Source organism: Cajanus cajan, chromosome 11 (genome assembly GCF_000230855.2).
Source record: "Cajanus cajan strain Asha chromosome 11, NIPB_CcT2T_4, whole genome shotgun sequence".
NCBI lineage: Eukaryota > Viridiplantae > Streptophyta > Magnoliopsida > Fabales > Fabaceae > Cajanus > Cajanus cajan.
The window spans coordinates 24,112,624-24,216,874 of NC_138527.1; the positions used below are offsets into that span (position 1 = coordinate 24,112,624).

A 104,251-nucleotide genomic window follows, 5' to 3' on the forward strand; every position below is an offset into this window, starting at 1 on the left:
TAAGGATCTACGCATATGAAAGAAGTTGCTTGTTCATATGAAGGGAAAATAGTTTTTGTTTGGTCAACATAGTTGATGTTGTTGAATTTTAAGACTTGGTTTGGTTTGAGTTGGATCACTCATGGCCCATAAAATGTTTGGTCCTCGTAGAGCCCACACATGATTTCTGCAAATTCAAATTATGTAACAGCCCTAAAAGGAAACTTCTCATGATGCATTAATTGCGAAACTTTGGCACATAAAAATCCATATGGCCAATTGCCACGAGACACCACTACCTTGATTTCTATGCATGACAGGCCATTAAACTAGTTAAAGTTATTGAACTAATCCGAGTTAAATTAGTAATAATCAAGTATATATATTTTTATATCATAAAATAATATACTATAATGATTTATAAGAGTGATACATTTAATTAAGTTCTTTGGTTTATATTAGTTAAAGTATAAAATTGAGTCTGACTTCATTTTGTATTTTATAAATTTAATAATTTTCATCTCTAAAATATTATAATTGTATAATTTTGATATCTAAAATTTTAGTTAAGTAGTTTTAGTCCTTCAAATATCCGATTTAAATTTAGTAAATTTTAATTAAATAATTTTAATATAATTGTATATCTTTTCATTTTCATTATGATAACAATTAAGTTATATGATCAAACTTTATATAGAGTCATACCTTACTCTAGTCTACATTTTATCGTCACCAAAAAAATTATTTTAATAAATTAATATAAAATCATAAAACAATTTATGTTAGATGAGGTTTTAAATTGATATACAATGATCGTATTGTATGTCTTAACTATAAGATGCAAAATTATGAGTCTATATATGTATTTAAAAAATAATTTGATTTCTATATATTATTAGTGTAATTTTTTTTACATTATTCGTTAATTAGAACTCATAATATATGTTATTTTTAGATAAAAATCAATAAGTTTATAAATGAAAATTTGTAATTGAATAACATATATCAATGCATGAATGGTTTACGTACTCTTTAAAAATGTTTAAAATATTTTTTTTCTCTTGAAAGACTACTTTATATCAATTTTCTTCACTAGTTCTACTTTGATTTTTTTTTATTTATCGATTTTGACAAGTTCTTAACCAATTTGACTCATTTTAGACCAAAATTTTGTTGTATATTTGAAAGTATTTAAGAAGGTTTAAATGTTAATACATCACTTGATTTTATTTATATTTAAATATTTATACATCAACCCTTTTGTTTATAATAACTTTTTTTTTATCTTATTACGAGTATTTTCCAATCCTTTAGAATAGAGAGTAACCATGTTTGTGATATTGTTACTATTGCTATATAGCTCGACGAATTTTCATAGAAGATAGATCCAAATTTTCTCACAAATATTCACATTGTTTGATTTTACTTACTTTCATGTGTTTATTCATCAACTTTGTTTACAAACTTTATTTTATTCAATCACAAGTATTTTTTAATTGATAGGACTAAAGACTAAATTCACTCGTAATAATGTGATGATTATGACTAATTTTTGGAGTTTTTAGCACAAAAATATCAAATGTAAATTCCATACTAATAAATAACTCATCTTTACAAAGTATATGAATCATCCTTGTACAGTATATGAGCACAGTGTCTAACTATTTTACTGTCCCCATCAAATTATACAACTTTGAAACAATATAAAATCGGGTGAGCACTCGTGTAGTGAAATCCTTCTATTCACTATATCCTATACACAATAATGGAGTCTCATTTAAATTCAAATTCATGCTTATCCAAATATCATTACATGACATGCCTACCTAAAAGTGTGGGATTGAGATTCCTAAACTTTTATCCACAAAATTCCAACAATCAAACATTTTATAATATAGATACATATATATATATATATATATATATATATATATATATATATATTTTAAATTTTATCATTATTATTTAAAACTTGTTTTAAAAAACAATTCATGGACATTAACATTAATTTATCATGCCTTATTTTCATCTTTCTATTTTTTTTTGTCTTTTGTGAAATTCTAAATCTTTGGGTTTTTAATAAGCAAGGGTTTAATTCCTTTACTTTAATTATTACTTGAAAGAATATGTTAAATCCAAAAAAGTATTGCACCCCACATAAGTTCTTGAAAACAATGTAACTATCATAAATCTTAGGTTTCAGATTGTCGTTTGACTTCCTCTGGGTCATGATTATTTTGGCATATAACAACTACATTTTCTACTCTACTAATTTTTAGACCATAAAAAAATGATTAATTTGATCAGTATTTTTTTTTCTTTCAAAATCCAATTGGATTATAATAACTATGATAAAAATAAATTAATACGCTATTTAGATCTTTATAAAAATTAAAGTCATTTAAAATTGATTACATTTGATATTTTAATATTTTAGTAATACAACATTTCTTTCCTATAAAAATGTTCTTTAATCCACAATCAACTATTAATTCATTCAAAGAATAATATCTATATTTATACTTTTTTTTTGAAGGGATCTATATTTATACTTATATATATATATATATATATATATATATATATATATATATATATAAAGGAATATATCAATTTAAAATTATTTTTTATCTTCACTTTTTGTGGATGAGTTTATTCTCAAATCTTTAAATAATAAAAATTATATAAAAAATTAACCACATATTTAACTACTCAAATAAGTTAATCATCTTTAATTACTCAAATTCTCAAAATTTTAATCATTTTTATTAATTATTTAATCTTAATTTTTATTTTATTTTTAAATTTTAAAATAAAATATAAGGCATAGAGTGTTTTGACTCTAATAATATATTATAAAGGAGATATAAAAAAAGTGTAACTATTTTTTTGTCTCCAATTTTAGTAGACCATTATCCCTAAAAAAGAAAAGCTTCTCATATTTGATGAATAAATCATCTACAACAACTCTTAAATTATTTTTTTTTAATTTTTTAATTTTAAAAAATTAATTCCTTCCCTTACTAGTAGTCATAATATAAATACTCGAATTATAAGATAACTTTTATCAAATAATATCTAGCTAACAAAGATATTTTTCTGGAAAATTTCAATAGATTGTCCTCATTAGGACAAGGATAAATACAAAATGATTATAAAAACCTTAAACCTAATCACCTTAAAGTATGCATTCTTCCTATGCCTCTTGATTCTGACTTATACCAACTTGAATTGTAATCTTTACATGCACACTTCCCTATCGCGACGCTAGGGCAAGCTACCATTGAAAAACCAACACACTCTTCTAAAACCGCAATATATATGATCATTCTCTCTTGAAATTGTACATAACAATATTATTTATAGAAACTTTAATCAATTATACTTTTGTTAATTTCGCTCGGTACGTACTACTATGTATCAAAGTCACGCTTGTCCTATTTCAACGAGCAAAGGTTATAATAATTTTATTTACTAGACTACAACTTAAAATCTTAATATTTATTTTGAGCCACACAACTCAAACTTAAAACTTTATTTATATAATCAATGATTGTGTTTCTATAGTAATGATTGTGTTTATGATTGTATGTAAGTAGTTTTTTTTGTCTAAATAATTTATTTTAATATAGGGATTACTATCGAAGCGTTTTTACCACATATATATTAATCCAACACCGGTCATCAATCACATTGTTACAAAATAATATTAGTTTCCCTAATTGTAACAAATAGAAATTTTAGAAACGCATATTAGTTTTAGACAAGTCTTTACCAAAAGGTCGATCGCATAACTTCCAAAAGCATATCCATTTTCCCTTTTTGAATTCTTCATTCTATAAGATGAAGTCATTATTCTTAAAATGTTTTACCAAGGAAAAACTTAGCAACCTTTGTTAAATGCCCGTCGGCGTTTGTTCAACTCTAAAACTATTAGGTGATCATCATGGTTCCCACCATACGATTTAATCAACCCAAAGTAAACAAATTGTTAGTGCCAAGTACAGTGCATTCTCACCAACACTAATCTCTTCAATCATTATAGCTTAAAGGATGAAGGGGGTAATGGATCCCAAATATCTTCAATAATTACAATGATTTTGTTATTCTTTTTCCTTCCATTGATATATTTTTACCCTTGCCCCACCCTCTTCACACAAAAGGCCAAAGTAGCACCGGCTCAGGTAGAATTTAGAAAGGGAAGAAAAGAGAGGACTAAAGAAAGAAAGAATCACTGTCTATATAATAAATTTCAATGCATTAACTCATATTAGAATACAAAGTTGTGATTGAAGCATGCATTAAATTTATGATAAAAGCATGGAACTAAAGTGGAACATATTATGCCAAACTTGTCATTTCTTCACCAATATGTGGCTCATGTCACATTCATATATGCTCATAAAAGCGGGGAGGTGAGGCCATGTGAGCCCCCTCTTCAAGTAAGGGCGTTGCGGACACGTAGCTGATTGAGGGATTTGTGTTGGCACATGGAAATGAGTCTAGAGAAATCATAGATGAACTAACATGAAACTGTGGAAGGATCTTTTAGAAGAAAGATACCCCTCAATTCCTCTCAAGAAGTGATTCTAAAGCTATCACAGGATGTCACTATCCTACACCACTTAAGGAAAGTCCATGACATTGGAAAGTCTACACCTAGCACTCAATAATCCTAATCTAGAACTCCTTTTGGACTTTAGTTGCTGCCAATATATCCATGCAAATATATTACTTTTTTTTATAAAATAAAAAAAAAATCAATGTATCCCATTTGAAAGTTCAGGATTAGTGTGTTTGGTTTAGGTTAGAAAAAAAAAAGTGGATCAACAATGTGAAAACTTAATTATATAGATTAGCTTTTATATATATAGATGTAAAAATTGGAAATAAAACTTAATCTAGTATATGAAGATCTATTTTAAGGAGTTGATTCCTTCCAATAGATCTTTTTATATACACGGATCAGAAATAAAATTTATGACTATATATTTAAGAAATAAGATTATCTACCAATTATTTTACATCTTGTTAGTTGTATATGAAAATATGTAGTCACACTTTTATATTTTCGTGGCTTAACTGCAAGGTGGATTAAAAGTGACATAACCTGCTGTCAAAATGACACTGGTTCACCTTGTTGAGAAAGATTCGTTTGGATGCACCAAAACCAAAAGAAAAAAAGAAAATGAGATGTTGGTGACTTTTCATTAGATGGGCTAGCTGAGGTATCAATGCCCAAGATGGATATAGATCCTTGCTTTTATTCTTCAAATGATTCTTTATTTTTGAATTTGGAGCTCATCTTTAGACAAGGGGTTTTGATAATTGAACCAGATATTCTAATTAAGATCATTAAATTTAGTTGATTAACGTGTTGTGCACATAAAAAGGTATTTAATATTTTACAACACCAATTAATCGAATTCTCTTGAAGTCTGAGTTTGAGCTCAAGTGAAATACTCTTGTTGTGTAACTCAAGAAACATTTTAAAATGGAACACGTCTATTTGTAATGCATATGGTCAAAATGATTATGTGGTTTCATAATCTAAAAGACAATGATGTATCAGATTTTGACGGTGATCCTTAATTATTGACCAAATCTTAAATTTGGACAGGTCTTTTTGGACCATATCAAATGAAGAATCATATGAACATAATATCCTTTACAAGTTCAAACCATAACAAGATTAATCAGTATAAGTGCAAGTGCAAGTCCTTGGACTAATTGTACAGTATAAGTGCACTCTGCACTAATTAGTAAGCAAAATCAATTCATTTGCAGAAAACTAAACCAAGAGAATTTTTTTGCAACAAGCATAATTTGTTTGGTTTCTCATATAAATGTGTAATAAGCATTAAAAGACAATTTGTGATTAGGATTATCATGTAGTTTAAATAAGGTGAACAAAGTTTTCACATCAATACAGAATAATAAAAAGCTGCAGATACTAGACAAGTACTCTGGCCAAAATACAGTACTAAAGATTGGATTCATCCTAGTGACTAATATGTCATAACATTGATTTCATTGTTCTTATAAATGGTACATTGGTTCCAATTAAGCATTAATGACATTGACACTAAGGTTCTACCCTCACTGGCTATATCTATCTATTTTCCACACACTGATTAGTTTAGGCTTCCAAGTTTGAACTTTAGTGAGGAAAACAACAGTGATTTATGTCTAATATCCCACATAGCTTTCACTAGTTGAGTTCTTTTATGCAGGTGGTTGGTCATGGTAGGCAGCACAATTTGGGAGAAAGAGAAGGCTACATTTGCTAGTCTTTTATCCACCCACCATACATATATTATTTGAGTAACAAATTAATCACAATGTGTGTACAATTAAGCTAAAGGCTTATGTAAGTGAGAATTGACATTTACCAAACAAAATGTCACATTTAAAGGAAACTATATATGCCTGTTTTGTGCTAAGCGTACTCTTACCTATGCCTTATTGTCTGCTCTTTAATATCTTTTGAGACTCTCATTTGCTTGCAAGGGACAAAGAGTTTGGAAATGCAGTACTCTTTTACCACAAAATTGTTGAAGCTAAGAGAAGCAGGGGAAGGGGTCCCCATATATCTTGCATTACTTTCACTGGAGAGAGAGGGGTGAAAATGAGGGAGAGAAAGTACAGGAATAAAGAATCTTACAATTTTCCATAGTGCATTCTGCAAATTTGAAAAGTTGATTTTTCTTCCGGTGAAATTTGCATTGAGGCAGAAAATGAGACTGAAAAAGGGTTGGAAAAAGCTTGAAAGTAATAATAATTCAAGTCTCATCATGCAGTGCAATCATGCATTCTGCATGAAATTCATCAAACTTTTTAAGGAATATGTATCATGCCATTTTGCAGCAAGGTGAAACCAACAGGGATTTTTGTTTGCTACAATTCAAGGGTCCTGAGTGTCAGATTTGTTCAACAAGAAAAAGATTATAATATAATATGTCATTAACTGTGTCACATCCACTAGGCTGAAAAGGAATAACAAAGGGTCACATCTACTAATGAAAGCTCTGGTTTGTTCACAAACAAAGAAAATGATGTAATAGAATAAACGGTTAACTCTGGCCACATCCATAAGCCTAAAAACAACAACAAAGAAAGACAACCTACTAATCAACAATACATTTGGATCAATCTTAATATCATTATGTTCTGGTTGTGTAATTATAAGTACCCAAAAATAGATGAAAAATTAGGTAGGCCTAAGGCTATCTATTTTAAAAATGTTCCGGTTCCCAATAAAAAAAGGGTGTTATATATATATATTTAAACCATAAGTATTCTATACTTGTTTGAGCAAAAGACATTATACGATGAATTATATCTTTAATGTAGAATATTCGATAAATAATTATTTCAATAGTTTAAAGTTTGATCTTCACGTCTTATATAATAAAAAATATATCTTATTAAAGAAAGTTAATTTGAATTTAATTTATCTCAACAAAATTGACTTAAAAATTAAGAATTGTCTGTATTTATATATGAGAGATTATATTAGTAATTGTCCTTAAATCTATCATGTGATTTATTATCAAGCAACTATCACATTATTCACTCGTCATTATGCAAGCTTCATGCATAAGAATCACCATATACTGTCTGATATATTCACACCAATAATTTATTTTTTTGAAAGAAGTGTTGAAGATAAAACCACTGCAGAAGCATGTTTATATAATTGAAGCTGGGTAAGACGTACACGTATATAAAAATGCACGTAATTAAAAGTCCCAAACATGCGTTTTTCAAATGATTATAGCACAAGAGTGCATGATATTTTTAGGACATAATCCCATCATGTCTTGAACCATGTCAATTGTTATTATAACATAAAACCATACAATGCTAGAAGAAGAAGAAGAAAAAAAAGAGTGAGAGAAGATGTAATAATCAATTAACAGTCTTTGATTAAGGTTAAAAAATTGCAAGGCACAGCTTAAGAGATCTCGAATCCCCAACTCCTATCCCACGTTGATTTGGATGAGATTTGGTTGCTTGCTATTTAACTTTTCCAAAAGCAGAGCCATGCCAACCATGAACCAACTCTAACTAGCCACTAATACAATGTTTATTAAATTGGTATATATAATATTTCTAAAGTGCAGAACTTCATTTTATTTAATAGCATGGCACCAATCACATAAAAGGGTACACCATTATGTACAGGTGGCAACACTCAATTTGTTCAGTTCTTGGCCTTACAAAATACACAATAATAATAATAATTGGATAAATGGTACTAAGGAATCAAATCCCTTTTCTATAAGGCTGCTGGCTTTTATAATCTTTTCTCCCTTGGACTATATCCCTCTCTATGTCTGTCCATAGTTTCTCATAACATGTACTCATTTGTATGATGCATACGAGATTTTCATATATTTTAATGAGGAAAAGAGAGTCTTGCCACTAATTCGGACAATTAACAATTTCCCATGTTAGGTTCTTGTGCTACATCCACTCTTTTTAACTTCTCAAAAATAAAACACCAACCGTACACTCACCACTTCCAATATTTTATCTAATAACATGATTTACACAAAAATTTGCTCATGCTAATAATCGAATGCCTATTGGTTTAAATAGTACTACCCATATTTCATTTTTTTTTTCATGTTTAACTTTTCTCTTTTCAAAATTGGATAGTTTAGTCTTTGCATTTTTCCACCTAAAAGAACTAGATAGTTTATAAATCTAGTATTATGTATTAATTATTTTTCCACCTATGCACCTATTCAATAATTATTATAACAATAATGATTTTTCATAAGAAATAAAACATTAAATAAGAATATTTTTATGTAAAAAAAAATTACACACACGTAATAGAAATTAAACTTAAGTCCTCTTATTTTTACTTCCAACCCCTTCATTCCCGACCACTAAACTTATTTGAGTGATCCTATTTTTCTTTTATTGGTACTTTAATAATACATAACTTTTTTTTTATATCTATTAAATAATTTATAATCTTCTTTTTTATTCATATGAATTTCAATGTTAACAACTTATTCAAATTTATAATCTTGTACATATTATTTTAATTTCATTAGGTCATCGCTAATGGTTATTAATACTCTTTAATCTATATACATTATACATTAATTTAAATGAAATGAAGTTACGAAGAAATCACATTAACAAAAATATTAAGAGAGATATAAAGTCTATTTATTTTAACTTACAATAACCACAGCAGATGAGAATTTGCAGAGTTTTTAAAGAGCAAAAAATCACTTCCTAATGCCGTTTGTAGGAAGGAAATGTCTTTTCCCCTTTCACCAACATTGGAAATAAATACAATATTACTCTATAAATTAATGGCCTACTTCCCTTGACTAGAATTAGTCACATATATAGTTTAATATATATGGACAATCCACTCTAAAAATGCATTTATCAATGTTAATAATGTTAGGTCCAGAGTAGGCTTAATAGTTACTCACAGCTAAAATAAGAGATGAGTAAAAAAGAGACAAGGGAGAAAATAACCACAGTAAAAATATTATTTACTGAAAGGGAGGAAATTACAACACTTCTCTCTCTATAACTTACTCCTTTGAATTAGGAGACTACTACTACCGAGAACAGATCTCAAGGTGTATAAGAGAGGAAGAGAGAAGAGAAGAAGATTTGGGATGAAAATTATGGTTTTCAGCTTCCCTATTTATAGGAAAGTCCCAATGGCATTTTCGTAATTTCTCCTAAACTTTTAATATTATTTTATTATCATGTGGGACCCGCTTTTGATTTAAAAATCAAAAATCACCGAAAGTGTTTTCGGTGCTGGCCGCCACAGCTGTCTAACATTTCTCCCACTTGAAGATTATGATTAAGTTAATCATATCTTCACACCATTTCTTCTTTATTGATACTTCATGTTGCTTATGTTTCCAATAGGCCAAATAAGGATCGACACCATGTAAACTTGTCAGTGTTGACAGGCTTTGTCATTACGTCTGCTATGTTGTCTTTTGTATGGATCTTCTGCATATCCACTTTTCCTTCTTCTACTACTTCACGAACAAAGTGATATTGAATTCCTATGTGCTTTGTCCTGGAATGAAAGGCTGGATTCCTTGCAATGTGCAAGGCACTCTGACTGTCACAATACACAGTAATTTTCTCCTGCTTGTGCCCGAGTTCTTCCAATAACCTTTGAATCCAAATTGCTTCCTTGCATGCTTGCGTAGCTGCCATGTATTCAGCTTCTGTAGTAGATAGAGCTACAACAGTCTGTAACTTAGACAACCAGCTCACTGCTCCTCCAGCAAGTGTAAACACATAACCAGTAGTAGATTTTCGTTTATCCAGATCTCCTGCAAAATCTGAATCAACATAGCCTCTGACAACAAACTCCGATCCTTCAAAACATAATGCAACATCTGAGGTTCCTTTGATGTATCTAAGGATCCTCTTTACAATACTCCAATGCTCTCTACCAGGATCTGCCATAAACCTACTGACCGCTCCCACTGCTTGTGCAATGTCTGGTCTCGTACAAATCATGGCATACATAAGGCTTCCCACCGCTGATGCATACGGCACTCGAGACATTTCCATCCTCTCTGCTTCGTTGCTAGGACTCATACTTGAGGATAATTTGTAATTGACAGGAAGTGGGGTCGAAATTGGCTTACAGTCTTGCATGTTGAAGCGCCGCAAGACTTTCAATAAATAATTCTTCTGAGAAAGCCAAATCCTCCTGTTTTTTCTGTCTCGGTGAATTTGCATCCCTAAAATCTTGTTTGCTGGTCCCAAGTCCTTCATATCAAACTCCCTAGCCAATTGTGCCTTTAATTCTTGGATCTGATCTTTGTTGGGGCCTACCACCAACATGTCATCCACATACAACAGCAAGATGATGAAATCATTGTCATCAAACCTATTGTAGTACGTACAATGGTCTGAACTCAGTCTGTTGTAACCAAGGCTAATAATGAAGGAATCAAATCTCTTATACCAACACCTTGGCGCCTGCTTTAAACCGTACAGAGATTTGGTCAACCTACAAACCAAGTTTTCTTTTCCTTGTTCTTTAAAGCCTTCTGGTTGGAGCATATATATTTCTTCTTGGAGTTCCCCATGAAGAAAAGCAGTCTTTACATCAAGTTGCTCAAGATGTAAATTAAATGCAGCACACATAGCCAGAACAACTCTGATTGTGGTTAATCGGACAACTGGCGAGAATATCTCGTTAAAATCAATGCCCGCTTTCTGAGCATATCCCTTAACCACCAATCTTGCACGATATCTCTCCACTTGATCATTGCCATCACGTTTGATCTTATAGATCCATTTGCAACCAATGGCTTTTCGATCTTTTGGAAGATCAACAAGTTCCCATGTTTTATTTCTATGTAAGGCCTCTATTTCTTCATGCATTGCTGCCATCCACTGAGAAACATCAGAACTCCTCAACGCCTCTTGAAAGGTTGATGGTTCTCCTTCTTCAGTTAAGAGACAGTACGCATCATGACTTGCCATAACATAGTCTGAATGCCAAGATGGTCTCCTTCTCTCACGTCTTATTTGTTGAACTTCTTCATCATTGGCTTCATCTGGTTCTTGTTCCTCATGCTCTTGTTCTGCTTCAGAGGTGTCATCCTTTTTAGACTTTCCTCCTATCTCCACTATACTAGTGTCTTTGATAGTGCTGTCATTCTCCTGCTCCTTTTGCAGTTCAGTTTCTGCAAAGACTACATCCCTGCTGACAACAACCTTGCGGGCAGTGGGATCCCACAAGCGATACCCCTTAACATTGTCAGCATAACCCAAGAATATACATTTCCTGGATTTTGGGTCCAGCTTTGTTCTTTCTTGGGAGTTGTACATCACGTACACAGGACATCCAAACACATGTAATGAAGAATAATTAGATGGTTTTCCACTCCACATCTCCATTGGTGTCTTTAAACCAATTGCTGTTGATGGTGAGCGATTGATCAAATAACAAGCAGTTTTGACTGCTTCTGCCCAGAAAGACTTGGCTAATCCTGCAGTTCTCAACATAGCTCTTGTCCTTTCTAGAAGAGTTCGATTCATCCGCTCTGCTACCCCATTCTGCTGAGGTGTATGAGCAACTGTAAATTGCCTTTTAATACCCTCTTGCTTGCAGAATGCCAGAAAATCACCATCTGTATATTCTCCTCCATTATCTGTCCTTAAGCACTTAATCCTTTTTCCAGTATCAAGTTCTACTTGTGCTTTAAATTCCTTGAATACTGGGAACACATCTGACTTCTTTTTGATTGGGTACACCCACAATCTCCGGGAATAATCATCAATGAATGATACAAAATATTTTGCTCCTCCCATGGAAATTTCTGGTGATTCCCAGACATCAGAATGGATCAAGTCAAGTATGTGTTTGCTCCTTGTAGTTACTTTGGCAAATTGTAATCTATGTTGCTTGCTTGTCACACAGTGCTCACAAAATGGTAAGGTTACCATTTTAAGCCCTGACAAGAGATTACGTTCCGCAAGAATTTTCAGGCCTCGCTCTGACATATGTCCTAGTCTACGATGCCACATCATCGTTGCCTCTTCTTGACTTATTGCTGCAACTGATGCATCTGCTTCTTGCAACGTTTCTCCCAAGAGCAAGTATAGATTTGATGTGATCTTCTCAGCTTTCATCACCACCAAATTGCCTTTAACTACCTTCAAGATTCCACCTTCAACGTGGATCTTGCACTTGAGATCATCTAGTTGCCCAATGGACAATAGATTCTTTTTCAAGCCCTTCACATGTCGTACCCCTTGAATTGTACGAACAGTACCATCATACATTTTTAATTTGATAGTACCAACTCCAGCAATTTCCAAAGCATGATCATTTCCCATAAATACGGATCCTCCTGAGATTGATTCATAAGTGCAAAACCAATCTCTATTTGGAGTCATGTGCCAGGTTGCACCTGAATCCAATATCCAACATTCATGGAGTTGTTTTTCGCCTCTGGAACTTATTGCTTCACTGTACAAGATTTCTCCATCTTCTTGGGTACTAGCAACACAACCTTGAGAGGTTGACGCTTCAGAATTCTTCCCTCCTCCACTCTTCTTGTGCCAACAATCTTTCTTCATGTGCCCTCTCATGCCACAATTATAGCATTTGAGGTTCTTCCTTCCTCGAGATTTAGATCTACCATGATTTTGACTCCCACTGGAGCCACGTTCCATTGATCTTCCTCTCATCATCGTCAAAGCTTCTGCTTGCTTTGAACTTTCCAGTCTGTCTTCCTTATTCTTTCGCCTGGACTCTTCTTCAAGAATAGCTCCGGCAACATCCTCAAAGGATAGACGACCAACAACATTATTGTTTGTTATGTTGATGATGAGTTGATCATATGAATCTGGTAAACTCTGAAGTAGAAGCTCCGCACGTTCATTTTCCACTATGTTGAAATCAGCTGTTGAAAGCTGAGCAAATAGCGTATTCAGATTGTTGATGTGGTCCGTCACTGCTGTGGACTCACTCATTCGAAGAGTGTAGAGTTTCCTCTTTAAGAATATTCTGGTGTGAAGTGACTTGACCTCGTATAATTTTACGAGCGTGTCCCAAATCTCCTTTGCAGTTGTCTTCTCTGCTATGCTCGACAAAACTGAATCAGCCATTGCTAAGTGCAAATTGGCAACAGCATTGTCATCCATTTCTCTCCACTTTTCATCAGTAATATCTGATGGCCTGCCTTCAATTGCTTTAAGACAGTTGTCTTTTCTCAAAATTGCTCTTATCTTCAATTTCCACAGGGAAAAATTGTTCCCGTTGAACTTCTCTATCTCAAACTTTGCTGCCATAATTTCTTCTATTAAACCGACTTAAGTAACTTCCACTAGAATAGTACCGCCTACTGGAACAGTGATAAAATCCAGTAACAAGAATAATTCTTTTCTGATGTGACTGATCAGACAATACTGCAGCCACAGAGCATACTAAGAATTTTCTCCGATACTATACCAATGTACACCACAGCGGAATAATAAACAACCTAGTGGCTCTGATACCACTGTTAGGTCCAGAGTAGGCTTAATAGTTACTCACAGCTAAAATAAGAGATGAGTAAAAAAGAGACAAGGGAGAAAATAACCACAGTAAAAATATTATTTACTGAAAGGGAGGAAATTACAACACTTCTCTCTCTATAACTTACTCCTTTGAATTAGGAGACTACTACTACCGAGAACAGATCTCAAGGTGTATAAGAGAGGAAGAGAGAAGAGAAGAAGATTTGGGATGAAAATTATGGTTTTCAGCTTCCCTATTTATAGGAAAGTCCCAATGGCATTTTCGTAATTTCTCCTAAACTTTTAATATTATTTTATTATCATGTGGGACCCGCTTTTGATTTAAAAATCAAAAATCACCGAAAGTGTTTTCGGTGCTGGCCGCCACAGCTGTCTAACAAATAATACTTAATATTATATGTTTTTGAATAACTAACTTGAGTTACATTTTGCGTAGAAGTAAGGTAACCATGTTTCTTTATCTCAGCAACGTCTTGTTCAAATCCAAGGGTTGTTGACACCTTCCTTTGTGTTAGTGTCTTACATGGTGAGAGATTCCACCCCTCTAAACCTTAGGTCTAAGTATGATTACAGTTCCCAATGTGAACTAATAATAATGACATGAAAGTAAAGAAAAATAAAAGAGTCAGTCCTTGTTTGTTAAAAATGGAGACATGTTCATTCAAATGTGTTATACTTTCTTACTAGAGTTCTCTTAATTTCTTCATTTCATGAAGATCTATGTGTTAGCTCCTAGTCCTTAAAAAGTTTCACCAAGTTAATGGATCTGGTAAAAGACTCATGACACTCAGTCCAAAGTAGTTAGAACCTAGTATAGCTGTAAATTTAATGTTGTTAATGTTGTTGGGTTATTGTTTCACTTAGTTAATTATTGTTGGGTCATAACATGAAGTTTAAGCTAAGATAATTAAGGGGAAGGATTAGATGAAACACCTAAATAATTAAAATTTTAAATATTCTAAGAAGAATACTAACAATATATTTTCTTAATAATTTTTAACCCATATACTACTATTAACTGAAATTTATTAGACATTTTAAAATTATGAGTAAAACTTATTAAATATGAAATATGAGTCACTAACTTTTGTAATTTTAATAAATTTTATTATTAAGTATACATAAAAGAGTGTATTACAAAATGTGATGTTAATATTTATTGAATTTTAAATTAAATTATAATTTATAAACAACGGTAATTCTACTATAAGATTTCCATATGAGACGATGGTCCGTTTTAACGATATTTGACAAATAACACACCTATAATCGGGGACAAAATAATGAATATAGTACTAATAATTTTTTAATATATACCTAATTTCATAATTGCCAAATCTAAAGAATCCCTATCGAATATTAGTCTTTGGGTCTATAAAAAAAAAATAATAAAAAAAATCTTTGAGCCTATAAATTAAAGACAACATGTTTTTAATATTTCCTTTATTAGAAAACCTCTATCCATCAAATCATTTTCATAATATATACTTCCTTTGTGGTTTTTTTTTTTATTAAGAAAAAATGGTGGTAGATCAAAATTTTGGTGATAGTAATTTGATAATTTTCAAGAAAAAAGATATCGAGAATATAATACTAAAACAAAGAGAAAAGACATTAAGAAGATAAATGAAATTTGATTACATGCAATCTCTTTCAAACCAGCTTGAGCACTCATCTAAGAATTATATGACGGGTTAAGGACAATTGCTTTTGTTGCTAAAAATAACAGCACTTTTACAACTTTCGGCTCCATTTTGGTTTTAGCATATTTTTTTTTAAGGAATATAAATTAAGAACTCGATCTCTTAAATGCTTTTCTATTTACAATTTATAGCAAATAAAATTTACATTGGGCTGTTTGTGTTTGTTTTAAAACAAATAAAATAAGTAATTTTCTATTTTTATATTTGTTTAAATTACTTAAAACCATTTTTCACTTTCTTTAAAAAAAATTATGTTTTTATTTAATCACTTTTATATAACTACTTTTTTTTTTTTGCAATTTTAAAAAAGCTGACTTGTTATTTCCTCAAACTATTTTTTTTTTCACAGCAAAAGCTCAATATTAAAACTAACATTTCAGGATGTAGGTTATGCATGTCCAACCTGTATTATAAAAGAATTTGTGTTATATAACACAATATTTATTATTAATTTTTTTTACTTATGTTAATATATTGTTAAAAAGTGTAAAAATATATTATAATAATATATAATATATATTGTTAAATTTTATTTAAAATTAACATAAAATTGTGTATAATATATCAAATAAATTTATATCTATAAATTACTTTTTGCATATTACTATATATTATATTTCTTGTAAGTTGTAATGTAGAATGATAAACTAAAGAGTTGTGTCTACCTGAATTTCTTTTGAGCTTAGAATTTGATGGTTTAACTCAGTTTTATGCTGAGCAAACAAAGTAAATCAACCCTGATTAAAAATAATAATAATAAAATGAAAAATGTGAGAATATAAAATTCTAAATAATATGTATAAATTAAAATAGATAATAGACTCAGATTAAATAGGAACCATCTTTTTTGGAGCCTCGCTTTTTAGAACTCAACCTAGATTTAATTATTAGTTGTTTGGCTGGGCCTTTTAGAACTGTTCAGCAAGAACAAATTTAAAGATGTCAATTAAAAAAGCACGTAGCGTTAAAAGAATCTTTAAAAGGTAAAATTTTTCTCGAAAAATAACTCCTAAAAATACTCTTGTATAAAATAATTAGGCTAAAAAAAACTTATTTTGGTTTCTTATAATAATTGTTTATTTCAATTTAGTCTCACTTTTATTTTTGGTCTCAATTTGGTCCCTCATAAGTCAATTAGTTTCAATTTGGGACTTCCGTCCAAATTATTTAAACGGAGTTAACTATTGGTGACGTGGATGCTACGTAGATACATACGTAGATGCCACATGGATGCCAAATTCTGTGAAAACACCTAGAACCAGAACGGCCCGTTCCGAAACCAGAACAGGCCGTTCCAAGACTGAGAATAGAATATTCTTTATTAATTTTATTAAAAAATATAATAATTTTGAAAAATATTTTTTATGGTAAAAATTTTAAAATTATTTATTTTTATAAAACATAATTATCTTATAAATAGAGTAATAACTTTTTCTTTTTCTCTTTCTGTCTGAAGAAATATTTAAGTGTCACTTTATAATTTTTTACAACTTATTTAAAATTAGAGGAATAAAATGATAAAAATTAATAGGATAAACATAATAAAATTATTAATTTATTTTCTTTTAGTGTCTTCTAAATTTTTACATTCATTTAAAGCAAAATATTTATTATATTAGATATAACAACATAATTAAAATATAATTAATAATATATATTTTATAAAATTATTAATATTTTATATATAAAAAAAAGAATGAAAAAAATTTTAGTGGGGGCAAGTGCCCCCACTATGATTAACTTAGATCTGTCCCTGCATACGGTTGTGGTGAAATGTTAGTCCTGTGTATCTTCTTCCTTTACTTCAGGTTCTACCTCTTCAAGAACAGGTTGTTGTTGTTAGGGTACATCATTAATGACTTCAAGGAAAAATACTATGTCATTTCATCCTTTACTATATAGTGTCAATTTGGTAATAAGTGGTTCACTCCAGTTTGAAATGAAATAAAATTTGCTATCATTGTCTTTAGTGATACATTACATTGTCCTTAATAATACACTGTATAGCCTAACTGTTTAGCAATTGAAGTTATCAATTTCCATTGACAATATTACCAAATTCAGTGTTTGAAATGTTTTGTACCTTGGGTCTTTTTCCTTCCATGATTCACAACCGTGAACTATAATCATTGATCGTTTATGCTTAGCAATCTGGAACCAGAACGACCCGTTCTGGTTCTAGGTGTTTTAAAAAAAATGGCATCCACGTGGCATCCACCTATGCATCTACGTGGCATCCACGTGGCCACACAGATAACTCCATTTAAATAATTTGAACATAAGTCCCAAATTGAAACCAATTAATTTATTAGGGACCAAATTGAGACCAATTAATTTATTTGGGACCAAATTGAGACAAAAAATAAAAGTGGGACTAAATTGAAACAAACAATTATTATAAGGGACGAAAATAGGTTTTTAGCCAAATAATTATTTGTATTTAGTATATAAATATTAATTTATATATTTAAGTATAATATTTATTTATATATAATTTATTATAAAATTTAATTTATAACAATATATAAAAGGGGACACATCATACATGATTTTGGTTTTTTAGTTTTATTAGTCAATTTTATCTTTTAATATTACAATTATCTCTTTGTTTATTTAATTCCAAAATTACCCATAACTTAAAAATTTTAGTTTTTCCTATTCTATCATTGCAAGTCAACTACGACTATTTCTTTGTAATAGTAAGTAATTACCTTTTCGTTTTAACATTCTATTTTTTTACTTTTGGTTATTTATTATATATATATATATATATATATATATATATATATTATTTTAGTTACTTCACATTTTATTTTTTATTTAGATAAAATACATAGAGATACGATTTGTATAAAGTGTTTTGATTAGAACCTAAAAAAAAAAAAGTGTTTTGATCTAGTTACATATAATAAACATGTATATGCATTAAAACATTAGTTAACTGTGAATTGTAAACTAATTCATATAATAATTAAATATTAATAGAGAATAATTTTAAAATTAAATTATTATTTAAAATAAGTTTTTACACACTGTCAATTAAAAATTTCTTTATTTATAACTTTAAAATAATTATTATAAAAATAAACAGTCTTATCATAAAAAAACACTCCAAATGCATTTTAATCTGTTTTCTAACTATTTAACATTAAAGCTATATAAAAAAAAAAGTCTAGCCTAACATGCTGGAGTTTTTTTTAATATTTTATTTTTATTTTTATTTTTATTTTTAAATTATCGGATTAAATATTGTTGGAATTATTTTATAATATTTGTTTGAAGTAATATTTATATCAAGAGAAAAAAGTTATAATTTTGTTATTTTTTTATAAGATTATTTTTCATACAACTTTAATAAAATATTGTCACCACAATTTTATTTTTGATTATTACCTAAAAAATAATATCTTAATATGTGTATTATATAAATTATTATTATTTATTTTATTTTATCAATGTGACACCTTATTTATATTTTAACAAATATACCAATATAGACTTCTCAAAACCTATCAAACATATTTAGTTTAATATTTTTTTTATTTTATAAAATTAAATAAAATAATAAATATAAAAAGACCAATTTGATTGAGTCCTAAAATCATTAGGCTAGACTAAATATAAAATTTAATGACCATTGAAAATTTGAGTGTTTAAAATTACTTTACATACTTTTATTTTATTTAGTTATATTGAGTTAACCCATTTAACACTTTATTTTGGCATTTGTCTATTTAATGACTTTTTTAATTTATGAACTTTTATCAATTTTACCTTATTTTCGAAGGAAGCTTATTTGACTTAAATCCTAAACCCTACGATACCAAAATCTTAATATGAAAAAGGTTTAAAAAATAAAAAAAATCAACAAAAGTTTATAGAATAAAATTAGTAAAAAATTTATTAAAAAATTAAAAATACATTTAATCTTATAAAATAATATAAAGGTGTTAATTCAAACCTGAAATGTTATTGTATATATCTTGGCCTTAAAACTAGATAAATTTCATCTCCATTAACAGAATTCTTTGAATAGTTTTAGGCAAAAGTAATAATGTATCACAAATTTCTATGAAACTAGATAATTTTCATCTCCTTTAACAGAATTCTTTGAATAGTTTTAGGCAAAAGTAATAATGTATCACAAATTTCTCATTGATAAGGAAAGTAGAGCTTGAAGATATGAATCAAATATTATATTTTGAATTATTTGTGTTGAAACGGATGCTTTTCTCTTTTGTTTTCATTTCTTAGGCACTAGAAACAAACAATAGAGTATGATGCATAAGGTGTTGAAGTAATTTATCGGCACAGACAATGTATCTTCTTTTAATGTTCCTTTCTCTCTCCCCCTAAGAACCTAGACAATGCATCTAACATTAATAATAATCCTTAGTGCAAGACCCATATGGCTTGTTTTCGGTTTAGAATAGAGTTTTATAATATTGAGAGGCAAAAAAAGAAATGAGTAGATGACCCCAGCTAGATTTGGGGGCCTTGACCAAAAACAAGGGAAAACCCTTATTAAAGATCCGCTATGCACTTCTTTCAAGGCGTAATAAAGGACAATTCAATAAGATAAGAGAAAAACACCCCTGGTAAGAGTTGGCAATGTCAGTTGCTAGCTCAAACTGATATGATTATCACATAGAAGTTGCCCAAAAAAATACTGAAAAATGAAAAGTGGCTAAAACAATCATTATTAATTTCTCAAAGTTGAGGAAGAGGAGCTTAAGGGGCAGGTCATTTTATTAGTATTTTACAGTAGCTGTGGCGGTGGTTAATCATCAAAAGCTCTCTTTTTGATGCCAGAGTGAGGTATATAAATGGAGCCTCTTTGCCATTACTTACTCTTTTCTTTGCACTCTCATTCAGATACACATTGCCCTTTACTAATTTTTCTTTTCTCTCTCTAAAAATCTAAGCTTTAGATTTCTCCCTCTAAAAAGCTCCAACCTTTAAATTTTCTCTCTCTCTTTGTGGCACAGTGAAAGGCAGGTTTGTTATGAAGGAGGGAGTTTGAAGAAACCCCATATTGAATAAAGTGGTTTTGATTTGAGGGAAAAGCTTGAATGGAAGGCAGGGTTCCAAAAGTAGGAGGATCAGAAATGGGTATCTTTCTCTTCCCACTTTTAAAGTTGGGTCCTTTTTAATTTTTTTTTTCTCTCTCTTGCAGGGTTGGGTTCTGTATCTCTGACTAGGGCTTGAATGGGGGTATTTATTATGCTGAAATCAATGTTGTTTGCATAATTGACTGCTTCCATGGACTTCTTTTCAGCTCTTTCTTTGAACAGTCTTTTTTAGCCTCCTTTCTCTCTCTCTTGGGGGGGCCTTCTTTATGAATTTTGGTACTTCAAGTTCAGTGCTGGCTTTGGAAATGGTAGCTGCCAAACTCGTGTGAGCTTTGGTACATCTTTTGGGTACTTGGATTTTGTTTTAGCCCTTTGGCAATTTCTCAACATCATTAACTGAAGCTGTTCCATCTCCTTCTGCTTCTAACCTTCTTCCCTTTTTAACTTCATACTTGGACAAGTTTCTAGTTCCTTTAGTTTCTCGAGGGTGTCCTGGATTCTGGTTGATGGTTGTCACTGAATCGTGTTTGTTCAATTTGTGTTGGAACTTGGGAGGCTTCATCGGTTAGTTGGTTTCTTTGAAATTTGACACCACTTTTGATCATTGTTTCATGCTGTACTAGCTGCCATTTACTGTTGAAGGGTACTCTTTTGTGAGTTTTCTCTGATTTCATTATCAGTCAGTTTGAAAGATATCATAGAAAGGAATCTGCTAGTGGGGTGGTTTGATATCACTTGTTAAGAGGGTTGGATATGAGTGACAAAGAGAAGTTTGAGGTGGATAGAAACGAGGATCCTATGAGTTATTCTAGTGGTATGCACTCGGATTGGAGATTTGGGGGTGCACATCTTGCAAGTTCTTCTGTAGGTTTAGTTGGCTTGGGGAATTCTATGAATGTCAACAGAGGGGATTTGATTGGTTCTTCATGTTCCTCTGCTTCAATGATGGACTCATTTGGTCCAAACTACTGGGACAACCCCACCAGTTCCCAAAACTTGGGATTTTGTGACATCAATGGAGGCACTTCAAATACTGCTGGAATCAGAAAAGATGGCTTTGGTTTTGGAAGAGCTGGTCAGGATCATCATGGGGCACTTGAAATGGGTTGGAACCCTGCTAATTCTATGTTACCAAATGGACCAGGGATGTTTCCCCACAGTTTATCTCAGTTTCCAACTGATTCTGGATTCATTGAGAGAGCTGCAAGATTCTCATGCTTCAGTGGAGGGAATTTTGGTGATATGGTGAACTCATATGGGATTCCTCAATCCATGGGGCTGTATGCTGGGAGTGGTGGGACAATGCATGGAGCAAGAGATGCTCTTGCAGGCCATGGCTTGAAATCAGTAACTGGAGGGCAACCTCAGGAAAGTGATATGAATGTAATTGAAGCTACAAAAGATGTGTCTCCATCTGTTGAGCTTCTGGCTGCTAAAGGAAGCCCCCTCAAGAGTGATAAGAGAACTGAAGGCCATGTTATATCTCAAGATGAAGGGAAACAATCTCTTGTTAGGCCCGCTAATGAGTCTGATAGAGCTGAATCTAGTGATGATGGTGGTGGCCAGGGTGATTCGCCAATGATGGAGGGTACTAGTGGGGAACCTTCTACCAAAGGGCTAAACTCAAAGAAAAGGAAAAGAAGTGTGCAGGTATGGTTGTGACTTGTGTTTCAGCTGTATCTACTGTATGTGATGCTTTTTCCCCTTTTGCATTTGATTGTTTTCCTTGTGGTAGGGTGTTGATAATGATAAGGCCAATGGAGCACCAGAACTACCCAGTGAAGGTGCAAAGGACAACCCTGAGAATCAACAAAAGAGAGACCAACAACCAACATCAACCATCAAGGCTTCTGGGAAGAATGCCAAACTGGGGTCTCAAGCTTCTGATCCACCTAAGGAGGAATATATACACGTTAGGGCTCGGCGGGGTCAGGCAACAAATAGCCATAGCCTTGCTGAGAGGGTAAGATTTTTGTGAGAACTTATCTTTGGTGAAAATGAAATTTTTAGATGAAGAATTATAAATTAGATTTTCACTGCAGGTGAGGAGGGAAAAGATAAGTGAGAGGATGAAGTTTCTTCAGGACCTTGTACCTGGGTGCAGCAAGGTGGCTTCTAAATTTAAAACTAGAAGAATTCACTATGTCATATGACATCCTTTTAACATTATTATTACTACTTTTTATGCTTTTAGGTCACTGGCAAGGCAGTAATGCTTGATGAAATCATCAATTATGTACAGTCACTTCAAAGGCAGGTTGAGGTATGGCTGAAAGCTTATCTTCCATTTGCCCTTCCGTGATTCTAAAGTCAGCTAATTGATTTGCACCGAATGTTTTTGGTTCTGCTTAACCTCTGTAGCAGCATATTTATTTCCATAGAACTTCTCATTATTTACCTCCTTTTTCACCATAACATTCTTCTATGTATTTGAAATGACCTCTTTTTTAATCATTCCTCCTGATATCTTATATAATCACTGTTATCTTTGCTGTATTTTGATTAAAGATCCAAGATAAATTGTTTTACCAATTATCATTTATATATAATTGATGCTTGACGTATTTTTTACAATGTTTAACCTCTTTTTTCAAGCTAAATTGACACACCCCTGTTTCATTTGGCAGTTTTTGTCTATGAAACTTGCAACGGTAAATCCCCGGCTGGATTTTAATATTGAAGGGCTTCTTGCTAAAGATGTAAGTTGTTAAATCTATTTACATTCTAGGGGCAAAAAGTTTCTTCTCAGTACAAGTGACTGATCTGATCACCTTGATACATTCCAAAATCCGAACATTATGCCAGATTCTTCAACAACGGCCTGGTCCTTCATCTGCACTGGGGTTTCCTCTAGATGTGTCCATGGCTTTTCCTCCATTACATCCATCTCAACCAGGGCTGATACATCCAATTATTCCCAACATGGGAAACTCATCTGATATCCTTCAAAGAACCATCCATCCACAGTTACCACCCTTGAATGGTGGATTCAAGGAGCCGAATCAGGTATCGATCCATTGCAATAGCAAGCATTGTAATTTCCCATGCACATCATTTCTTTGTTTATAGGAGTAAACACTGAACACTTCAAGTTTGGTTGCTACAGCATGTTAGTAGTAATTAAACATGACAGATTTGTGAATGGATAATTTTTTCTGTAGATTGCTGAACATGAGGAATGTTGAAAATCCTCCATCAAACATACTTACATTTGAGTTACTGTGGCCTTCCTTTGCTGTTGTATAGCAAATTACCTATGTTTCTATGAAATTAACTTTCTCCTATGTTTTGCCTGACCATATTTTACAATGTTATTTTTCATATTATGATACAATTTGCAATAGCTGCCTGAGGTATGGGAGGATGAGCTTCACAATGTTGTACAGATGAGCTTTGCAGCAACTGCTCCCGTGAGTAACCAAGATGTTGATGGTATGCATTCACCAACAAACAACCCCTTTTTGTGAAGTTACATTTTCCCAAACAAACTACCTTTTCTCAATCAAATTATCTTTGCTACATGCTCTTGTAGGTAATGTGTCAGGAAGTCAGATGAAAGTTGAACTTTGATGTTTAGTCTACCTAACATTCATCTTCACAATAGTGCGTATTTTGGCTTTTGGCTTTCATTCTTGTTGGATGGAAATAACCAAGATCAGAGTTTTATACATGACTTACCAAACTTGAAGGCCGTGATCAGAATTCCCTGCAATATATTTTAGATGAGATACTATTGAGTAATGTCCTGGTGTCTAGGCCTTGGGGGGCAGTCACATACCCTTGGGGAGGATTGACTCTAGGTTAGAGGATGTAGAGCAGTATTCATGGATGTTTCCTTTCTTTTCAAGCGTGAATATATGTATCATATGTTTAGAAGTGGAAGTCTATTTTATCAAATAGGTTTGCTCACTAAATATATTAAAGAATGTAAAGACAGGATCTCACTGAGTCTGATCAACCAGGAGAAATTCTAAAGCAATTTTTTTTGTTGGGCTGAGCATAGTTTACAAAATGCTGAGAACCTGTTCATGGTTGAGTTGATGCTTGCTAGGGGCTTGAACATATTGTAATGCTTTTCTGCCCAACATGTAGCTATGTTACATTCTTTGATGGAACATGTTCGGATTTAGACGATACACTAGCATTTTGTTGTAAGTCTTTCATTGGATTATAGCTGTTGATGAGTTGGAATGAGTGCCACAATTAGGATTCTATCATGGTGCAAAGTATTGTTTGTTCCTCCTTTCTCCAATGTCCACAGCCTGTGAAAAACTTGGATATAATATTTTAAAAGTTAGGATACTGGTAAAGATACAGCAAGATATATTAATTAGTTAATGTGATTTATAGTTTAGCTCAAGTAAGCAAAAATGTTTTAAAAAAACTAGTTTTGTAGGGACTCGTATTAGTTTGTTTCAGGTAATAGTAAATCAAATTGACAAGAACTTGAATGGTGAGTAATTATGTACATGCCATGCGTTTCTAATAAGTATTAATATATGATATGTCCACTCGGTACAGGTACATAATTATTCAAGAGTACTCTACAATAGTTAACATCTTGTATAAGTTTTAACATCATTTGTCTTGGCCTCTTATAGAACTCCTGACTGCTAGAAGGAAAACAGATCTATTTAAAGAGAAAAGATACTTGCACGCATTATGATATGTAATATTGTGAATCATTCATTAAAAAACTATAATGGGATCAATTGAGTTCTGTGTATAATAATGGGGACTATTCAGTACAAAAATTAATATGTTTGGTGACAGATGATGACTTGTGTATGTCATTCAAGGAACAAATTTAGTGTTTTTTTGTAACACAACTTTGACAATTTGTATAACAACTTACTATTTTTATCTCCAAAAAAGTTGAGAAAGAAAAAACCATAAGTATCATGCTTTTAATAAAAGGAGTACATACTCTTGCAGCACTGGAAATATTTTCGTAATTCATGTAAGGAGTGTGGTTGTGTAAGTATCATTTTTCGGATATAGGCAATAATGCAACCATAGTGATGGATACATAAATATTAATACATTATTATTACCTTTCATGAGCAGATAACCAGTGATATTTGAAATCTTTGTTTAGATATCAGTTGTTTCCATCAAATTGAACCAACATCCTCATCCAGTACATGATAATAAGTTCCTCTGATTACTGAAAGGGATGTAACCACAATAACAATTCAGAATCAAGACCAGTCAATGACAGCACCAGTACCTCTCTTTTGGCATCTCTATATGGATCTCTAGGATTGCATGTTCTTATTCTTAGAGCTTATCAAAGAGCAAATGAAGCTTGTGTTTGACTTAGATAGCCAAACACAAGCTCTGGCGCGTTTGGTGCATGCATATCTGAGCATTCCAATTCACCTGTCAAAGCTTTAATGTATGATTCAGGGGCTCAGGGCTGACACAAAACGTGTTAAGCAACGACAAATACAAACCAAATTGACTTGAGGGGTTCTGATTAATGAAGTTCATCATAAATACCCCCAACCTGTTTCCCAATCATGGCCTTCTGTGAACAAGGCCAGTGCTTCAGTTGTGTCCCTCCCCCCCCCCCCCCCCCCCAACCCACCTACCACACTCATGATACAGCCATTTTTCTTGGTTCAAAGTCCATTTCTGTTGCTGCCTTAACATCATCATTATGACAGAAACCAAGTCAATATACAGGAGGGAAAAAATACGAGCATATATATATATATATATATATATATATATATATATATATATATATATATATATATATATATATTATATGATATCTTTATATGCTCACCAATACTCTCAATTCTAAATGCAATTAAGAAATTGGAGGGAGTTACTGTATATATATACATAATACTATTATATATTTTATTTTTCATATTGATAAATGACAACAAATCAAAAAATTTGTCAAGCAAAACTTCACTTGATAAATTTTATGATTCCATTATTGATATCTATATTATTAAATTTTATAATATCTAATAGTTTTATGCATATATATACAAAATATAATATGAGCATATATATATATATATATATATATATATATATATATATATATATGCGCATTTTTTTAAGTAATTAGTTATTTTGGTTATTTAATAGTTGTGAGTACTATTATATTAGTTTCTGAAACTAAAAAATATCAAATAAGTATTTAGGATGTTAAATATGTTTCTAAATTTAACTATTTATTATCGTTTTAGTTCTTAAACACGTAGACACAAACATACACACATACACACATATTCCACTCTAAAATTTATGTTGGATATCAAATTTCAATAATCAAACTATTGAGTTTAAAGTTCTTAATACATAAATAAAGTTTACAAACTTATAAAATTTTTGAAAGTTATATGATACTTTGTTATATTGATTTAAATTAATGTATAAAATATTTTTATGATTATCCGTAAATTTGAATCGATAAAATGAAATATCAAATATTTTCAATTTTTTTAAAAATTTGTAGAATGAATTTATATTTTAATAACTTTTAATTTAAAGGTTGGATCATTGAAACTTGATATAAAACAAGTTATTGAATTATAATAAGTGAATCCTTTCTCTCTATATACATATTATCACTTTACTCTGTTGAGGTTATTTTATAGTATTTGTTTGAGAGAATATTTTATAAGAGTTATTTTTATAAGGTTATTACACAAACATACTCCACAATGATGAGATATTGTCCGTTTTGGGCCTTAGACCTCACGATTTTGCTATTTGATCATTATCCAAAAGCCTTCTCAATCATTGAAGTATCTTTGTGCTATATAAGTTGTTATTTTTTATCATATTTTATCGATGTATCAATGTGGGACTTGTTTGTATCCCAACAATCCTCATCATTATCATTATTTTTGTAAGGGTTATTGGTTGTCATCGAATCCAACCTGCGGCTCTGATACCAGAGTTCAGGTTATTTTATAGTATTTGTTTGAGGGGATATTTTATAAGAGTTATTTTTATAAGGTTATTATACGAACATACTCCACAATGATGAGATATTGTCCGCTTTGGGCCTTAGCCCTCACGGTTTTGCTTTTGGTAATTACCCAAAAGGCCTCTCAAACATTGAAGTATCTTTGTGCTATATAACACTACTAGAATTTTTTTTATTACATACGACTTTTCCTGCGAATTTTTATGAAAACTTTGCAAGAAACGTTCCTGCAAATTTTTCTGTGAAATTTTATCTGCAGGTAATACCTTCATGGATAATATATTTTTGCGAATTTTAAAATTCGCAGGAAATTTTCCTGCAAAATTTCTTGCGAAAAAAATTTGCAGGAAAGTTTCCTGCAAAAAAAAAATTTGCAGGAAAGTTTCCTGCAAAAAAAATTTTGTAGGAAAGTTTCCTGCAAAAAAAATTTCGCAGGGAAGTTTCCTGCGAATTTTTTCGCAAGAAATTTTGCAGGAATATTTTTATGAAAATTTTTTTAAGAAATTACTATAAATTCTATCAATAATTTTTCAACTTTCAAATGCTCACAATGAATTCATCCGAAACATTTATTTCCGTGCTTCCAACATGTGATACATAATCTTTTAAATTTTAAGATTGTAGATTATAAGTTTAATACTCAACCATACAAATCAACTTGTAAGGTAAGTATTGTCCCAACTTATATACTCTTTAATTGCTTTATTTTCAATCGATGTGAGACTTGAAATTTTTTTAAAATATTAAACTTATAAATTTAAATAATTTTTTTTTTATTTTTCCTACGGATTAAAATTTGTAGGAAAATCCGCAGGAAAAGTTACCTGCAAAATTTTTCTACCAATTTAGTAAACATTACTTGCGAATTTATTTTTGCAAGAAAATCTGCAAGAAACGAAATAAAATTCTTACAATATTTTCTGCAAATTTTTACCATGGAAAAAAATTTCTATGATTATTAAAATTGTAGCAAAATTTGTAAGAAATATCTGTAAATTATTTTTCTCAAATAAATTCGCAAAAAATTTCTGTGAATATTTTTTTGTAGGAAAATTCGTAAAAAATTTATGCGAATATTTCTTTGCAAGAAAATTTCCAAAAAATTTCTGCGAATATTTTTTTGCAGAAAAATTCGCAAGAAAATGACACTTTTCTAATAGTGTAAGTTGTTATTTTTTATTATATTTTATCGATGTGAGACTTGTTTGTATCTCAACATACTCATGTATTTAATTTTGAACTAATGTAATTGTCAATTTTTATTTTGAAAGACTTATTTGATATTTTCTTTTATTTCCTGTAACTAATATGACAATACTTTTTAAATTCAAGAATCAAAATGACCATTTACTCAGATAAACTTCTCATTAAGCAGTTTTGAATTTAAGTCTTGTAAATTGAAAAAATAAATTACTATAGAGTTTTATCCCTATTAACCGGTTTGACTTGGATTAATTAGAGTTTAGTCAAGGTTCTTAGACCAAATATGTTTTGAAGGTGGAATCAGCCGGATAGAAGGTCAAATTGTGTCGCATAGAGTTTTCTATCACTTTACATTTAGAAGTTTAGAACTCACAACATAGCATAGCAAATGATAGTGTATAATACAATAACAAAAAACACTTCAACCTTTATCGTGATAAATGTTAATTAAGTGCCGATAAGTTTACAAAAGATGCTTAATGGAACAGTGAGGAGTTATGAAAAAGAAAACAGGAAGATAAAGGAGATTCCTATAAGAAGAAAAAAATGAAGATTCAAGCAACTAAGTTGAGTAGACACAACGAAAATAACTTGTACCTGAAAAATTAATGTGCAATGCAACGATAGTAAAGGGGATGAAGAAATAGAGTTGGGGGAGATAGATGCTCAAAATACAAAAAATTATGTTGGTTTTGCTAAATCCACATCATACAAAACGGTACAAAGAAAATCATAATTTATATTTTTTTTTTCTTTGACGTTAGTTTTGAGCAAGTGGAATTTCTTTAACCTTGACCTTTTTGTTGGGATGCAAGTAAAGTCTCATGTCATTCAAACAAGAGGATGGACATAAGTTTATATACACACAATTGTCTCCATTGGTTGAGAGGCCTTTTGGGTGGTATCCAAAAGCAAAACCTAGGCCCAAAGTTAATAATATCTCACCAATGTGGAAACATGTGTATATTGTCAACAGAATGAATGACAAAAGATATGCAATTATATATTTATTTGTAACGATTATTCTCTTAATTAGGATAATTAGCCGTAGTAAATGTATATATGGCAGTTTAGTTTATTTAGTGGGCTAAAAATCAGCTTAACAAATTGTAATTACTTTGTATTTATATGAGAATTCTCCAATAGGAGAACACATAGTCTTTGACTCAATCTTCTCTAGGTTTTGACATGGTATCAGAGCCTAGGTTACAATCCCACAACCTAGTTTTTGTTTTTTCCTTCAGCCTTGTCCTAGATTCCTGATCCTGCTTTCTCGATTTCTATTTCCGGAGCTCCATGGCTTCCGAAAAATATGATGTCTTGTTTGTTCGCCTTACTGAAAAAAACTACTCAGCTTGGGCATTTCAATTTCAAATATTTGTCACCGGAAAAGATTCGTGGGGTCATGTTGATGGCAGCACTCTTGCCCCTAACAAAGACACAGAGACGGTTGCTCATGCTCAATGGGCAGTCAAAGATGCTCAAGTCATGGCCTGAATCCTTGGTTCCGTTGATTCGAACATTGTCCTGAATCTTCGTCCTTACAAGACTGCAGCAACAATGTGGTCTTACTTGAAGAAAATTTATAGTCAAAATAATGCCGCTCGTCGTTTCTAGCTTGAGCACGACATAGCTAATTTTAAACAGGATAGTCTCTCCATCTCTGATTTTTACTCTCAATTCATGAATCTTTGGGCTGAATACACTGATATAGTTTATGCAAACTTGACTTCTGAAGGTCTAAGTTCCGTACAAACAATTCATGAAACTACTAAACGTGACCAATTTCTTATGAAATTGTGATCTGACTTTGAAGGCATCCGGTCCCATCTCATGCATAGAGATCCTGTACCATCGTTGGATGCGTGCCTCAACGATTTGTTACATGAAGAACAACGTCTTCTTACACAATCCATCATTGAAGAACAGAGATTGTCTACTGTTCCCGTAGCATACATGGCACAAGGGAAGTCACGACGCCATGACATGGGTGCTATTCAATGTTTTAGTTGCAAGCGATTTGGACACTATGCTTCCTCCTGTCCAAAAAAATTCTATAACTACTGCAAAAAGCATGGACATATTATTAAGGAATGCCCAATAAGGCCACCAAGGCGAACTGCAACAGCTTTTACAACCACCATTGATTCTTCTATTCCCAACAGTTCTGCCAATCCAACACCTGTCCCACAACATGCTACTACTACTGTTCCAACTTTGACTCCTGAAATGGTTCAACAAATGATCATTTTAGCATTTTCTGCTTTGGGATTCTCAGGTAAATGCTCTTCACCGTGGTATTTTGATTCTGGGGCTTCCAACCACATGACCAACAATACTCGATTCCTTACTAATATAAAAAAATATTTGGGGAATCTCAACATACATACTGCTGGTGGAAATCAATTGCCTATAACAGCAACTGGTGATATTTCTTCATCTCTAACAAATGTCTTTGTCGCTCCTGGTCTCACCAGTAATCTCATTTCTGTTGGTCAATTAGTCGACAATGATTGTCGAGTTCAATTCTCACAGTCTGGTTGTCTTGTGCAGGATCAACACTCGCGGACGATAATCGCGAAGGGGCCTAAAGTTGGACGTCTTTTTCCCATCCATTTCTTGCTGTCTCCAAGTCTTTCTTTACCTTTAGTCTCTTGTAATTCTGCTATTGTTGATTATCAAGTATGGCATAGGCGTCTTGGGCATCCCAACTCCAATGTACTCCATGACATGCTCAAGTCTAGTTTTCTTGGAAATAAACACACCCCATCTCTTAATGATATTTATTTTGATTGCATTCCTTGTAAGCTTGGAAAAAGTAAAATTTTACCTTTTCCAACACATCAGTCGCATGTCACCCAACCATTTGATATCATCCATAGTGATGTTTGGGGGATAGCACCAGTTATATCTCATGCTTATTACAAGTATTTTGTAACTTTTATTGATGATTATAGTCGTTTCACTTGGGTCTATTTTCTGCGTTCAAAAGATGAAGTCTTTGCTACTTTCAAATTTTTTTATGCTTATGTTCAGGCCCAATTCTCCTCCAAAATCAAGATTCTTCGCTCTGATAATGGGGGGAATACACCTCACACTTATTTAAGGAATTCTTGCAAACCAATGGCATTTTATCTCAACGATCATGCCCATCAACCCCCCAACAAAATGGGGTAGCTGAACAAAAAAATCGCCATTTGCTAGATGTTGTTCGCACTCTTTTGCTGGAGTCGCATGTCCCATCACGTTTTTGGTGTGAAGCCCTTTCCACTGCAGTTCATCTTATAAACAGATTTCCATCTCCTTCCATAAGTAATGAATCCCCTTTCACTTGATTATTTGGTCACCCACCCGATTACTCCACTCTTCGTATCTTCGGTTGTGCAAGTTATGTCTATCTTCCTCCACAAGAACGCACAAAACTCACTGCACAATCTGTTGAATGTGTTTTTCTTGGCTATTCTCCTCATCAAAAGGGATTTCTATGTTATGATCCTAAACTTCATCGGATTCAAGTCTCTCGAAATGTCATTTTTCTAGAAAATGTATATTTTTTTGCAAAATATCATGACTCGTTCTCTTCTCCAATTTCTGTTTTGCCATTGTTTTCTAATTCTTCTACCGGTCCATCATCATCTAGACCTCTCTTGACCTATCAAAGAAAAAAAACTACCTCTCAATATCAACCAGCAGAATCCCATGGGCCCCTTCCAGATAATTCCTTGGCTATTGATCCAGTACAAGCTTCAGCACCAGAACCAACTCCTTCACGACGCAGTTCACGCATTCGTAAGCCCCCAGAAAGGTATATTAGTTCCATGACAGCAACTTTATCATCTATTCCTATTCCTTCTTCTTATAAACAGGCAATGCAGAATGAATGTTGGCAAAAAGCTATTGCAAGTGAACTTCTCGCCTTGGAAGAAAATCAGACATGGGATATAGTGCCATGTCCCCCATCTGTTAAGCCTTTAGGCAGCAAGTTTGTGTTCTCTATCAAGCTGCGTTCGGATGGATCCATCGACCGTCACAAGGCGCGACTAGTTGTGCTTGGAAATAAGCAAGAGTATGGCCTAGACTATGATGAGACTTTTGCTCCAGTTGCCAAGATGACCACTGTACGTACTATCCTTGCTCTTGCTGCATCCAAATCTTGGCCACTACATCAAATGGATGTAAAAAATGCTTTCCTCCACGGTGACCTTAAGGAGGACATTTACATCACACTTCCTGGTGGTATGTTGACTCTCTCCCCGCCTAATGTTTGCAAATTGAAACGCTCTCTATATGGATTGAAGCATACCCCTAGAGTATGGTTTGAGAAATTTCGCTCCACTCTACTTAGTTTTTCATTCACTCAAAGTCAGTATGATCCATCACTTTTCCTCCAAAGGACTCCTAAAGGCATCGTCGTCCTTCTTGTTTATGTGGATGACATTGTGGTCACTGGCTCTGATCCAGATGCTATTTCTAAAACCCAACAAATGCTGCATTCAACTTTTCACATGAAAGAGTTAGGTCATCTCAATTATTTCTTGGGTTTAGAGGTGCATTACCATCCTAAAGGCATTTTCATAAATCAGCACAAATATATTCAAGATTTAGTCCAGCTAGCTGGACTCACAAATGCTACCCTTATTGACACTCCAATGGAAGTTAATGTTAAATATAGAAGACATGAAGGAGAGCTTCTTGATGATCCCACTCAATATCGAAAACTAGTTGGTAGCCTCATCTATGTGACTATCACTCGCCCAGATATTTCTTTTGCTGTACACACCGTTAGTAAGTTCATGCAATCTCCACGACACTTCCATTTTTCAGCAGTACAACGTATCATTAAATATCTCCTTGGCACCTCAAGGAGTGGTTTATTCTTTCCTAAAATTTCATCTCTTCAACTCCAAGCATATAGTGATGCTGGCTGTCCAGACACTAGGAGATCAACTATTGGCTGGTGTATGTTCCTTGGGAATGCTCCTATTTCATGGAAATGTAAGAAACAAGATTCAGTATCAAAGTCATCCACTGAAGCAGAATATCGCGCAATGTCTGTTGCTTGTTCTGAAATAATATGGCTACGTGGTCTTCTTACAGAGCTTGGATTGTCTCAAGCACAACCCACTCCACTGCATGTTGATAACACCAGTGCCATACAGATTGCAGCAAATCCGGTTTACCATGAACGGACGAAACACATCGAGGTCGATTGTCACTCTATTCGAGATGCGTATGATCGTAGAGTCATCAATCTACCACATGTTTCAACATCTATTCAAATCGCTGACATTTTCACTAAAACGTTGCCACGCCAACGTCACAATTTTCTACTTGGCAAATTGATGCTTGTAGATTCACCAGCATCAATTTGAGGGGGGATGTCAACAGAATGAATGCAAAAGATATGCAATTATATATTTATTTGTAACGATTATTCTCTTAATTAGGAATTTAGGATAATTAGCCATAGTAAATGTATATATGGCAGTTTAGCTTATTTAGTGGGCTGAAAATCAGCTTAACAAATTGTAATTACTTTGTATTTATATGAGAATTTTCCAACAGGAGAACACACAGTCTTTGACTCAATCTTCTCTAGGTTTTGACTTATATGTGTGGTAACCCCCCTAGTGCACAACAAGTGGTATCAGAGTCGATGGTCTGATCAGGTGACCAGCTCGACGAGAGGTGGATCCAAGTTTGAGATTCCTTATGTCGAAAGCCTTCCTAACGATGAGTCCATGTGAAAGAGAGGCTACCTCCTAACATTGGAGGGTTAGGACAGGCGGTGCTTGTACATGGGTTTATATACACACAACTGTCTCCATTGGTTTAGAAGCCTTTTGGATGATGTCCAAAAGTAAAACCATGAGGACTTGGGCCCAAAACGGACAATATCTCACCAATGTGAAGACATGTATATATGAGTGGGGTAACCCCCTCGATGCACAACACTTTCTAAATGAAAACACTAACAATTAGATACTTAAGAATGTATGACAGTTAAAGCTTATAAGATGATTTCAAAGAAATTTTACTAGTATTTCTCTCACTATTCTGTCTCTTTCAATGTCGAATTCAAATGAAACTTGTTTGTATTTCAAATTAATAGGACATTGTTTTCCTTTGAGGCATAAGCAAGGAAATGTGCTTAATATTAAATATGAACATGTGTAAATTCTCGGTCCCATTCATTTTGAGTCTACTTGGAATTTAAAAGTACTGTCGAATTTATTTATTTTTACTGAAAATAACTCTTTACTATAATAAGTAAACTCTCAAAAACACTTTTATCTTGTATTCAAACAGATCTTTTGTACCATACTACCATATACTTATTGGTACAGTTAAACCAAAGGCTGCACATCAAACCTCCTTGTCCAACAGCCCAAGTCCAAACATCTTTAGCCAAGGAGAAAGGAAGTGTAGAGTGAAAAATTATAAAAGAAAGGTTCAACTGGTTTTATTATTATAAAATTCTTTTTTATTGTTTGATGCAAACATATAACAATTTCATCCTGCTACAGCCGTAATTTGCATCACAATAGTCACAATGTCTATAACCACAAAGACCATAACTGCAATGACAATTTAGAACCATGCTTTCAAGGTAAACATATGTTCATCTTTATGCCATAACAACGATTCAATTTTTACTGCTACAATTGTTGCACTTTGGCTACCACTTGTGACATTATTGATCAGTGCATTTGTTCTATCATTCCATTTCAAGCTTAGTCCTCCTATGAACAAAAATTATTTACCAATCTCGTTTTGGATCCTAATGAGATCCATGTATGATTTCCCTTGTAGCTCACGTTTAAGGAATCCATTGAGGTATTCTGCTACTCCAATCCTTTCGAACAATGCAGGTCTTTCCGGAGTAACAAGGCTTGGTACTGGACCTATAATTCTATTCATTTGAGGTCTGTGAAATGTGGCAATGGAAATCCTCTCCTTTTCTGAATTCACTATTCCACGGTGTTCAATACTCCGATAAATTCCATTGGTCAGTATCTGTGGAAGCATTTACAATATCGTTAAAATTTCTTAAAGGCTTAAATGTTCATAACTTAATTAGAATGCATTGACAGTATAAAGGTTTTTTATACTGTCATCTAATTGTAGATTGTTATATATTATAAATTTATTGACTTTTATAGTATGTCTTAAAAATCATGCATATGATAATTTCTAAGTAATTGCTAGTGTAGAAATCTTTACATTGAAAATGCATGAAAAATAAACTCTACTGTGAACTCTAGGTTTTCTTATCCTTACATTGTTGTAAGATGATTTGAATGCCAACTGATAAAAATACATGTGAATGAGATTGTGCTAGTTACCTCCAACAAGTCTCCAACATTGATAACAAAAGCATTAGGAAGGGGTTTAACAGGAATCCACTTTTCATCTTTTCTTATTTGAAGGCCTTCCACTTCATTGACTTGAAGAAGGATGGTAAGGGCACCAGAATCAGAATGTGGATTGATTCCAATGACTCGTTCAGGTTGGGGACATGGAGGGTAGTAATTCATCCTCATTCCTTGGTGTGGATCTTCAAATAACTCTGAAAGTTCATTGGTTTTGATCTTAAGAGCTTTTGTCAAAAGGCCAATGACTGTGATGCACATTTTTTTCAGCTCTAAACAATAATTATCTAGATTATCTCTGCAATTAAACATAATGTCTCTCAGCCATCAAGTACCAACAAAATAAGTCAATGATGTTGTACTTAACACAAAAAACTAATGGAGTTTCATTCAGTTGATTGAGTAGTGAGTGTTGTAAACTCTTTAATACTAAGTTCGATTCTCATGGATAAAAAAGAAAAACATAGGAAAGAGGTGGACAACCTGAATGGTTGGGGAATACAAGGTATTAGGTGGGGATTCCTTGCTTGTAATGGAAATGTGTGAACATAGAACATGTCTGCCCATTCTAGCTTTTGTTCCTCTGATAAAACAAATAACTGACCAAACCCCTGCATATCCTCTGGTGTTTGCCAAAACTTCTGCTTCTCTTCCATTGGAAGGTTGAAGAATTGTTGAACACCTATCTTCATATTTTCCACCACTGAAGGGTCCACTCCATGGTTTATAAGCTGTAGTTCTTTTCCGGATCAAAAATTGTGTAAAGCAAATAAAATTACACGAATGCATCATTTCTTGACTCATCATGAATGTGAAAACAAAACTGTTGGCTATAAAGTTAATATACAGATTCAATTTTCACATATCTTTTCTGGCACATGCATCCTCCAGAAAAAAGTAATCCTGTTCGAGATTCCAGTATCATTATAAACGGCAAAACTTTTGTCTTCAATATTTAACGCATTTATAAATTCAAAACTCAATTTTAAGACTATTAATTAAGTTGAAACATTACCAGCCAAGTTGAGACACGCTTGATAATTTTCACATATCTTCTGATAAAATTAGTTGCTCCATTTCTTTGTTACATGTTATGCTGTTATTGGTTACCTAGAATACTATTGAAGTACACCACTCCCCCAAAAAAAAGTGTGGCCTGATTCAACTACAATTTAAAATCATTTACGACTTTATCCAATTTAATTATCAGCCACGAATTCTTTTTACAAATTGCATGGTTTGAGGTCATAACTCAATAACTGCAAATATTGTAACTACTAAAGCAAGTTTAAACCTTAACATAAATTACTCATAATCATGTAATATTGACATTGTCATTTTCATGATAGAACATTCTTATATAGAGTTCCATCGAGTGTTATTTGATTTTATTGATCTTACTATTCAGAATTGACTAACAAAAAAAACCACCAAAAGGAAAAAAAAAATGACCAAGAGAAGTGTTTTCCTTTTGTCCCATCTAGTATCTCCCAACTCGGAATAGATACTAATACTGTTTGCAGTATTGTGACTTTTGCTAACTCAATATTTTCGTACATGACAGGAATTGAAATAAAGATTTCTATTAAATAGATCATCCTTCAACCGTTCAATGTGTGAAAACACTGTGACTAATTACTCGGTCAACTCATCGAAATTACAGGCATAGACATTTAAAATTAAATTTGACTTTGGTTTCTTTTTACACTTAATGAAAAATATGATAAATTGCAAGAGGGGAATAATCCAAACCTGAAAGAAACCCCATTGTTTGCATGCCTGGTCCAGCTTCTCTAACTCAGTTGCATCTTGAGACAACAATTTATGCAAGTCTATGACAGGAACTTGTGGCAAAGATGCTGTGTTGGATACAATGGTTGGATCTTGATTTGGATGAACATATCTTTCTGGAACTTGAATGATGGGTTGTTTTGCTAACTCCTGAACAGAAGGCACCAAAAGAGAAGTTCCATTCATAGCCATTAGTTGCAACTCAACTGGGTTCTGTACTCTTGCTTTGAAGAAAGTGATAAGAAACAACAATTTCAATACCTACTCTATCTTTGTGGTCCACACATGTGCCAAGTTACAACAAATCTTTTCCTAGTTCAGTAACAGGTTTTACCACAAACTCACAGTTCCATTTATTAAGCCATTAATTAGAAATTTACGTTCATTTGATTTTATCGTAATTTTTAACCATCGATTATTTTAATCAAGTGAGTGTACTTTATTTTTCTAAGGTATATTCCTTTAGAGAACTCAAAATATTATTATTAAATGTCTGTGTAAAATTATTTTCGACCGATTAGATACATAAATTAAATTCTAAAAAATAAATAATTGGACATTACACAAATATTTATTTCTATAAGATAGAGCAATATAAAATAGGATGGATTATTCGATATCTCTAAAATTTTGTGAAATTGTATTGACATTTTTTTTTAACATTTATATTAACTTCCCTTTTAAAGTCTCTATGTGATATCTTTTAAATAATTAAGGAGTTAATATAATGCCTTAGGTGTTATATATAATAATAATAATAATAATAATAATAATTAACAATTCAATTTTTTTACACAAGTAGCAAAAGCAGGACATTAGAATGTCGCTGTAATTTCAATAAAATGAGAGATCAATGGACAATAAATTACCGACCTCTTATTTTTATTTTTTTTTTTGTTTGTGCTTGGAATATTCACCGTCGATAGTAGTGACTAATCTTCTCACTGCATTGTAGGCACCTCAAAGGGTGGGATAACTGACCCTAAGATTTAATGCAGCTGCATACACAAGGCAGGATTCGAACCCCTGACCTTGCTTAAGCACCGACCTCTTATTTTATTATGTTTACTTTATTATTTTAATATTATTTTTCTATTATTTTAGATTTTAAGTTATTATTATAACATTTTTTTAATAATATAGTATTTTTTTTTTTGGTTTGGTAGATTATACTATTAGTTTAGTATTTTTTTATACTTATTATTAGTGTTATATATATATATATTTTAAAGATTTATGAACATCAACATTTTATTGTTATTTTAATTAAATATATTTATAATGTTATAATCATAAGTTTACTAACATTATTAAAGACATTATTTTTGAGATATTATTCATTCTAATATTTGTTGGGTTGTCATGATTTTCTTCTTCAAATGACATATCCATATGTTAAGGGATGAGATTGTTTATAAACAATTATTGACCTTGACTCTTAAATGAAGTAAGATTTTTTTGACATATAAGAACAAATCTCTCAATAGAGATTAAGGGATAAGAGTGTTATATGTTTTTTTTTTCTAGTGCTAACGTTTTGACTCTAAGTTTGCTAACATTATTAACTTTATTGCTTTTGAGATGTTAAATTACAAGGACGAACATTATATTAAAGTCTATAATGAAAATTTAGTTTGTATTAACCGCTAATGTTGGTCTAGGAATTGAGATAATATGTACAGGACCATAAATTTGAATACTGTCGCTGTTATTATAAATTTGTAATTCTTATGGATTAAAAAAAACTTCTACAATACATGTACTAAAATATTAAAAATCAACAATTTTCTATCTTGCATTTTCCTGTAAGTATTAATAAATTATGTAATTAATTAATTGACAGAGGTCTCATTCAAATTTTAGGTTTGAGTTTTATAAATAAAACAACCATGATTGAGAAAATGTCTCGCTAAAGGGATGTTTAACAGGGGACAAGCTTCTAACTTCTTGGGAATTTTAGATCAAAAATATTGATTTTTCATGTTTGGTATCTGTTCTAGTAAGAGGATAACAACTAGAGGACCCTTAGTGATATGAACCTTAAGAGAACCTAACCGTTGTCTTGACTTAGAACATTTAAGAATGAGAAGAACCTGCCTTTCACCAGTCCCTTTTCTCCTTATTTATATGGGTCTCATATACGTGATAAGGATCTTTGATCCTCATCCCCTTAAATGTGCGTGGATCCCCTTTTGTAATGAGCCTATGAACCACATTTATAATCGTAATCAAACCTACGCAAGAATCACGGGAATAACAACCTTGATGCATTTTACCAGAGCTCACTTGTCAATACACCGATAACTAGCCTAAAGTGTAACACCCCGATTTTTCATAAATTATATTAAAGTATTTTAGAAATTATTTTTGATATTTAGTAGCCCAGAAAGGACCGTTCCCAAACTAGAACAGGTCATTCCAAACTACTAAAATAGCCTATAACCCTAGTTGGGAACGGGCTGTTCTGGTTTAAGAATGGGCCGTCCCAAACATAGTCGTTATGTGTTAAAACTCAATCCCAGAATAGGCCATTTTGGTTTAAGAACGGACAATTCTATATGTGAATTTTACACATGTCGAATGAGTCTAGAACGGGCCGTTCCAGATTCAAAATAGGCCGTTTTGGCCACTCCTGAAGTCTATAAATAGCACACTTTGGCACTACCAAAAGCACATTTTTTACTTTTGACTTCTTTTTCTTCTACATTCTCTAAAGACTAAGGGAAACCCAGAGGAAGAGACCAGCAAGATCCTGCTTTAGTTTCATCTCCTACTTATCCAGGTAAGGGGGGAGTGAGAAACCTCGCTTGAGGGTGTGGGAATAATTGTTGGGTAGCAAGATTGACCCCCAATTCCTTGCCTGATGCATGCTTCTAGGAATAGGAAAAATATGAATGTTTTCTATTTTTCCTTCTGATTATTCTATTGTGTTCCTTGTTGGATGTGATGTGTGAATATGTGATTAATTTTGAGAATAAATATGTTTTGATATGAATTAGAGTGCTCTATGGGTTCCTTGTTTAGATTATTCTATTGTGTTTCTTGCTAAATGTTGAGCATGAGTGTATATTTAATTTTGAATTTGAACATGTTTTGATATGAATTAGAGTATTTTGTGAGTTCTTGTGTGAAACCCTATGAGGAACAATTATGAATATGATTATGAGACAATGTGAAAAGTTAATATGACATGATGATGATAAGAATCTCCAAATGATAATCTTATGAGTATGACTATGTTAAATATGAACAAATGACATGAGACATGATGTGAATGACGTGCTATTGTAAGCACTATGACTATGAGAATGTGAAACGTGATGAAATGAGATAAGACATGAAATACCATGACAAGTAAAGTGATGAGTCCATGAGTTTGTGAATGTGTGACATGCATCATATGAATCTATGTGAAGGGTACGATGAGGAGTACACCGTTAGGGAAGGCCCTCCTTGTGTAACAGCTTGGGGGAGTCTTAGGGGATAATGCGGTTTGGATGTCTCGATTCTGCCCATTTGTGAACACGAGACGTAACTTGCGCAGCTTCATTATCCCGACTAGACCCTAGCAGTACATCCTTCTAGTTGAGAGTGTATGGGTAGCTCCTTACATGTACTCCTAGACTACCCTAGGTGTGTTGTTTAGGCAGCACCCGAGTGATATATGATTATGAGACACGTGACTGGTGCCACATGCATGCATGTATGAGTCAAGTCCATGACATCATTGCATGATGAATGACTGTGTATGTGTTACTATTATATGTGAAATTTGAATTTGCACCTGATTAATGAGTAGCTATGACTGTGCTTGTATGATTTGTGTGTGTGTTGCCTAACTGTTATTTCTACACCTGGAACCGAGTGAGATATTTCTCACTCCCTTATTGTTCTTTGAATGTGTTTAAATTGTGTTGTAGGTGATCATCAGCATGAGGATGTTGGTGAAGAGACTTAGGCTTCAGTTGGGCATGCTTTGATAGGATATGTGACATCGGGACATAGCTAGGCGTAGTTAGGATTTCATTATTGTATTTTGTTTTGGAAAAACTCATGTTTCATTTTTCCGCATTTGACCATGTTTTAAGTTGATGAATGTGAATTTTTTACTCTCATGTTAATGGAATCATTGTTTTAATTCTAAATATTTTTAACCCAATAAGAGTTTTTATAATTATTATATATGTATGTTGGTGTATAGGGTGTCACATAAAGTTCGGGTTGCTTGGTCGGATGGGGACCAGGAAGGTATGTACTGTTCGGTCTGCTTGGCAAATTAGAGACCAAGAGGGTACACAACCCTCTTGGCTTAAGTGTTAGCAACGCGTAGAGCCATTGATCGGTCAACTCGACAAATTGGAGATCCGAAGGGTACCCAACCCTTTTGGCTCGAGCATTAGCGACGCGTAGAGCCATTGATCGATCAACTCGGCAAATTGGAGATCTGAAGGTTACACAACCCTTTTGGCTCGAGTGTTAGCGACGCGTAGAGCCATTGATCAGTCAACTCAGCAAATTGGAGATCCGAAGGGTACACAACCTTCTTGGCTTGAGCGTTAGTGACGCGTAGAGCCATTGCTTGGCTAGCTCGACCTAATGGGATCATATTTAAATAATATGAATGCCTAATTGCGTAATTGCTTCGTTGATTAGACTACATAATGTATATATTTTGGTAGTCTATAATTGCAATGTCAAATTGAAAGCAAATAATATATTAAGTTATCGCCTGATAATTAATATTATGGGATGAGTATATCAAAAGTAATCGAGCTAGTTGCACGAATTAATGGCTAGGAATTAACTCATTAGATGTGAAGATCGGAAACCAAAGGCTCGAGATTGAATCGATTGGGAGGAAGATCGGAAAATAATCGAGCTGAGTGCACGGGTTGATGACTAGCAATTAAATAATTACATGTTGTGTGATCGGATGGTGACCGTATTGATGTACACTTATTGGCTCGTGGTTAAATCTAGTGGGATGATAGTCGGAAAATGACCTAGTTGGTGTGCAGTTTATTGGGTGTGGCTGCTTTGGTGTACTAGTTCTTCAAAATGATTAATGTGTGACATTGTAAGATGATATTTATACAATGATATAACTCACGCTAATGTTAACATGTTGCCTCGATATTTAGTCCATCTGAAAGCGCTCTTCACGCCAAGGGATCGAAATTTAGTCAACCTTAAAACGCGTTTTCGGCGCTAAGGGTGTATGTTGATGAAGACCTTAAAGCGCTCTTCACGCCAAGGGATCAGAATTTAATCGACCTTAAAACGCGTTTTTGGCGCTAAGGGTGTATGTTGGTGAAGACCTTAAAGCGCTTTTCACGCCAAGGGATCAAAATTTAGTCGACCTTAAAATGCATTTTCAATGCTAAAGGTGTATGTTGGTGAAGACCTTAAAGCGCTCTTCACGCCAAGGGATCGGAATTTAGTCGACCTTAAAACGCGTTTTTGGCGCTAAGGGTGTATGTTGGTGAAGACCTTAAAGCGGTCTTCACGCCAAAGGATCGGAATTTAGTCGACCTTAAAACGCGTTTTCGGCGCTAAGGGTGTATGTTGGTGAAGACCTTAAAGCAGTCTTCACGCCAAGGGATCAAAATTTAGTTGACCTTAAAACGCGTTTTCGGCGCTAAGGGTGTATGTTGGTGAAGACCTTAAAACGCTCTTTACGCCAAGGGATCAAAATTTAGTCTACAATACATAAAATACACGCATGATGAACAAAGAACATAAACTGATTTATTTATTTGAAATGCCTCATTAAAAACCTTCTCTCTTGGCCCAATTACTCTGAGGTTTTAGGTATTGACTTCAACCTTAAGGCTTAGCACTCTTGATCGTCTGTTTCTCCATCTCTTTTTTCCTTATTTCACTTTCCTCAGCTTCTACGTAATACACCACCCTAGACCGAGCTTCTGTCATGGTTTTGACCACGTTGTGAATTAATGATTCACCATACGGTCCCGACCTTAAGCCTTTCCTTAACGCTACAACGAGCATTTTTTCATCTGTGTTAGGGATCTTAGCGGCTTCTTGATTAAACCTGGTCAAGTATTCCTTAAGAGTTTCACCTGGTCCTTGATGAACGTCTAACAGATCGGCTACTATTGGGGGATTGACCTTATTATCCACGAATTGGGTGACAAACTTTCGCGATAGAACATTAAAATCAATTATTGACCTATTATGTAATTGACTAAACCATTTTAATAATACCTATGAGCATGTCTACAAACATTTTGCATTGTGTTGCATCATTCCCTCCATTGATTAGCATGTGTGCTCTATAGGTGATCAAATGCTCATTTGGGTCTTGTGATCCATCAAAGGGTTGCATTTTTGGAGCAATGAAATGTTGCGGGATCACCTCTCTTTCAACAGCCTCTGAGAAAGGTTGGAAGGCTCGTGGAGGTTCTACTACTTCCTCCCTATTTTCTTGGCTTAGCGTTATGATTTGTGCCCCCAATGCCTCTTGTATTTCCTCTGCTTTTCTCCTATACTCCTCGTTCTCATGCCGCATGGCATCCCTATTTTCCTCTTGTTGTCTCTGCATCTTCGGCTCTCCTTCGCAAAGCTTCCATGGTAGCCATGATCTCCCGTAATTTAGGTTCATCCATAGGAAGAGGATCAACCTCGTCTGCTCCAACAATATTAGGACCACCAACTGTGTTGACATTACCTCGTCCTACACCGCCATTGCTTCTTAGTGGCCTTGTCATCGCGAACCTTCGTCCATGCTAGGCAACCAAGGTGTGGGATACAATTTTACTTGTGCCTCATGGTGGGCGCCAAAATGTTCCAATAAGGGGATAACAGTCGGAGGACCCTTAGTGATGTGAACCCTAAGAGAACCTAGTCGTCGTCCTGACCTAGAACATTCAAGAATGAGAAGAACCTGCCTTTCACCAGTCCCTTTTCTCCTTATTTATATGGGTTTCATGTACGTGATATAGATCTTTGATCCTCAGCCCTTTAAATGCGTGCGGATCCCCCTTTGTAATGAGCCTATTAACCACATTTATAATTGTAATCAAACCTATGCAAGAATCATGGGAATCACAACCTTGATGCGTTTTACCGGAACTCACCCGTTAATACACCGATGACTAGCCTAAAGTTCGGGTTGCTCGGTCAGATGGGGACCAAGAAGGTATGTACTGTTCGGCCTGCTTGGAAAATTGGAGACCAAGAGGGTACAATATCTATTTTAAGAAAATCCTCACGAAATATTGTTTATAGAGAACTATTTTTATCTCACATTCCTACAAAAATATTTCTGTGAGAAGGGTTAAAAATCTAACTTTTTTGACTTAGAATGAAAGTTTTAATTATATAAAAAGAACACAATATTCCATTTTAAAATTGGAAACATATAGTTGAGTTTTATTTTTCCAAAGTATCTCTCTTTTACTCTCTCTCTCTCTCTCTGTTTCTCCCTCTCTTTCTCTCTCTCTCTCCCTCCCTCCATCTCCCTTTCTCTCACTCTCTATTTCCCTCTCTCCTTCTCTCTCTCTTTCCCTCTCCCCTATCTCTATTTGTCTCTCTCCTTCACGTGTCTTGTTATTTATTGACCTTGTCAATTTTAATAATATTATTAAAGTCTATAATATTTCTACAGTTTAATGGTATTTGATAACTATTTTTTAAAATAAATTAAAATAATATAATTTTATCATTTTTAATTATAATGTAACATTTTTTGTTTATTTTTTTAAACTCGTATTTAAATAATTTTAACTATAGGTATCAACTTTTTAAAACAGTTTAAATTTTATCCAATGCAAATATTATTATATATAAAATTTATTTATATATTTAACTAATTTTTTTTATTATGTTTAAAAATTAATTATATCATAAAAAAGTTTTAATGTCATATTTGTAATAAGATTTAAGTAAATGAATACATCTAATGAGATTATTTTAATAAAAAATATTTTTCTAAAAAGTATTTATATACCTAAGAATGTTATTGTAACAAAACCTGGAAATTTTTAATTATTGAGTAACTTGTATAAATATTCTCAACAATCTTTATAAGTATAACCAAACAAATTTTAGTTATGAACCGCTAGGGTTGTCCTAGTGATAGAAGTTGAGGTAGAATGCCCGAATCTTAGGTTTGAACCTATGTCATCATTGTAATTCTGATAGATAAAAAAATTATATTTTAATTATTTTCAGGAATCATGATTCTCAAAATTTGTAATTTTCAAGAATCATGATTTTTTAGCATAAAAAAACTTCTCCCTTATCAAACTCTCCCTAAAAGTATTTAATTAACTGATAAATATTAGTTATCGATAAAATTTATGTGTTAAATTTAGAAATAAATTTCTAATTTAGTATATTATTATATGTGTACAATTGTCATCACATTGATGTTTAAAGCTAAGATCTCATACATATTATCTTAATTCTCATGTTATTTCTAACTGTTATCCATAAATACACATGAGAAAAAATTCTTAAAATTGTTAAGAAAATACTATAAAATATGCCATTTATTAATTAACTTATTAATCTTTTGACTATCCTCATGAATATTCTACCAAAAAAATAGTTAAATTGAATTTAAAAAATAGTTATTTTCCCATATTTTGGGTGAAAGCATTAAATAAATAAGTTTTTTTTTTAATATTAGTTAGGGTTTAATGACTTTACACTTTTTTTTTGAGAGAGAGTTAGAAATATGGTAAGCTGTTAACAAGATTCGAAATTAGAACTTTGTACATAATACTTTAACCCTCATCATTAGGTCAATCTTAGAGATTATAATGAATATATATTTTTTAGTAATACTCCTCAGATTTGATGTCTCATCAGTTTCACTCCATGACACTTCATATAATGACACTTCATATAGTGATACTTCATACAATTCTTGATTGGTCAAAATCTTTCACATGTCAGAACCTTTCATGGTAGCCCTTTCTGAGATATGTTTGATCGTCTTTAGGATCAACGACTATCTCTATAAATCAACACAAAACTTTTTAGCATGCTTTCTTATCATTTACACACTTTTTGAAAATTTTTTCAAAAGGTCCATAAATTGCTTCAAGTTAAACATACTTAACTATAGAGTTCTTTAGCGATGAACTACCAAAAAATAAATGTATCTTATTGATATTGTAATACCAATTAATTCTTTTACGTCATCCTCAATTGTACAGTCTTATACTTGTACAAATCTTTGAATTTCTATCATTTCAGTATATCTTGCATGTTATTCTTTTAATATAAAAAGAATTATATTATCAATCAAAATAGTGTTGATACGACATGTAATAATTATAAAAGTCAATAAATTTTTCATATATAATAATTTGTGATTAAATGATAGTATAAAATTCTTTTAAATAATTAATTAATATGCATAATTTATTTTCTCTCTAAATCCATGTTAGTCAAACATGTACCAATATATTAATTTGCAATAACTTCTTTGGACCACTAAGAACATTAACAAAGTTGGTATCTTGCATATATTTTATGTTTAAGCAACTATTTTTTTATTGGAGTTAGCTTATATGACATAAATGATATCTTAAATAAGCTTTGTAACTTATACAAGATATAGTAGCTTTTGAATAAAAAATTATTTTTACATCATTAAATTAAAAAAAAAAAAACCCAGTAAATTGTATTAAAAAAGATTTAGTAAAGATCTCTTAAAATTTTACCAATAAAATAAAAATATATGAGTTGTTTGAATATGGTGTGATAATATAAAATTCACTAAAGTAAAATAAGATATGAATCTTTTAACCAATAATTAAGCAAATGATGGAGGAAGCCCATGGGCCAAGGGCCCAACTACTAGGGCTATGGCAAGGAGGATCCATAAGGAGTGGGCCCAAGCCCAAGGAAATCCCATCTCTTTGTTTTGTTGGGCTTTGACTCAAGCCCCAATAGATTAGTGTTAGTGTAGGTTGGGCCTTAGTGCCTTGTATTTCTTTTGGGCCTTGTATTTCCGGCCATGTAGCTTAGGATTTTCATTTAGAGGTCATTTGAATTTAGGGTTATTTAGGTTACATGTGTAGTTGCATTAGAATGTAATTAGAATCACATTTGGTGTGCATTTCGGCCATGTGCAACACATGCACATGGTGTGATCCGAAATGCAACTCAAATGGAATTCTAAAGACATTCCAAATGAGCTTGCACATGGGTGATCCGGGTTTAGGCACCAAAATTTGAATTTTGAATTCAAATTTTGGGCGCCTAAGGTTAAGTGAACCTTACCTTGGTTCCACTTAACCTTAGGCTAACCCATGGTCACCTTGACCTAATTTTCTCCTATAAATCACTATGGCCGAGACTTGTATAGCACTTTGGATATATTTGATGAGTTTTCTCTCTTTGAATTCATCTCCTCCGAAGTCACCTTGCATCCTAAACTCTACCCTTCTTGAGTGCTTCTCCTTGTAGAGTTAGGACCCTTTGTTCTTCTCCGGACTTAGCTTCATGCAAGCTTAGGTCACATTGAAGCCTTGTGGAGTCTCCATCCTTGAAGTTCTTCCAAGGATTTCTGTGAAGGCTTGAAGAGATCTTGTGATTTCCAAGTGGAATCACATCAAGTGGTATCAAGAGCATCCAATTTCTTCAAGAGATAAGTTTTTGTTCTTATCTTTTGATGTTGTGATTCGTGGTTAATTCTGTTCATCTTGTGTTCATCTTGTTTTGAGTCCTTGTCACGAGAGTTTACTATTTCCTAAATCTAATTTTGACTCAAAATTTGAAGGATCTAGTTTCTTATGCTTGAATGATTCATTTATGCTTTTGTTATAATATGCTTCCATGAATCATGCTCCATTCTTGTGCCTATTAGGAAATTTTCTGCCTATGATCTTTTGTTTTCTTTGAGTCATATTTGAAATATTTTTCGGTCATTATATGCTTGAGTCATTTGGTTTTATTTTTGAATCCATGTCTAATAGGTTTGTGTAGTTCTTTTATATTCATCATTCCTAGCTTTGCTTGTTGATCCGTTTGAAATTTCTTTTGAATCTTGAAATCATTTTCTGGATTTGGCCGAGATCCATAGTCATTGGTATAAGCTCATAAGTTTTGTTTTACTTTGAGTTCATGAACTACTATTAGATCATTAGTAGTTTTCTTAGAAATTTTTTTAGGTTTCCAATATTTGAAAATGTCTTAAAATTTTTTCTAAATCCGTGAGTGTTTGATCTTGTTTGCTTAAAGGAGTGCTGGAAATTGTGTTTGTGTTTCAAGTTTGAATTTGAATTTGGAGCCTAAATTCCGTGCATGTGCCATTCAAATTAGCAAGCATAAAAAGCATGTTACATTTTCATTGAATTTAAACCTAATTTGCTTGTCATTTGGCCTTTCATTTTGAATTCGGATTTTAGTGTTCCTAAGTGTGACCGAGACCTAGTTGCTACATAAACTTTGAAAGCAAAAGGCAACTCCTAAGATTAAAAAAAAATTTAGAAGAAAGATCAAAAGAAAATTCAAAAAAACAAATTGATTTAAAAAAAAAAAGTGCTAAACCTAATTTGCAAAAGCAAAAGCCAATTAAGGAGTTTGGTTTACCAATTTTTTTCTTCTCGGTTTGTACTTGTCCTTGATTCATAATATTTTCAGCTTACGTATCTTTGAGTGTTTTGGTTTTGTGCATCCATTCTAGAACTTATCTTAGGTCAATTCCTTCTTGTTTTAGTCAAATACTTGTTTTGTGTCATCTAAATTGTCATCTCCTACTCTACTCTTATCTTCCTTACTTCTTAAATTCTCTTTGCTGTTCTTATCATTGTTTAAACTCAAGTGTGACCTAAGTTTGACCTAGCCTATCTTCCTAGAAGCTAGTTCTACAAGGTTCATCAAAAGAAGCCTAAGAAAAGGAGGAGGAAAGGACATAGGTGGCTTTCGGATTTGGCTACTCCAAAACACAAACACTAAACACTCTTGGCTGGAAAATTTGGTGGTGGCTGGACTGGGACATCCGTGAAGCATATTGGAATTTAAATTTGAATTTGTAATTGAATTTTAAAAAAAAAATATAAGCATTAGTGAAGGATTTTAGAGACCAATTTTTCATTACTAACTTGAAAATTTTGTTGCAAATTTGGTCACTAATCCTTCACTAATTCTTTGTGGCTGTTTTTAATCTTTTCTTCCAGCCACTTATTGCTTTGCTGTTTAGTCTTGTATATACCTTGTAATTGGCCATTTAAAGGAGTGTCTTGGGAGTGTCTTTGGTACACAACCATCTCTCCTTAGGTGTTTATTTTCGTTAGTACTTGGTGAGAGTGGTCCTTGATTGATCTTTGGTATCTCTCAAGCTCTCATCTAGGACACGTTTAGGTAGTTTAATTCTTGCTTAATATTTGTTTTTAGTTGCTTTCATACGTCTAGCATATCATAGTTCACAAAACATCAAAAATAATTTTCATTGAAAAGAATTTGGTAGAGATTAACTACAAAGGGGATTAGTAATTTTTACTTGAAGAGGCTTGGTTTTTAAGTGGCTCTTAGTAGCTCACCTCCCTCCAAAGTTCAATTTGTATACTTAATCCTCCATGTACTTAGTCTTAACCTTGCATAAAAATTGCTTTTCAAACTTCTTTTATCAAAAGAAATCTTTCACCTATAATGAAAGAATTTTCTACTCCTCATAGTGATAGTAATTCAAGTGATAACAATGATCTTGCCAAGTTATCACGTGAATTAAGATCACTAAAGCTATGGAAAGAGAAAGAATCATAACAAAGAATTAGAGAAAAATTTGAAAGAGAAGCTCAAATTGCTCTTATGGAGGAGGAAATTCGTCTATTAAAGGAAAAAGAAAAAAAGAAACACCATAGTAGACATAGCTCATACGCTAATAGTTCCACTCTAGGAGAGTCAATGCATGATGATATCCTAGCATTAGGAGATCATTATCAACAACTTCCTAGAAGAGTCCATAGGAACCCCAAGCAAAGGGAATCTCGGGTAGATCTCCCTTATTTTCATGGAAAGGATGATGTAGAGGGGTACCTAGATTGGGAGATGAAGGTGGAACAAATCTTCACTTGCCATCATGTGAGTGAAGATAGGAAAGTCTCCCTAGCCACTCTAAGTTTCCAAGGTCATGCCATGTATTGGTGGACTTCCCTTGTTAGGGATAAGCGTCTCCATAATGACCCTCCAATTCAATATTGGAATGAGTTAAGGAGTGCCTTGAGAAGGAGGCATATTCCCTCTTATTACACTAGGGAGCTTATCAACAAGCTCCAAAGACTCCATCAAAAAAATATGACTGTGGAAGAGTATAAACAAACGATGGAGTTATACTTGATGAGGGCTGGTATTAGGGAGGAAGAAAACATTACCATTGCTAGGTTTTTGAGTGGTTTAACTTTTGAGATAAGAGATAAGGTTGAGCTTCTTCCTTATAGGGATTTGAATGATTTGGTTCAACTCTGCATCAAGGTTGAACAACAAAATTTGAGAAAATGTTTCAAAATAAGCTCATACTCATCTTCTTACTCTAAGGTTGACTACAAGAGGGAGGGCAAGAAAAATGATTTTGAAAAGAAAAATACTTTTCCCTCCAAAAATCTAGACAAGGGTAAAGAAAAAGAAAAAGAAAAAAAAACAAACACCTCACACACTAGCACTAAGTCTAGTGATATAAAGTGCTTTAAGTGTCTTGGGAGAGGCCACATTGCTTCTCAATGCCCTAACAAGAAGGTGATGATTTTAAGGGGCCAAGACATTTATAGTAGCCATGATGAAGCTACTACTTCTTCATCTTCAAGTGAGGATGAAGAAGAAGCAAGTGAGGGAGAGTTATGTGAGGTCACTTATCCTTACAATGGGGAACTTCTTATGATGAGAAGGGTCCTCAACAAGCAACCTAGTGATACACAATCCCAAAGAGAGAACATCTTTCATACAAGATGTAACATTTCAAACAAAGCTTGTTCTCTCATAGTGGATAGTGGATCTTGGTGCAATTGTTGTAGCACTAGGATGGTTGAAAAGTTGGGTTTGACTACCACACCCCACCCCAAACCTTATCAACTTCATTGGCTTAATGATGATGGGGATATGGTAGTCAACCAACAAGTGGAAGTAGAGTTTTCTATTGGGAACTATCAAGATAAAGTGAAATGTGATGTAGTTCCCATGGAAGCTTGTCATATTCTATTAGGAAGGCCATGAAAATTTGATAAACAAACTCATCATGATGGCCTCACTAATAAAATAACTTTCACTCATAAGGGTAAGAAGTTTGTGCTTCATCCTCTATCACCTTCCCAAGTGATGGAAGATCAAGTACAAATGAAGACCAAACGTGAGCAAGAAAAAGAAAAGAAAAAAAATTGAAAAAAAAAAGTTCTAAAACCTAGTGAAAAAGAGGATTCTAGAGAGAATAGTATTCCCTCTCTAGAGATAGTTCAAGAGGAGATTTTTTGACTCAAAACCTTTACACAAAACCTCTCTCTTTCTTGAAACATCTTCTCGTATCCTCATGTGTAGAGGAACACTAACTTGCACTACCACATCTTCTTTAGAAACTTCTCTACCTCTTGAGGTGAAAAATCTTTTGAAAGAATTTGGTGATGTATTCCCTAGTGAAGGCCCAATTGGACTTCCACCTTTTAGGGGAATAGAGCATCAAATAGATCTTATGCCTGGGGCTAGTCTTCCAAATAGACCAGCCTATAGGACTAACCCACAAGAGACGAAAGAGATAGAGAAGCAAGTACAAGAGTTGTTGGAGAAGGGTTGGATTCAAAAGAGTCTAAGCCTTTGTGCTGTACCAATCATTTTGGTGCCAAAAAAAGATGGAAAATGGAGGATGTGTTGTGACTGTCGAGCCATCAACAACATTACCATAAATATAGGCACCCAATCCCTAGGCTTGATGACATGCTTGATGAATTGCATGGGTCATCCATATTTTCCAAAATAGATCTTAAAAGTGGATATCACCAAATTAGAATCAAGGAAGGTGATGAGTGGAAAACTGCTTTTAAGACTAAGTTTGGTCTATATGAATGGTTGGTAATGCCTTTTGGGCTTACTAATGCACCTAGCACATTCATGAGGCTAATGAATCATACCCTTAGGGATTGCATTGGTAGGTTTGTAGTTGTTTATTTTGATGATATTTTAATATATAGCAAAAGTCTAAGTGATCATGTGGATCACCTAAGACAAGTTCTACTTGTTCTTAGAGACAATCACTTGTTTGCCAATGTAGACAAGTTCACTTTTTGTGTGGATAATGTTATTTTTCTAGGGTTTGTGGTAAGCAAAAATGGGGTTCATGTGGACCCCGAGAAAATCAAAGCCATCCAAGAATGGCCTATTCCTACTAATGTTAGTGAAGTTAGGAGCTTCCATGGTTTGGCAAGCATTTATAGAAGATTTGTTCCTAACTTCTCTACATTAGCTTCACCTCTCAATGAGTTGGTGAAAAAGGATGTGGTCTTTGAATGGAAAGAAAAACATAATTTAGCTTTTCAAGAACTTAAGCATAAACTTACTCAAGCACCTGTTCTAGCTTTACTTGATTTTTCCAAAACCTTTGAGCTAGAATGTGATGCTTCGGGTCTTGGCATAGGAGTTGTGTTGTTGCAAGGTGGTCACCCCATAGCTTATTTCAGTGAAAAACTTCATGGGGCTGCCTTGAACTACCCTACCTATGACAAAGAGTTATATGCTTTGGTTCGTGCCCTTCAAACTTGGGAACATTACCTTGTCACCAAGGAATTTGTTATCCATAGTGATCATGAATCACTTAAATACTTGAAGGGTCAACATAAATTAAATAAGAGGCATGCAAAATGGGTTGAGTACCTTGAGCAATTTCCTTATGTCATCAAATATAAAAAGGGCTATACAAATGTAGTAGCTGATGCTTTGTCAAGAAGACATGTTTTATTGAATATCCTAGGTTCTCAAATACTAGGGTTTGATGACATCAAGGAGTTGTATGAGAAAGACCTTGATTTTGCTAACTTTTATTCTTCATGTATTCAAAAACCTTATCAAGGGTACTATATTTCTGAGGGGTATCTTTTTAAAGAAAACAAACTTTGTATACCCCAAGGATTTATTAGGAAACTCTTGGTCAAGGAGAGCCATGAGGGTGGGCTCATGGGGCATTTTGGAATTGAGAAAACTCTTTCACTTTTGAGAGAGAAATTCTTTTGGCCTCATATGAAAAGAGATGTCTAAAGGTTTTGTAGTAGTTGCATTGCTTGTTTACAAGCAAAGTCTACCACTAAACCTCATGGACTATACACCCCCTTGCCAATATCCTCTTCTCCTTGGGTAGATATTTCCATGGATTTTATCCTTGGATTACCTAGGACCCAAAGAGGAAAGGATTCCATCTTTGTGGTTGTGGACCATTTTAGCAAAATGGCACACTTTATTCCATGCCACAAGGTGGATGATGCAAGTAACATTGCTAAGTTATTCTTTCAAGAAATTATGAGACTACATGGGTTACCCAAAACTATAGTCTCAGATAGAGATGTTAAGTTCCTTAGCCATTTTTGGAAAACTCTTTGGGCAACTAGGAACTAAACTTCTATTTTCTACCACATGTCATCCCCAAACTGATGGGCAAACTGAGGTAGTAAATAGGTCTCTAGGGACTATGTTGAGGGCAATCCTCAAAGGCAATAAGAAGTCATGGGATGACTATCTCCCTCATATGGAGTTTGCCTATAATAGAGTGGTTCACAAGACCACTGTCGCCACCGGCCCGAAACGGGCTTTCGGCGTTCGCGAAGGATGGTTGGACTCTTTTATTTGTTTAAAAATATGGATTGCTAGAATGACTTATTCTCAAACTGAGACCTCGTCAAACGAGCAATTTTATTAAAAGGCTCACCAATCCATGTTAATCCCAAGCGGGACCCTCCATGGATTAGCGATTTTCATAAAAAGGAAGGGTTCATGGAGTCGCCACCAATGTTTTACTCAAAACATTGGAAAAAGAGATTTAAGGCAATCGATTCAAAAATCGACTTCGGCCATTACAACCAGAGTCGGGTAAGGGAGTCGGTTACGCGTGGGGAAGGTGTTAGCACCCCACAGCGCCCCTTTCGGGTTCCCTATGACAGATTATTTAAAAATAATAGTGCGAAATTACTAAATTACCCCTATTTATTCTAAGCAATTATTAACTATCTACATGATGACAGTTTAAATATGTACAAACAGAAAGCGGTAAAAGAAGGGACTTTAAAGAGATAAACCTTTGAAGCGTTCTTTCTTATATATCTTGACAGAAATTGGGAAGCGTTTTGGCGTTCCCTCCCTCTACAAGACCGCTCGCTCCCTCCTATAAAATTTTAACTATGGAAATCCGGAGGATTTCCCTTTGACTAGGTTCGAGACTCAAGCAAATGGCTCGTGACTCAAGAACTTCGTCGGATCAACTCTCCGAGTGATTTCTAGGCAGAGCACTGCTCAAAAAAACCCAGAATACTCAAGAAGAGGGTTAAAACTCAGTCCAAAAGTGTAGAATGACGTCCCATTGACGTCATATTTATAGGGATGAGGCTCAATACGGTCTCTGGGGGTCAATACGGTCCACATTGAAATTTTGAACTACAATACGGCCGTATTGAATTCAATACGGCCGTATTGAAGTTCAAAAAACCTCAATACGGCCGTATTGAAGTTCAGTGCAGCCGTATTGAAGTTCAGTGCAGCCGTATTGAATTCAATGCAGCCGTATTGAAGTTCAGTGCAGCCGTATTGAATTCAATGCAGCCGTATTGAAGTTCAGAAACTTCAATACGGCCGTATTGAGTTCAGTGCGGCCGTATTGTAGTTCAAAATGTGCAGTACGGCCGTACTGAACTCCAAGGAGGCCGTATTGAGCTCCAAACCTCCCACTTTCTTATTTTTGGCTTCTCTAAGACCTCTAAACCTAAAGATAGTCATCCTATGGTCTTCTGGGAGTCCTTCTGGCTGATTTTCCTTCGATCTTTGAGAGTCTTCGAGTCTTATTTCCGACCCGGACAATTTTGGGGGTCTACAGCTGCCCCCCCTTTACTTAGTCAAACGGCCTTTTAGTGTACCGGTTGATAAGTAAAGGAGTTGACCCAATTGTCCGGGGAATAAGGCCATCCTTCCGACTTGTAGTGTCTTCCGGTGGAAAATTTGCTGAGTAGCCTCTCCAGGTTTTGCTTCGCTCGTCGCCCGAGCCGGAAGCTGCATACCTCCGTGCTTCTGAACACTCTGGTAGCGTGAGTACCGCCTCTCCAGGCTCAACTTCACTCGACGCCCGAGTTGGAAGTTGTGAGTACCGCCTCTCCAGGCTCTGCTTCGGTGCTTCTGACATCCTAGGCAGTTGAGTTTGCCCTCTCCAGGGTTAGCTTCGCTTGCCGCCCAAGCTGGAAGCTGTGAGTACCGCCTCTCCAGGCTCTGCTTCGGTGCTTCTGACATCCTAGGCAGTTGAGTTTGCCCTCTCCAGGGTTAGCTTCGCTTGCCGCCCAAGCTGGAAGCTGTGAGTACTGCCTCTCCAGGCTCTGCTTCGGTGCTTCTGACATCCTAGGCAGTTGAGTTTGCCCTCTCCAGGGTTAGCTTCGCCTGCCGCCCAAGCTGGAAGCTGTGAGTACTGCCTCTCCAGGCTCAACTTCACTCGACGCCCGAGCTGGAAGTTGTGAGTATCGCCTCTCCAGGCTTTGCTTCGCTCGCCGCCCGAGCTGGAAGCTGCATACCTCCGTGCTTCTGAACACTTTGGTAGCGTGAGTACCGCCTCTCCAGGCTCTGCTTTGGTGTTTCTGACAACCTAGGCAGTTGAGTTTGCCCTCTCCAGGGTCTGCGGTTTGCCCTCCCCAGGGTCTGCCTCCGTGTTCTTGACGACGTTGGCAATGTGAGTTTGCCCTCTCCAGGGATCTGTGATGGTTTTGTCTCCACAGTCCACGATGCTGCTTTGACGATTGTTTTTGATTTTTGTGCCACTGAGGGCTGGATAACGCAGGGATCCTTCTAGGGGATGTGCAGTTACTCATAGGTTCTTGTGTCCCAACTTTCCATTGTGTAGTTGGTACCCATTGAGGAATTTCTGTTTCCTTGGGGTGTAGACACGAAGATGCTCTTTCTGATGTGAGCGATGCCTTATGATTGGCTGACGTCCTTTCACGTTGTGGAGTATCCCGGTTATCCTTATTCGGGTCTCTCTTTTTGATTTTCTGGTTTTGTTGCCTCTGTGTAGGCTATTATCCGCTGGGGATTTTGTCGTTGATTGTGATTAGCCTCTTCTGTTAGGCAGATCATCTTGACGCTTGATGTTTGGCCAAGAGCCGGATTCCACTTGGGGAATGATTATTGATCTTTTGATTTTTTCCTTTTTGTAGGAATGCCTCTTGAGTAGACGACTGGGGATTTGGGGATCTTATGTATCCCAGAGTATTATTTAGGAAGCCTCTACAGGCTTAGACTCACTCAACGCCTGAGTTGGAGAGCTATCTTCCACTGAGGAAGTTTTAAGTCCTTTGACTAGATATACTGCTTGGGCGATCGTGCTCCCATTGGGAATTTTGCTGATCTTGGTTTGATAGCTTTCGCTGGGGATTTGTTCCGTGAGCTTGAGTTGGGGTTTCTCTGGGGAGTATTATTTCTGCGAGCCTCTCCAGGCTCAATTATTCTGTACGAGTATTATTTCGGCAAGCCTCTCCAGGCTCAATTATTCTGTGAGAGTATTATTTCGGCAAGCCTCTCCAGGCTCAATTATTCTGTGGGAGTATTATTTCGGCAAGCCTCTCCAGGCTCAATTATTCTGTGGGAGTATTATTTCGGCAAGCCTCTCCAGGCTTAGTTATTCTGTATGGTGAGAGAGTATTATTTCGGCGAGCCTCTCCAGGCTCAGTTATTCTGAGAGTATTATTTCGGCAAGCCTCTCCAGGCTCAGTTATTCTGTATGATGCTGTTGATTTTCTGAATCTTTGCCTTTTTTGTCGAATTTTGGCTTTTTCTGTATTTTTGCCTTTTTTGTCGATTTTTGGCTTTTTCTATTATTGATTGCCTTTTTGCCGATTTTTCGGTTTTTTCTGCTGTCATCCACAAGCAATTTTTCCTATTTTCTATTTTATGCAATTGCCTCGTGGTAAGGTCTTTAAATGTGCAACTAATGTGTGTGATGCACGCGATGCAAGTTTTTATTTTTGTTTTTTTTTTTATTTAGAAAAAATGAATGGCTCTCCCTATCCTCCTCTTCTTGGAGGAACTTCTGTCATTGACGTGAGGGAATATTTTTGTGAGCCTTTTTACGCAGGAGATTACGGATTTTATAGGAACCCCTCCCATTTTCTTTTATTGACTGATTATTTAGGGAATTTCATACAATTTTTTAGAAATACCAATTCAGAGGCATAATCACATGGTCAAGAGAGAAAAGAAATGAATAGATATTTTATTAATATTCACAAGTGTTTTTACAGAAAGATATACAGAAGGAAATTTCTGAAGAATGGCTGGCCTGGGTAGGCTATTTACATTGGGCTTAACAATTATATCTGTAATTGTTGCTCCGTACGTTCTCCTAGTTGTTTCGGGTGATATGCCTGAGTCAGGAGTGTAGACACTGCAAGACGCTTGCTTCTAGAAGATAATCACATGAATCGCCTTTCGGTTTTCGATTCAAGTGATCGTTGCTTGCTTTATTTTTATGTCTTATTCTTTTGCCCCTAACTTTTGCCTAGGACGTATCCTAGCGGGGGTGATTTTGCCTTTGTTTTGCCTAGTACCCTTGTACTGGCGGGCTTTTTATTTTGCCCTAACTTTTGCCTAGGACGCCCTTTTCGGGTTTTCGTCCTAGCGGGTCTGTGCAAGCAACGTCTTCAAGCGTAGTACTTCTTTACCACGTCAGCGTTGACTGGGTATCGAAGTTCTTCTCCATCCATGTTCGTGAGGATCAGTGCTCCTCCTGAGAAGGCTCGCCTCACCACATATGGTCCTTCGTAATTTGGGGCCCACTTTCCGATTTTGTCCTTTTGAGCTGGTAGCAACTTTTTCATTACCAGTTCTCCCTCATGATAGACTCGAGGGTGGACTTTCTTGTCAAAAGCCTTTTTGATCTTTCTCTGATAGGCTTGACCATGGCATATGGCGTTCAGCCGTTTTTCTTCAATGAGGTTCAATTGGTCGTATCGGCTTTGAACCCATTCTGCCTCGGAAAGTTTTGCTTCCATGATTACCCTTAGAGAAGGTATCTCAACTTCAACAGGCAAGACCGCCTCCATCCCATAAACGAGGGAGAATGGAGTAGCTCCTGTGGATGTGCGCACTGAAGTCCTGTATCCATGGAGAGCGAAGGGTAGCATCTCATGCCAGTCTTTGAATGAGACAACCATCTTTTGCACTATCTTCTTGATATTTTTATTGGCTGCCTCGACTGCCCCATTCATCTTTGGTCGATAGGGGGAAGAGTTGTGGTGTTGGATTTTGAACTCTTGGCACAGTTCTTCCACCATCTTGTTATTTAGATTGGATCCATTATCAGTGATGATTTTATCGGGAATACCGTATCTGCATATCATATTCTTTTTGATGAAGGATGTTACCACCTTTCGGGTCACATGAGCATATGATGCCGCTTCTACCCATTTGGTGAAATAGTCAATGGCCACAAGGATGAACCTATGTCCATTGGATGCTTTTGGCTCGATAGGTCCAATAACATCCATGCCCCACATTGCGAATGGCCAAGGTGAAGCCAACACGTTGAGTGGAGTGGGTGGGACATGAATGTTATCGGCATATGCTTGACATTTATGGCATTTCCGCGCATACTGGTAACAGTCTCCTTCCATGGTCGACCAATAATATCCAGCCCTGAGGATCTTCTTAGCCATTGCAGGCCGGGGAATATGGGTGCCGAAAACCCCCTCATGTATTTCTTTAATTATGTTTTGAGCTTCGACTTGGTCTACACATCTCAACAAGACCGAGTCATAATTTTTCTTGTAGAGGGTTTCGCCGACTAGCAAAAATCCCATGGCCCTTCTTCGGATATGCTTCTTGTCATTATCACTGGCCATATCAGGATATTCCCCTTTTGTCAAATATTGCTTGATGTCATGGAACCATGGATGATCATCAACTACTTCATCTATCAGAAGGCAAAACGCTTGCTTATCATGCCTCCGGATATTGATGATGGGCATTTCATGCTCATTATCCAAGGCGAACATTGATGATAGTGTAGCAAGAGCGTCGGCAAACTGATTTTCCTCCCTTGGAATGTATTCAAAGACGACACTTTGGAAGAGTTGTGTCAAATCTTTGATGTGCTCAACATATGGTATCAATTTGGGATTTCGGACTTCCCATTCACCTCGTAATTGGTAGATGACTAGGGCCGAATCACCAAATACTTTGAGCTTTAGGATACCATTGTTGATGGCTGCTTGGATTCCCAACGCGCAAGCCTCGTATTCTGCCATATTGTTTGTACAATCGAAGTTGAGTCTTGCCGTTATGGGAATGTGTTTTCCTTGTGGAGAGATTAGCACTGTGCCAATCCCTCGTCCAAGCATGTTGGAGGCTCCATCAAAATACATGGTCCATGCATCATCTTTAAGCTCTTCATGTTGTAGATGCATTATATGTTCATCAGGGAAATCATCCTGAAGGGATTGGTAGTCGTTGGTCGGCCCGTGTGCTAGGTAATCAGCTAGGGTACTACCCTTGATGGCCTTTTGAGTGACATGTATGATGTCAAATTCTGATAATTGTACTTGCCATCGGGCGATCTTCCCAGTGATTATGGGTTTGTCGAACACGTACTTAATTGGATCCATTTTGGAAACCAACCAAGTAGTATGCCTAATCATGTACTGCCTGAGCCTTTGCGTTGCCCATGCTAACGCGCAGCACGTTTTTTCTAGCGGCGTATAGCGGGTTTCATAATCAAGAAATTTCTTGCTCAGGTAGTAGATGGCTTGTTCTTTCTTTCCTGTTTCATCTTGTTGTCCCAGCACAGCCCCCATAGACTCATCAAGCACCGTCAAGTAGAGGATTAATGGTCTTCCCTCGACAGGTGGCACCAATACCGGTGGATTGGCCAAGCACTGTTTGATCTTATCAAAAGCTTGTTGACAATTTTCATCCCAAACTTCGGAATGATTCTTGCGCAACAGCTTGAATATTGGCTTGCACGTGTCAGTCAACTGTGCGATGAACCTTGCGACGTAGTTCACCCTGCCGAGGAATCCTCTAATTTCTTTCTCAGTTTTAGGAGTAGGCATTTCCATTATTGCCTTTACTTTATCGGGGTCCACCTCTATGCCTTTTTCACTGACAATGAACCCGAGAAGCTTACCCGACCGGACTCCGAAAGTACACTTAGCCGGATTTAGCTTAAGCTGATACTTGCGAAGCCGATTGAATAATTTTCTCAAATATTGGACATGGTCCATCTCATCTTTTGACTTTGCGATCATGTCATCCACATATACTTCAATTTCTTTGTGGATCATATCGTGGAATAACGTCACCATCGCTCGTTGATAGGTGGCACCCGCATTCTTGAGTCCAAAAGGCATTACCCTGTAGCAAAAAGTACCCCAGGGTGTAATGAAGGAAGTCTTCTCGCGGTCTTCCACATTCATCTTGATTTGGTTGTACCCAGAGTACCCATCCATGAAGGAATAGAGTGTGTTTGTGGCTGTATGATCCACCAATGTATCGATGTGTGGTAAGGGAAAATCGTCCTTTGGACTAGCACGATTAAGATCCCTATAGTCAACACAAACTCTAACCTTTCCATTTTTTTTAATGACCGGCACTATGTTAGCCAGCCATTCGGGATACTGGGATACAATCAGGAACCCCGCGTCTAATTGTTTTTCTACCTCCTCCTTGATCTTTAAGGACCATTCGGGCTTGACTCGTCGGAGCTTTTGTTTGACGGGTCGAAACCCTTCTTTCAGTGGTAATTTATGCTCGACGATATTAGAGTCCAAACCGGGCATATCATGGTACGACCATGCAAATACATCTTTGTATTCCTTTAACAACTGGATCAATTGCTCCCTTATTTTATCACTGATATGGGTTCCAATATTGACCTCTTTTATTTCTTGGCCTTGCCCCAAATTTACGGTCTCCAATTTTTCTTGATGCGGTTGGAGTAGACGAGCCTCTTGATCTAGCAGTCTTTGCAAGTCCGGAGAAATGGTCTCCTCATCACTGTCCAACTCAACCCATTCATCCTCAACTTTCGGATCCCGGTCGGAGCGAACAATCACAGACATAATTGTTTTATTGGTTCTGTTTAGGTTTAGAATTTATTAATATTAATGAGAGAAAGAGAGAAAAGAACAAATGAGAGAATAATGTGTGGAAAATGCCTCTTTATTGATATGTATTAAAATTTGTACAAAGACCCTTATTTACATGAAAAGGTTCTCGTGATCTCGGGTACTGATCACGAGTCCCTAAAAGAAAAGAAAAATACGGAGGGGCCCTATTGTGGCTTGTCATTCTCTACTCCTGCTTTGGTAGAGGATTCTTGCTCACATCGGGTGCTGTCGAATCGAAAGTGACCCACCCGGCATCAATAAGGTCTTGGACCTTGTGTTTGAGAGCCCTACAGTTCTCCGTTGAATGTCCTGATGCCCCCGAGTGGTATAGGCATTTATCTTGTGGTTTGTACCACTCGGGATAAGGTGGATCCATCTTCCTTGGTGGAATGTAAGCTAGAAGATGAGCTTCCACTAACTTCGGCAGGAGGTCGCTATATGTGGTCGGAAGTTTATCAAGCTTCCTCACAGGGTTATACTGCGACTTTCCTGACTTCGAAGTGGAAGAAGATGAAGAAATGGTTATAGCGTTGACTCCTCCTTCTTTCTTCTTCCCGAAGGCCTTCTTAGCTTCATATGGTTGGGAAGGCTTAGCCAGCTTCCCACTTTTGAGTCCTTGTTCCACCCTTTCTCCAATGGTGATGATGTCCGAGAAGAGTGTTGTTGTGTTCCCTATCATCTTGTCATAATAGGGACCAGTCAACGAATTGATGAACAAAGACACCGTCTCCTTATCCGACAGCGGGGGCTCTATCTGTGCCGCCAACTCCCTCCATCGTTGGGCGTACGCCTTGAAAGATTCATCATTTTTCTTACTCAAGGCTTGAAGATCTGACCTATCGGGTGTTAGGTCGATGTTGTATTTGTAGCGCTTGAGAAAGGCGTCGGCCAACTGCCTCCATGTGTGTACTAGATTTCCATCTAGCTGCATATACTAGTTGAGCGCGGTATCAGCCAAGCTCTCTTGGAAGCAGTGGATCAAGAGCTTTTCGTTTGTGGCATATGCAGCCATTTTGCGACAGTACATGGTGAGATGACTCTTAGGGCAAGTCGATCCCACGTACTTTGGGAAATCCGGCACTTTAAATTTAGGAGGGAATTGGATGTCCCTCACTAAACACATGTCGGCGGCATCTTTGATGTCAAAATCATGCCCTTCCATAGCCCTCAACCGATCCTCTAGGGCGTGGAATTGGTCTTTTGAAATTTCGGGCTCTTTGATTACAATTCCAGCCCCTATAGGTATAGCGTGTGGAGGCTCTTCCTCGTGCTCTTCCTCCTCTCCATGATGGGACTCATGGTCATTGTGGTGTGATCCATGCATATTGTGGTGACGCATGAGCTCCATCATTTGCGCCATCTGTTCTTTGAGCTGAGAGAGCTCGTTTGTGAGCTTCTTATTTTGCTCTTCCAGCGCTTCCATTTTCTTGATTTTCTGCGCGCGCGTGAGGACAGAGAGATGACCAGCCACTTTCTAAAATGAATGTTTATTCTAATTAGCTTATTTATGATATGAATACACTCTTGATGTGAGCTTGATAATCTGTCATCTTTAAGGCGCTGCCTTTTTAAGATGAAAGTTTATCACCCTCCCTAGCCTATGACCTCTCCACAACGGAGAATCTCAATAGTCACGGGTCTCTTTCACTCACATCGAGAGGGTATTAGTGAACCTATAAATGATGATGAGGATGCATGAGGTATTATTGATAATGATGCCTATGCTCCTTACTTTTATTATATTTTCACACATTGGTTTTTCCTCTCATGTCATGACATTTTCATGCATGGGGATTATTCTTTAGACCTTATCACGAGGTTATTTATTAATGCACAAACAATTGCACATAAGCATTTACACAAACAATTCACTCATCCACGAACAGTCACGAGCGAATCACGAGGTAGGGGTATCCTGCAGAAAGGTGCATATTCAAGGTGGTTCTAACTGTTCTCACCGGTCTGAGGCCCCCAAGGTGCCCCCATTATAGGGACCCAATTCCTCTCGTCGTAAGTCGATGGAAAGCTCCAACGCACTGTCGGACTCGAGTTCATGGTTATCACCTTGAGTGATGCTTTCCGACAACGGTCTACGGGCACCTATAGACCCATTCGACAACCGGCCGTACTAACATCCACTCCCTATGGTTTACCACTCATGCCCCCGGGTATAGAGGGAACTGTTGTGTGCAAAGGTTTGTGTGCAGTTTTTATTTCAAACAATTGCAAAAATTTAAACATACAACAGTTATTTAAAGCCAAATAGGTAAAACATGTTATAATACAAGCGAGGGGTAATGAAGTAATTTTAACTATTATTTGTTAAAAATAACCTGTCACTAAATGGGACTGACTCTCGAGGCTTCCCCAGTGGAGTCGCCATCTGTCGCCACCGGCCCAAAACGGGCTTTCGGCGTTCGCGAAGGATGGTTGGACTCTTTTATTTGTTTAAAAATATGGATTGCTAGAATGACTTATTCTCAAACTGAGACCTCGTCAAACGAGCAATTTTATTAAAAGGCTCACCAATCCATGTTAATCCCAAGCGGGACCCTCCATGGATTAGCGGTTTTCATAAAAAGGAAGGGTTCATGGAGTCGCCACCAATGTTTTACTCAAAACATTGGAAAAAGAGATTTAAGGCAATCGATTCAAAAATCGACTTCGGCCATTACAACCAGAGTCGGGTAAGGGAGTCGGTTACGCGTGGGGAAGGTGTTAGCACCCCACAGCGCCCCTTTCGGGTTCCCTATGACAGATTATTTAAAAATAATAGTGCGAAATTACTAAATTACCCCTATTTATTCTAAGCAATTATTAACTATCTACATGATGACAGTTTAAATATGTACAAACAGAAAGCGGTAAAAGAAGGGACTTTAAAGAGATAAACCTTTGAAGCGTGCTTTCTTATATATCTTGACAGAAATTGGGAAGCGTTTTGGCGTTCCCTCCCTCTACAAGACCGCTCGCTCCCTCCTATAAAATTTTAACTATGGAAATCCGGAGGATTTCCCTTCGACTAGGTTCGAGACTCAAGCAAATGGCTCGTGACTCAAGAACTTCGTCGGATCAACTCTCCGAGTGATTTCTAGGCAGAGCACTGCTCAAAAAAACCCAGAATACTCAAGAAGAGGGTTAAAACTCAGTCCAAAAGTGTAGAATGACGTCCCATTGACGTCATATTTATAGGGATGAGGCTCAATACGGTCTCTGGGGGTCAATACGGTCCACATTGAAATTTTGAACTACAATACGGCCGTATTGAATTCAATACGGCCGTATTGAAGTTCAAAAAACCTCAATACGGCCGTATTGAAGTTCAGTGCAGCCGTATTGAAGTTCAGTGCAGCCGTATTGAATTCAATGCAGCCGTATTGAAGTTCAGTGCAGCCGTATTGAATTCAATGCAGCCGTATTGAAGTTCAGAAACTTCAATACGGCCGTATTGAGTTCAGTGCGGCCGTATTGTAGTTCAAAATGTGCAGTACGGCCGTACTGAACTCCAAGGAGGCCGTATTGAGCTCCAAACCTCCCACTTTCTTATTTTTGGCTACTCTAAGACCTCTAAACCTAAAGATAGTCATCCTATGGTCTTCTGGGAGTCCTTCTGGCTGACTTTCCTTCGATCTTTGAGAGTCTTCGAGTCTTATTTCCGACCCGGACAATTTTGGGGGTCTACAACCACTAACATGTCTCCTTTTTGAGATTGTCTTTGGTTTCAATCCTCTTACCCCTTTCGATTTACTACCCTTACCCGATGTTGCTTCCTTTATTCATAAAGAAGGCACATCTAGGGCTGAGTTTGTCAAGAAATTACATGAGAGGGTTAGAGATCATATTCAATCTCAAACAGAAAAATACCAAAAATATAATAATAAGGGTAGGAAGGAAGTTGTCTTCAAGGAAGGTGATTGGGTTTGGCTACACCTTAGGAAGGATAGATTTCCTTCCAAAAGAAAGTCAAAACTTAGTCCTAGAGGAGATGGACCCTTCCAAATCCTTAGGAAAATAAATAATAATGCCTATGTCCTAGATCTTCCTTCTGATTATGGTGTTAGTCCTAGTTTTAATGTCTCTAATCTATCTCTCTTTACAGGACTAGCTACCCAAGAGGAGGACGCTTTGGATTTGAGGACAAATCCTCTTCAAGAGGGAAGGGATGATGGAGGAAGCCCATGGGCGGACAAGGGTCCAACTACTAGGGCTATGGCAAGGAGGATCCATGAGGAGTGGGCCCAAGCCCAAGGAAAGCCCATCTCTTTGTTTTGTTGGGCTTTGACTCAAGCCCCAGTAGATTAGGGTTAGTGTAGGTTGGGCCTTAGTGCCTTGTATTTCTTTTGGGCCTTGTATTTCCGGCCATGTAGCTTAGGATTTTCATTTAGAGGTCATTTGAATTTAGGGGTTATTTAGGTTACATGTGTAGTTGCATTAGAATGTAATTAGAATCACATTTGGTGTGCATTTCGGCCATGTGCAACACATGCACATGGTGTGATCCGAAATGCAACTCAAATGGAATTCTAATGACATTCCAAATGAGCTTGCACATGGGTGATCCGGGTTTAGGCACCAAAATTTGAATTTTGAATTCAAATTTTGGGCGCCTAAGGTTAAGTGAACCTTACCTTGGTTCCACTTAACCTTAGGCTAACCCATGGTCACCTTGACCTAATTTTCTCCTATAAATCACTATGGCCGAGACTTGTATAGCACTTTGGATATATTTGATGAGTTTTCTCTCTTTGAATTCATCTCCTCCGAAGTCACCTTGCATCCTAAACTCTACCCTTCTTGAGTGCTTCTCCTTGTAGAGTTAGGACCCTTAGTTCTTCTCTGGACTTAGCTTCATGCAAGCTTAGGTCACATTGAAGCCTTGTGGAGTCTCCATCCTTGAAGTTCTTCCAGGATTTCCGTGAAGGCTTGAAGAGATCTTGTGATTTCCAAGTGGAATCACATCAGCAAATTAATTGTATTGTCGATATTCTTATTAACGTAATTATAAATCTTTTATGACAAATACATGTATACATATACATTCAAAAATATATATATATATATATATATATATATATATATATATATATATTAAGATTTAAATATATTTTAATCTCTTAAATATTGTTTATTTTTGAAAACAATATCTTATTTTTGTTTTTCTTTGTTGCTTAAATATCACTAATAAATTTATTATATAATATTCATTTATTATTGAATTTATTGTGCAAAGTTTACTTCCTATAGTATTTTTAATTAGTTAACTGAAAATATTATATTAAATTTTATTTTCTTATTTTGAGGAGAAATTAAAATAAATATTTGTTTAAAATTAAAACCCTAGTTAAGAATGTTGATGGGAACGTTTTGACCAATACCTGGGAAACTGGTTTTTGGCAGCTTTTACTGCGCTCTAGGAGAATCCAATTTCCGCCAAGCTGTGATAATGGCCATATATATCATGGTACTCTCATCTTCTGAGAGCTTGTTTGTTTTCTTTTCAAGGGTGTATCTAACTCATGATGCTTGTAAATTTTATATCAAGTTTAATTATGATAAATTAAAAAAAAAACAATTTAAATTGTATTCTTGTGCATTAGAAGGTTGTTTGTTTTCTTACTGAATTAGTTGAGCAGAAGAAATGAGTTGTTTTAATTTTCTCTGATGGACCACAATAGGAAAATGAATTTCTTGAATAATTAAATAAATAGATGCTGTAAAACATAAACGACATATATGAAATCAAAATCCATTTTACTGCATTAATATGGTTAATTACTTAAGGTATACATGATGCTAATTCAATTGAAAATTGGGGTTAATGTGCATAGGATCATGAGGTGGAGGAGAAGAACAAGCTTGGCAAATGCATTGACCATTGATGCAGCAGCTGGGAAATCCATTGCAGACTTGATTACAGTCTATCATCCGTGGACATCTTAAGGCCCCCCTTCCTTCAACTGATCCCGGAATTCCTCCTATACATTAATTATTTAATTAATAAATTTAATTATCAAATGAAACACAAAATACCAAGTGGTTGGTGTGAGTGATGTTGAATTTGATCTCTGAGTAGTATTGAATTTGCCCACCTTAAAAAATGTTGAATTTTAATCTTATGTATGAAGAAAATGTGATTAGAAAAAGAGATTTTACTAAAAATGGTTAATCAAATTTTCTGATTAAGATTAGTAATAGATGAAACTAATGGATAATTTATACCAATAATATGATTAAATAAAAAAATGGAACATAAAATAGAAAATGGAGAGACCAACCGGTTATGCAAATCAAAAGGAGAAATAAAATTTCAAAGGCAGAACTCTTTGTCATGGTGTCCTTCTTCACCACAATATGAAACAAGTTACTAGGTGTTATACTGATTTACAAGCATGATGGATTGATGGTGCTTATATACTGTTATTGTAAATTGTTTCCAGATATTTTAGATTAATACTTTTAAATGTAAAATCTATTATAATACGGAATTTTGCATGTGGCATTTAGAATATATGATTTAGTGTCTAAATGATATAGTGTGTGTTTGATTTTATATTCATTCTAACTGAACTTAAATTCATCATTTCACTTGCTTCTACATTTCTATCTTGAAAAGTGAAAAATATGGGTTGAAAATGATGAAACGTTAAAATAAACACTTTACTAGTATTTTTCTGACGTTGAAGTTTAATGTTATCTAAGTAATATAATATTTAATAATATAATATTTAAAGATGTATAATATAAATATATAAATATAACTTAAATTGAAAATAAATAAATATAATAAGAAATTTTTTGTATGATTTTTTATTATATATATTTTTTTATTTTTGAATGATATGATACTAAATATCATATTACTTAAGTTATAATAAATCAGGTTTATATTAAAATTTTTAATGATTAATAGACGTAAAATTAATGAAAAAACTTAAATTTCACATTTTTATAATTAGACTATTAATCATCTTTATTTTAAAATAATGAAATAAAAATTATTGATCAATAAAAAAAAAAAAGAAGATTAAAGTTACAATTTAACATATTATATATTACATATTAAAAAAATGTTTTTCTATGTAGAAAAACGCCATGTAACATAATTATATTTTTTTTTGTTTACTCTTTTTTTATCAGATTTTTCTTCAATTTTTAAATTTTAAACCAGATTATAGAAAAATATTAATCAATATTGTAATACCCCGATTTTCATAAATTATATTAAGATATTTTAGAAATTATTTTGATATTTAAATGTACTTTTTTAGAGTTTTAATATTATTTAATTAATTATACGAGTTCTATTTTATTTATGAAACATGATTAGTTATTATCCTTTTTAATCAGTGAAGCAAGATATATTTTATAAAATGTATTTTATTAGTATGTACGCTTATGTTTATGTTGACTATTAAAGAGGAAGTATATTTTAATTATTATTTTTTTTATGAGAAATGAAAGAAGGATGTTTTTTTGTAAATGATTTATTTTATTATTATTTATTTATTAAAAAGAAGTTATCAGGAGTTAGGAAGTTACTTGAGGTTACCAAAATCATTTCACGTTTTTGACTTCATTTTCCTCTCTACGCTCTCTGAAGATCAAGGAGAACCAAGAGAAGGAGACCAACCAGATTTTACTCTAGCTTCATCTTCTGCTTATCAAGGTAAGGAAGAAGTGAGAAACCTCGCTCGGGAGTGTGTGAATAATTGTTGGATAGCAAGATTGGCTCCCAATCCCTTGCCTGATGCATGCTTCTAGGAACAGGAAAAATATGAATGTTTTCTGTTTTGATGTATGAGTTTTCTGTTTTGTTCCTGGTTGGGTGTGATGCGTGAATATGTGTTTAATTTAAAAAATAGATAAGTTTTGATATGAATTAGATTGCTCTGTGGTTCCTGTGGGAAACCCTATGAGGAACAATTAGGGGTATGATCTTTTGACAAGATTTGAGGTATTTTATGTAAATTGAGTATGGATTTATGTTCTAGGTGTTATTTGGAAGATCTTTACCGATTTATTTATATGATTACATGTTTATTGTGAAAAATTGCCTGATTGCAAAGTGTAGGTTCGCACTAAGGGCACCGGGCGCAAATTCATAGTTTCCCAGAAAAATTGAGCCAAGCTCAAGGAAATTGAGTCAGGCTCCGGAAAGTTGCACCACGGGCAAGAAAGTTGCGTCGGGCGCAGAAAAGTCATGCCGAGCGCATGTGAAGCTATGCCGGGCAGAATTCTTTGCTTTAGGCGCGACATTAAATTGGTCGAGCACGCTCAGGGCGTGCCAAGCATGATGCTCCATTTTTTGTGCGACTTTTAATGCACCGGGCGCGAGTTGGGGCACCCCGGGCATGATCCCTATGATGTTTTACATGCTTTATGTGTTGTTTGATGTGCAAATTATGTGGGAATTGTCTTATTACTGTGATTACATAAGTGATGTGTTTTATGAGACATGATGTGAAATACATGCTATTGTGAACACTATGACTATGAGAATGTGAAACGTGATGAAATGAGATAAGACATGAAGTTCCATGACAAGTCAAGTGATAAGTCCATGAAGTGTGAATGTGTGTGACATGCATCATGTGCATCTATGTGATGGGTACGATATGGAGTACACCGTTAGGGAAGACCCTCCTTGTGTAACAGTCTGGGGGAGTCCTAGGGGACAATGTTGTTTGAATGTCTCAATTTCGTCTGTTTGTGAGCACGAGAGGTAACTTGCCCAGCTTCGCTATCCCGACCAGACCCTAGCAGTACATCCTTCTAGTTGAGAGTGTATGGTTAGCTCCCTACATGTACTCCTAGACTACCTTAGGTGTGTTGTTTAGGCAACACATTAGTGATATGTGATATGTGATTGGCGCCACATGCATGCATTTATGAGTCGAGTCCCTACATCATTGCATGATAAATGTGTGTGCATATGATACTGATTGTGTATATGTATTTTTCATATGTGACTTGTGCTTGTGACTTGTATTATGTTTGTTGTGTGTGTGTTACCTAACCTTTATTTATGCACCTGAACCTGAGCGAGAGGTTTCTCACTCCCTTGTTGTTCTTTGTATGTGTTTAAATTGTGTTGCAGGTGATCATCAGCATAAGGATGTTGGTGATGAGGCTCAGGCTTCAGTTGGTCTTGCTGTGATAGGATATGTGACATCAGGGCGTAGCTAGGCTTAGTTTAGGATTTCATTATTATTATTTTGTTTTGGAAAAACTCATGTTTTGTTCTCTTATAAATTCCGCATTTGACCATGATTCAATTTTACGAATGTGAATTCTCTACTCTTATGTTAGTAGAATCATTATTTAATTCTAAAGATTTTATTTAACCTAAGAAGATGTTTTTATAATTATTATGTATGTATGTTGGGGTAGAGGGTGTCACATTTAGTGCTATCAGAGCTAGGTTGATTCAAATCGGACGTGTGTGTTATGTGCTTACCATGATTTTGTTGTGTGCTTTGATAGTGTGGTGTTGTGTACATACGATGTTTGACTTGTATTGTTAGTGTTATATTTAATTGTGTGTACTATTTTCTTAGATTATGGTTGGTAGAAATTGAAGTTAGACATGAAACACATAGAAGGGGAGGTTGAATGTGTGTGTGTGTAAGAAGGAATTTTAAACCATTTTAACAAGAATAATGTTCTTCGTCCAATGCACGTTTAGATACCAGAAGGTTATGCAGAATTTTCTTAACATAGGGTCATTGTGTCTGAAGGATTTGTCGTCTACCGAAGGAAAATGTTTCATATAATAAAAATGATTAAAGTTCTTGCATTTTTCTTTTCAAGATAGTTTCATTTATAGACAAGCAGTAGATAAAACTCTTTAGTGTATTAAATATATATTAAAAAAAGTTTGCGTCTGCGTCTGAAAAAATGATTTCACTAAGAGATTCAGGGTGGACGAGATTTTTCACAAAGGTTTTAACCAGTGATGAAGATATGTGTCTGAAGAAAAGGAATTAGTAGTGCAAGTTATTTTATACTGGTTCACTCATACTTAGCTACGTCCAGTCTCCTTCAACTGAAGGGTTCCACTAAATATGCAATTAAGTACATAAGTATTATCGACCACTTCTGGCCCGTTGACTTCACTCATCAACGCTAGTATATTCTTATCAGCCTCTTCAGGCTAGCTAGCAGTGAGTATTATGGACCACCAAGGTCAGAACCACTCCTGGTCCAAGTATTATCGACCACTCTTGGCCTGCCAGCTTCACTCACCAACGCTAGTATTTTTTAATCAGTCTCTTTAGGCTCGCAGTGAGTATTATGGACCACCCAGGTCAGAACCACTCCTGGTCCAAGTATTATCGACCACTCTTGGCTCGCCAGCTTCACTCACCAATGCTAGTATTTTTTAATCAGCCTCTTCAGGCTCGTAGTGAGTATTATGGACCACCCAGGTCAGAATCACTCCTGGTCCAAGTATTCTCGACCTCTCCAGGTCCTGAGTATTCTAGACCATCCTGGTCACGACCACTCTTGGTCACGAGTATTCTCAACCACTCCTAGTTGACTAGCTTCACTCACCAGCTCTAATATTCTTAAACCACTTCTGGTTCCCCAAGTATTTTCAACCACTCCTGGCTCGTCGGCTTCACTCGTTGACGCTATTATGTTCTTATTAGCCACTTCTGGCTAGTAGTGAGTATTCTTTGACTAGCCTCTCCAGGCTTTACAAATATTCTTTCCTTAGCCTCTTCAGACTTTACAGATGATAGACGTATAAACAGGTTTGAGTGTTTAGGTTACTCTCACAGAGAGGATACACGGGTTGATACACTCACTAAGGTTTACATCCTTAGTTTTTGCAACAATTGAGTGTGGTTTACTCTCACGGAGAGGATACATAAACTTGTTACACTCCCTAAGGTACACGTTCCTAAGTTACACTTAGAACTCCTTAGTCTATAGAGAGAAATATACTAAGGTACATTTGACTCTATATGCTCTGTCTCTGGCTTCGTTGTTATATGGGCTTGATATCACTTTTTGTTTGTATTCAAAAGCCAACCTGTCAAGGTTTGAAGTAGTGATATATATATGGTCTCGTGCAAATCTGCCCGTTGCAAGTGTCGGTTGAAGCAAATATAGTCGTTCATGACTAGTTTGGTCTTCTTATTTAATGCTCAGGTTCTTGCATTAAATGTTGTTTCCCTTTCATGGACATTGCGTGTAATTTTCTTCATTTGTTAGTTGTTGTGTCTGACCTTGGCTAAGACCTAGGAACCTTTTTTCCTTTTTTGGTCTTGTAGCTGTAGAGTGTTGTCCTTATTTGAAAAAGTGATATACTTTTTCTAACACATGCATGCTTTTGCTTTTGCATGCTTTCCTTCTTCTTTTTCTTCTCTTCCTTTGATCACGTTATTATTTTGAGAGTACTTATGTGATTGTAGACAATGCCTAAGTAGTCCTTTGAGACTTGATTCTTTAAGTGTTGGCTTGGCCGTTTTCGTTTACGTCTATTAATCTCATGTGTCTCACGTCTTGTTCTTCAACTGAGTTTTTGACTTGATGCTTTGATTCTTCTCTAGGTCTGGCCAACTTCTAGGTGGACAGGTTTTGTTTCCGTATGGAGTTCCTTTAAATTTGCGTTGTCCTTGTCGCCACCGGCCCGAAACGGGCTTTCGGCATTCGCGAAGGATGGTTGGACTCTTTTATTTGTTTAAAAATATGGATTGCTAGAATGACTTATTCTCAAACTGAGACCTTGTCAAACGAGCAATTTTATTAAAAGGCTCACCAATCCATGTTAATCCCAAGCGGGACCCTCCATGGATTAGCGGTTTTCATAAAAAGGAAGGGTTCGTGGAGTCGCCACCAATGTTTTACTCAAAACATTGGAAAAAGAAGTTTAAGGCAATCGATTCAAAAATCGACTTCGGCCATGACAACCAGAGTCGGGTAAGGGAGTCGGTTACGCGTGGGGAAGGTGTTAGCACCCCACAGCGCCCCTTTCGGGTTCCCTATGACAGATTATTTAAAAATAATAGTGCAAAATTACTAAATTACCCCTATTTATTCTAAGCAATTATAAATTAACTATCTACATGATGACAGTTTAAATATGTACACACAGAAAGCGGTAAAAGAAGGGACTTTAAAGATATAAACCTTTGAAGCGTGCTTTCTTATATATCTTGACAGAAATTGGGAAGCGTTTTGGCGTTCCCTCCCTCTACAAGACCGCTCGCTCCCTCCTATAAAATTTTAACTATGGAAATCCGGAGGATTTCCCTTCGACTAGGTTCGAGACTCAAACAAATGGCTCGTGACTCAAGAACTTCGTCGGATCAACTCTCCGAGTGATTTCTAGGCAGAGCACTGCTCAAAAAAACCCAGAATACTCAAGAAGAGGGTTAAAACTCAGTGTCAAAGTCTAGAATGACGTCCAATTGACGTCATATTTATAGGGATGAGGCGCAATACGGCCTCTGGGGGTCAATACGGTCCGTATTGAAGTTTTGAACTACAATACGGCCGTATTAAATTCAATACGGCCGTATTGAAGTTCAAAAAACCTCAATACGGCCGTATTGAAGTTCAGTGCAGCCGTATTGAAGTTCAGTGCAGCCGTATTGAATTCAATGCAGCCGTATTGAAGTTCAGAAACTTCAATACGGCCGTATTGAGTTCAGTGCGGCCGTATTGTAGTTTAAAATGTTCAATACGGCCGTACTAAACTTTTGGGAGGCCGTATTGGGCTTCATTCCCTCCACTTTCTTATTTTTTGCTACTCTAAGACCTCTAAACCTACAGATTGTCATCCTAGGGTCTTCCAGGGTCTTCCAGGAGTCCTTCCGGCTGACTTTCCTTTGGTCTTCGAGAGTCTTCAAGCTTTATTTCCGACCCGGACAATTTTAGGGGTCTACAGCTGCCCCCCTTTACTTAGTCAAACGGCCTTTTTGTGTACCGGTTGATAAGTAAAGGAGTTGACCCAATTGTCCGGGTGATGTGCCAACCTTCTGACTTGTAGCGTCTTCCGGTGGAAAATTGTTGAGTAGCCTCTCCAGGTTGTTGCATACCTCGGCGCTTCTGACAACCTCGGTAGCTAAGTTTACCCTCTCCAGGGTCAACTTTACTTGACGTCCGAGCTGGAAGTTGAACACCAACGTGCCTCTGACGACGCTGATGGTTGAGTACTGTCTCTCCAGACCTTGAGTACCGTCTCTCCAGACTTTGAGTACTGTCTCTCCAGACTTTGAGTACCGTCTCTCCAGACCTTGAGTACCGTCTCTCCAGACTTTGAGTACCGTCTCTCCAGACTTTGTTTGAGTACCGTCTCTCCAGACTTTGTTTGAGTACCGTCTCTCCAGACCTTGTTTGAGTACCGTCTCTCCAGACCTTGTTTGAGTACCGTCTCTCCAGACCTTGTTTGAGTACCGTCTCTCCAGACCTTGTTTGAGTACCGTCTCTCCAGACCTTGTTTGAGTACCGTCTCTCCATACCTTGTTTGAGTACCGTCTCTCCAGACCTTGTTTGAGTACCGTCTCTCCAGACCTTGTTTGAGTACCGTCTCTCCAGACCTTGTTTGAGTACCGTCTCTCCAGACCTTGTTTGAGTACTGTCTCTCCAGACTTTGTTTGAGTACCGTCTCTCCAGACCTTGTTTGAGTACCGTCTCTCCAGACCTTGTTTGAGTATCGTCTCTCCAGACTTTGTTTGAGTACCGTCTCTCCAGACTTTGTTTGAGTACCGTCTCTCCAGACTTTGTTTGAGTACCATCTCTCCAGACTTTGTTTGAGTACCGTCTCTCCAGACCTCGTTTGAGTATCGTCTCTCCAGACCTTGTTTGAGTACCGTCTCTCCAGACCTTGTTTGAGTACCGTCTCTCCAGACCTCGTTTGAGTATCGTCTCTCCAGACCTTGTTTGAGTACCGTCTCTCCAGACTTTGTTTGAGTACCGTCTCTCCAGACTTGAGATGATTTTGTCTTCACAGTCCACGATGTTGCTTCGACAGTTGTTTTTGATTTTGATGCCACTGAGGGCTGGATAACGCAGGGATCCGTCTAGGGGATGTGCAGTCATTCATAGGTTTTTGTGCCCCAACTTGCATTGCTTAGTTGGTACCCATGGAGAATTTCTGACACCTTGAGGAATAGACACAGATGCTCTCTCTGAGATGAGCGGTGCCTTATGGTTGGCTGACGTCCTTTTGACGGTGGTGGAGTATCCCGGTTATCCTTATTCGGGCGACTCTTTTTGTTTTTCTGGTTTTGTTGCCTCTGTGTAGGCTATTATCCGCTGGGGATTTTGTCATTGATTTTGATTAGCCTCTTCTGTTAGGCATATCATCTTGATGTTCAATGTTTGGCTGAAAAGCCAGATTCCGCTTGGGGAATTGTTATTGATCTTTTGGATTTTTGCTTTTTGTAGGAATGCCTCTGTGTAGGCGACTGGGGATTTGAAGTTCTTATGTATCCCAGAGTATTATTTAGAAAGCCTCTTCAGGCTTAGCTTCACTCTTCGTTTGAGTTGGAAAGCTATCTTCCACTGAGGAAGTCTAAGTCCTTTGACTTGGATATTTTGTTTGGATCATGCTTCCGTTGGGGAATTTTGCTGATCTCGCTTTGATAGCTTTCACTGGGGAATTTGGCCCGTGAGTGGAAGCTGAGATATCTCTGGGGAGTATTATTTCGGCGAGCCTCTCCAGGCTCAGTTATTCTGAGAGAGTATTATTTCGGCAAGCCTCTCCAGGCTCAGTTATTCTGAGAGTATTATTTCGGCAAGCCTCTCCAGGCTCAGTTATTCTGTACGAGGCGATTGATTTTCTAAATCTCTTGCCTTTTTTGTCGTTTTTGGCTTTTTCTGTAGTTTTTTGCCTTTTTGTCATTTTTTGGCTTTTTCTGTATTTTTGCCTTTTCTGTTGATTTGCGGCTTTTTCTGTTGACCGCTGTCATACACAAGCAATTTTTTCTATTTTTTCTATTTTATGCAATTGCCTCATGATAAGGTCTTTGAATGTGCAACTAATGTGTGTGTGATGCACCAAATGCAAGTTTTATTATTTAATGTTTTTAGAAAAATGAATGGCTCTCCCTATCCTCCTTTTCTTGGAGGAATTTCTGTCATCGACGTGAGGGAATATTTTTGTGAGCCTTTTATGCAGGAGATTACGGATTTTATAGGAACCCCTCCAACTTTCTTTATTGACCGATTATTAAGGAATTTCATACAATTTTTTAGAAATACCAATTTAGAGGCATAATCACATGGTCAAGAGAGGAAAGAAATGAATAGATATTTTATTAATATTCACAAGTGTTTTTACAGAAAGATATACAGAAGGAATTTCTGAAGAATGGCTGGCCAGGGTAGGCTATATACATTTTTGGCTTAAACAATTATATCTGTAATTGTCGCTCTTCCCGTTCCCTTAATCGCTTCGGGTGAGATGCCTGAGCCAGGAGTGTAGATGCTGCAAGACGCTCGCTTCTAGAAGATAATCACTTGAACCGCCTTTCGGTTTTCGATTCAAGTGACCGTTGCTTGCTTATTTTATACATCTTATTCTTTTGCCCCTAACTTTTGCCTAGGACGTGTCCTAGCGGGGATAATTTTGCCTTTATTTTGCCTAGTACCCTTGTACTGGCGGGCTTTTTATTTTGCCCTAACTTTTGCCTAGGACGCCCTTCTTGGGTTTTCATCCTAGCGGGCCTATGCAAGCAACATCTTCAAGCATAGTACTTCTTTACCACGTCAGTGTTGACTGGGTATCGAAGTTCTTCTCCATCCATGTCTGTGAGGATCAATGCTCCTCCTGAGAAGGCTCGTTTTTCCACGTATGGTCCTCCGTGATTTGGGGCATACTTTCCGATTTTGTCCTTTTGAGTTGGTAGCAATTTCTTCATTACCAACTCTCCCTCATGGTAGACTCGAGGGTGGACTTTCTTGTCAAAAGCCTTTTTTGATCTTCTTCTGATAGGCTTGACCATGGCATATGGCGTTCAGCCGTTTTTCTTCAATGAGGTTCAACTGGTCATACCGGCCTTGAACCCATTCTGCTTCGGAAGGTTTTGCTTCCATGATTACCCTTAGGGAAGGTATTTCGACTTCGACGGGTAGAACTGCCTTCATCCCATAGACGAGGGAGAATGGAGTAGCTCCTGTAGATGTGCGTACTGAAGTCCTATAACCATGAAGAGCGAAGGGTAACATCTCGTGCCAGTCTTTAAATGAGGCAACCATCATTTGCCCTATTTTCTTGGTGTTCTTATTGGTTGCCTCGACTGCCCCATTCATCTTTGGCCGATATGGGGAAGAATTTTGGTGTTGGATCTCGAATTCTTGGCACAGTTCTTCCACCATTTTGTTGTTCAGATTAGATCCATTATCAGTGATGATTTATTTCTCCATGCTTCCACTAGATTATTCTAAAATCATTTGGGACAAGAGAGAAGAGAAAGGAAAGATATTTTTGTTCTGAAGTTTGTGTTTTAGAGAGGATTTATTTTTCAAAAATGGTTTTTGTAAGAATGGATGGCCAAGGTAGGCTTATGTGTTTAGGCTTGTTTGATTAAACACTTATGAAGTTAAAAAGTCGTGTTGTGATTCGACAACTTGGATAGCTTCCCTTGAGCCTTTCTTTTTTTTTTTTGAATTTGGCTCAAGGTACCATCATGGATTTCTTTTCGTTTTTTGATTGTCCTTATTTTTGCCTAAAACACCCTTTTGTGGCGTTTTAGCGGACCTTTGTTTTTGTTTATTTTTGTAACCCTAACTTTTGCCTAGGTCACCCTTTCGTGGGATTCCTAGCAGGTCTTTTGCTCTTATTTTTGCGCAGTCCCCTTTTTGAGTTTCCTGCCGAGCTTCTTTTATTTTGAAAGATTTCTTTTTACCCATGATGGCACTTGTCAAGGCCAAGGGAAGGTGCTCCAAGTTGTCACACACACCTCCACATAAAAATGATGTGGGTTTATTATTAAGATGATTTTAACCTCATTCATGTTTATTCAAACAGGGTTAAAAATAATGTGGTTTAGAATTTTATTATAAGCAAGAAAAGAAGCAATGAAGAATGATTTTATTATAATCATAGCGGAAACATGCGTCCTTATTTCATCACTGATATGGGTCCCAATATTGACCTCTTTTATCTCTCGGCCCTGCCCCAAATTCACAGTCTCCAATTTCTCTTGACGAGTTGGAGTAGGCGAGCTTCTCGTTCTAGCAGTCTTTGCAGATCCGGAGAAATGGTCTCCTCATCACTGTCTAACTCAACCCGTTTATCCTCAACTTTCGGATCCCGGTCAGAGCGAACAATTACAGACATAATTATTTTATTGGTTCTGTTTAGGTTTAGAATTATTAATGTTAATGGGGAAAGAGAGAAAAGAACAAAAGAGAGAGTAATGTGTGAAAAATGCCTCTTTATTGATATGTATTAAAACTGTACAAAAACCCTTATTTACATGAAAAGGTTCTCATGATCTTGGGTACTGATCATGAGTCCCTAAGAAAAAGAAAAATGCAGAGGGGCCCTATCGTGGCTTGTTCTTCTCTCTATTCCTGCTTCGGCCGAAGATTCTTGCTCACGTCGGGCGCTGTTGAATCAAAAGTGATCCACCCGGCATCAATAAGGCTTTGGACCTTGTATTTGAGAGCTTTACAGTTCTCCGTTGAATGCCCCGGTGCCCCCGAATGGTATAGACATTTGTCTTGCGGTTTGTACCAATAGGGATGAGGTGGATCAACCTTCTTTAGTGGAACGTAAGCTAGAAGACGTGCTTCCACTAGCTTCGGCAGGAGGTCGCTATATGTGGTCGGAAGTTTATCAAACTTCTTTACAGGGTTGTATTGCGACTTTCCTGACTTCGAAGTGGAAGAAGATGAGGAAATGGTTATGGCGCTGACTCCTCTCTCCTTCTTCTTCCCAAAGGTCTTCTTAGCTTTAAATGATTGGGAAGGTTCAGCTAGCTTCCCACTTTTCAGCTCTTGTTCCACTCTTCCTCCAACATGATGGGACTCATGGTCACTGTGCTCAGCTCCGTGTATGTTGTGGTGACGCATGAGTTCCATCATTTGCGCCATTTGCTCCTTGAGCTGTGAGAGCTCGGCTGTAAGCTTCTTAATTTGTTCCTCCAACGCGTCCATCTTCTTGATTTTCTGCGCGCGCGTGAGGACAGAGAGATGACCAGCCACTTTCTAAAAATGAATATTTAATCTAATTAATTTATGGTATGAATACACTCTCGATGTGAGCTTGATAAGACTCCAACTTTAAGGCGCTGCCTTTTTAAGATGAAGGTTTATCACCCTCCCTAGCCTATGATCTCTCCCCAACGGAGAATCTCAATAGTCATGGGTCCCTTTTACTCACATCGAGAGGGTATTGGTGAACCTAAAATGCATGGTCTATGAGGATGCATGATGTCTTATTGGTAATGATGTACATGCTCCTCACTTTTATTATATTTCCACACATGGTCTTTCCTCTCATGTCATGGTATTTTCATGCATGGGGATTATTCTTTAGACCTTATCACGAGGTTTATTATTAATGCACAAACAATTGCACATAAGCATTTACACAAACAATTCACTCATCCACGAACAGTCACGAGCGAATCACGAGGTAGGGGTATCCTGCAGAAATGGTGCATATTCAAGGTGGTTCTAACTGTTCTCACCAGTCCAAGGCCCCCAAGGTGCCCCCATTATAGGGACCCAATTCCTCTCATCGTAGGTCGATGGAAAGCTCCAACGCACCGTCGGACTCAAGTTCATGGTTATCACCTTGAGTGATGTTTTCCGACAACGGTCTACGGGCACCTATAGACCCATTCGACAACCGGCCGTACTAACATCCACTCCCTATGGTTAATCACTCATGCCCCCGGGTATAGAGGGAACTGTTGTGTGCAAAGGTTTGTGTGCAATTTATATTTCAAACAATTGTGTAAAATTAAACATACTACAGTTATTAAAGCCATATAAATAAAGCATGTTATCATACAAACAAGGGGTAATAAAGTAATTTTAACTATTATTTGTTAAAAAATAATCTGTCACTAAATGGGACTGACTCTCGAGGCTTCCCCAGTGGAGTCGCCATCTGTCGCCACCGGCCCGAAACGGGCTTTCGGCATTCACGAAGGATGGTTGGACTCTTTTATTTGTTTAAAAATATGGATTGCTAGAATGACTTATTCTCAAACTGAGACCTTGTCAAACGAGCAATTTTATTAAAAGGCTCACCAATCCATGTTAATCCCAAGCGGGACCCTCCATGGATTAGCGGTTTTCATAAAAAGGAAGGGTTCGTGGAGTCGCCACCAATGTTTTACTCAAAACATTGGAAAAAGAAGTTTAAGGCAATCGATTCAAAAATCGACTTCGGCCATGACAACCAGAGTCGGGTAAGGGAGTCGGTTACGCGTGGGGAAGGTGTTAGCACCCCACAGCGCCCCTTTCGGGTTCCCTATGACAGATTATTTAAAAATAATAGTGCAAAATTACTAAATTACCCCTATTTATTCTAAGCAATTATAAATTAACTATCTACATGATGACAGTTTAAATATGTACACACAGAAAGCGGTAAAAGAAGGGACTTTAAAGATATAAACCTTTGAAGCGTGCTTTCTTATATATCTTGACAGAAATTGGGAAGCGTTTTGGCGTTCCCTCCCTCTACAAGACCGCTCGCTCCCTCCTATAAAATTTTAACTATGGAAATCCGGAGGATTTCCCTTCGACTAGGTTCGAGACTCAAGCAAATGGCTCGTGACTCAAGAACTTCGTCGGATCAACTCTCCGAGTGATTTCTAGGCAGAGCACTGCTCAAAAAAACCCAGAATACTCAAGAAGAGGGTTAAAACTCAGTGTCAAAGTCTAGAATGACGTCCAATTGACGTCATATTTATAGGGATGAGGCGCAATACGGCCTCTGGGGGTCAATACGGTCCGTATTGAAGTTTTGAACTACAATACGGCCGTATTAAATTCAATACGGCCGTATTGAAGTTCAAAAAACCTCAATACGGCCGTATTGAAGTTCAGTGCAGCCGTATTGAAGTTTAGTGCAGCCGCATTGAATTCAATGCAGCCGTATTGAAGTTCAGAAACTTCAATACGGCCGTATTGAGTTCAGTGCGGCCGTATTGTAGTTTAAAATGTTCAATACGGCCGTACTGAACTTTTGGGAGGCCGTATTGGGCTTCATTCCCTCCACTTTCTTATTTTTTGCTACTCTAAGACCTCTAAACCTACAGATTGTCATCCTAGGGTCTTCCAGGGTCTTCCAGGAGTCCTTCCGGCTGACTTTCCTTTGGTCTTCGAGAGTCTTCAAGCTTTATTTCCGACCCGGACAATTTTAGGGGTCTACAGTCCTTCGTCCAACGTATAGTTGACTTCCTTCTGTTCTTTGACCAATGCTTCGTCTAATTTATTAGATTGCAATTGATGTTGTCCTTGACACATCCTTGCCTAACATTTGGTTCACAGTTGTTTGGTGCACATGTCATACTTTATCTATTCACATGACTTGGTTTGTTTGATCCTCATGGTGTGCCTTGCTTTGACTCTTCTCCATCTGATTGACCATTTGGCTTCATCTGATGCTTGTGCAGACTTCATGTATGCTTAACCCATTTATGCCTTGTTCTAGATTTAACCTTATTTTGGCTTTTTTCTTGATACCTTAATCTTCATCTTGTAGACGCTTTATTTTCGTATCTTTGACAGCTTGGATTAGACTTCATCCTTATACTTTCTTTACTTATCTTGACTTCTATGCTGTGCTTTTTCTTCACTCATATCCGACTCATGCTTGAAGCTTTGCTTTATCTTGAATCTTCTTCTTCTGATTCTGGATTTATTATTTGATGATGCACACGTCATATTCCATCTGTCATTTGTTTTAGTATGATCTTTAATTGTTTATTCTCATCGTCTGGTTCTTTGGTTGATCTTCGTCTGTTTGTTCAAACTTTATCTGAACTACCTGCTTTATCCCTTGTGATATTTCCTGACTCATCCAATTTGCTTCAGTACATCCATTTCGTATTAGTGATTATTTTATTCTTTGGTATTGGAACGGATCCTTCTTGCATGGCTTGAGCTTCAATCGTTTGCTTAACCAGCTTTCGTCTTGATGTGCTTGACAAGTCTTCCTCTGTGATCTTTGTGGACTTCAAACGCTTTTCCATATTCTTCATCTTGTTTTCATCCATTGTCTTTGGTCTTGTATTGTCTGAGGCTTCATTGTTTTTCTTCTTATGTTAGGCTTCGCTTCGCTTGATCTCTTCATCTGATGCTTTATAGTTCTTTACCCTTTGTCTTGGTTCTGGTGTGGGAAGTTGCACATGCTTTTTTCTTCATTTTTCCTATACTTATATTTTTTTGAAACACTAACACACTTGTTAGTAATAACAACATGTATTATATTTGTCTCACTCAAAACCTTACTGGGAGTTGCTTCGTTTGACTTAACAGAAATGATCGTGTTATTGCTCATGCTCTTCAAGCGTAGCACAAGTTGTGAATAATAATAACAAGGTTGGAGTTGCTCCTAACTGGTTGGAGCAATTTTAGCGCAATCGTCCACCTACCTTCAAAGGAGGATATGACCCAAATGCTGCTATGATTTGGCTAACGGAGATCGAGAAGATCTTCAATGCCATGGAGTGTCCCCTCGCTCAGAAGGTGAAGTTGGCCACCTTCATGTTGACTGTTGATGCCTACTTTTGGTGGGAAGGAGCACTATAGAGGATGATTGATGGAAGGGTGCACTTGAATTGGGACAACTTCAAGAGGGTCTTCCTTGAGAAGTATTTCTCGGATGATGTGAGGAGCCAAAAGGAAGTGGAATTCCTTGAGCTGAAGCAAGGGAATGACATAGGGGCAGAGTATACTGCCAAATTTGATGTTTTTGTTCGCTATTTTACTAACTACCATGGTGAGGTTGGTGAAAGAGATAGGTGCATAAATTTTGTAAATGGTCTGCATCTTGAGGTAAAGACTGCAAACAACTATTAGGAGATTTATTCCTACTCTAGTTAACAAGTGTAGCATCTATGATCATGACAACCGTGCACGTGCTACTTTCTACAAGGGAGCTGGAGGTCCTATGCGTGCTGCAAGTTCTGGTGCTTCGAGTAGGAGTAAACCTTACTCTGCTCTTGTTAAGTTCCAAGGGAGTCGATCTGTTGCTAGTGGGAGCAAGTCACATGCTAGAGGAAGCAAGCCTTATGCTGGAGGATCTGTTGTGAGTGGCACAGGGAGTGTTGGAGGCTTGTGTCTACTCCCTCGGATCGATGCAAGAAGTGTGGATGACGTGGTCACACTAGCTATGAATGTCTTGACAAGGATGTCACATGTTTCAATTGTAATGGAAAGGGTCACATCAGCAGCCAGTGTGCTGAACCACCATGACCACGTGCTACTGGATCGAGTTTCCAAGATGAGCGTCCAAAGGCTATTGGGAGAGTATTTGCTCTTAGTGGTGTTGAAGCTTCTCGGTCAGAGAATCTAATACAAGGTACTTGTTTCATAGCTGAGACTCCTTTTGTTGTACTATTTGATTCTGGTGCAACTCATTCCTTTATTTTTGTCTCTTGTGTTCGAAAATTGAATTTTCCTATGTCTTATTTAGACTTTGATTTATTTGTTAAAACCCCTACTAATGGTCCTGTGACTACATCCCTAGTGTGTTTGAAATGTCCTTTGATAGTTTTTGATAAGCAGTTTCTAGTTGACTTAATTTGGTTGCCTCTTAGTCAATTAGATGTAATTCTTGGTATGGATTGGTTATCTTCCAACCATGTCCTTTTAAACTGCTTTGATAAATCCATTTCCTTCGGTGAATGTAAGTATACGAAATTTCTTAGCGCTGCCAATATTAAAACTTGTTTAAAGGAAAATGAAAGGGCTTACATGATCTTAGCTTCCTTAACACTTAAGACTGATAGTAAGCTAGATGAGATTTATTTAGTGAGAGAATTCCCAGAAGCATTCCCTAAGGATGTGTCTAGTTTACCACCTGAGAGAGAAACTGAGTTTAGTATAGACTTAGTACCGGGTACCTTACCTATATTTGTAGCACCCTATAGGATGTCTCCTAAGGAGTTAGTTGAGCTTAAAAAACATATAAAGGAGTTGCAAGAGAAACATTTCATTAGGCCTAGTGTCTCACCTTGAGGAGCGCCTATTTTATTGGTTAAGAAGAAAGATGGGAGCATGAGGTTGTGTGTAGACTATAGGCAACTGAATAAAGTGACTATTAAGAATAAATATCCCTTGCCTAGGATAGATGACCTTATGGATCAACTAGTTGAGGCTTGTGTGTTTAGTAAGATAGATTTAAGGTCAGGATACCATCAGATTAGAGTGAGAGCTAAGGATGTTCCTAAGACTGCCTTTAGGACCTACTATGGACACTATGAGTATTTAGTTATGCCTTTTGGTGTGAATAATGCACGTGGTGTTTTTGTGGACTACATGAATAGGATCTTTCACCCTTACTTGGATAGATTTGTAGTGGTCTTCATAGATGATATCCTAGTGTATTCTAAGACTAGGGAGGAGCATGTTGAGCACCTTAGGATTGTCCTTCAAACCCTTAAGGAGAAGCAATTGTATGCTAAATTGTCAAAATGTGAGTTTTGGTTGGATAATGTAAACTTTCTAGGACATGTGACATCTGAGGGTGGGATAGTTGTAGATCCTGCTAAGGTAGAAGCTGTCTTAGAATGGAGTGCACCTAGATCAGTATTTTAGATTAGGAGCTTCCTAGGACTAGCTGGTTATTACAGAAGGTTCATAGAGAATTTCTCTAGCCTAGCCCTTCCATTGACTAGGTTGACTAAGAAAGACCAACCCTTTGTGTGGGATTCTAGGTGTGAGGAAAGCTTTCAAGAGCTTAAGAGGGGATTAACTAGTGCCCTTGTGTTAGTGTTACCTGACCCTAGTAAGAACTTTGAGCCATTTTGTGATGCCTCTAAATTGGGTTTAGGAGGAGTGCTTATGCAGGAGGGTAAGGTAGTAGCCTATGCTTCTAGACAACTTAAAACCTATGAGCAAAACTACCCTACCGATGACCTTGAGTTAGTTGTAGTAGTATTTGTTCTTAAGTTGTGGAGACATTACTTGTTTGGGTCTAGATTTAAGGTTTTTAGTGACCATAAAAGCCTTAAGTACTTGTTTGACCAAAAGGAATTGAATATGAGGCAAAAGCGATGGTTAGAATTTCTTAAGGATTATGACTTTTAGTTGAGTTACCATCCTGGTAAGGCTAATGTCGTAGCTGATGCTTTAAAATCTTTGAGATTGTCTTCTTTGATGATTAGGGAGTTGCATATGATTGGGGAGTTTGAGATCTGAGCTTAGTGTGTGAGTTGACCCCTAAGAGTATTAAGTTGGGAGCCTTGAGAGTGACTAATAGCTTGATAGATGAGATTAGAAGGTCAAAAGGTAGATCCTTTCTTATTGAGTCAAGTAGAGAAGTCGAATCAAGGTGTGGAGAGTGAGTTTAGAGTTGGAGTGGATGAAGTGTTGAGATTTAAGGATAAGTTGTACATTTCTAGTGTGCCTGAGCTTAAGAGAGCAATCCTAGAAGAAGGTCATAGGAGTAGCCTTAGTATCCATCCAAGAGCCACTAAGATGTACCAAGACCTTAGGAAGATGTTTTGGTGGCCTAAGATGAAGAGGGAAGTAGAGGAATTTGTGTATACTTACCTAGTATGTCAAAAAGCTATGGTAGAACACCAAAGACCTTTCAATTTGTTGCAACCTTTAGATGTGCCTGTGTGAAAATGGGATAACATCTCTATGGATTTTGTAATTAGGTTACCTAGGATAATGAAAAACTTGGATGCTATATGGGTCATTGTGGATAGATTGACTAAGTCTACCCATTTTATTCCCATTAATATTAGGTACCCTTTAGAGAGATTAACTAAGTTGTACATAGAGGAGATTGTGAGATTGCATGGCGTCCCTACTAGTATAGTTTTTGATAGAGATCCTAGATTCACTTCTAGATTTTGGGAGAGCTTGCATAAGGCTTTAGGCACTAAGCTTAGATTGAGTTCAGCCTACCATCCCCAAACAGATGGCCAAACTGAGAGAACCATACAGTCTTTGGAAGAATTGTTGAAGGCTTGCATCTTAGAGCATGAGGGTAGTTGGGATATTTTCCTACCTTTGATAGAGTTTACCTACAATAATAGCTACCATTCCAGTATTGGGATGGCACCCTACGAGGCTTTGCATGGTAGGGGATGTAGGACACCCTTATGTTTGTCGCAACCCGAAAATTTCTGATCTCGCGACTAATGGTTTAGACATCCTTTTAAAAGTCTCATTAATTAAGGAATGCCCGGACACCAGACTAATATTTAATTAATGGTTTTGAAAATAGGTTCATAGAATCGCCACCAATATTTTACTCAAAACATCGCAAAAAGAAAAGGTTTTTTAAGATCCAATAATGGCCTTGATAACCAAAATTGGGTTCGGGGGTCAGTTACGTGTAAGGAAGGTATTAAGCACCCCTACAGCGCCCTCAATCGGTACCCTATGATGAAGTTAACGTGATAAGAATTAATAAATTAAATATTAAATCCCCTTTATTAATATTTATTTACATATTGAAAAATTAAATTATACGACTAACCCTAAAATATCTACATGATTGCGTTTATGATGAAAAAAAAAAAGAAGTAAAAGAAAGAGAAAAAAATTAAATGAAATACCTCGTAGCAAGCTTTGTTAGATCTTCAAATATGGAAAATATAGGTAATTTGTGGCAACCTTTCACACTACAATGCCTCACAAAATCTCAAGAAATACAAGAGAGAGAAAAAGAGAGAAATTTCGAGCTCTAAGGAGCTTTGGACGAAATTTTTGGGGGTCCCTGAACTTTTGGCCGAGATTTTCTATTTATAGACATCAGATGCGGTGCAGAACGGCCCGTTCCGAAATCGGAACGGCCCGTTCTAGATCTGGTCGTTACGTGTTAATTTAGTGTATTGGAACGGGACGTTCTGAAATCGGAACGACCCGTTCCAGATGCGCGTTTAACACATAAATGTCATTCTGGAACGACTCGTTCCAAATTAAGGATTTAAGCCTTTTTTTTTTTATTTGGAACGACCCGTTCCAATTTGGGAACGACCCGTTCTAAATGTATGTTTTATCCTTTTTTAAAGAGCCTGGAACGGCCCGTTCCAATTTTGGAACGGCCCGTTCCAACTTTGGAACGGCCCGTTCCAGTTTAGGATTTTAGGCTCTTTTTGTAAATTGGAACGGCCCGTTCCAGTTTTGGAACAGCCCGTTCCAGGCTACTAAAACCAGCCTTTTTGGGCTTTTAGCCTTCTGATGTCATATCCTGTTATTTCCATGATTGGGAGCTCCTTTTCTTGATAATAGACGTCCATTTCTTCGTTTGTATGCCCCCCGGACGAAATTGGGTGTCTACAGTTGCCCCTCTTTACTTGTCCTTTGGAATAGCTATGTGTTGCTTTTCCAAAGGCAAGTAAAGACGTAGACATTTCGTCCGGGTCTTCTCTTTGTCTCTTGGTGTGATGCTTCTACGTTGCTTCCCTTGGATAGGTGTAATTGCTCGTGTCCTCACCCTTTAGAGAAGTTGAGCATTGATTGCATACTCTCTTGGGTAACAAGGCTGACAAACTGTACACCTGACCTTCGGTCTTCAAGTAGACGCTCCATTGTTTCGGCTCTTAATTGCTTCTCTTGCGATAGTGAGGTGGAGATCCGGTTCTTCAACCTGCTGATGTTGAGTATTGTTGTGTCGGCCTCTCTAGGTCGCCTGCTAATGTGAGTATTGTTTTGTCGGCCTCTCCAGGCCGCCTGCTGATATTGTGAGTATTTTTATGTCGGCCTCTCCAGGCCGCCTGCTGATATTATGAGTATTGTTGGGTCGGCCTCACCAGGCCGCCTGCTGATGTTGTGAAATATTGTTGTGCCGGCCTCTCCAGGCTGCCTGTTGTTATTGTGAGTATTATTGTGCCGGCCTCTCCAGGCCGCCTGCTGATGTTGTGAGTATTGTTGTGCCGGCCTCTCCAGGCCGCCTGCTGATATTGTGAGTATTATTGTGCCGACCTCTCCAGGCCGCCTTCTGATGTTGTGAGTATTATTATGCCGGCCTCTCCAGGCCTCCTACTGATATTGTGAGTATTATTGTGCCAGCCTCTCCAGGCTGCCTGCTGATGCTGATGATGTGATTGCCTCTTTTCTATGGGAGGACGTCTGATGAAGACGAGGATTGCTAGTAGGTGGTACCCTTGTGATGGTGGGAAAAGGAGTAAATACTGAGTATTATTATGCCTGGCCTCTCCAGGCTGCCTGCTGATGATGATGATGATGTGATTGCCCCTTTTCTATGGGAAGACGTCTGATGAAGACGAGGATTACTGGTAGGTGGAGTCCTTGTGATGGTGGGCAAAGGAGTTGATGGGTGACAGGGATTCTAGTGTTGCCCCTGTCATGTGAGTATTGTAATGCCTCTCCAGGCGTAATGTTGAGTCCTTTTGATTCATTGATGATTGATTGTTGTGGAATGAAAGACTGCCTCTAGGTGGATGGGCAGGAGATGTTTGTTGTGCCCCTGTGTTGGTAGGCAGAGAAGTGGATGGATGGCAGGAATTCCAGTTTTTCCCCTGCCACGTGAGTATTTTGATGCCTCTCCCGGCACCTGCTTTTGGTAGATTTTTTCTGAATTTCATTTTTGTTTAGCTTCGGCTCTTTTATGTTTGAAGCTTGCCTTTTTTTGCTATTTTTTTAATGCTTCGGCTTTTTCAACATTTACGAAGCTTGCCTTTTTCTCATGTTGTTTTTGCTTTTTTATTGTAATCATTAGTGGAGGGATCTATTCCCATGATGTTATTTGTTGAATCTTTATTGACAAGTATTATTTTGGAAGCCACTCCTGGCTTTGGTAAGGAAAGCATTCCTGGTCTTGGCATTCTCTTGGATCATCCTTCATTCAGTTGAGGAGTAGGGCGCGATGGCCTCTTCATGCTTATGGGCTTTCTTATTCGGTCGACTCCGGTTCTATCCCGTCTTGCTGTTGATGTGTTTTTTTGGTGGCTATATGAAACCACTTGTATGGAATGCCCTTGTTGGGGCTATGCTTTTTGACACGATCTTGGCTCCTAAGGCATTGTCTAGCTGTTGATCTTTTTTACGGGTGTTTCAGCCTCTTGATTTCTCCAGCAAGTGATGGATAGACACACACAAAGAATGCAAGAATGCAACAGAAAATGCAAAGCAGAAATGGATTTGGATTTTTTTCAATTTTTTTTTTGTTTCTGAGCTTATACCCTTTTATGCACACTTAGGTCATATGCATGTTATGCAATGATGCTTCTATGCTAATGCTTAAAATGCAAATTTATTCTTACTTTCGAGAAATTAATCTATGCGCATTGATCAATGACATGGATTGTTAGCCTTTAGCCTTGTCGAATTCAGTGTTGCTTCTTGAACCTAAGGTTTGTGATGGAGGAGGCCCATGGGCTAAGGGCCCAACTACTAGGGCTATGGCAAGGATGATGCATGAAGAGTGGGCCCAAGCCCAAGGAAGGCCCGCCACTTTGTTTTGTTGGGCTTTGTCTCAAGCCCATTAGATTAGGGATAGTGTAGGTGAAGGCCTTAGTGCCTTGTATTTTCTTTTGGCCTTGTATTTCCGGCCTTGTAGTGTAGGATTTACATTTAGAGGTCATTTGAAATTTAGGGTTAATTAAGGTTGCATGTGTATTTTCATTAGCATGTAATTAGCCTTGCATTTGATATGCATTTCGGACATGTGCACACATGCACATGGTGTGATCTAAATGCAATTCAAATAAGAAGCTAATCACATGCCAAATGATGAGCACATGGGAGGTTCCGGGTTTGGCTCCCAAAATTTGAATTTTGAATTCAAATTTTGGGCGCCTAAGGTTAAGTAACCATACCATGGTTTCACTTAACCTTAGGCTAACCCAAGGAACACTTTAACCTAATTTTTCCCTATATATTACTTTTGGCCGAGAGTTTGTAACACTTTGGATCATATATTGATGAGATATTCTTCTTTGAATTTCATCTCCTCCGAAGTCATCTTGATTCTTACTCTACCCTCCTTGAGTGCTTCTCCTTGTAGAGTTAGAATCCTATTCTTCTTTGGACTTGGCTACAAGCTAGCTTAGGTCACCTTGAGCCTTGTGGAGTCTCCATTCCTTGAAGCTTATCCAAGGAATTCCGTGAAGGCTTGAAGAGTTCATGTGCTTCCAAGAGGAATCACATCAGTTTGTGTAGTTCAGCCCTCTCGCTTGTACCGGATATGATATGTTAGCCCTTAGATTAGGTGCACCTAGACTCTGTTCTAGGACACCTCCATCTTCTCCTTGTGAGTGTTCACTGTGCATACTCCGTGTATCTCTCAAATTTATCTTAATGTCATGTAGGTCAAGAGGAATGAGAGAAAGAGGATATATATATATATATATATATATATATATATATATATATATCTTCTTCTTTTTTTGTAAAAGTTTTGGTAGAAAGGATTTTTTCAAAAATGGTTTATAGAAGAATGGATGGCCGAGGTAGGCTAGTGGTTTAGGCTGATGAGCAAGCACATTCAAAGTGAGGAAATCATTTTCCGCGTTAGCTTATTATTTTCTTCAGAGTTAAGCCATGACTTGGGATTGCATATTCATTAGATGATCTTCTCGAGCCGCCTTTCGGTTTTCATCTCGGGATGCTGCTTTGTCCTAACTTTTGCCTAGGTTACTTGAGATGTGTTCCCTAGAGAACATTTTCTTTTGATCCTTACTTTTGCCTAGGCTACCCTTTTTAATTGTGGGTTGCCTAGCAGATCTTGCCTTAACTTTTGCGCAACCCCCTTAGTGGGTTTCCTGCCAGGCCTTTGTCTTTGCAGTTTGGACTTTTATCCACAAGTCATGCCAAGTTTGATTGATCTTTATGTATTTTTTTTGTGTATAAAACCATTGTTTCTAATGACGTCCTTATTTCAAATGTACTTGTTCATTTAGGGTTTGTTGACGAGGCTTATAGTAGATAAAAGGGAGAAGAGAAACAAAGAAGAAAAATGTATGGCATTAAAAAAGAATTTTCAATCTACACGTGCCCCTTTAATGTAGCTCAAGGGCCCGGGCATGCCCCGAGTTCGTGATTCATACACAGAGAAGTAGAGGGAGGTTGCCCCTTAGAGAGGCCTAGGTTGTCAGACTGTAGGGCTAGTCCCACACTTGCTTGGATGTGGCAGTTTAGAAGATCTGGTGTAGGGAGGTCCTTTGGCTTCTTCTCTCATGAAGGTGTTGCCAATCCATATCTTGAGTCTTTCCTAAGAGGTAGGAAAAGGTAGAAGCGATGATAGAGCTTTCCATGGGGTCTTGTTTCTCAAAAGGAACATTCAAGCTGTCTCTCGATTTTCAGCTTGAACAAACATTGTTTTTTTTTTTGCCTAGAACGCCCTTTGCGGGTTTTCGTTCTAGTAGCTTCTTAACAAGCAATGTTTCTCTCTTGTTGAAATCACTTTTCAAGAAAGCTCTATTCACTTTGCCTTAGTGTTTGAGGGATTCGTCCTCCTAAGATTCTCTTTATTAGCTTGCAACTCGTTAGGAGTGTGGATTCGTCCATTCCTATTCCGCTTGGATTTCACAGTTGCACGACACGACCTTATTTTCTTTGGGGCAAGAGTTGGCGTCTTAATGATTGTAAAGTTCTTTACCTTAAACTCTTTATGCACGGCTTATTTTCCATTATTTCCGACTAACGCACATAGGTTGATTTCTCTTTTTATTCTCATTTATTTTTTTTCAAGAAGGATATGTTCTAAATGAATGCAATGCAGAATGAAGAGAAAGTTAAGAATAATAAATATCAGTCTCATTGATTTATTTATTTGTGAATGCTCAAATAGATTTTGACAGTATTAACAAATCAAAGCAAAGGGCCAACCATAGTGTTTTTTATTTATAAAATCGATTCAGACTTTGTCATATATTAGAGCATTCACTTTTCTTAACTTTCTCTATATGTTGCTGATACCTAATTTTAACCTAGAATGCATGCCATTTTTGTTTTTGCCTAAACTTTATCATGTTTTAATTAACTATGAGATATGATGCATGATATGAATATACATATATTTTTTAAAGGTATTGTACATATTTTTTTTGGAAAGGAAACTACTTATATGATGCTATGATATGATGACCTAAGAATGTACAAAAGGGGTATAAATTTCTCTATTTTTTTTATATTTTTATTAACAGTTTGCTTGTTTTGTTTAAAAAAATTAATCCACTCTTATTAGAACAAATAATGCAAACAAATGCACACAAACATGTTCAATCAAGATACACTCGCGAACAGTCAGGTTTAAATTCTTGGTCTGTGGTCCCTGCAAGAAAAGTGCATTGTATAGGACAGTTCTAATCTCACTGGTCTTAAGGCCCCCAAGGTGTCCCCATTGACCCAGTATCTCTGTCGTCGTCACCTGGCAAACTCTAAGGTCTGTCGCAGTATTTCAGGCTAGAGTAACTGGTTATCACCTTGAGTGTGATTTCCGACAAGGCTCGCAGGCTCCAAGGCCAATCTTGGGCCGGTCGTACGTCAACCACTCCCTATGTTTATTACCCTCATGCCCCCGGGTGTAGGGAGAAATGTTGTGTGCAATGGTTTGTGTACAATTTTTATTCAAACAAGTGCAGAATTTAAACAGGCAAATAGATATGAAAGCCAAACAAATAGAACAAACAAAGTAAAGGGGAAAAATATTTAAATTATTATTTTTATTTTATTAACTTCATCAATTAAATGGGCCTGACCCTCTTTGAACGTCCCCACTGGAGTCGCCATCTGTCGCAACCCAAAAATTTCCGATCTCGCGACTAATGGTTTAGACATCCTTTTAAAATTCTCATTAATTAAGGAATGCCCAGACACTAGACTAATCTTTAATTAATGGTTTTGAAAATAGGTTCATGGAGTCGCCACCAATATTTTACTCAAAACATTGCAAAAAGAAAAGGTTTTTTAAGATCCAATAATGGCCTTGATAACCAAAATTGGGTTCGGGGGTCGGTTAAGTGTAAGGAAGGTATTAAGCACCCCTACAACGCCCTCAATCGGTACCCTATGATGAAGTTAATGTGATAAGAATTAATAAATTAAATATTAAATCCCCTTTATTAATATTTATTTACATATTTAAAAATTAAATTATACGACTAACCCTAAAATATCTACATGATTGCGTTTATGATGAAAAAAAAATAAGAAGTAAAAGAAAGAGAAGAAAATTAAATGAAATACCTCGTAGCAAGCTTTGTTAGATCTTCAAATATGGAAAATATAGGTGCTTTGTGGCAACCTTTCACACTACAATGTCTCACAAAATCTCAAGAAATACAAGAGAGAGAAAAAGAGAGAAATTTCGAGCTCTAAGGAGCATTGGACGAAATTTTTGGGGGTCCCTGAACTGTTGGCCGAGATTTTCTATTTATAGGCATCAGATGTGGTCCAGAACGGCCCGTTCTGAAATCAGAACGGCCCGTTCTGGATCTGGCCGTTACGTGTTAATTTAGTGTATTGGAACGGGCCGTTCTAAAATCGGAACGACCCGTTCTAGAGGCGCGTTTAACACATAAATGTCATTCTGGAACGACCCGTTTCAAATTTAGGATTTAAGCCTTTTTTTGTTATTTGGAACGACCCGTTCCATTTTGGGAACGGCCCGTTCCAAATGTATGTTTTAGCCTTTTTTAAAGAGCCTGGAACGGCCCGTTCTAGTTTAGGGTTTTAGGCTCTTTTTGTAAATTGGAACGGCCCGTTCCAGTTTTGGAACAGCCCGTTCCGGGCTACTAAAACCAGCCTTTTTGGGCTTTTAGCCTTCTGATGTCATGTCCTGTTATTTCCATGATTGGGAGCTTCTTTTCTTGATAATAGACGTCCATTTCTTCGTTTGTATGCCCCCCGGACGAAATTGGGTGTCTACAATGTTGGGTAGAGCCTAGAGAGAATTCCATATTAGGACCTGAGATAGTTCCACAGACTATTGAAAAGGTTAGGATGATCCAAGAGAGGATGAGAGCAACCCAAAGTAGGCAAAAGAGTTACAGTGACAAGAAAAGAAAAGACCTTGAGTTTAAAGAAGGTGATCATGTATTCCTTAAAGTCACTCCTTAGACAGGAGTAGGAAGAGCATTGAAATCCCGTAAGCTTACTCCACGTTTCATCGGTCCTTATCAAATTTTTAAAAGGATCGGTGAAGTGGCCTATCAAATTGTCTTGCCTCCATCTCTTTCAAACCTCCATAGTGTCTTCCATGTTTCCTAACTCAGAAAGTATGTCCATGATCCTTCCCATATCATTGAGTTTGACAACATTCAGTTGAAGGATAATCTCACCTATGAAACGGTCCCTTTGAGGATTGATGACAAAAGGGTTAAACAACTGAAAGGAAAGGAAATCCCTTTGGTTAAGGTCGTTTGAGGAGGAAATATTGAAGAAAGTGCTGCATGGGATTTAGAAAGCAAGATGCGAGAAGCCTACCCATTTCTGTTTTCACGTAAATTTCGGGGACGAAATTTCAAAAAAGGGGGGAGAGTTGTAAGACCCCGATTTTCATAAATTATATTAAGGTATTTTAGAAATTATTTTTATATTTAAATGTATTTATTTTAGAGTTTTAATATTATTTAATTAATTATATGAGCTCTATTTTATTTATGAAACATGATTTGTTATTATCCTTCTTAATGAGTGAAGCAAGAGACATTTTATAAAATGTATTTTATTAATATGTACACTTATGTTTATGTTGATTATTTAAGAGGAAATATATTTTAATTATTATTATTTATTTTTATGAGAAAGGAAGGAAGTACGTTTTTTGTAAATGATTTGTTTTATTATTATTATTTATTTATTAAAAAGAAGTTATCAGGAGTTAGGAAGTTACCTGAGGCTACCAAAATCATTTCATGCTTCTGACTTCATTTTTCTCTCTACGCTCTTTGAAGACCAAGGAGAACCAAGAGAAGGAGACCAACTAGATTCTGCTCTAGCTTCATCTTCTACTTATCAAGGTAAGGGAGAGTGAGAAACCTCGCTCGGAAGTGTGGGAATAATTATTGAGTAGTAGGATTGACCCCCAATCCCTTGCCCGATGCATGCTTCTAGGAATAGGCAAAATATGAATATTTTCTGTTTTGATGTATGAGTTTTCTATTGTGTTCCTGGTTGGATGTAATGCGTGAATATGTGTTTAATTTCAAAAATAGATAAGTTTTGATATAAATTAGAGTGCTCTGTGGGTTCTTGTGAGAAACCCTATGAGGAACAATTAGGGGTATGATCTTTTGACAAGATTTGAGGTATTTTATGTAAAATTGAGTATGGATTTATGTTCTAGGTTTTATTTGGAAGATCTTTACCGATTGATTTATATGATTACATGTTTGTTGTGAAAAATTGTCTGATTGCGAAGTGTAGGTTCACACTAAGGGCACCGGGCTCAGGAAAGTTGCACCAGGCGCAGGAAAGTCATGCTGAGCGCGTGTGAAGCTACGTCGGGTAGAATTCTCCGCTTTAGGCATGACATTAAATTTGTTGGGAGTGATGCTCTGCTTTTGGTTTGGCATTTAATGCGCCGGGCGCGAGTTGAGGCGCGCCGGGCATGATCCCTATGATGTTTTACATGATTTATGTCTTGTTTGATGGTGCAAATTGTGTGGGAATTGTCTTATTACTGTGATTACATAAGTGATGTGTTTTATGAGACATGATGTGAAATTCGTGCTATTGTGAACACTATGACTATGAGAATGTGAAACGTGATGAAATGAGATAAGACATGAAGTTCCATGACAAGTAAAGTGATTGTGAATAACCAATTTTATCCGGACCCACAAAAGTAATGAAATGGTCATCTACTATGAAGAGGAGGAGCTCCCAAAGTATGGAGTCAATACCATATGACAACAAGGAAGCTTGAAGCCCAAACAAGTTGGTTTTAGGAGCCCAGAATGAGTTGTTCCAAAATTGGAATGGGTCGGCCGTTCCAAGCTACTACAAAGACCTACAATCCTAATTGAGAACGGGTTGTTCCAAAAATAGAACGGGGCGTTCCAAAATTGGAACGGGCCGTTCCAAGTTAGAAAAAATGACCTAAATGCCTAATATGGAACGGACTATTATGAATTTGGAATGGGCCGTTTTGAATTTGGAACGGACCGTTTTGGTAAGGTCTGATGTCTATAAATAGCAGACTTGGGAACTATTTTCGGGGCCTGAAAATTTTGTCCAAGACTCTTTAGAGCTCGAAATTTCTCTCTCTCTCCCTCTCTCTCATTTGGTATCATTTCTTTTCTTAAATTTTTTTTAGTAATTGTATGTTGTGAATATGATTTGTTGTCTTTAAAATAATTGTTTAAAAAGTATTTAATATACGACAAATAATAATGTTAATTGAATAACATTTTTATCTTTAACATTATTTGGTTCTAGGGGTTTAATGACTAGTCATTTGCTAGCTTAAACTCTCCTGTACAATTTTTCTTTTTTAAGAATAAAGATATGCTGCAACCAATAACGTTAATTAAGTAGCACTTCTATTTTTAACGTTATTGGAGGGACTTATTGATTAGCCATTTGCTAACTTGAATCCTTATGCAAAATCTATTTCTTTAGATAAAAATATAAACATAATTTTGCTTCATGTATAGTTATTTTTATGGTTAATGATATTAATTGAGTAGCACTTCTACCCTTTAATATCATGTAAATCATAAAAGTTAATAAAATAATTATTCGTTGTCCTAAGCTTTAAGCACAATTTAATATCAACAAATAAAAATCAATAACATTGATTGAATAGCAATTCTATCTTTCATGTTATTGGAATGGTTTATTGATTAGCCATTTACTAACCGAATCCTTATGATTTTTTAAAAAAAAAAAAAAATACAAAAGAAACATCTTTCACATTTAAAAAAAATAAATAAATAAATATATATATACAAACATTTTTGAGGAATAAAATAAATATTTATGAATTTATATAATTTTGCGCAATTAATTAAAGGTACTGTTTTTACAGGCGTTGTAGGGTGCTAATATCTCCCTACACGTAATTGACTCCCGAACCCAACTTTGATTTTAAAGATTATCTTTAAAAGGGTTTTCCAATGTTTTCCTTAAAATAAAATATTGGTGGCGGCTCCATAAAAAAAATGTTTGCGTCATCCCGTTGCGGTTCCGATTGCGACAGTGATAAGTCCATGAAGTATGAATGTGTGTGACATGCATCATGTACATATACGTGACGAGTATGATATGGAGTACACCGTTAGGGAAGACCCTCTTTGTGTAACAACTTGGGGGAGTCCTAGGGGATATAGTGCGGTTTAGATGTCTCGATTTCGCCCGTTTGTGAGCACGAGACATAACTTGCGTAGCTTCACTATCTCGACCAAACCCTAGCAGTACATCCTTCTAGTTGAGAGTGTATGGCAGCTCCTTACATGTACTCCTAGGCTACCTTAAGTGTGTTGTTTAGGCAACACATCAGTGATATGTGGTATGTGATTGGTGCCACATGCATGCATTTATGAGTCGAGTCCCTACATCATTGCATGATAAATGAGTGTGCATGTGATACTGATTGTGTATGTGTATTTTTCATATGTGACTTGTGCTTGTGACTTGTATTATGTTTGTTGTGTGTGTGTTACCTAACCTTTATTTCTGCACCTGAACTTAAGTGAGATGTTTCTCACTCCCTTGTTGTTCTTTGTATGTGTTTAAATTGTGTTGCAGGTGATCATCAACATGAGGAGGATGTTGGTGATGAGGCTCAGGTTTCAGTTGGGCATATGCTCTGATAGGATATGTGACATCGGGGCGTAACTAGACTTAGTTTAGGATTTCATTATTGTTATTTTTTTTGGAAAAACTCATGTTTCGTTCTCTTATAAATTCCGCATTTGACCATGATTTAGTTTTACAAATGTGAATTTTCTACTCTTATGTTAGTGGAACCATTGTTTTAATTCTAAAGATTTTATTTAACCCAAGAAGATGTTTTTATAATTATTATGTATGTATGTTGGGGTAGAGGGTGTCACAAATATATTTTTAATTTATAAAAAATATATTGATTATAAAAAAATATATATTTTGAAAATATTAATCAATATACTTTTTAAACGTGAATTAACCGATTATAACACAATTAATATATTGAAGATTATTTCTCATGAAACCATATTATTATATTTAATTGTAGTAATTAAGATGGTTGTGATAAGTATATATACTGATAATATTAATTAATATTTATATTTTAATTTAAATTAGCTGAAGTGATTATAACTAATATATTAAAGATTCTTTTTATTTTAATTTTATTGAGTTATTATTATTATCGTTATTATTATATTTTTTAATGTTTAGATACCAAAATCTTAAAATTAAAGGTATCTTGCAAGGGAGAGAGAGAGAGTCATAATGGCTCTTGTGGCTGACTATAATTTAGAATTTTGTTAAATGGTCATTAAAATTACTTTCTTGAATGGTGATCTCTATGAAGAAGTTTATATACAACAGCATGAAGGGTTGATATATAGAGAATGAAAGAGAGCACTTGGTGTGCAAATTAAATAAATTCATTTATAAATTAAAGAAAGCTTAAAGACAATGGTATATTAAATTTGATAAAGTTGTTTCCTCCATGGACTATGAGGAAAATAAAGTGGATCAATGCATTTATCTCAAGGTCTATGGGAGTAAGTTTATTTTTCTTGTTCTTTATGGGGATAATATTTTACTTGCTAGTAATAATATTGATTTGCTACTAAGAGCAAGAGGGCCTTGTTTTTGTTTTGTTTTGTTTTATTTTTTTATTTATAATTTTGATATGAAATATTTAGGTGAAGTATCTTATGTTTTGGGCATTGAGATTTATAGAGATGAAAAAAAAAGGAAACTCTTAGGTTTATCTCAAAAGTCTTACATAGAAAGAATATTGAAAATATTTAATATGGAAAAGTGAAAACCTAGAGACTCCTCAATTGTTAAAGGAGACAAAATAAGTAAGGATCAATGTCCTAAGAACAACATTGAAATGAGTGCAATGTCCAATGTTACATATGATAGTGTGGTAGGAAGCTTAATGTATGCTCAAATATGTACTCGACCTGATTTGTCTTTTGTTGTAAGTGTGTTGGGTAGATATTTATCTAACCTTGGATATACATACTAGATTGTTGCTATAAAATGGTCATGTGTTAATTGCAATATAAAAAGGAATATATGCTTATTTATAAAGAAGTTGGTGATTTAAATGTGAGAGTTCTCAAATGTTGATTTTGTTGGATGCCCTAATGATGAGAAATCAACTTCTGGGTATATCTTCATGATGGTTGGAAGAGCTATATCTTGGAATAACTTTAAACAAACTTTGATGGCCCCATCAACCATGCAAACAGAGTTTGTAGCATTATATGGTGCAACAACTCATGTAATGTGGTTAGAATTATTTTTATTTCTACACTTGGTATTGTAGATTGATTTCTAGACCATTAAAGATATATTGTGATAATAGTTCTATAATTTTCCTTACAAAGAACGATAAAACTACTTCTGCTTCTAAACACATAAGAATTAAATTCTTAATGGTATGAGAAATGGTGGAGCAAGAAGAAATCACAATTAGGCATATATCCATTAATGAAATGATTATTGATCCTTTAATGAAAGGTCTTAGACCTATAATATAATGTTCACAAGAAATGTTGAAAGTATGGGAATAGTAATTTTTTTTTATGTATTTGAATAGTGGGAACTGATGTTTATTATATTTTTTTTAATGTAATTACGTTAATAAAGTATTTCATTTTTCTTTCTTTCTTCTATTTTATTAATATTATTGCATCAATATATGTCTTATGCAATTTTATTGTGCATATTTTGAGATGTTCATCTTTAGTTTCTTTGATGGAAATGATTATCATTATGAAGTGTGCATCTCTAGTTTCCTTGTAGAAATAGTGCTTTAAGTGAAATGTGATTGAGATCTTTTTTTCTTTGGAGAGATTGACAATATTTTTAAAAAAAGGTCTTTCTTGGAATGATGTTGATATATGTTTTATGAAATAAATTTCACATAAGGATGAATCTCCTCATGAGATTGATTATGTCTATGTGGGAAGACATAATGAGGACTTGTACATAGTAATATGATTAGATCACACATTAATATACTATGATGTGTATTACACTAGTAGATTTATTAGGTGATCATGACAATAAGTATATTTATTGTGTGATTACATAAGACAAAAAATTAAATGTTTATTCATTGCCTATAGTTCCAATTAATGAATCTTGTTGATTGGCATTGATCATGTTTATTTTCTATTTTTTGTTCTTCCATTGATTTATAAAATATTAGTTGTATGATATCTTAACAGTATTTGAAATATTCATTTTATGTGATCGATAGATATTGGAAGTCACATGTTAGTATACATAAAATAATATTGCTTATAGTTGGATTGACCTAGCGATGGCAATGGGGCTCCATGGGGACGAGTAATAGTAAATCCGTCCTCGTCCCGCTGGATAAAATTGATCCCATACCCACTTTATATCCACGCGGGTATCCATGAATTTTTTGAATACCCACGGATATCCATGAATATTTATAAATTTTTTAAGAAATTAAAAAATATATATATTACAAATAATTTTAAGTTTATATTTAATGTCATTGAAATATTAAAAATAAAAATTCAATGTTAATTTTGAACTTGTATTTAACGTTAATTTTGTTGAAATAATAATAAAAATGCAAGATAATCAATAACTTAAAATACATCAATCTCACAAGTAAGTAAAAGTCTCATATCACAAAGATGAGAGAATGTAGTTTTAAGGTTATGTGGTACAAGGATAATTAAGATATTTAAGAAATATTATTAAACGGGTATGAATATCATCATACTTGCCCCGTCCCGTTTATAAATGGGTAAAAAATTATCCGTCTCCATTATCCGCGGGTACCCAATTAACCTATGCATTTATTATCTGTAACGAATTTTACCCGCAAATACCCGCGAGTGCAGGTTTTGCCATCCCTAGATAGACCCTTGATGGGTAAGAGCATCATAACTCTTGATGAAAGGGTATGACTTGAACAATTGTAACTTTACATTAAAGGGTAAATTCTCTCTCCACTATCTTTATAAATATGTCTAATCACATATGGCACTAATGATGAAACTTGTACAAAATCTCGTCAAACTTGAGATAAAAGGAGAAAAAGATCATATCTTATAACAAATATCTATAAAAACTACACAAGTGGATTTAAGAGAAAGTACAAAGTCATGACTTCAAGAGACAAATCATCTTACCATCCTATTTAATTTATGGTATTCTAATGTATACAATTATGATCCTTGTATATTATCGTGATGAGTAATAATAAGTTATGATGTATGTAAATTTCTTACAAATTAAAAAAAAAAAGGTTTAGTTCAAGTAAAATTAAAAAAAATATGAAAATACAGTATGTAGTTTAAATGATCAATGTTTCAAGATTTTAATAGTCTTTGTTATTCTTTTGTAAAGAACATACTTTCGTCTTTCTACATATATATCTTTTATTCTTTAAAAATACTTCTATTTATTATCATTAAAACATAAACTTACTTTAAGGAATTCTAGTTCATCATTTATTCTAACATCATGGTTGTGCTAACCTTTAGCATTATTGTGCTTCACAAAAACGGTATATCTTTGAAGGATAAAACCTAAACCCTTCACAATTGTGCTCCCCTTAACACAGTTATGCTTATTGCACAATGCGAGTGTGCAATAAAGGTAGTCTTCGACTTCCATGACCCTTTTCGCCCCTCTTTACTCAATTAGGCACGCAAACAAGTCATATAGCATATTATGTCAAAAATCCCCTCTCAACTCTCTTAATCATGCAAGGATTATCATTGGTAGCAGAAAAAACCCTTTTATATAAACCTTAACATGACATACTAACGATCCCTGTTAGAATCCCAATAGAGAATCAACGACATTTAATTAATCATTACAATTAAAGAACATGCAACGAACAAATAATTATGAGAAGGGGAGAGCATACAAGGGTCGATGTACTCACTTGGAAGCACGACTTCAAGGATTTTCCTATGGTTTGAGGTCTTATTCTTTTTTTTCTTCCTATTTGCTTCCTTTTTTCCTTTCTTTCTTTGCTTGCTTTTTCCCCTTTTCTACAGGTCAAAGTGTGGTGGATAGTATGTGTTTTTGCCAATTAGTCTTCTTTTATTGGAACCTCAATGAGCTTCTTTTTCTCATTATTAATTAAGCTTACTAATTAGTTACGTTACCCCATTTTATTTTATAAACTGTCCTATTATTATTTAGAAAATTCGAATTTAGCATGATGTTACATTGGACACTACTCAAACCACCCATCCAGCTCAAATCCTTTACCTAACTTGAATGTCATTCATCGTGAACCATTCCTTAACCATCAATATTGGAAATATAAGACATGCAAATAAATGACTTGGTCATGAAGTATATGAAAAGGAATAAAAAGAATAGGAAAAAATCAACCTTTTTGGAACTTCTAATTTTGAAATAAAAAATACACATAAGTAATAAAAAAATATGATAGTAGAAAATACTCCATTAAAAATAATTAGTCAAGTTATTCATTAATTAATCAACTTTATACTTATACAGTTATACCATACATGGTCTTAAGAAAGTTTATTGAATAAGCAATACATGTAACATGTTA

At 35.8% G+C, this 104,251-nt stretch overlaps 4 protein-coding genes and 1 long non-coding RNA gene across 7 annotated transcripts; 3 read left to right on the top strand and 2 right to left on the bottom strand.

Moving 5' to 3' along the window:
• Positions 1–20,182: 20,182 nt before the first annotated feature.
• Positions 20,183–24,958, top strand: LOC109789406 (basic helix-loop-helix (bHLH) DNA-binding superfamily protein). 2 transcript variants are annotated; one of them, XM_020348343.3, is made up of 10 exons: positions 20,183–20,549; positions 20,720–20,843; positions 21,010–22,453; positions 22,539–22,766; positions 22,846–22,911; positions 22,998–23,066; positions 23,431–23,502; positions 23,609–23,809; positions 24,148–24,235; positions 24,336–24,958. In XM_020348343.3, exons 3-10 carry the CDS (start codon positions 21,557–21,559, stop codon positions 24,371–24,373), a joined length of 1,659 nt encoding a protein of 552 aa, XP_020203932.1. In that variant the 5' UTR covers positions 20,183–20,549; positions 20,720–20,843; positions 21,010–21,556; the 3' UTR covers positions 24,374–24,958. The 2 variants fall into 2 exon arrangements, with proteins under 2 accessions (XP_020203932.1, XP_020203931.1); XM_020348342.3 differs by having other exon boundaries at positions 20,720–20,824; positions 20,908–22,453.
• Positions 24,385–26,343, bottom strand: LOC145953037 (uncharacterized). Its single transcript, XR_014430573.1, has 2 exons — positions 25,858–26,343; positions 24,385–25,065 (listed from the first exon to the last, which is right to left on the bottom strand). It is a non-coding gene; the product is annotated as an uncharacterized LOC145953037 (long non-coding RNA).
• A 6,439-nt stretch (positions 26,344–32,782) lies between these two features.
• Positions 32,783–34,336, top strand: LOC109789404 (retrovirus-related Pol polyprotein from transposon RE1). The gene has a single exon (XM_020348340.2). It carries the CDS (start codon positions 32,783–32,785, stop codon positions 34,334–34,336), a length of 1,554 nt encoding a protein of 517 aa, XP_020203929.2.
• A 1,207-nt stretch (positions 34,337–35,543) lies between these two features.
• On the bottom strand, positions 35,544–38,376 carry LOC109789408 (protein SRG1). 2 transcript variants are annotated; one of them, XM_020348347.3, is made up of 4 exons: positions 38,090–38,376; positions 36,821–37,068; positions 36,311–36,635; positions 35,544–35,981 (listed from the first exon to the last, which is right to left on the bottom strand). In XM_020348347.3, the coding sequence occupies exons 1-4, from the start codon at positions 38,318–38,320 to the stop codon at positions 35,721–35,723; spliced, it is 1,065 nt and encodes a 354-aa protein (XP_020203936.1). In that variant the 5' UTR covers positions 38,321–38,376; the 3' UTR covers positions 35,544–35,720. The 2 variants fall into 2 exon arrangements, with proteins under 2 accessions (XP_020203936.1, XP_020203937.1); XM_020348348.3 differs by having other exon boundaries at positions 36,821–37,076; positions 38,090–38,231.
• A 6,863-nt stretch (positions 38,377–45,239) lies between these two features.
• LOC145953457 (uncharacterized) lies at positions 45,240–86,169 on the top strand. Its single transcript, XM_083067416.1, has 6 exons — positions 45,240–45,287; positions 83,986–84,096; positions 84,205–84,371; positions 84,430–84,895; positions 85,309–85,471; positions 86,081–86,169. Exons 1-6 carry the CDS (start codon positions 45,240–45,242, stop codon positions 86,167–86,169), a joined length of 1,044 nt encoding a protein of 347 aa, XP_082923542.1.
• Positions 86,170–104,251: the final 18,082 nt, after the last annotated feature.

Excerpts from the sequence above, each read along its gene's own strand:
- LOC109789406 (XM_020348343.3), top strand. The coding sequence starts at position 21,557 with ATGAGTGACAAAGAGAAGTTTGAGGTGGATAGAAACGAGGATCCTATG. Across the intron at positions 22,454-22,538 it reads AAAGGAAAAGAAGTGTGCAG|GGTGTTGATAATGATAAGGC; the intron begins GTATGGTTGTGA and ends TCCTTGTGGTAG. Across the intron at positions 23,810-24,147 it reads GATTCAAGGAGCCGAATCAG|CTGCCTGAGGTATGGGAGGA; the intron begins GTATCGATCCAT and ends AATTTGCAATAG.
- LOC109789404 (XM_020348340.2), top strand. The coding sequence starts at position 32,783 with ATGACAGCAACTTTATCATCTATTCCTATTCCTTCTTCTTATAAACAG.
- LOC109789408 (XM_020348347.3), bottom strand. The coding sequence starts at position 38,320 with ATGGCTATGAATGGAACTTCTCTTTTGGTGCCTTCTGTTCAGGAGTTA. Across the intron at positions 37,069-38,089 it reads AACAATGGGGTTTCTTTCAG|CTTATAAACCATGGAGTGGA; the intron begins GTTTGGATTATT and ends AAAGAACTACAG. Across the intron at positions 35,982-36,310 it reads ATGTTGGAGACTTGTTGGAG|ATACTGACCAATGGAATTTA; the intron begins GTAACTAGCACA and ends ATGCTTCCACAG.
- LOC145953457 (XM_083067416.1), top strand. The coding sequence starts at position 45,240 with ATGACTAGCCTAAAGTTCGGGTTGCTCGGTCAGATGGGGACCAAGAAG. Across the intron at positions 84,372-84,429 it reads GAGGTTGGTGAAAGAGATAG|GAGATTTATTCCTACTCTAG; the intron begins GTGCATAAATTT and ends AACAACTATTAG. Across the intron at positions 85,472-86,080 it reads TAGTATAGACTTAGTACCGG|GACATGTGACATCTGAGGGT; the intron begins GTACCTTACCTA and ends TAAACTTTCTAG.